Source organism: Perognathus longimembris, chromosome 2 (assembly GCF_023159225.1).
Source record: "Perognathus longimembris pacificus isolate PPM17 chromosome 2, ASM2315922v1, whole genome shotgun sequence".
Taxonomy (NCBI): domain Eukaryota; kingdom Metazoa; phylum Chordata; class Mammalia; order Rodentia; family Heteromyidae; genus Perognathus; species Perognathus longimembris.
Window position 1 is genome coordinate 132363098 of NC_063162.1, and position 144179 is coordinate 132507276.

Genomic DNA, 144179 nt, shown 5'->3' on the forward strand with positions numbered 1-144179 from the left:
GGGTAAAAGGCATTTCCAGACTGTTGATGGAAGTGTACATTGTAAAATCTCTATGGAAATCAGAATGGGGGCTCCACAGAAAATTAAAGATAGAGCTATCTTTGGACTTAACCATACCACTCTTGGATATCTATCCAGAAGGAAGTAGATACATTTACAAGAAATGTAAGTATATGCTCATTGCAGCTCTGTTCTCAATAGGCAAACAGCTGAGGTGCCCAACATAAAGGAGAAAATGAAAATATCATTTGCAAGAAAATGGAAGAAATTGGAGGTTATCATGTTGAGAGATGTAAGCCAAGCTCAAATATTGCATATTCTCACTCATTTGTGGAGAAACCAGTTTCACTTGTGGAATATGAACATAAATTGTGCAGACAATACTATTAATGGTAATGACATGGGAATATAAAAGGGGAGATGGTTCAGAGGAAATCAGTAGGAGATGCAGGGGGGAATGAGGGGACACTAAGGGGTGAAGAGGATCAAAGTCTGGATCACAAGCCTCACAGCATTGCTTGAAGAAATGGGGAGGACAGAGGGAGGAATGTGGTATGGAATGAATTTCTTCATGTTACGCTATGTGAATATATGGAAATATTACTAAAAACCTCTTAATACTATGAATATATGTTAACTCAAAAATAAAACAACAATATCCACAGATTTGATTAAGTATCAGCATAATACCTTTAAAAAACTGGGTGATGATTTTAAGTATTAATAAGATGGACATAATACAAGGAATTCAAGACCAATTCCAGCTCAGTCAGTACTGGTATCACTTCTCAATGTGGCTACTTTTCTTCTTTTTTTTTTTTTTGGTCTGAATGTTCTTGGTTTAGATAATAACTCTTGGCTTTGCTTTAAAAAATGATGGTGAACTCTGCAGAAACTCATGGCACTGTGACATTGCTGTCTCTTAATTTCTAAAAACCTTTCATTTATGTGTGCTATTATACTAACTCTTGTTCAAGAATAGAAGAAAAGTCATGCCAGTAATTTGAAGTAACAGACCCTTAACCAGTGCAATGTGTGTGATGTGTTGGGAATAGAATGTGTTCTACACATTTGAGTATGTGTGCTTTTGAAGTTCTGCATCTATTTCAATATTCAGCTAGCCCCTTAACTATTTAGGTACAACACTTGGTTTACTGACTGAACCAAGCATCTTTCACTAGCATGCATTTGGTATTTATATGAACCACACTTCAGTGTGTTTTTCAATAAAGAACTGACAAATATCATACAAGCACTATTTTCTGTATTTACCTCCACATGGACATTCAAGAGACTTTGTCTCCTTTTAACCATCTCATATATTTTAGATAATCTTCTGCTTCCATTTCTCTGCCTACATTCCCTAAATATTACTAGGTTCATTCTTAAATTTCTCCTGCTTCTCCTCAGTCAGCAATGCAGAAGTGGACCCTGGTCATTACCCTATTTGATGTTCTTCAAGAAGAATTCTGATAAGGTTTTCCATGTGTGTCCTCTGGTGTTCCCAGTTCACCTGACCTTAGCCTCTTTTCCAGTGTAAAAATACTGTTCTTTATCTCTAATACAGTTGATACATTTTTTTGCCAGTCCTGGGGCTTGAACTCAGGTCCTGAGCACTGTCTCTGGCTTCTTTTTGCTCAAGGTTAGCACTCTACCACTTGAGCCACAGCACCACTTCTGGCTTTTTTCTATATATGTGGTGCTGAGGATTGAACCCAGGGCTTCATGTATACGAGGGAAACACTCTACCATTCGGCTTTATTCCCAGCCTATCCCTAATACAGTTGAAAGGAATGAAGACAGAAAACAATTCTTGAAGGTGGTTTTATTCCTGTGCATTGTTCATTGTTAAGGGCTGGCAAATGTGAAAGGTGCAGCAGGGGGCAAGGCCATTTCCCTGTCTCTAAATGTACCTCAGATGTCACATGCTAACATTTGCCACTGCTGCTTACGAGACTGTCACTGGAGAGAGAAAAAAAACACCACCCAAAACAAGTGTTTTTGCATTGTGTTGTGGGCTGGAGAATAAAACTTGTTCAAATGCATATTGAGGAGATTTTTTTTTCTGGTTGGTTATGACTTTTCATGCTGCAAGCACATGTTGTTCATTTCTTTTACTCTTATATTCTAAAAGGTTTATAGCTTTGTCATCAAAAGCAAGTATTACTGGAAACAAGAGGCTTCCCTGAAAAAACAAAAAAGGCCCCTTAGACTTCTCTAAGCTGAAGAGAAACTAGGTAAGGGGAAGCAACTTTTTTGGGGGGCCAGTCCTGGGGCTTGGACTCAGGGCCTGAGCACTGCCCCTGGCTTCTTTTTGTTCAAGGCTAGCACTCTGACACTTGAGCCACAGCACCACTTCTGGCTGTTTTCTGTATATGTGGTGGTGGGGAATTGAACCCAGGACCTCATGTATTATACGAGGCAAGCATTCTTGCCACTAGGCCATATCCCCAACCCCAAGGGGAAGCAATTTTAAGGAGCACCCCTAGCTATGACATTACTGTAAGATTTACATTATCTTCTGTCTTCCAAATTTCTCCTGGTTTTAACTTTATTGCCTTAATTTGCTTTCCTGGGGATCCTTGCCACATATCTTAGTGTTGAGAAATTAGCTTAAAAAGTACTCCCCTTACACTTGTGTGACTGAGGTGATTAAAACAAAAACCGTAAAAATCATTAAGTTCTTGGGGTGGCAATGTGGCTTAGTGGTAGAATGATTGCCTAACATGCAACTCTGGGTTTTATTCCTTGGTAAATGAGAGAATTTTTAAAGAAATCATTAAGTTCTGATGCTTGTGTGTCCACAGAATGGTAGTTTTGAATTGTAGCAGGTCTCACAGACAACTTAATTCTAGGCTGTCATTTTTCCCTTTGATAAATAAGAGAGACTATATTGAGAACTTCTAGTGAGAATTTCTTATTCATGCTTGTAACTTCTGAGTGGAAACATAAACACATACATAAATGGATTGAGGTAATAGCCTTAGTGGCTCCAGAGAGTTTTTTTCTTTTCTAAGACTTGTCATCTCTAGAAAGTTCACAAATGAACTAAAACTTGCTGGTTTAAAGCAAGGGGTGTGGAATATATATTTGTTGATTGTACTTATAATAAACATCATGTAATTTCTGTCCCCAAATGCACACCATTAGAGACTTTGTGTTTGTGTGTTTGTGAGGGCCTCATGTTCTTTATGGACTTGTTCATTTAAGGCTGGTGCTCTAGCACTTGAGCCTAATCTCCAGTTCTTGTTTTTGCCTGGTTAATTGGAGATAAGCATTTCTTGATTTTTTTTTTTCCAGGGATGATCTAAGATTCTCAAATCTCAGCTGCTTGAGTAGGTAGCATTTGTAAGCCATCAGTGTCAGGATAGAGGTTTTTTTTTTATATTATTGTGATAAGCTCTTGTATTTTATAGCACTCTTCTGTGAGAAACAACACAAACTAACAGATAAATTGGAGTGGAATCCCACTTGTAGGTATACTAATACCATGCGATGATATTAATTCACATGTTATTTTTTTTTTTTTTTAGTACCATTCCTCAGGTTTGAACTCAGGCCCTGAGCTCTGTCCCTTAGAAATTTTGCTTAAGGATAAGGCTCTACCACTTGAGCCATAGCTCTGCATCTGGTATTGAGTGGTGAATTAGAGATAAGAGTCTTACAAACTTTCCCCTAGGCTGGGGAACTATGATCCTCAGATCTCAGCCTTCTGAGTAGCTAAGATTATAGCCATGAGCCACTGTGAAAATTCACAAGTGAATTTTTATCAGTCCAAGACTGAATAAAAATTTAAATCAATAATAATAAAATAATATATAGTTTACAAAGTTCTTCCTATTTAAAAAATTGTACTATTCTCTGGGAAGAATTAATTTCCCTTTGTTTCCTGCTATTAAGTTACTACTGCAAGATGAAATAATCATGGTATCATTTGATAGGTTTTGATTTTCTGTTATAGTGCACAATAATATCATCATGTTCCTCTTCTGTTGCATTTTAAGACATTAAGGAACATTCATAATATTATTCATATATGGGCAAGTTGATATTTTACTTACGTTGTTTGAAAATAGTGTCTCTTCTTAGGTTACAAATTCATTCCCTCTTTGGCTGTTAATAGATTTCACATAAAAGTCTTCACGGTTACTGTGAGGAAACATATAACTTTATGAATGGTATAGGAAAGATGAGAAATCAAGGGCATGAGACAGAAGAATGGGCATAGGACAGAAGGATAGACAGCTTGTGTAAGAAGCAGGTCCATAAACAACTATATCCAGGGGAGAGAACACAATAGAATCAGGTGAATCAAAGAGCTGTATGGGGTGGAAAGCACACAGCTTTTCTGTAAATTCTCTTATTGTTGTATTCAAGAACTTAAGGTGATGGTGTTATTGCTTGCTTGCCTTCCTGGTTTTAGCAGAGGCTCAAAGGTCACTGTCTCTGCTGCCACTGTGATTCCTTCCCAGGCATTGTGAATGCCTAGTGTTCCCTGCACTAAACTCTGTGTGAGTCTTTTCTCCTCTATCTAGTTAAATTCTCTAATCTCCACTCATGGCACCCCATAGGATATGCTAATTTATACTTGCAAAAATTATATTTCCTTTAGAAAAAAAATGTAACTGGAATAAATCGCTGTTCTACTGACCTTGCCTAGTCATTGATAACTTGATGACTTGCATTCATGTGACAGGTACTGGCTGCCTGTTGCTGTGATAATCTTTGCAAATGCTATTCTGAGGCCCAGTTTGACTAGAAGCCGACAGGCTGGAACTCCAAAGGCAATATTAATGTTAATATGCTGCCACCTAGATAATTCAATTTGCATGTGTCTGAGCAAACACAAGAACAGTTCCCCGATTTTTTTTAAACATCTGAGACTAAGAGCTAATAAGTGCCTTGCCTCAAGTTATTAATTTCTGTTTCAAAATTACATTTAGAGGACAGTTAATGTAACTGTCGTCTGAGAAATACATAATACCTGTAATATGTACTATTATGGCTGCAATACTCTAAAACAGTGTGTAACTACCACATGCTCAAGTTTTAGATTCAGATAGTTTGGAACTTCAAGATTCAGTGCTAGTTGTGGAAACATATGAAAATCCCTTAAGTTTGTAAAATTTCAGTCGTCTCTATATAATGTCTCTGTGGAAATAATATTCATGAACACCTTACAGAGTTATTAAGTTGACCAAAAACATATATGCATATATGTGTATATACACATACACACACATATATGTAAAACCTTCAATGACTTAACTCTTTTTATGTGTGAGACTATATGTTATAAATGTTTATATCATGTTCTCTATGTAAATAGATATAAAAGCTCATGTAAATGTGTATATGTAGTAAATATACACATATCAAATGATCATACAATAAAATTAAATGGTAAGAAAATTGTGCAGAATCAACAGAGGGCTATAATGGTATGCGAGTATATGAGTAGTTAGAAACAAACCGTAGGACTACTTAGAATACTTACTAATGCTTTAAGAACATTCGACAAGGGCTGGGAATATGGCCTAGTGGCAAGAGTGCTTGCCTCGTACATGAAGCCCTGGGTTCGATTCCCCAGCACCACATATATAGAAAACAACCAGTAGTGGTGCTGTGGTTCAAGTGCTAGCCTTGAGCAAAAAGAAGCCAGGGACAGTGCTCAGGCCCTGAGTCCAAGGCCCAGGACTGGCAAAAAAAAAAAGAGCATTCGACAAGAACTGTACTCATTTTCTAACCTGTGTAACTGTAACCCTTCTGTTCATCACCTATACAGTAAAAAAATTAAACCCTAAAAATTAGTGGAAATGAATAAAAGAAATATCTAGACAGATTGGATAGTAAAGAATAATAGAAGGAAGTGAATTTGAAAAACATGCTTAATAAAATGAATGACATGCATTCTTATTTAAAATTCTGCCACAGGGATGAGGAGGTAGCTCAGTGGTAGAGTGTTTGCATATCATGCAAAGTGCCCTGTGTTCTGTCCCCAGTAGTCTGAAGCACTTCCATAATCTACCCCTACACCCTTCACACATATGGGTACAACTCTATTACTAAGCTGTACTGAAAGTGGAACCTTTCTCAGTGTGGTGTATGTGCACCCTAGAATATTACTCCACCACAGAAGAATGAAAGCCTGTCAAGTGTATACCCTCAAAAGTGAAATGTACCAGGAAAAGAAAGTCAAACACTACATCCTATTTTATATGTAGAAGCTAAACTTTTGATTTCACGGTAGTAGAGAGTAGAATGGTGGTTACAGGATATCAGGAAGGGAAAAGGAAAGAAGGGATAGCTCAAAATTGCTTAATGGGTATCAATATATGATCTGAAAGGAAGATGAAGTTCTGTTTATCCTTTTAGAGCACTGTAGGGAGACTGTTGCCAACAGCCATTTATTATATATTTCAAAATATCTGGAAGAAAGAACTAAGAATGTTCTCAACACAAGTAAATGATCAATGTTTGTAGGCTTGAATATGCTTAATATCCTGAACATTACATTATATACATGTTTTGAAATTCACAGTATATTCCATGAATACTTATTATATATACAGTATTATCTCATATATATATAAGTAAATATTTGAAAATGAAAACCTTCTTAGATAAAATTTTTTAAAAAGAGAAATTATTTTTATGACATGAAACTATTTTTCTCCATCCCCAAATCCATAGGTACAACAAAAGATTAAAAGATATGTCTCAACTCTGTGTTGTTTTTTTTTTTCCTGGTTGGAACTCTGTTCTGGTTGGAACTCAAGGCTAGAGCTCTACCAACCACTTCAGCCACAGTGCTACTTTCAGATTTTCTGTGATTAACCAGAGATAAGAATCTCATAGACTTTCTTGCCCAGGCTGGCTTTGAACTATGATCATCAGATCTCAGCCTCATAAGTAGCTAGGATTACGGACTTCAACTCTGCTTTTTAAAGAACAAATTAATTGTTGAAGACATACAGTTATTACTAATTCTAAACTATGTGTGTGTGTGTATTACTTTTCAACAATATCAAATGCACTTTTGGAAATTTTTCTCCTGTTTGTCTTTGGCCTTTGAGATATTCAAAAGCGTTTTGGAATAAGCTCTTATTTTTAAGTAGTTGTAGAAGGTAGTGTTACAAGGGTATTTTGGAGAACTTGGCTATTGTTCATTCAAGCAGTTTTCTAGACAGATATGTTTTCTTATCAGTTATATTCCTTTGGTTGTAAGATCTACCTCTTTTACAAAGGTGGGAAAATACATGCTCACTCTAATCAAACTTCTACTTTAAACACATGGTGTTATTTGGGGAGCGTATTTTCATGCACAAGGCTACTAAGGAGAGGTTGAAGACAGGCACCAGCCACTGGGCCACTTTACAGAAATTGTTCTGTTTCAAAATGAACAACAGCTCTCCTGAATCTCATTCATTTTTATGGAGGTAGTTAGAGTTTCATACTCAATCACGCAAAATTCCTAAACTTGAATCCCAAATGAAAGATTACTTCCACCCTAGCTGCATTTCCTTCTGTCTTCTGAGATTTTCTATCCAGTGTTCAATCATTCCAGGTAATTTGTCGGGGATTCAATATGATTTTTCCATTCCCAACAACAACTAAGTCATCAGGCAAAGACAAGGAAGGAAGGATGGGCAAAAGAAAAGATGGATAGAAAAAAGGAAGGAAAGAAGCAAGGAAGGAAAGAAAGAAGGAAGGAAGGAAAGAAAGAAGCAAAGAAGCAAAGTAAGAGGGAAGAAAGGAAAGAAAGAAGCCAGAAGGAAGTGTAATGGCGTCTGGGGGTGGGGAGGGATCCCCCATCTCTCCAAGAGTCCACTACTCAGAGATAGTCTCAAGTAAAAAGATGAATTTATTGGGGAAGTTCCTTATGGACCAGTCCCAGGTTTCAGAAAAACATACAACACAGAACAGGACAGTGGCACAGAGACTTACTTCCAGAGGATTCCAACAAACCAATTCAACTCCAATGGAGAGCTGAATTGGGACGCCATGGGGACAACAAACACAAGACTCCAACATGTGACATGGCTTAATGGTGATTCAGGAACTCCCATTACCTGGGGATGGGGCTTCCCTGGGGCTTCCTTTCCTATAGGAATCCAGGCACTCCAATAAAGAATTGGCCTGTGGATTGGGGGGTGGGGGGGTACTATTGTTTACAAGCAGAGGGAATCTTCCAGGGCCTTTGAGCAGAGGGGGCTGGGGAGATAGTGGAGATGGAGTCAGCTTCTGCCCTCTTTCCCTGGCCAGGTCTGACCTCCATATTACAGAAGGAAAAGAGAGAAGGAAGAGGAAGGAAGGAAAGGAAAGAGAGAAAGAGAGGCAAATCAGCAGAGAAACAGTATTAACTCTCCATCTTATTAGTCATTAGAAGCATTGCTTTAAAGGGCTGGAAGTTTTTATTTTTTTTTTTAATATCTTTGCTAGTTTTCTCTCCTACATAGACCTTTGAAGTGTCCTTCAGGTTTATCCTGTCCTCCTCACACCACTAATTTCCCCCATGTCTTCAGACCATTAGACGGTAAAGTGACTCTTGCAAAGACTCCTGAGACCACATTGCTTCGGTATTTAGTGACTCTCTGCTACTTAACCCATAGGTTGCATTCCTCTGTCTGATTTTCAAGGACATTTGTTCCTTGCTGCCACCCACTCTTCCAAGTGGAACTTCCTCCATCCCAGGGCTATCATGCACACACGCACACTCACACATGCACGCATGCGTGCGCACACACACATGCAAATGCCCATCTATCCGAGCCAGCCAACACACTCCTATTTATACACCACATTCCACTTCCTTTCACTTCACTGTTCACACTGCTAGTCTAGAAATACCATTCCCTTACTTTCTACCAGATACACATTCTCACTCAGTTTGAGTGTACTTCAAGTATCTTCTTTGATGCAGCCTCCTTAACCATCGAAGTTCATTAGTGTGCAAGCAAAGATAGAAACTCACAAATGAGTATTTAATGATATGCTGATTGTTTCATGTACACTATTGAGCTGCGAGACCTATCTTTAACATGGTGCTGTGCACCTAGTATTTATTTTAGGGGTAGTTAAATGATTATAGCTATTGGGGTTCTTAATAACCTTACTCATGCTATCATGTAATTTGTATGAAAATAATTGGTTAAAAATTACAAATGAAATAAACTCTTTTAAAGCAGAGTTTTCATTCCATTGGGATCTAAAAAATCATCACATTATTTAAAAATGTATGAGTTAAAAATTCTGAGGGGAATGTGTTAAAGGGTATGTAATAAGAATCTACACTTCTATGCTTTTATTGCTATCAAAGTACATCAGCATGAAGAGAAAAGACAGACCATAAATAGAAAAGGCCCTGAAGGCAGCAGATGCAGATACTGAAGATAGAACAATGTAAAAGCAGCCAGAAAGGACTGGGGACCATATGCAGATCATTTGAATCCTATTTGCAGTTACACTAGGGTAATTCCTGCCACAAATACTTCCAAATTCTGAGACAAAGGGAAGCTCACTGTCTAGATATTATGTCTGGGATTCAAACAATAAAACATTAAGATAAAGTGTATGACTAGAGACAAGTATATATTTATATATAAAACAGTCACGTAAATCAATTCAGAACTAATTCTTTGCTTCCACAGGTAGCTTGCACCTTACTAGGTGTTTTACATACTTCATCTTATTTAATAGACAGCAGTCCTAATAAATGAATAGTTTTGCTCTTCCTTGAAGGACTTAGAAAATTCATCCATTTTTACACAATAATTAATAATTGCTAGATTGATGTTGGGTTCCATACCATCTCACACTGCCTATTGAAATAGCAATGAAGGAGCTGATAAAAGGAGAGGTGCCCAGTGGGGCACTTAGCAGGTGACTGATGGGCCAGCTAAGTTTTAATGTGTGCAGGAAGGCAAAGAGCAAGCCCTGAGGCAGTTTTAGGCTCCACTTTCAGCTTGGAGGATAAAGCACCAGGGTAGGAATTAGTATAGTGTAAATCTAATTATCGTGGATAGTCTAGGCTAAGGCCTACAAGAGAGAAGATGCCAGAGTTAGCCTTGTTGGAAGGCACAGTATGAAGCAACAGTAATCAGAGCTCATACTTTGTTCTGTAGTTCATGCTGAGAGTTCACTGAGGGGTTCTAGGCAGGAGAAGATAACCAGATGGACATTTCAGGATGGTCACCGTATTGGTTGAATGGAGGTAATTATGAAGATACCAAAGAAAAGAATATGAAAATAACTAGAATGAAAGATGATGAGGTTGTGACCTGAAGCTATTACATCTGGGCATGTGAAGATGAAGTAGTAGACCTGAGAATTATTTTCTGAGATGGATTTGTAATTAATTTGCTATGGTGAGAGACAATGAAGGTTGAGCTAAAGATGGTGTAACATGGCAGCACCAAAGAGTGCCCTTATCCTAATCTCTATCTTTAGAGGGTCCTAATCTGCAAGGTGTGGAATCTGAAGGAAACCACACCCTGGGTATCTGAGACCACAGAACTCTTGGTACACACTGTTCCAAAGTGTGTGCTGAAGGGTCCTCTTCTCAGGCTTTTCCTCGAGGTGATACACCAGACCAACTGTGCAGATCAGTTGTTCTGAGAAATGGATAAAGGCCAGTTCCTTGTGGATAGGTGATAGACACTGAACATGAGAGATCAGTCTCACTGGGAGTAGAAAGTCTCTCAGGTGACTAGTTTATGAATAGAAGAAGAATAGCAAGTATGCAGGGAGACAAACAAAATAACATGGTTTGCAACAGCATGGCACATTCAGCAATTCTCTCTAGGTATTTGAAAGTGACAATGGATTTCAGGTAAGAGATTTGAACAAGAGGTAGGACAGGGTTCATTTGTACAGACAGAAGACTAAAACATGTGAGCAGAAATGTAAAACAGAGTGCCCAATCCATATTTTAAGGAAAGAACATGGCCAATATTAAAACAGAATAGTGGAGAGCAATTATGTTTCATGGATGGTCAAGAATAAGGAAACTCAGGGAAGTGTAAAGAAATGGGCCTTGGAGAGCCTTGAATAACCCTGCCTATAGGCCATTTAACACTGTATCAATTCTGAGAGCATAGGATATCAAATTGTAAGCTACTTCATGTAAAAAGATTTATATGTATATATGTACATATATGTGTATATGTGTACATATATGTGTATATGTGTGCATATATATATATATATATATATATATATATATGAGAATGGAGCCAAATGGCTGACGCCTATAATCCTAGCTACTCAGGAGGCTGAGATCTAAGGATTGCTGTTCAAAGCCAGATTGGGCAGGAAAGTCCCTGAAACCTTTATCTCCAATTAACCACAAGAAAACCAGAAGTGGTGCTATGACTTAAAGTGGTAGAGTACTAGTCTTGAGCAAAAAGACTCAAGGACAGTCCCCAGTCCTTGAGTACAAGTCCCACAACTGACAAAAATAAGAAGAGAAATGATCAGAATGTATTATTTAAATCTTTTTGTAATTTTGAAATATGTAAGGAGAAATTTTGCTTACTAAAACATTTATGTATATCTGTTTTAAACCAGAGGAATGCCAAAATATAGTATGCATAAAAAGAAAAGTGATATATTTACTTTGTGTGTGTGTTTCTTTTTCTTGGTTATTTTCAATGCAACATGGGAGTTCTTGTCCTTTGAAGAATATGAATAAACAGGATTTTATTTGATGGGGAGTGACCTTAAATTAACTTAATTTTACCTTCTCCTTTGCAAAACAGGAAGATAGGTTGGGGGGGCGAGCTCCTGTTTAATTCTCTGAGATGGAGACCTTTCAAGAATTGAGTGGCAAGAATCTGTTTTTACTGTAGTTGCTCCTTATTTTTGTTAGATTCTGAAGAAAATATTTCTTCAAGCAATAAAAACATTACAGATACAGTCTGTGATTTTCCCTAGGAGTTCATTAGGAGTCCCATAGTCTGATTTTTCCCTAGGAGTTCTGAATGGGTTTATAGAAAGCCTATTAGTTTATTTAGAGTACATTAAGAAAAGTGAAAAGTTCTCTATTTCAGCCAATAGCCAATAGCCAATAGCCAGTAATAACCTGAAAGATCTTGCTAACATATTCTCTTCTTTTTGAACCATCTATGCCTACTATAGAGCTGACATATAAAACAGTTGCAAACTGAAAGGATGAAAATTTCAGATTAACGTTGGATCTAAAAACCCAACACATGCACAGATATCATGTAATTTTAAATCCTTTGTCTACCCTTTTGAGATTATCTTGGAGCCTAACTTCAAAAGATATTTTGTTCTAAATTGGAAAAGTACCCTTTATCGTGAAGGCAGAAGGAAGTTTACTCTTCCTTTCCACAAAGAAAATCATATAAACAAAACATGTTACAGAACACTCATTTCCCTTTATTCAGCTAAGTTGAAGATCCAGACCCGGATGTGTTCTCAATAATGGAAACAACAATGGGTAGAACCACTGTCCATTTACCAATCTCAGCCTGTGTGACTTTTCCTGGAACAGCACAAAGATGGTCATCTACAAAGTTACTGGAAGCACTTCCAGTGGAAACTCATGGAAAATGTTTTGAAAAATAATTATAAACTAAGCGACTTAAGGCAGCAAGTTAACTTCTTGAAACTCCCTCTTTAGTCCTTCCTCCCTTTGAGAGATTTCTTTGAGATCCTATAATTCCACTTCTTAGCAATATAAAAAGAATACACAATGTACCTGATGAATGGTTTGCAATTGCTATATTTCAGTTTTCGCTAGTGCTACTTTCAAATCCTCAGATACAGTCACTTGTTTACAATTACTAAATAACTCTTCCACATGCAGTAGCTGTGCCTAGACCTTTCACTGGTCACTCTTTATGTCTAATACTCAACCTCCTCTCCTCCCCGGCAGTCTTACCTTATGCTCATGATAGTTTTCCAATCTTATCAGTACATCAATTTTGCTGTGTTTCTCTGTCTAATGAAGTGTGGTGACTACAACAAAGGCTAAGGGGGAAAAGAAATCTCAGCTAAACTTTCAGAAATTTCCTTGGAGTGAGAGTTCCTGGAGAGGTTATACTGAGTTATTAGAACTAAACATTTAGGCACTATCTTTGGCCTTCATATCCTCTTAGCATTAATATCTATGAAAGTCTAGCATCTTGATAATTTGTACTTCAAAATATTGAAATATATAATCTCTTCTAAGTACTATAATATAAAAATCACACTTGACCTTAGCAAGACTAATGTGGGAGGAGTGGTATAATGGAAGACATATTGCAGAATGTTGAGTATCGCAAACAAACAAAAATATGAGAAAATAAAAAAAGGATTTGTGAGTATAGGCAGTATATTTGAAAATTGACATGAGCAGCAGAGATGAACAAAGAAAGGTATAAATGCATGAATTAATGTACTATGTTGCACTCCATTATAGTATCAAAGTCTTTTGCTTTATACAGGTAGAGGCTTACATTATTTATTGAGTTCTTATTGGGCGATTCTAGGTGCCAATATTTTAGATTTCCAAGGGCAATATCCTCACTCCAATTTTTGAACTGGAATTTTAAACATCCAATATGATACCACAAGATTTTTTTTTCAAGAACACAGTAATGGTATGATAAAGACCTTAAATGGAAGGCTAACTCATTGGGTGAATGTTTTAACTGTTAATAATCTTTATGGTCTCTTTCACTTATGAGATTCTATTTTTTTATGGTTTAAATGGTCATTCAGGCATAGAAGCAATTTTGTTCTCTAAATTTATTATCATGCTCATCACATTCTCAAGTGGTAAAGTGAAAATACTTTTTCCTGATTTAGAGACATTTAGTTTTACTTAACTAAGTATATTTTATAAAGTGGAATTTAAAAGTGCGAGGTTGGAAATTTTGCATTTACATACCTACAGGAAAATTCCAGACTGTTTCAAAGTGAAATAACTCCTGGTCTCTGAAAACCTACATTGTTTTAAGTTTAGTGATGGGTATAGATATGATGGCATGAAATAAGCCAATCATTTTTAAACTTAAAAAAGCACCTCTTTATCCCCAATTTAACATTAACACATTTAGTAGGTAAAAGTAACTATTCCTATTAAGGTAGGGAAAAATACTGGCCACCACTTAACTTTCTCATTTGAACTTACTCTTAAACACATATACCCTATGTAAAACACACATTTATATACACACCCTTTGGAGCTCTGTGAAGTACCATTTGGCAATGTCCATTTAACACTTAGGACACAATGAAAGACAATTGAGATTCACTCCCTAAGTGCACGCTATCCTTTAGGAATGGAGGGGATTAATACCTATCAGCAATATTTTAAGGAGTGTGTTCCATTTAGCTACTGCTGTGTGTAACCAAGTACCTCCAAACTTAGAGTCCTAAAAGAACATTAATTGTTAGTCAGTTTTGGTGGGTCAGGAATCTGATGATAACTTTACTGAGTCTCTTATTAAGTCATCAAAGTGTAAGCCAGGCTGCAATCTGTGGGGGATGGCTGTGCCTTTAAGAGGGGACGGCCCAGTTAGCCCGTCCCCCCCTCCTTCCGGCTTCAACCTGAAGAGAAGTCAGGCCAGCCCTGGACCCTCAGTGGCAAGCATGTGTGTCAGGAATGGCACCTGCTGGCCCAGGAGGCGGAGCCAAGAGGTCCCGCCTCTGCGGGAAGTTCCGTGACATCACCGTGATGGACACGCTCGTAGCCTATCATTGGCTCCTGGCCAGTCCCTCTCCTTCCCGTCTCTGCTGGTATAAGACTGTTAGCCCCTCCCTTATTAAAACTCAGAACATCCCTTGAGAGTTCTCCAGGACCCCACACGCCCCTGTTTTCCTTGGGGAAAATGGGGAAGGGGGCAGGACATCCTGTGACCAGCAGGGCATCCCGTGACCACAAGCTGAATGAGGCTACACGTGGCCTTCACTCCTGCAGTCAATCCCTACTGACCAGGGGATGCGTTGAGAGTGATAGAGGACCACACAGGAAGAGGCAGAGAAGCCCAGGACCTCCACGCAGATGGGAGGTAGAGCGAAGCCGGGCAGCAATCTTTTCTTTGTATTTTATTTTTCATTTCTTTATTGTCAAGGTGATGTACTGAGAGGTTACAGTTTCATATGTAAGGCAGTGTATACATTTCTTCTCCAACTTGTTCTCTTGGTGCAAGTTGTGCTCACAGGATCTCTGTTTTTGATGGGTTTCAGTTCATTGTAGATTTTTTTTTTCATTGTAGAATTTGAGTTTAAGCTCTTGGGTGCTTGTCTGGATGTTGTGTATCCAGAACCCTCCAAAGAAAATACCAACAACCTTCTTCAGAAAATCCAGCACTAATGCATACTCAAGATGAAAGGCAGTCTCTAGCATACAAATGTATTCATGCATATATACTCATTGTTGCTTAAGCATTCATACGTGGGAAATGTTGTGCTAGTTTTAACCTTCTGGGTTTTCTTCACACATTTTTCAAACCTTTTCTGAGTTTTTCTGCTGAAGCTTATTTTTATTAATCATTTTTGAAAATTCATTTTTACATGGTAAATTTCCCTGGCTTATTTCATAATCTTGTGTATGTTTGGGGAAGGAGAAACTGGCTGGTAACTGGAGTTGTGATGATGTCTCCAACAAATGGTGATGTACTGATGTGTTTCAGGAGCAGTCCTGTGCCTCTGTCTGTTGTGAATTCAATGGCTTTACCCTCCCTACCCTCACATATCGAGATCCCCCATCACAGGCTGACGAGGAGCCAGACCCACTACCAGAGGTACGTACTTGTCACATAACAGCAAGTTATCCTATAAACAGCAAACCCAGAAAGGCAGTGAATTGCATGATGTGTGGCATTAGATAATATTGAATGAGCAGCTGTGAGCAACAGATAAATGATACCCAGTGAGCTACATAGACAGCAGGAAAAGAAGAAACATTTTGAGAAGTCTGTTTCTCCTGAATATTTCTTCCTGAATGCCACCCACACAATTTCTACACACAAGATGATGGATCCTTTCAGAAACCTTTTTGTAATCATGCCTCATTTTGCAGATGGTAGCAAAGAAATAAGGTTATATTTTCCTAAAATAAGTACAAAGAGTACTGCATACCTTAAGAATATGTTGCTTTCCATTCTCTATTGCTTTAGAAACATCTGGAATCACAGAGCTGGAGGGGTAAGACCACATCTTAGAAGCATTTTGCCTTCCAGAGAAGAAATCTTGTCAAGGAATCCATTGCAAAGAACTCTCTGGTCTCCCTCATCTCAAGTCTTCTTCACATGCTGCAGAAGACTACCTAGTAAATGTTGCCAGCATTCTTTAACTCCCACTTTTGTTGTTGTTGGTTGTGGGGCTTGAACTCGGGGCCTGAGTATTCTCCCTGAGCTCTTCCATTCTAGCTCAGAGCTCTACCACTTAGAGCCACAGTACCACTTCTGATTGTCTGGCAACTAATTGAAGATAAGAGTCTCATAGAATTTCCTTCCCTGGATGGTTTCAAGCCACAATCCTCAGCTCTCATCCTGGCTCCAGATCCCACTTTTGTATGAATTTACAACTTAGGTCATTACAATTCCATCACTCACCCAACCCCCCTCTAGCTCCCCTGACTCTAAAGTATACTGCTACTGCTGTCATAATAGATGTGGCCTGAGACCTTTTTATTTCTCCTTTTCTACCTTCTACCATCTGACTATTTATTCTACCACACATATCTTGTCAAGGACTCCTCATTAGCTTTCTCCTGGTCTTTCAGGAGGCCATTGTACCTTCTTTTATCTTTTTCACAAAGAAAATTGTCTGCCCAGCTTTTAACATTATTGTCCTGTCACTGTACTCTTTCAAGCACTTACAAATGTGTTTTAAAAGAGTTTTCCATTTCTCTCTTACTTTAGAAAACTACCTATACCTACTAACTCTCACATTCTTGACAGTGATATACCTTCCCAGCTCTCTGAGATATCGCTCTTCTAGTGGGGGAGGGTACCTATAAAGTTACAGCTTGGAAGAATGACTTCAACCTTCTATTCTGTCATGTAATAAGACATGAGGCTTCCTGTTGAGACCCTGGAAATGCCAATATCTCTACAAGTCTCTAGCTTCTTTGTGTTTTACCTGATAGTTGAATTATCCAAAATATTGTCTAGATTTATTGCATAACAATGACTATGCTTCCTATTGTTTTTGGAAACCTATAAGAGCACTCATCCTATAGCTAACTCCTGGAGGATAAGGTTATTCAGAACATTAAGCCATTCCACCTCTCATTTACTTAAAGCATAAAATTGATGAGTGTAAGCACTGTATTTAGTGACTCACATGATGAGCCAGCCATGAGGAAAAAAAGGAGCTAAAGGAAAAAATATTTTTGAGACAAGAGTGTTGAACAGAAGGGCAACCAGGAAATAACATGGGCAAGGTGAGGCTTGAGATACACTTCACAGGAAGAACAGGATATGCCAGTGACAGGCCAAGGGATGAATAACTACATATATCTGTTTGATTTGGGCTCCCAATTAGAAGTTGTGAACACTGACACTTTTACATTGTAATAAAAGGAAAATATGGTTTGACTGTTCTTAAGGAAAACAACAGTTAATGGCTTAGCAATAAGGAAGTCTGTTTTATAACTGTTGCTCTGAATCCTTCCTAGAAACATCAATAGGGAGAAGAGTTTATGACTCAAATTATCAGTATAAAGTTAAACTCCATTTCCTCATGCAATATTTGTGGTTGTGGATTTTGAAAATGCCATCCAAGAAGTTGCATTCATTTATTAAAAAGAAGAAAACAAAAGACTTTGAAGACATTTGATGTTTCTGTCCATTCTTTTCCCAAAACTGAGGGATTTCTTTTAAGACATTGGCACAGAGAATTATGGAGTGACTTGAGAACAAGTTATTAACTCTTTCAACTTCTGCAGGCTAAAAACTGAAGAACCAGGGTAGAACTGATGTTGCAATTTAATTTGTGAAACTGTCTTAGAGGCCAAAGGAGAGAGGATATGGCATTTTAAGTTCAAAGATTTGTACTGTAGAATTCACATTTTTCTAGGAGCAGGTGGACTATCTTCTGGTATCCAAGCTTCCAGATGATTGGATGAATCCTACCCACTAGATGGAGGGCAGTCTGATTTTCTCAAATTCCATCCAGTGAAATGTTATATTCATCCAAAATAACCTCAAGAAAACAAACAAACAATGTTCAGCCACTTAATCTGAGTACCACAGCTGACACAAGTCACTAGATAAGATTAAGCATCAAAGCCACTATGTTTTTTTTGTTCCTTCCAATCCTTGCAAGAGTTAATAATTTCCTCTTCTTTCTCTCATTTCTCTGGTAGATAACAAAACTTTATGTCTTTATTTCTTTTTATCAGGGTTCCTTAAGCTAATGCTGCATCCTTTTTAATTTTCTAGGCCTATTCCTCACAAATACATCTTTATAGATATGCAGACATATGAGCAAATTAATTGATAATTAATTGGCATATCTAAAAGAAATCAAGACACCAATACTGCTCATTTTTCTTCTACATAAAAAGAACAATCCCATCTATTGCTAGAAGCATGCTTGAATTGAGTTGCCTTTATTAAAGTAACGTTAATAATATTGAGCTGTGTCATTCCCATTTTCTCAAGTGATTTACCTGCAAACGAAAAGTGCACATCATGAGAAAACTTATTATTCAAGAAGGCCGTGCCCTTAGAACAGAGATAACTTGTAGATGTAAAGACCTTGCTAATCCTAGAATTTTCACCTCTAATCAACTCAGCCAGCAAGGTTAATGATCAAAGGTTTGCAGGGGAGCTAACACACTAGGGTTCATGAGAAAATGTCTTGTTCATTAAAATACTAAAGTCATATGGTGAAATAATGTTAAACAGACATTAACAAGGTTTCTAATCTAAAGCATCATCATTGCTACATGCAAAGTTGCACGAAGCACTGTCCTTTCTCAATTAAAAATGGAAGAGTAAGGTGTTTGGGGGTGTAAATGATTTATTAAAAGTTCCCCACTAACTTAAGATCTTAGACTCCTGTGTTGCTAGGATTACAGGTGTGAGCCACCTGTACCCAGCTTAGATTTCACTTCTGAAGGTTACTTTTGGAAAAGACATTTGATGATGATGTCTTAAAGCCAACACTAATAATTAGGAACTTTATTTAAATTTAGTTACCTAAATCTTACAATTGAGTACATAAATAATACACAAGAGACCTTATAAATATGCAGTAGATGGGGATTTTATTATTTATAGTATTTTAAATGTAAATGTGTCCTTATAATTTTTACATTAGTATTTTGTCATTGCTCTTTAGGGAGTGCTTAATATTATTAAAAAGACACTCGGAATCATGCTTACTTTAAAGATGTAGGAGTGAAAAATACATTTTAAATGTGAAAATGTGATAGTATCTTGAGTTGTATTTTATTTTTTCACTGAAATAAAAGAATAAAGGTAAAGAAAGTTTCCCATCACTAGTAAATGTGCTCTTATGTCTCTAGTCTATACAAACAAAGCTTATGAATCCATAATTAAAATTCATCATAATCAGAGTTAAAATACAAAGTTCAACAATCTTTCTACAGTGAAATGGTACTTTTGGAAATTTGGTTAGTACTGCATAAATGCTTATCTCTGGAAGTTTCCCTAACACTAAGCCCCAATACGGGCAGCTCTGAATTTATTATTTTCATAAATAACTTATTTATACTGGGAAGAATGCACATGATGCCAGTTCTAAAACCAGATCACCAGTGAGACTGATATAGCTACCCTTACACTATTTTTTAAGAAAATACTAGTGTCTAGTAGGAACTCATTTAAAAATCACCCGTTTGTTTCAATTTCTGGTGTAATCAATGAGGAAGTCCAAGATTCTGTCATTGCACAGTTAATTTGGCTAGCTTTTGTCAAACAATTTATTTTTTGTAGGCTGTATGGAAAACTCTTTCTTTAAAAAAAAGAACAAATGAGTCAAGTGCATTTATCAAAGAACATTCTAGCATTCCAACAGTGGGGGAATTGGGGAGGAGGGAACGTGGGAGAAAAGTGAGGGAAGAGGAAACAAGTTTGACAGGACATGTATTCACTACTTTACATATGTAACTGTAACCACTCTGTACATCACATTGACAATAAAAATAAAATAAAGTAAAAAAAGTAAGATTTTCATAATACAATTGTACCGTGAAGATAATTCTCTAAGAATACAAAACACATGTTTCTTTTAACAGATCCATTTATTCTTTTAAATGAATTCTAGATAAATTTTCTGAGTTTTGTTAAGTAATTTCAGGTGCACTTTTGGAATGCTATGTATTCATAGTACACTCAACAGTAAAACAGTGAATAGCCATTTTTAACTTCATGTAAAACATTTGAGATTTGTTTTGAGTGCATGAGCATATAGAAAGCACCCAGGTAGTTTTAGAGAAGTATCTCTTTCCACAGTCTGGATAAGTAAACACCTAAAGACAAGACAAAGCAGTCTATGGGGTTAATTGTTTCCATCAGAAAGAATAACATTGCCCCATTCATAAGGAAATGGAAAGATCTGAAAAAAACTTGCAAGCCAGGCCCAAAGAACTATAGGTTGCATGGTTTCCCTGATTTGTAATAACTAGAATATGTCTATGATATTCTTAGCAGGGGATCACAATAGCCAAATCACTAAGTGCATAGGACTATATATAATGAAGCATATCAAAATGAACTCCAAGAATTGGAAATAAGAGTTGCTTATCATGTTCTGCATGCAGTTATTTATATTTATTTCTTTTGGTTAGTTTTCTATATCCTTTATCTTGTATATAAGTTTATTTGACCTGTGGAAGGGTAAGGGAATTACAGAAACAGCAGGACAGGATGAATGGATGCGACAATGATACACACTAGACACTATGTTGGAAACAACTTTAGAAGCTGGGGAGGAGGGACGTGGGGAGCGATAAGTGGGAGAAAATGAGGGAGGGGGTAACTGTTTTTAAAAAGTACTCATTACCTTACTCATGTAACTGTAACTCCCCTGTTCATCACCTTTACAATAATTTTTTAAATGGAAAAAAAGAGAGAAATGCATGGAGTGGTATCCTCTTCTTTGGTCATCTTGAGCAATTCTTTATGAATCACTTAGCATAACTCCTTTGTCTGCCCTCTCAGATCCCTACCTCATTTCTTTCTCTCAGAATTCCCTTGACTAGAATTATTGTTGATGTTTGTAAAAACTTTTGAGAAGAAATGGCTCCTATTGTCTCACTTCAAAGCACTTGTGGGTCAGTGACTTTCCTGTGATTATAGTAAATGCATTCCAATTCCCTATTGTGTTTCATAAACTCTGTGTCAGAATTGAAGATTGGTTGAGGTTGTTCATATGTAGAGATGGTTAAGATATAAGGCCATATAAGACCAGCCTTTATGTGAAAAGATCTATTTACCTCTAATTGTTTGGTCTGTAGCCATCTGAAAAACAAGGTTATGATAAGAAATGTTTGTAAGGCAACACCTATAGCAATGAACTGTAAACAATAGTTAATACAAGGAAGAAAGGCACTCATCAAGTTGAGCACTTCATTTCAGCTCAGTAGGAAGATACAACTGCAAAATGATATCGTTGACGAAGATGGAGTTTACTGGTTGTCACAGCTCCACTCCAAGTGGCTCTTTTCAGTCCAATGAATCTTAATTTCTGTCTCTTCTGTTTCCTTTTTCTTACTTTGTCATAGGGACCGTCACAGTGTGTTGCTGTCTTCAGCTAGATCATTAATAACAGTAAAGAGAAACGCTGTATTACATTTAATCTATAGAATGAATGTATACTCCCTCTGTAGACAAATGTACAAAGTTATTTTAGGAAAAATGAAAGATTTCCAGTCATTGGAAAAGAAAGAAATCCAATTTATGCAATAAATAGATAGATGGATAGATAGATCTAAAATGTCAAATATTTATGTCAGGTACATGCAAATGAATATTTTTCCCTTTCTAGATGAATAAAATCTTCTGGAAATATTTCTTTTACGGTGTAATACAGTAAATTGGAATTTTATTAAACACATGTAGAAATTTTATGCCTAGTTTATATTTACATAAAAAGAAACTGACTTAGAGAAGCTATTATTACCTTCTACTTTGTTCTTGGGAGGGACAATATTAAACACATACAAAGGAGAGATAAACAGTGAAAGAGCAAGACAAAGACAGAGAGACAGAGTGACACAGAAAAAGAGAGAGGAACAAAGTCTCAATATGTAGCTCAGGCTGGTCTCAAACTCAGAATCTTCCTGCAACCATCTCCAGAGTGCTGGTAATAGAAGACTACACATGTTGGAAATTAACTATACAACTTAAGGGAAAAGGGGGTCAGGAGGGGAAAAACTGGGAGGAAATGGGGGAGTGTGATATCACTCAAAATAAATGTATTAATTACCTGAATTACATAACTGTAAACTTTCTGTACATCACCTTTACAATAAAAATGTTAAAAATAAGAAATGCAACAACAACAATAAGAATATAAAGATATACAAACAAAAAAGAATACAACTATATGCTCAATGTAGATGTGGAGCAAAACATTCATAGATCGTATTACATTTATTCTAAATTTGGAATTAGGTATTGAATGTAGATATTTACTTGGTGTGCTTATATTTATAGACACATGAGATAAGATAGATTAATATGCATTTTGAAAAGCCTAAATTTATATTTAACATATACTTTGAACAACTTCACTTGAAAGTCTTTTAAACTTGTGCTTTTTTGTGTACAGTGAAAGTTGTGCTAGGAATATGACCTAGTTTTTCAAATTAGCATTCATGATGTTTGGTGGCTAAATCTTAGTAGAACATAATGAAAATCTACTTCTAATTGTTTACAAATGTTTCTGTTCCTGTTTTCTTTTAATATCAGTGTTCAGAAAGCCCCCAAGATTCATTTATCTGAATTAAGAAGACATATAGTCATATGATGAGGAGATTGTCTTTTCTTAGCTCAGCCGATTTATTGCATGAAAACAAACTTCTATTTCATTACTGATTTAAATGATGAAATTAATGCATGCGCTTTTCTCAAAAGTTGAAAACACAATGACTTTGAAAAGACAGAAATTCATGCATTGTCCTACTTAATTCAAATAAAATCACAGATAACATTTTGGTGAATTTCATACCCATTTATATTCAAACAACTGAAATTAAAATAAACAAGAATTCTTACATGCTTGCTTATAAAAGTGAACATTATGCCCAAATCTTTCTCAACAGTAAGTATCATTGTAGTAGTTGAAGCTAGAGAAGAACCAAATATATGTGTCTCTGTGTGTGTACCTCAGCAATATTATATATAATATATATTATATATAAATATATAATATATAAATATATGTGTGTGTATTCATTGTGACAATTCATTATTATGAGGGTGGGGAGTCAGGGTAAGCAGTCTGTATGGAGATTTTGTTCTGTGTTGTTGAGAGCCAGAAGTTGTTGGGCTGTTGAGAAAGGATAGTTAAGAAGTGGAGGGAAGAAGGACAAACTGGAACTTTGAAAAGTGAGATAGACCTTGGAAGTGAGATAGACTTTTAAGTTTCTTAAGGCTTCAGTGTTTCCAAGCTTGATGATGTGAAGCTGGTATCCAGCTAGGCAGCAGAACACAGACCTGGTTTGGGAGCTGAAGAAGCAGATAGAGGAGGATGGTTTGATATTGCAGGAGACATGGCCAGGCCTTAGACCCATGGTAACAATGATGACAATAGCTGAGCCACAATTACCCAAGACTATAAGAGTACATAGTACTTACTTTTCTGCCCTTTCCCTTCATCCCCACCCCCTCCAAAAAAATCCAGCCATACCCTTAGGTTGCCTTCCAAATTTCATACAAATTATTCTTTTGTGGCATTCCTAATGGCAAATTATGGAGAGAAGGGCATTCTTGGAAATCTAGAGATCTTGCTTAGGTGGACTCAATCCACAACAATTATTTTTATTTTAATGCCTAGGAAGCATTTTAAAAAGTCCACACAGGCTGATAGAATGTTCGTAAATAATGAAATACCTGATACTTTGTGGTATACATTGCCTTTTAGTTCCTGCTGTTTGACATTTTTCAATTCTCAAAACCTGCTAACTGTCTACTTTCTGAACCCGTGTAGCCTTCTCTCCTTCAGGACTCAGCCTAAGGTGCCCAGCATACACAGGAATCTCCTCCAATTTTGTGAAACCCTTGCGATCCTTTGCCAAGCTCCCCAGCACCGTAGTTTCACTCCAATGCAGGACACAGACTGTCCAGTGCAGTCACCTGGCCCCTGTTTTCATCCCCTTTGTCCTTGACAGTTGACGGAGCATTGTATGCCTTGTCGAATCTCAGATTTTTAGGAGAGAGTTCTTGGCACAGGGTAGGTAAACAATTCTTTATTTGGAGTTATTAAAGTGATACCATTTGCTAGACCCAGAAGATGAATTATTTTCCCTTGTGTTAATTTTGATGTTTACAGGATATACATAGATATCAGTTCCTTGAATTTCCTCTGGAGAATGAAATAGAAACTGCTTTCCTGAGGCCTGGTAATGTGTTCTATGAGAAACAGAGGATGAAAATTACTTGAAGGCTAGGAATGTGGCTTAATGAAAGTGCACTTTTCTAGCAGACCTGAGGTTCTGAATTCAATTCCTTGGTGCCACATAAACAAAAATAAAAAATAAAAACAAAACAAAACAAACAAAGAAAACTACTTGAAATGTTTTCCATTACTGACACAAACTTGGTGAATATCTGTTCAAATAAAAGTGATTTCATCATGAAATAATAGAATTCTGAGAGTTTCTGACTTGAATTGGCTATTTAATTTCACAAGTCCACCAAATTTTAAAATATGCAATGAGAAAAGGAAATGACGAATGCATTCCTCACTTGGTAGACTTAAATGCATCTGTTTTTAGTGGATATTTGGGCACTTTATTTTGTTTTGTGGTTTGTCATGAGTTGCTTGTTAGTATGAGAAGGAAAAATTAAAGACAAATCTTAATGATGATTCTTTTTAAAAAGCTGATTTCATAGGACCACAAACATTATGAAAAAAAATTACTTATTGGCACCCAGCGTGCTAAAATGTGTATCTATTTAATTATTTTAGAACTTTCTAGTTTGGACAGAAAATAAAAGAAAAAAAACGTGCAAAATAAAACTGTTAGTGCTAAAACTATTCAGTCCATACACTGCATAAATCTTGAAGAACAACCTGATATTGTCTCTTCATAACTGATCCACTCACATACATGGGGCTCTGTAGTGGACATGTTTGAAGCAGCACCAAATTGAATATTCCAACATGCTGGTAATAGTAACAGAAAGCAAAATACATCAAATTTTTCTGTATCTACCCTTTATCTATAGCTCCTCCCCTACTTTAGGTTGCAAAAGCATCCTGAATAATACACGAATCAGAGTCAATGGCATTTTAATAAATATTTGTCCAAAGATTATCAATAAAGTTACCTAGAGGTCTTCAAAATCTTAACAAATGTATAAATGAAGTTCCTAACAGTAGTTGTTCACACATTATAATTTTTCTCATTGGAGCTAAGAGAAAAGTAACACAATGAAAAATATTACTGTGCACTGTTACACATGTGTTTAAAATTATTTCTTTACTTGTTTCTCTTGCCTTATGAGAGATCAAAATTTAATGGACTGAATTAATTCTTCCTGTGTGTTTTCATTTCCTTCCATATAAACTTAAGGGAAAGGCTTACAGTTAGAGTTATTTCATTGCATTGTATAGAAAACCTATTACTTGATGGGTACCTCTGAGGAATGATTATGAGCTCACAGAAGCTGAGGAATTAATGTGCAGAGCACACATGATCCAGGAAGAAGGGCGTATGACAGATGATGATTGTGGCTATTTCAGAATCAGGCACTTTCATCTCTAGATCTATATCTTATTTCTTTTTAGCCCCCAACACATAGAGCAAAGCTAAAAACATAGAAGATGATCAATAACTTTTCCCATGAAAGAAAGAACAATAGTTCCTGAAAGAACAAGAGACATTACATTAAGCGTATAGCTTATACTTTCAGCAGTATAGGTCAGATGTCTTATTCTTGAATGCTGTTGGGTGGATGGTCTAGGATAAAAGAAATCAAGAAGGATGTTATTTATTGCACTCTACAGTCACGCATCTTGCTAGGTCAATGTTGGAAACAGCAGGAGCAAAAAGTTTCCTTGGTATTTTCTGATATGTATGAATTGTGTGAGAGATTATCTTATTGCTTTTTTCCCTCTCATTTACAAAATGCACAGGATAAACTTTCTTTGAGTCTTCCCATGCATCCCTTAACTTCAGTGACTCTGCTCACAGTTGGTTGCCAGAGATCAGAACTACATTAAATTTTTCTCTTAAAATGCTGTTCACTGTGAATTGGAAACATGAAAGTACCATAGCTCAGTTTTTGGAGACACTGTGGAGGAAAGAACAAACTCATACAAGAAAACCTATGACGCTTGTGCTCTTCTCCCAATCAGTTCACAGGACAGCAGGTGAAAACATGGGTAATTCTCTATAGATGTTTGATAACTTTTTCTTTTCTTTTTTGGAACTGGGGATTCATATTTGATAAATTTAAGATGGAGTCAAGTGCTACTATTATCAGTAGTGAAAGTTACTTTCAAAGACACACTGCCTGCAGCAATTTATTTAAATTCTGAAACATTCCAAGTAGGAGTCGATACAATACCACATGGAATGTTCACCCCAAAATCTGAAAAAAAAATGCTCCAAAATATGAAACACTTTAAAGCATTCACAGGATACCAAATGTGGAACATTCCACACCATGGAACATGGTGTCATGCACTGAATTGCAAAAAATACTTATAAAGTCACATTCAAAGCTTTATGTTTGAATGAAACATAGGAAACATAAATGAATTCTGGGTCTTATTGAACTGTAAACCACACCTTTCAACATGCTGTCTTTGGATAAGTGTCCCCAAATGGCCCTTTTATTACAGGTGTGAACACCAGGTGATGAAAATTTTGAGATGGAGCCTAATGGGAGATAAATGGGTTGTTTTGGGTGCGTCTCTGTAAGACATCTTGGCACCCTGGCTTCTTTCTATTGTTTTGGTGACAAAATGAATAGATTTGCACTATTGTGTTCTCTGGTCATACATGCTTAAAAAGGAAACTTGATCAATTGATTACAAACCAAAACTTCTCAAACTTTGAGCAAAAATAAATGTTTACACTTTATAAAATTGACTATTCCAGGTATTATTTGTTCTAGTGATGGAAAGCAAATGGTCACACTATATATCTAGCCGTCTAGTATGTTGATACTGTGTTGGGATATACTTCAGAGACTATATTCTTTCCCCTTCTCTTTTACAAGAATTATAATAAGAGAACTTGTGATAAAAGGTGTTTTAACAGAATTCTTAGGCTATTTTTATATTAGTTCAACTATTGTTTCTCAGTTTCTTTTTCACTATAAGTAAACATTGTACAAAATATTATTTGTCTACTAGGCGGTTCACACATACAAATGAATCACACATATAGCACAGGGCCTATTGATATCCAGAAAGCAAGAGAATGGATGTAACATGTAGTGATAGAAGAGTTAAATGATTACATATGTTTGTCATAGAGTTAACAACCAATGAAGTAAATAAGTGAAAGGAATGATTAGCTACCCAGTTTTAGAACACAAGCAAGAAATTCATTCATTCAAAGATGGTTTGGAATAGACTAATTGGTTATGTTTTAATCACATTTCCTCCTTGAGTAGATTTATAATTTATTCATTTTTAGAGCTTGTGAGCAAAGGTAATCATGACAGTTATTGTCCAGTCTGTGACATTTAAGAGTGAAAGGCATTTTTATTATGATGCCAAGGAAATAGACATAAATTGGGATTGTTCTGGAAAAATGGCCTGCATTCAATTAGTCATCCATTTAAATCAAGATTTAAAAACTGTTTACAGCTTTTTGGAGGTGTTTAATTTGAAGAGGGTTTAATTAGAGCTCAGTTGCAAAATTTTAGTTAGAAAAGAATATTCACACATGTGTTTATTTGTACTCAGAATGCTCTTTCATGAACTGCTTTGCCCTTCAGCTCATGGTGAAATTACCACCTTCCTGCTTAACTTTATGCTGCTCACTCAGTCTAAATTCATCCTACAATTCGAAACTCCAATGAAAAGAAGGCAACACTGTCCAAGAATGTAAACAAATTAGATATAGAAGGAATAGTAGCATCATGAATCTACTATAGTAATAGTGAATTCAGGTACTATCAGTGGAAACAAACCTATCTGATCAGAGTTGTTGAGAGAACTCATTACATGGTCACAAAGATTTTTTTTGCCATAGGGCAAGTAATGATTGAAAACAATTACATTTGTTTATTTATTTTGCTAGTCCTAAGGCTTGAACTCTGGGCCTGGGAGCTGTCTCTGAGTCTCTCTATGCTCAAAGATTAGTGCTTTATCACTTGAGCTACCATGCCACTTCCAGCTTTTGCAAGTAGTTTATTGGAGATAAGAATCTCACAGAGCTTGCCCTGGGCTGGCTTTGAGTCCTGATCCTAGGATCTCAGCCTCTTGATTATCTAGGATTACAGGCATGAGCCACCAGCACCCCATTTTAAATTTATTTTAACTAATACAAATAAGTAAATAAAATCTACATGTACTGAAGAGCTAACATGGTATTTCAATTAATGTCTACATTGTGAAGTTCATGTTTAAATAAGGTTAAACATACCTGTCTCCTCCAATGTTTTTCATTTCCTAATTATAAAACTCAATTTTTTGGGGTAACCTTTTGTATGGCAGTTAGATAGATAATCACCCTACTGTGGAATCACAGACCAGAGCTTTTTGCTCCTAATTATAGTTTAGTGACATTTATCAATCTTTTATTTAAAAAAAAATCAGGCTCATTTTTTTCCTTGCAATTAACTCATGCACATTTGATCCCACAGTGAATTTTTCCAGGTACAATTTTACTCAAAACTTCAGGAATGATTTATTTCTTTGTGTTTCCAGTTCTTAGTTGTCTAATGTTCCTTTTGGTTCCCCACTTTACCACTGTGTGGGGATCACATCAATCACAGCCAGCACCTATGAAACAAAGCCTTCTGTCAGTATACAGTGCCACTGCTTCTTGGGAAAAAGTGTTGGTGCAAGTATGCTCAGGGGAAAAGAACAGTATGAAAATGGCATGAGACCACTCTAGAAACAGCATACACAGAGAACTTAAAGGGAATGTTGAGCTTAAAAAAATATTTTTATTGTTCTTAAGTAGTTGTACAGGGGTTTCAGTTCAGTGTATCAGCTTATGAGTGATCTAGCCTCCTCTCTCATCTTTTTAAGACCAAGTAAGTACACACCAAGAAGTATTCTTGAGCAGAAAAACTAGGGAATCAAGTCAGGAGCTTCAGAATTAGACGTTTCATGTGAAATATTACAGGTTTTCACCATGTGTTTTACAATATTATGAAGAAAACTGGAAGAATAGGAAAGCACTCTATCAACCATGGTTGGTATTCATTATTAGATTGGATACACAAAAACAACAATAATAGCATAAAAATGTATGTAGGAAAGTTAGGAGATTCTCTTCATGCTTCACCCTTAGTCTAAATTTTGCGGAGTAATTATTTCACATGAATTCAGGTTCCTCTTTCCTGAGTCACTGGCATCTAATAAGTAAAATTGAATATTGAAGCCCTTTTTTCAGATGTACATTATTAAGTAAAAAAAAAGAGAGCCTCTAATACAATTGAACAGTTGGCTGGCATTTAGAATAATTAGGTTTTTGTTGTTACCGTCATCTTTGCTTCATAAGTTGGTGATCACCCAAGAGCTACAAGCAGAATTTTATGCTTTGATATATGCAGCATAAAAATTTACTCTTTATAAACTGAAGCATGAGTTTAGAAAGTAAATTAATTAGACAAGTAGAATTTAAAATCTTATTCCTGAACGTTTTATTCATGATCTTCCTACTGATTTCTTTTGTAAGAAGAAGCATTTCTCAGCCTCAAGTTCTCCCATTGTTATTAATTTAGCAAGAAACTGCCTTAATTACCAAAGTCTACAAAAGTTTAGCAAGACACTTTAACAATACTATGTAAAAATATAACCTATTACTTTGAAGAAAGCACAGACATTCCAAATTATACCTCGTTCATATTTGTAATTATTACAGCTCTCCTGATACAAGGTACACACACACATACACACACGCACACACACACACACACACTTACAGACACACTTTTCTTTCAGGAATATCTTCCCTTATACAAAGAGAGATTGCTAAAATCCAATGTATTTTAAAACGATCAAGACGGCTTCTCCTTAAGAGGAATCCGTGTTAGAATTTCAAATACACAAGTAGGTTAAGGAAAAGCTGGGAAAAAAAGTAAGACGGATGTTTGTTCTTCCTTTGTGCCCTAGGAAGAGTGGGAAATGAGTGAGGAATAGAGCTCAGAACAAAGGCATGGAGCTGAGAGTTATGTTGGCTCTTTAGGAGGAATGCTGGAATCACAGGTCAATGTTAATAGTGTGGATCATTTCCATCACTTAGGCTGCTTCAGAGGTGTTCCCTCCTGTCTGGGTCTGTTAATGTGTTCACACAGCCTGCCATCTGATGAAAAGGAATTTTCCCTGATGGCCGTGACCTCATTTCAAGGTTCTGGAAGACATGCACGACAACTGACAGCCAGATTTTCCTACTTAGCACATTAACTGCCTACACTTTTAGCATGCATGGTAAGTCAAAACCTGTGTACCATTTGCCAGCTTTTTTGGGCTCATACAAAAACATCTGCAGACTTCAGATTATCCATGCATACTTTCTTTTCTTTAGGTGTGTGCTAGCTTCCAATGTTTCTGACTACCGTTCTGATTGAACTGCATGCAATGGAAACACATTGAACTCCGGAGGATGCCAGAGTTCATTCAGGAAATGGTGACTATGTTGTGGACCAAGCCTATTCCACCTGGAATTTTTCCTCCTTTAATTTCCTTTTGTATTTGTTCCTGCCTCCCAAGGAAAGATATTAATGTCTTCTACAACAATGCCAATCCTTAGAAAAAGCTAACTGAAAGCCCTTACATTCCATTTTCTAAAAGTATACATTCTTAGAAACAGAAGAAGAGAGATTCTTATTGATTAAACATTCAGAGCTTGTTGTGTTGGGCAATGTGAAAATGTAATATTTGACAATATCATAGAATCTATTATATGGGAGAACTCTAAGCTTCCCTGAAATATTTTTCAACTTATTTTCCTTGTAAATATTGACAAACATTTACCTTTCTGCATTTACTGGTGATGGGAAATGAAGCAGGCTGTTTTTCCCACAGCTTCTTGGCTCATTTGGCTTACATCTTCACTTCCTTTATTTGTTTTGATATATTCATAACACATTTTTGTTTCCCTTTTCAGCAGTACTGTACTCCTGGTACTACACAGGAAAAAATTGATAATAAGCATATTGTTTGTTTAATTATCAAATTGGACCTTTCATTACCTGTTGGTGTTTTAACTACAGGTAAAAGATGAGACAGGTAATATAGGTGAGACAGGTTAAAAATAAAAAAGGACAGTTCTGAGAAAGCCTGTAAGATTTCCTTCCATGTGACTTAGATTTATTTTTTACTATGTGGTATTTATTTTTAACTAGATGTATTTACATAGGAAAATATAGAATCATGAAATAGGACTGGTTTAACTGAAGAGAGAGACACTGAGTTAGTAGAAAAATTCAAAGTTACCCACTGATAGAAAGGCCACTGAAATAATCCACATATAAGAATAAAGTAAAATATTGGTTCCATGAAGGACAGGTGTTTTTTTTTTTAAGACATCCAGGAAAAGTTGGTGATTTCTTATTCTCCTATGCCCTAAGATATCCATATTTTACTTTTTATACATAAATAAAAATGACTCTCATGCTCATTTGATTACAGACTGAATTAGTCTATCATAAGATGACAAGCAATGATGAATAGGTTTCCCCAAAATGAAAAGTCTGGAAGATCACATGTTTCAGTAAAAATTGGTAAGGAGAAAGTAGGCAGGTATTTATATCATTCAGTCATTCATATTCCTTAAGATGTGAGTAATAGTTCTATCAATCTCTATTATGTCACTCGATCACTTGGAAGGTCTTACATTTAGCAGGGCAATGAGGATTCAGGGTTATTTTTTCTGACTAGCAACCCAAGACCACTATAGCACATTTAGACGGATGAATTAAATTGTAGGAAAGGCTGCATAACATAAACATGTTTTTTTTTTTTTTTACCCACTATCAAGATGGTTAGACATATTCTCATACTACTGAAGGAAATGGCAAGATTCTACTTTTTAGATTAGCCTTCTTAACAATACCAGCAACATAGCACCGAAACAATGATTTTTATTAGTTTCAGTAAGACTAGACAACCTTTCTGTACACTGCAAATGTCCTGTCAACTTCATGAAATAACTAAATTGCCTTGTCACTCTTTCTTTATTAATATAACTCATTCCTGGAGATATAGAAGAGAAGGTAAAGCTGCAAGGCCATACTTTTTCTTTCTTTCTTTTTTGATCAGTCCTGAGCCTTGAACTCAGGACCTGAACACTGTCCTTGACTTATTTTTGCTCAAGGCTAGCACTCTGCCACTTGAGCCACAGCGCCACTTCTGGCTGTTTTCTATATATGTGGTGCTGAGGAATCGAACCCAGGGCTTCGTATACACAAGGCAACACTCTTGCCACTAGGCCATATTCCCAGCCTCAAGTCAGAACGGTAGTCAGAAACATTGGAAGCTAGCACACACCTAAAGAAAAGAAAGTGTGCATGGATAATCTGAAGTCTGCAGATGTTTTTGTATGAGCCCAACTCCAGAAAAGCTGGCAAATGGTACACAGGTTTTGACTTACTCAAATTTGCACTTTCCCATTTTTTTACTTAGAAAAGAAACAGTAGATGACTGAATGAATGAAATCACAAACTTATGAGTTAATATGGAAATTCTCTAGAGAGGAATAGAAAGAGCTGATCTCCTTGGGTGCATTTTAAGCAGTCACCATCACTAAAGAAAATTTGAATAGTTTGGAAGTAGAGGATAAAAGATACAGAAAAGGACACTATTGCTTTTTACAATATTTAAATTATGCCATTATGTAATGTTTTCATTTAAGCATAAAAAAAGACTTCTTCTGCCAAAGATGAAAGTGTAAATCTGTTTCCTTCACTACCATATGTCACAAGCAAAAATAACACAAATGTCAAAAAGAACATGTTAAAGGAACAGCCAGCTATAAAGACCAGCAGATAGACAAAAAATAATGTTCCTGGCTCAATGATTAAATAAAACTCAGTATTAAATAATCAAGGATTTATCAAGGATAAATTCTAATATATGGACTTTAAAAAGAATAGTATCTGTTAAATACGTACATCTTTAGTCCTTTGGATTTGAATTTTCTTCATAGCGTTTGACTACACTATTTCATTTATCTGTAAATTTGGTTCTTCATAGAACTTTTGTGGCCTGACTTTTTCCTTTAGACCTATAATCAATATCATTAAGCCCTTCCTTTGTGTGTGTGGGGGTGGGTGGGTCCTGGGCTTGAACTTATGGCCTACCCCTGAGCTCTTTTGCTCAAGGCTAGCACTCTTCCACTTTGAGCCACAGTTCCATTTCCAGTTTTCTGGTGGTTACTTGGAGATAAGAGTCTCATGAACTTTCCTGTTTGGGCTGACTTTGAACCACAATATTCAGATCTCATCTTCCTTATCTCATCTCTTCCTCATTTTGTAGATTAAGTTTATCACATCCTCCAGCAGTGTATATATATATATATATATATGTGTGTGTGTGTGTGTATATATATGTGTATATATGTATGTATATATATACATATATATATACATACATATATGTATATATATACATACATATATATACATACATATATATACATATATATATTCCTTCTATAATTATTTGCCTTCACCCCAATTAGTATTTGTGAATCTTGAAGCATGGTAATGTCTTGTTTGTAATAATCCCCTTTGCTTCAAACATACCACAAGGCACATAACAATAACCACCAATAGATATTTAGTTAACAAATGTATCAATGAAAACAAAATCTGAAAGTAACAAAAATATAATAAAATGAAAATCCCCAAGCAGGACAAAAAGGACTTATCACTCATTAGAACTGTGTCAAATCTAGGAAAAGAAACCAAAATGGAAGGCAAACTAAGTTGTCTTGCCAGAAATTCATGTTGAAATTTTAACTCCTCTGCCAAAATTGGAGATAGTTTTCTTGATGAATTAATTAAGATTAAGTTGTTAAGGGTGCTCTGATCTGATAAGACCTGTGTGCTCATGAAGAGAGAATTTGGAGGGAGACAGCACAGAGGCTGACACAAAGATAAGACAACTGCCTACAAGCGAATGAGGGCCCTCGGGAAAAACTAACCTTAATAGCACCTTGGCCTTGGCCTTCCAGCCTCCATAACTGGGAGAAATAGATTTCTGTTATTTAAGGCTTGCACTTGTAGCAGTTGTTACGGCAGTCTTAGTAGACCAATATTATCTTCTACTTTATAGTTTACTTATATAAAATAAACAAACTAAATGTTTCTAGTGTTTAAATTTTTTTTATCAATTTCCCATTATCTCATGCATTTGTATTTTTTCTTTTGAACTAAAATTTCACTTTTCTATTAAATTATCCATTCTGAGTCCAATTTGCTACTGTTATACATTTTATTTCCAATGCATTTCAACTTAATTTTATTAATGTTTCACAAAGTCAGTGTTCTGTGTTTCATTTATTTACAATTTTTATTTGTTTTATTCTCCCATAGTTATATATTTTATACTCGGTCTTTTGGGGGATAATTTTGGTTTTATTTTGTGGATTAGATTCATTCTGTGCTTCCCTTCAACAGTTTTATAACTTTCTTCTTTCCTACCTGTGGACCCATACTGTCCAGAACCTATTTTTGGTATAGGAATCAAGATAATGCTCATAAAACCTACAAATATGTCACTCATCTTCCCATCTCACATACAACAGAAATTAAACTTCTGACAGGTGTTGTAGTGTACACCTCTAACCCAGATCCATGAGCAATATAAGCAGAAAGATCTGAGTCTGGATCTACACAAGAAAGGGGGCCCTAGGATGAGCAATGGGGTGAATTTGAACACATACATTAGGGAAACAGCACAATGAAATCTTCTTATGCAATTAATGTAGTGTAAGAAAATGATAAAAAATAAAAGTGATAAACAAATTTAAAAACTGAAATTTCCTATTTCATCTACTAGGCTCTTTGTACCCTCTGATGGTTTTGTGTCTCTAATATAATCTATGCTGCTGTGTCTTTTTATGTGTTGTCCACAACGTTTTGTGTCTGATATTTATGTTCCTACTTGGGAACTTTTTGCCACCTAGGCTGCTTCCCCTTATTAGCCTGCAAAGCTGTTGTTCTCAACTCCTTCAAATCTTTCTTCACCTTATGATTGTTCTAAGTAATATTGCAATCCAGACTTCATTTCTGGAACTCCCAGCCCTCCTCATCTTCTGGTTTCTTTTTTCCACAGCTTCTCTCACCTGCTCGCAACTGTTGTAATGGAAAGTGTCTATCAGATGCACAGAAGCATGGCTCTCTCTCTCTTAGATTTATCCATGACTAGCCCAAATACTTTGAAAAACACTGAACACAAAGAAGTTCTTGATAAATATTTGTCAAATGAAGGATGTGGCTCAAGCAGTAGAGTAGCTACTCAGGAAACACAAGGTCCTGAGTTCAAACCCCAGTATCACGAAAACAAGCAAACAAATATTTGTCAAGTGAACTAGTGAAACACAGTGAGTGATGAACAGCATTACCTCCTCTCTTGTGAAACACAGTTGAAAGCTCATATCATTAGGCTGAGGTCAATGTGTATTAGTTATATGTTTAGATACAGGATAGAAAAAAAATAATAGCTTCACTACTTCCAGTAAACCATTTATCTCTTTGCATCAAAGTCTTACGTAGAATTAAAATTATTATGACATTGTCACATTTAATAAAATTGATTAATAGTACTTGATGATTTTGGTATTCCTGACCAAATCAATCTAAATAAAATGTAGTTTATTGAAGTTGAATTTGTTTTATCAGCGTAATGAAGGTAAGAAAATGTATCAAACTAGTTTTGTAAACTAGGCACTTCATCAAGCTTTGTTGCTTAGTTTTAATCAGTTATCAACAATACTTTGATATATTTACTCCTCTTTGATACATACTATTTGTGTTACTATAGATAAGGAATTCTAAGGGAACTTTTAAGTAGCTATACTCTGGCCAATTCACTTTTTATTTTCTATTCTTTAATAAATATTGATTTTTTTACCTTTCAGATTCAGAATTTAAGGGATAGAAAAATCAACCACTTGCCAGGAATGCAATTTTTGTTGGTTCACTTTATCTCCTTAGGCCTTTTTGTTCCTTATCTGTAAACATGAAAGGTTATAACTACAATTTATTAGATAGAGACCTTCCTGATTGCACCAAGTCGAATCAGAGCAGAAGCAAGAGTAGTTAATGTTTTATCTAACCTTACTTGTCTTTTGTTACCTTACTCTCACTCCTATCAAACTTTTCATTTTCCCTAGAGGACAAAGAAAAATCAAGGTGGAGTATGAGCAATAAATTATTATAGTCTGACTTTGCTATACACAATTGGCTCTTTTTTCATTCAAAATAATTATTTTATTAAATCTTGGACTGTGGGGAATTAAATAATTATAGATAATTATAGTATTTTAACAGTTTATAAATAGTTATGCCACCAAACAATATTTTAATTTAGTTCTAAAGCATTTCTATGACATATAAATCAGTGTTGTCTTGTGAGGATTTGTGAGGATTCCTTGATGAGGAAATAGGCCCAGTAAAATTTCATTTCTGCTTAAAATTTCCCATCTCAGGACAGTTCCAAATAGATTAGTTTTTTATATCATACAGCCACAAATAAAATGCTGAAATTGCAGGGTTGGTAATATGACCTCGTGATAGAGTGCTTGCTTAGCATGCATGAAGCCATGGGTTTGATTACTGAGCACCACATATACATAAAAAGCTGGAAGTGGCACTGTGGCTCAAGTAGTAGAGTGCTGGCCTTATGCAAAAAGAAGCCAGGGATAGTGCTCAGGTCCTGAGTTCAAACTCCTGGACTGGCAAAAAAAAATTTCCAGAAATTGCCAATGATTTATCTGGTGTGATTCATGTAGGAAAGAGGAAAGCATGTAAAGCATTTCTGTATTTTCTCTAGAGAATACCAAGATTTTCTTGAGCTTTCCTAATTTTAACACCAAATAGCTTTCCTTTGTGTGATAAGACTTTTAGAGGAAGGAAAGAAATAACTGCTGAGTTTTGCTACAGAGGTAACATGATTAGATAGGTAGAAATACTCTATTTCTTGATAACCTGTGGCTGCTTGAAGTGAAAATCAGAACACCTCTTCTTTGTCTACTTACGAATGGTGATTTGTTGATTTTATTTTTAACTGTGAGAATTTTTGAATAGGGCATCCTCTATTAGTATGATCATAGAGAATTTGGGACAAATTAAACCCAACTTGCATACTTGTCTTAATTTTACGTTGCTGTAACAAATACCATAGATTGGGTTGCAGAACTTATTATTTCTCAGTATTCTGGAGATTGGTGAAACCCATAATCTAGTAGGTTTCTTTCTATCTTGTCAATGGTGTCCTCCTTCTCTATCCTCACAGGGGGGAAAAGGACAAGCTAAAGGTCTTCTGATGTTACTTCTTATATGGACATGAATTTCATCATGTTGACTCCATCCTTATGATTTACAGCTCCCCCAGTCCAACTTCCCAAAGGCTTTGGTTCCTGGACATGTGTTTTGGAGGAGCATAAAACATCCATAGGTCTACTCAGATGCTGATAGGATCACCTTGCCATTCATATGTTTTGTGGGTTTTTATGATAATGAATTTGTGTCCTTATCACTAAGTAATATTCTGGTACAAAATAAAAATAGCATATTTGCAAGGAAGTTAGAAAATAAGAAGCCATGGTCCAGAATACCAGAAAAACATGACCATTCTGCATATTCATTACCCATAAATTACATATAGCATAAAGAGGATACTTCCATATGCACTATTAAAAATCTTGTAGCCAAAATACTTAAGATTTCTTAACTACACATTTTTTTTTTACAATGTTATGATTCTCTGCACTTGGGTTTCTCATCCATAGTATTTTTCAGTTATTTCATGAGTGCATACTAAGAGATGAAAGCAGCCTAGTTTAGAGCTGTCACAGCAGGAAGCAGGCAAGCTTAATGTTGGAATGTATGTATTTAACTCTTCATAATTCAGGAGAGGCCATGGCTGTGTGTCTTAGTTGATTCAGACAGCTATAAGACAATGCCATGCACTGAGCTGTGTATTAAGAGTAGAACCTGTTTCTCACAGCTCTGAAGGGGGAGTCTAAGATAAAGGCACATGCATATTCCATGTTTGGTGAAGACCTAATCTTTGTTATGCTTCTTGTGTTGTTTTAGGATTGAGTCACATCCCAGAGGAACCCGCCCCACCCCCCCACACAACCGACCCCACTAGGTTTCTGAGTTTCAATTTTGATGGGACGTACATACTTGATCCTTTATACTGTGACCACATAAGGAAAAGTGTTGAAAATCTAGTGGCACGAGTGGTAGGGGGTTTGCTTTTTTTCTGCCAGTCCTGGGACTTGAACACAGGTCCTGGGCATTGTGTCTGAGCTTCTTGTGCTCAAAGCTAGCTCGAGACACACCACTTCAGTTTTTTCTGTGTATGTTGTACTGAGGAATCAAACCAAGGGCTTCATGCATACTAGGCAAGCATTCTACCACTAAGCCATATTCCCAGCCTCAAATATTGTTTTAAAGCATCTTTTTTTTTAACATAGTATATGTAGAATACAATAACTCCATTTGCTTATTCTTTCTCCCTCCCTCCCTCCCTTCCTTCCCTTTCAAGAGGAAATAGGCTGGGCTGGGAATATGGCCTAGTGGCAAGAGTGCCTGCCTCGTATACATGAGGCCCTGGGTTCAATTCCCCAGCACCACATATACAGAAAATGGCCAGAAGTGGCGCTGTGGCTCAAGTGGCAGAGTGCTAGCCTTGAGCAAAAAGAAGCCAGGGACAGTGCTCAGGCCCTGAGTCCAAGCCCCAGGACTGGCCAAAAAAAAAAAAAAAGAGGAAATAGGCTAAAAATATATTTAAAACTAATAAAGAACTACCTGATGCCCACAGGTTTAGAGGATACTTATGTAAGCAGAGGTAAGTTCCTAAGCCATAAGAAATTTCCTAATAAGATAGGAAAATTATACTTTTCTTAGAAGAAATTCTTGGGTATTAAATAATAAAGAGCACAGCGATTGTGAAATTAATAATAAAAAATCAGTTGAGAATTTGCCTTTACTAACTTTAGAAAGAGCTTTCTAGGCTGACTTTCTAAAAATCTTTGAAATTGTCCCAGGGGAGACTATGCACAACTACTGTGCGTTTGTAGTATGCATAACGTAAAGGAAGGAGGAAAAGGATGTACAACTTTTGAAATTGCTAATTCAAGTTGAACATAAAAATATCCACTGACCTGGCACCATTCTGTCAATTTTCTCTCACTTTTGATGTTGCTAGGGACACACATACCATAAATGGATAGGGGGAGCTATTAGAAACCTGTCATGAAAAGAAATTGATTTTTTTAATTTTAAAAATACATCTTACCCAAGAGTTTTTTTGGGCTTTACAGAGTGGAAAGATGCGATGATTTATTTATAGTGAGTTTGGAGGCAGATAAGTTCAATCAATGAAATTTCTTGAATGGTCTGGGAGTAATTTAAAGATGGGAAACTAGAGTTTTGAACTTTTTACCTCATATAAATCCTCTCATTTGCTAAACATAAATATATTGTCTACCCAAAATTTCACACTGGCTGATGATTTGTCCAGATATTTGATTCAAATACTTTAGAAAAATTTGCCAGCATAACAACTGTAAAGTGATGATATTTACTGTATGATATTTATTGACTGTAACGGCAGTAACCTGTATGTCTAAAATGAGATACAAATTGCAGGGATTTTTGTGTGCGTAAGTAATAAAGCTGTTTAACAGACTGCTTATTCAGAAGAGTTTTTAGCTTTAGTAATTCACTTTCATGCAAGGTAGATATGGGTTTGATATTTTAATTGCTGAACTAGAAGCCCATATTGAGAGTACATTGACTGGGCTCCCTGCCTATCTTCCTACTTCCATATTTCCCCCACTCATCCTCCTATTTCCTTTCTTTCTGAATAATGTTGGTCGGAAAGTCAGATGATGAGGCCAACCAAGATACAGTTCCAGGTGGAAGAGCAGTTTTTTATTCTGTCAGTATAAGCTGAATAAGTGCCAAGGGTTGAAACCTGAATGAGGATAGAGTTCATCAGAGATGATGGCCTAATTGTGTCAAAAGCCTGGCTATATGAAGGGTACCATACGCTAGGTAAATATATTTAATAGTAGAAATTAAGTTTCTCACCATCAGGGAAGTTATAAATAGAATAAGTCTGTGTAGTGCACTAGAATTTAGAGTGTGACAAGGAACTTATCATTTCAATGTAGGAATAAGTATAGAAAAAGTTAGATATGTGTCTGTATATAATTTTTTTTTAGAATCATTTGATTTTGTGGTGTTTTTTTTTTGTTTGTTTTGTTTTTACCAGTCCTGGGGCTTGGACTCATGGTCTGAGCACCGTCCCTGGCTTCTTTTTGCTCAAAGCTAGCACTCTGCCACTTGAGCCACAGCGCCACTTCTGGCTATTCTCTATATATGTGGTGCTGATGAATCGAACCCAGGGCTTCATGTGTAAGAGGCAAGCACTCTTGACACTAGGCCATATTCCTAGCCCCTAGAATCATTTGAAAAGGCCTAGGAACATTGATACCCCAAACACAAGGACCATTCATAGTACTTGATCTTGGCCCCTAAATACATTGTCTTCAAAACCAACCAACCAACCAAGAAACAGCCCACTAGAGCTTCTTGGAGAAATGAGTGATTTCAGGGAAGATAGAAAATGAGCTCAGAGTCTAAATGAGCTTGAAAATAAGATTGCTACCAAAGATGATGGAGACATTGTAAAAGGGTGAAAAACCAGCCTGCAGCATTGCCTCCTGGCCAACTTCAGGGAACTTTGAACATTGAAATACATAATCACAGTAAATGTTTATGCCCAATTATGTCAAATAGAAATCTGTGCTGTTATCAGCCAAGTGAGAAGAGTGGTGTTTTCATGCAGTAAAATGACACATAATAGATATGGAGGAGGGCATACCGGTAATAGATATTTATTATTTTATGCTAATTTCTTAATTTGAAGGGTGTCGGGTTTATGTAGAAAATGTTCCCCTTTATAGGAAAAATCAAACCAAAATAGCAGAGTTAATTGAATATAATGTTAGCATATTATTTCAATGTTTCAGGGAAAAAATCATTGTGTGCCTCTTACTAGATACTATTAGAGAAGACTGGAAATTATTTCATAAGAAGACTTTGAAAACATTGTCCTGGTCACATTTTTTGAAACTAAGAGATGGATATTTGCAAATGTAATTTTTTAATGTGGGACATGTAGAAGAATGCTGCTTGTATTTTTCCCCCAAGCAGAAAGCATTGTTAATGGTGTTGTAGTGCTTAATCCCTGAAATGCCATTTTAGACTAATGACCTCTAATTTTTAGGAAGGCTTACTTTAGTTCATAATAAGTGAGAATGCGTGGGGTGCATAATGTGATAATAATATTCATAAGGATGTTTGGCCTTTATAATCCTGTGATCCTTAGGTTTTAGATGTTACTCTTGAATTCTTTGACTTCTTAGGCTCAAGTGCAGCCTGGAGAAAAGTCTTGTTCCTCAGGACATTGGAGCTCAGAATCTGTCTCTGGAGGGATCTGGGGAGCAGAATGGAAAGCACAGCAGGCAGTAAAGCCAAGTTGGAATACTTACCAATGGGTTCTGTAACTATTTACCATGGAAGATAACTTTAATTTGTGGATTTTCATGACAGTATTATGACAAACACTGGCCTTTAGTAAGGTCTCCATAAAGTTGTAATTCTTTTTGATTATTGAATGCTCTGTAATTTTCTTAGCATCTACCTGTTTCAATTGAAATTTAATATTTAAAAAAATCAAGGTTCTCCAGACTACAATAATTTATATTTTTATTATATTCTATGATATCAAGAAAACTGTTCTCAGATCTTACACTCATTAAAAAGATGTATGTAATAGTATCAGATGACTTTAATCATCTTAAGTAATTATGTGGGCTGGAGACATAGTTCAAATAGTAGAGCAGTTTCCAATTATAATTAAGCAATTCTGATTCTAACTTTAATACGTAAGAAAAATGCATTAAATGGTCTTGATTTAAACAAGGGCTCAATTTTCCCATATAATTATATTCTAAATCATTAAATGTTTTCAAAGCATGATGTTTCACAACTATGTAAAATTTCATGTTTGAACATAGCATAATGGACTTCATTATTCTCTGCTAGCAATATTTAAGTCATCTCCCTTTTTTAAATGCGCTTTCAAGTAGAATTGTGAAATTCCTTTGAATATATTCTTGAGCATATCAGGTGTATAGAATTTCTGGCTAAAAACAATAGAATATATTTAAAAACACATTCCTGGAAGACAATTTCTATTCATGAATCCAGTGGGTTTTTTTTTTTATCATCACACATAATATTGAAAACATTTCTTTTACATTCAATGAACAAAAATGATCACTGGTTTAATTAGCAAATCTTCCTGGATAACATTTTTTCTTTCTTTCAGATATTCATAGGATATTTGTATTTACAGGAGTAGTTTTGAATTAGTCTTTCCTGTGTTTAGTTTCTTAGTTGTATTCACTGTTACTTTTACTTTCTGTGCTTCAACTTCAAAATGAAATCAATTAATTCATACGAACTGTATTTAATTATTGTTTTTGTTGGGGGCAATGATAGGTGATCTACATATTGTTCTTCAAAAATAGCGTAGTTCTGTCTAACACTGGTGTTGAAGCATTTCTCTCTCTCCTGCTCAGCCTGCTGTTTTACCACGTGCTGACCTGACTCTGCTAGGAGCCTGCATTTGGGTTGTCTTGCCTGGTCCTTACTTTTCTCCTTCTGTAAACAGCAGGAGATATTTCCCTAATAGAGAAGATTCTGGTTTCATTTTACTTAACATATTTCACTTAACATTTTTTCTAATTATTCTCATCTGTGGATTTTCCCCATGAAGATAATTAATTTCACAAATGGCTGGGATTTGTATTAGGGTTATATTTAGCATACAGTTCCCTCATACATGCCAAGAGTTCAATCGTCCTCCTGCTAGTGCTTAGCCTCTCCAATACCAATCACATCCAGTCATCTCCACTTTCACCATAGTGGTTGGTGACTTTCTTTACATCATCTCACATATTTATGTCACTACCTTTTTCCATCTAGTTTGCGTATATTAATTTGGGTGCACATGGAATCGTCTCAATCTTTCTAAATGTTTATTACTTGTCAATTTTGGAGGATCTACTACCTGTTTCCTACTATTCTTGTTAATTTGAAGTCACTGTTCTTTTTTCATTTTAATTGGATGGTAAGTTTTCTTTAATATTGTTGTATTTTAAAAATTAGTGTACTTATGCTATATAAACATTATGTGTAATGTATAAACATATATATCCTCTTTATCTTAGGAAACTTTCATATGACAAATATTTACCTTTCCCTAACACTTTCTTATTTCTGATTCATGGACTAAGATATAAACAGAAGTATTCTGAAGTTTTGTGTACAAACACACTCAAAATCAACAAGATAAAGATCAAGTTTGAGCTGTTTGTAAGAATCTGATTCCCCACGCCCCAGACTCATCAACTATATAAGATCCTCTTCTTTTGACTGGAGTAGGTGAAAAGGAAAACACAAGATGCAGACTTACTGGTTAATTGAAATTTCTTCATGTTGAAGACAATATTAGGAATGGGGAGGCAAGTCTTTATGTAATCATCAAATAGTACATGATAAATTTGGGATGTTTCTCTTTTCTTCAACATACTAATGTAATAGGTATATTAAAACATGACAAGCCCAGAATTCAAGCCCCAGGACTGACAAAAAATATTACAAATTACTACTTTGTTTCTTCATTATTTTGACAATTTTAAAAGTGATTTATTACTTTAAATCAGGTTTAAGTATATAGAGAGAATGTGGCTAGTATAATTCATCATTCAGAGATTCATCTTGCATTTCTAGGCCCAATAATGTGAGTAAATGTTGCAATAATTTATAAATACTTAAACTATCATTTTCTATAGATTAACATAGCTTAACACAGTTTATAATTATCTTCATAAAACTAAACAACTTAATAGAATCTTCTATTTAAAATGTATTTCTATGTTTTTGTCTTTCTAAACAAGGTTCCCATATATTTTATGCTCTAATTCAGTACAAAAACATTACTATTTATAAACATAAACTACTATTAATTGGTTAATTTTCAAGCTATATTGACATTTACAATTTACAATCATGATGTAACTTCACTACCAATAATCTACTAAAGACAGGTGGAGTACAGGGTGGAGTTTGTGTTCATAGCATGGAGGGCACTGTATGTCCATTGAGATCTAGGCAGCTTCAGAACTTTCCTGGTAAGATGATGTGATCACACAGGTAGCATTTTGGTGAAGTCAGGGTGCAAATGGACCCAGTCTAGTCTCCAACTTCTGTCTTTAGCCACTTCACAAGGACACATTTCTAGAGTCACACCTCTCTTGTTGCAGAATAACAGTGAGCAGAGGCGCATTCTATTAAAGTAATTCTGAAGAAGGAAGGGGGCCAGAGGAAAGGGAGGAGAAAGAGGAAGAAGAAAAAGAAGCAGAAGCACAAATTTCCAAAATTCCCCCTAGGGGGCGGTACCACCTTTACTGAGAAAAGGACTTGGCTTTTGTTAACTTCATTACAGAGGCAGAATACTGCAAACTCCAGTCTTGGCTATACCTGTGTGCCCCTGGAAAGTAGTTTGAGATGTTTCCAGAAAAAAAATGAATTTAACCACTACTCTAACTTTTACTCTGTGTAAACTATTTTTGAAGTTACCTCTGTGTTAGAAACAATTATCTTTAAGTTCTTTCAAAAGCTTATTATCATCAAGATTTTGTAGCTTAATGAATTTACTTGGTTTCTACATGAATAAAAATTGTTTTGGTTATGAATAAAATGCCCTTACTTTGTAATACTGAATCAGTATTAATATTCATATGTTTTAAGTGATATTATTATTTTTGATAACCAAACGAATCTCTAATTTTGTCCAGACAAATTATAAGAACAGTAAATTAATATATGGGAAAAGAATAGGCAAAGTAAATTCTGAGTGAAATGAATGAGGTACAATGAATGGGAAGACATTTTTGGTAGGAGATTTTAAAACCAAGCTTAAAAGTAAACGGTGTTGTATTAGAATTCTGTAGCTACTGAACAGCTGCTTACTGTGTTATACACATGTTTTAGAGAAGGGAGACTTGAAAAATTCATCTACCAACTATCAAATCCATGTTACCTGCTTTGTTAGCAAAATTCCATGGAGAGCGAGAAAGTGAATGAACAGTCCAGAAATAAACACATTGTATCTGTGAATGAAGATGATAAAAGATCCCTGAAAGGGGCTGGGGATATAGCCTAGTGGCAAGAGTGCCTGCCTCGGATACACGAGGCCCTAGGTTCGATTCCCCAGCACCACATATACAGAAAACCGCCAGAAGCGGCGCTGTGGCTCAAGTGGCAGAGTGCTAGCCTTGAGCGGGAAGAAGCCAGGGACAGTGCTCAGGCCCTGAGTCCAAGGCCCAGGACTGGCCAAAAAAAAAAGATCCCTGAAAGCTCTTGAGTTATCCAGGGTAGAGGGTATGAGAAAAGTGAGAGTAAGGGAGGAAGTCCATCTCATTAACATACTGGGTATGCATCTGCAAAATACTATGGGAAACCTCTTTGAACAATTAGCATACAGGAAAAATAATGAGTGACAAGAACATAAAACAGATTCTGGGAAGATACGACTAGGAAAAGGAGAGTGAAGGAGACAGTGAAGTAGGGTAAATATAGACAAAACAATTTATGTATGTGTAAAAAGGGCACTTGTTGAGATTAGTTTGGGGGAAGTGAGTGGCAGGAGGGAAACTAATGAGGTGAGTCTGTTTATGTTCATTGTATGCAGATATGGGCACATCAGAGTGGAATTCTCTTGTACAACTAATTGATGTTAATGAACATGCAGGGAAATATAAAAGTGTGGGAAAAGAGAGACAATGTCTTCCAGATGCTTTTGGAAAGAACTCATGATATATGAAAAGACAAAACTATGGAACCAATCACAAAGTTACTTCAGTTATGAAAAAACACAATGGATACTCTATTGCACATTTTTTATAATGTTCACATTTATTTTGTTATTTTTGTACTTATTTTAATTGGATATCAAGGAGAGCAGGATTTTGATCCCACTAACTAGACTGGCCATGTGCTTTGATTGCCTAACAGCACCTCCGCATCCTCTCCTCCATGTTAACAGTCTGGTTTCTTCAGAGCAACTCCTGAACACGCAGATTCCTCCACCAATTGGTAGTTATGTAAGCTTTGGCAGCACAAGTGCAGGCCATTGTCCTAGACTAAAGTGAAGCTTGTTCCTTCCCCAAACACCAACTGCAGTCCAATTAACAGTCTTGGAAAATTAACAAATTGCTTGTTGCTGCAGTTCTTACTTACTATGTGCTCTACGTAGCTAAAATTTGTACTCCTAATTTTCTGCCCATTTATCCACTTTCTTAATCAAACTCCCAAATAAAATAGATGTTTGATTATACCCATATTTAAATGCATGTCTATATTCACATGCATATAACATGTACATGTATGTGTGCATATGTGTATGACACATCTACACATACTACATGTGTCTATGCATATGTTGCAAATATGGCTAAATTTAGGAAGAAAAGTAGTCACATCTCTATATTAGGTTTAAGATACGTATTCTGCTGAAATTATGAATTTATTTTAAAAACATGTCTGCTAATATGTTGCTTAGAATAATATATACCCAAAGAAACATAAAGGAGGTAGCAGTAATTCTCAATGTCAAGTCAATTATATCAACTCGTAGAAAAAATATCATTAAATTGTTAGGAAAATTTAAAAGTTTGTTAAAATATTTCAAATGTAAGACAACCTTGTTGATTTGAGGACAAATTTGATTATCTAAATTAACCCAGCATTTTTTTGGAGGGGAGGTCTCCTCTTTGTCTGAACCACCTATTCTTTCCTTTCCTATCATTGTGGCTTTTCACACTCATGCCTTATCCCTGTGGTTGACCATTTTTGAGAGCATTGTGATTTTCAAAGGATGTGTGTGGGGGTCATGTTTAAGCCATTGTCAGTTGCTATAATCGTTATAGTGATTGTTATCTAGTGAAAGCTTTTATGGCAGCTTGCCACCAGAAGACTAAACCTTGCATCCAAATTTATTTTCATTAAGCTATTGGAGTTTGCCATTCTGTTTAAAATGAGGTTGAATTCCAGCTTAAAAAATAACATGAGCATTAATAAATCCCATAACTATCAAAAAGGGCTGTTGAATTCATTTAAAAAATAATTTACTGATTGTTTTATAGAATGTCACAAACCAAGGCATAAACTCATATACAATGCATATTTCTGATATCAGTTAATAAAATACATGCATACTTTATATAAGTTACAGTTTATGAAGCACATTTTTTTATGAATAGATACATTTGTAGGAATATAAATTACTTAAAAAAATAACGGCCAGGTGCCAATGGCTACTCAGGAGGCTGAGAAATAAGGATTGCTGTTCCAAAACAGCCCTGGGTAGGAAAGTCTGGGAGACTCTTATTTCCAGTAAATTACTCAGAAAAGGCTGGAAGTAGAGCTGTGGCTCAATTGGTAGAGCACTAGCTTTGAATAAAAATAATCTCAGGGACAGCACCCAGGCCCTGATTTAAAGCTCTAGGACTGGAATAATAATAATAATAACGATGATGTTGATGATGTTATATGATTCAGTAATCTCAACCTTTGGTCTTACCTTAAAGGAGTTGGAAACTAGTGTCCAAATAAAAATTTTTAGGATGTCCACAGCATTCAGGAGCTATTGGCAGGATATCATTAACAGGCAAAGCTGTGGACTTGAGGAACAAGGAAACCATGCTATCTGACACTCTAGTACTGAACAGATACCACTAGACACTTGTCCAAACTCACAGGATGTACAACACGCGTAGAGTGAACCCTAAGGTGGGTAACAATGTTGCTTAACCTGTACATATTTGCAGCTAGAATTTGACATGTATTTGATAATAGCATGATTCTTATCTTAAACTCCATATGCTTTAAATGCACACTGACAAGGAGAAAAATTGCAGGAAAAATCAAGTTCAAGTTTATTCTCTGCTTATAACAATTGTGTAGTAGATATGAAGTGATATGACTGGAGAGAGAGAGAGAGAGATAGAGATAGATAGAGAGAGAGAGAGAGAGAGAGAGAGAGAGAGAGAGAGAGAGAGAGAGAGATCCTTTTGGTATTTTCCAGGTAGAGTCTCATTATACTTTTCCTCAGCCTGTCCAAGAATTCATGAACTTTCTATCTCTGCTCTAAAGTGACAGAGATTACAGGTATGCTCCATCATTGTGTCTTGTCTTTCAAACAAAAGCAATGGCATATTGAGCATGAATGGCTAAATCTCCATGAACAAGCTCAGATGCAAATTAGCATATGAGGATAATGAAGACATTTCTATCTTGGAAATCTTTGGTTTGACTTATGTATATATTTGTTGTTATAATTGCAAACCATAACAGGTTTTGAAAACACGGAGCTTCAGAGAATCACAAATTGGAGTCAGAATGGACTGATAATAGGTTCCAGATTACAGACCATTCATGTGTGTAACAAACATAATCTCAGTATAGTGCTGATTCTGCCATAGAATTCCTGTAAATAAACCACAGACATTTCCAATTGCAGTTGCAGGGAATTATAGTAAAAACCAATGGAAAGTGTCAAGAAAATTCTGCAACAGTTTTGCAAAGTACAGTTGATAACATGGATAAGTAGTCCTACCTTTACATAAATGTGAAGTTAGAACCAAACATGAACCAATGCCTAGACTTCTACTTTATTCTCTGTTAATATGTGGAGAATAGTATCTAAATGTTTGCTTTGGGGGAACATCAGAGTATGATTCAATAAGTTTAATCCATGATTGCTACTGAGAGAAGAAAGTAACACAGGTTTTTACCAATTCTAGAAAAGGTACAAAGTCTGAAGTAAAACTGTGTATTTATGAGCATTTGACTTGGCCATGTGTGTGTTCCTGTAGCATTAAGTTTAATGACTTGAAAACATGAAGAGTACTTACATTTTTCACTGAAAATGTTGTCTGTATTATATGTATCAATATGTGTAAATTGCACTGCACAACTAAAAAGAAAACTTCCATTGATATTAAAATGGTATGAAGACCTACTAAAATAGTCAATTATATTTCTTAAATGCATAGCAATTATCTTTCTGTGAGTCATGTTATTGAGTTTATATCATTTGCACGGAGACAAGGGGACATGAAATGTCCCCTTTTCCACTGATGGAGTCATCTTTCAGAATCTAGAGAATGACATATAAGTGCTCAAACTGTACAGGTTTTGTGCAGACATGTAAGTGTTCATTCCTTTGGGGGGAAATGCCTAAGAATGCCATTGCTTAATCATATGATAAGTGTGCATTTGCTTTTTGACTGCAGCCTTATTTCCTAGAGCGAGGCATTCATATTCTCATCGGCCTTGTAAGAGAAATTCTGATTCTCTGCATCAGGCACTATGCAAAGCTTCCCAGAATACTACCTTATGGAGATCTCCTTTTATTATATGAGAGTATCAACTCTTCATGCTCCAAACTGTCTATGTACTGGAAAATGGATGCATCTGAGTTTAAAATAAAGGAACAAATGCGCTGATTTACTGCAAGGACCTAATTACAGGTTGTAGCTATTGACACATGGCTGTTTTCAGAATACCCACATGACTTTGCTGAAAACAAAATAAGGAACACACACTAGTGGTTCTCACAAGCTGTCATTTGTTTGTTTCAGAACACTTCTGGGTATCCATGTCTACACCCTACATGTATATACCACCCCATGCATAGTACATGTAACATGCACAAGTGCGTACCCACAGACATACCCACATATGCCACATACAGCATATTTGTGTTTATAGCCATAAACATCGATCACAAATTGTCAAAATGGTTTGATAGTGTAGCATCTTAATCAAATTCAGAAACAGAAGTACAATATACATTTGGAAACAAAATTGATGGAGATTAAAAACCTGGAAAATGGTCACAGTAATTATTTATAGATGGTTAGATGTTGAGTGACTTTGTTTTTTCTGAATCTGCCTTTCTCAATAATAGAAATTCTCTTCAATAGTGTTTTCCCTTAAGTAAAAAAGCATAGCCAGATTATCATTGTAAAAATTTAAATCTGAGAGGACAAAGTTATGAAAGAACATGAAAAATAAAACAAAACCTGTATACATGATAATAATGTATAACAGGAACAAGTTTAGTTCAGAAATATCTAATGTCATTTTAAACATAAATATAAGGTCATATGGAGTAAAAAAGTAAACAATGTCATGTAGAGTGCAGATTAGATTTGGCCACAAACTTCCTCTGTTCTTTTTCTGAGGAAAGTTTTGGGGTTCCCTATGTGAACCTATGCTTTCATTATGTCTGAGGAGAGAGAGAGAGAGAGACAAATCCTGGAGCTCTTTGCTCTGAAGGAGGAAAGAAGATAAACCAGAGGATTTGGGCTTTCAATTCCCTCCTCACTACTTGGGACAATCATCCTATCAATGCCACAGTTTCTTTTTCCTTAGTAAGGAGTTGATATTCTACCCTTACTAAAATGTTTTGTTGAAAGCAATTTCTGCCACAAGGAGGATATTTTACGAAGCCCTTTCTCTACTTTGTAGTATTTTCTTTGAAATTATAGTATATTAGCAAAATCTCAAACTAAGCCTTTATGAGATTAAAGTATTTTAAAACAGATAATATTCCACTTTAGTGAGCTAAAGGAGATGTTTTAAAACACGAATCTATATATAATGTATATGCATATACATATATACACTATGGATAGAAAAATTGTGCAATGTTAAAAACAGGTATATTGTATTTAAAATGTCAGTTATAGAAAGTAAATCCTCTTTTATGCAATGCATTTATTTTTCCCATTTATTCAACAGATATAGCATATTAACTTGAGAAAGCTAGCAAAAATATAGCAGAAATTTAGCAGGAGAATCAATGATAAATATTTATTGATATATTTTATGGAGAGAATATATACTCTTAGGAAAAGTATAGCACACTTATATTCACTCAAAAAATTGATAAATGCATTCTCAACAAATAAACTAGGCGGTGTTATACTTCTATGATATCAGCTAAGTAGGAGGACCTAGGTAGGTGGCTAGTTCAAGGCTAGCCTTGGGCAAAATTTACAGAATTTCCCTCTTAAATAATAATAAAAAAAAACTAAAGCAAAAAGCAGCTAGGGTTATGGTTCAAATGGTAAGAAGCCTGCATACCAAGTGTACAGCACTGGTTCAAACATAAGTCTTCCCCACATTCACAGAAAAAAAAGAGGCTATTGGATGTTTATGAACAGAGAAATGGCACTATTAAATTTAGGTTTCAAAATCTGTCAGTTGTAGACTAAACTGTCTATCGAGGTATAAGGACAAAATGAGGGGAGATTTAGCTTGAGACCATTTCAGTAACGTAGGAGTTCAATAGAAGTTACAGGGATGGGAAGGAGTTGAAGAAGATAGGAAGTGGTCAGAGACTAAGACCACCCAAACAAGTGCAACAATGGATTAAATAACCACATAGAAAAATGGGTTGTTTTGATTTGAATTTCCGTTATGGCCAGGGATGTTGAACATTTCTTCATATGTCTCTTGGTCATTTTTATTTCTTCTGAGAAGTCTCTCTTTCACTAGTTCATTAGCTCATTAGTTCATTTATTAATTGGGTTGTTGGTACTTTTGAGGGTTTTGTTTGTTAAACTCTTTATTTTCTGAATATTAGGCCATTTTCTGGTGTATAGCTGACAAAAATCTTCACCCATTCTATAGAGTTCTTTTGTTTAGCTTCCTAGCTATATCTTTTGCTGTACAGAAACAATTTAGTTTGATGTAATCTCATTTATCAAGTCTTTCTTTGATTTGTTGTGACTCTGGATCTTTATTAAGAAAGTTCTTACCCAGGTTAAAGAGTCCTAATGTTTATCTCAGGCTTTTTTTTTTACAGCATACTCCCATCTATAAGAAAAGCCATGCAATTTGGTCATTATGTTACATCTACAGACACTTATCACGTTTACTGGTACCATAATGGATCCAGAAACCATCGCTAAACAGTATCTGTCATACAGCTCTCATTTCCTGACCATATGTAGAACTTAGTGGTGATTTGCGAGGTAAGAACCTAAAATCAAACTGAACTGCTAAAGAATCTGTAAGCTAAATCGGTTTTATGTTCATAATAATAAATTGGACAGGAAAGTAGCACAAGTCACCTTAAAATTAGAAAAAGCTGCCCATTCTCTACAGAATGAGATGTCATCCCTGGCTTTAGAGCAGAATGAAACTATGAAATGGTATTACAAAGTCATTTTTCTTCCTCGGGTGGGGAAAAGAATACTTAGAATATCTCCATCACAAAAGAGGTATTTTTTTAAATCATTACTGGAAAACTGGTAGCTAAAAACCCACCTTGAGGATTTTTAAAGCACCATTCATAAACTCATAAAAAATTTCATGCTGAGATGGTGAGATGGGACATGTCACTTGTTAATCTGGCAATGGAGACAGTATACTCTGTGTCTATGATTATTTGCAGTAATACAACATCCACTTTCTCAACTTTTACATTAGTTATTTCTTTTGGTCTGTTATGGCATTCTAATTTCAAGATAGAAAATATTTTGGTTTTTTGTCTTCATCATTTGGTCATTTCTATACACCTTACTGTCGGGCCTCTGAGACCCCTTCTCCTCATTTCTCCGGAGGAGATGCCCAAATGTTGGAGTCTCTAGGACCCTCTTCCCCCTATCTCCCAGGGGAATGCCTGAACCCCAGAAACTATGAGAGAGTACTCGACCTTATCTTCCACCAGCAAAAGGCAAAGGCGTACCCTCATGGGTTAAGCTAAGTTGAGGAAAGGTTGCCGATGCCTCCCCTCCCCCCGGTCTCCTCACATTTCAGGAGCGGTGGCAGAAGAAGACATCAGGGAGACTCCTGGATGTTTGAATGGGTCTCATAGGATTTAATTGGGAGGGGGTTTATATAGCGGTAATGGCGGGAAAGGAGGGGGACTGGCCAAAGGGCCACTCATAGGCTAAAGACCCTATTCATCAGGTGATGTCATGAAACTTCCTTTGTGGGCTGGACAACCCCTATCATGGTGGCACGCACGTGTTTGCCTCCCCCAGGGAAGGTGGGAGTGGCTAGCTTTAACACTGTCCCAGGGCTGGGGGAAGGGCAGCATCTCGGGAGCTCCTGTCGCCCTTCCCCCATTAAGGCCAAAACTGAGTCCCCAACACCTTACTATTTTAAATTAATGTTAGTTGTTTTTTGAAATAATAGCAAGCTGAGCCTTTTGAATGACATGTACTGAAAAAGCAAAGTGGAATTGTTATTTAAATTTTGGGGTAAATTTGTCCACAAGGACACATTAAATCCTCTGGAAAATGGAAAGATTGTACCAACTTCATGATGCATCTGAACAGTGGTACAATAGATAACATTACTTTATGCTAATCATAATTTTGTCCCTATCAGCACAAGACTGTTATACAATCTGTTAAACTAAACAATATTAAGCTGGTGCATGATAAGTGCTAGGTAGTGGGATGCAATGATTTTGAACATGTCTACCATGGGTAAATGACAAAGTGCTTAGCACAAACAGTACAGTGTACTAAGAATTCATCTCTGCACGTTAATTTTGGCATTGTCAATGCAGGAAAAAGACCTTAGTCCATGTGACTATTCCACTGACTCAGGAGAGACCTGTCATTGACCAGGAGATGAGTCAATGAATTTTAAAGGAAGAAAAGCATTGAAGAAGCCATCCAAGATTTTGCCTGGGGCAACTATGGCATAGTGAATTGGAAGGATAGAATTCATAATCTAGCTTCATTTTTCTTTAGAGAAACTACCTTTTTAAAAATTACACTAGGTAACAACTCAAGAAAATCAATTTTCAACTTTTTCTCAACCTGATCAAGTATTTCCTAAAGATCTACTAACCTCTTATTTCAATATTACGTGTATGCCCAATGTTGGGTACATATAATGAGGATGGGCTTTATTTCTGTGGTAAATCAGAGTTACCAGCAGCTTGAAGTCTCTGCATTGACTTCAATTTACTATAGACTCTCTGACATGAAACAAGCAGTCATTTATCATGTTACTACTGTAGAAATGAAATATCTAGTTAGTGAGTAAATCAGCCCACCAATGAAGCAATAGTCAAATGCAATTGGGATTGTTTCCCGTGGAATCAAAAAACCTAACATTTAAGCAAGATTTCATTGTTGTGAGTTTCTAGCATTGTTTCCTTCTTAAAATTCATCGCTTGTAGCCAACATGAATGGGTAACATTGGATAGGAAATCATATAACCTACTTACCTAATAAGTTTTCACATAAATAATTCACAACTCTCTTTGTGTACAAATTCCCATTTACATTTTAAGAATTTTGGGCAGGGTAAAGCACCTTGGGACATAAAAATCCGTTCATTTTATTATTTCTTACTTACATAGGTTCAATTCCAGTAACTGTTTTAGTTTCATATGAGATTGGGCATATGATTTTTTTTTTGGCAGACATTATCTAAGATCGTTTTCTGTAAATTTGCCTCTCAGTGCAAATTCCACAGCACTAGCTTGCTTAAGATTCAGAGACTGCAGTCAGCTTTCTTTCTGGTATTATTCTTTTGGCAATGCATGTGTCTCTTTATCTTTCAAAGTTACAATAACATTCAGTCCCTTCCAGAACTGACATATGACTTGCTCAAAGATCAAATTCTTTCTTTCTCTGGGACATTTCATCTACCCAACTGTCATTCTAATCCTTGTAGCTCTTTGGAATATATTTTTGTTCATTTTCACATTTTTCTTTCAGTTAAGTATTTTGTCAGTCACGACAGGATTCATTAAATGTGTTTATCCAAGGTTGAAGAATTTAACTCAACATTGTGCATTTCTGTTGTCATTTTATTAATGTTCTCTTATTGCATCCTTTATCATTCATAGTTCCTAGATGATTTTTTGTGTGAAGGCAAACCATTTTTACCTGTACTTGTCACTTTCTTTACCACTGCCACTTTAAAGCTAGTTCATTAACACACCTACAGAGAAACTTGCCTTTTGATAATAATCATAAACATCTAACATATTTTCTTGAATTGATATGAGCAAAAGAATGACAACAATAACTGTTGGTAACTGCACATTTGTTAATTTTCAAGACAGAATTAAACTTGAATGCTGAAATATTTTATTTGGAAATGATTAAAAGCAGTTGCAGCTATTGCTTTTCAATAATAATGTCAATGAGAACAAAGAGTATGTGGTTTTAACTATGAGAATCCTGAAGTTAGGAAGAGGAATGTTTTAAACATGGTAAAGAATTTAGGGCATTCAGGAACTGAGTCAACAATTTTAGGTGAAACTTTCTCCTGACTTCCTGTGTTAAATAACCATGTCTGTCTATTTTGATCTCATATAATACATGGAAAATGCATGTCTATTTAAGGATTTCACTTATGCATGACCACTCTTTATAAACCTGTGTTTATCAAAAATATCTTGAGTAGGAGAGATTGGTGCTGAGCTCATAACAAGTGAATTCGAGATCACAAGCTTTAATGATCAATATACCAAGATAAGTCTCAATTACAACTACCTAAAACCCTTTAACATTTTACACTAGAGATTGTTTTATCTTTAAAAGAGAAAGCTTTCAAAAATAAATTGCATCAATCAATTAGTACATGGAGAATGCTACTCAACTATAATCATGGTATGACAATAACACTGAATTTAGAACAAGAGTGTTTTGAGTTACAGCCTCTGATTCACAATGTACTAACTACACAACCTGAGTCAATACAATTACATTTTGAAATGAGATATTGTTATCAATAAAATGAATATGAGCCCTTTTCACAAATGCATTTTTGAAAATATAAAATCATGTATGTGAAAATCATATCTATCTATCTATCTATCTATCTATCTATCTATCTATCTATCTGCCATCTATCTATAATATCACCTCCATTACCCTTTTCAGATGATTTCCCATTCAAATAGAGAGGCAACCTATTTTTGTATATGATTATTTAATCCATTGTTGCACCACTTTGGGTTGTCTTAGTCTTTTCAAAACCAGGAATGCAATATTCATTCATAGTTTTTAAAATTTAATTTTATTATCAAGGTGATATACAGAGGGCTTATAGTTACAAGGAAGGTAATGAGTACATTCAAACTTGTTCACCCCTCCCTCATTATTCTCCTACCTTCCCTCTCCCCCAATCCCTCTTCCCCCACCATAGAACAGTTATTCCAACATATTGTCTTGTGAGTATTGTTAGCAATGGTTCTCCCTTACCATTTTGATGTTTCCCTTCCCTTCTCTAATTCAGATAAATGTATATATAATACGCAATATACCAAAATCAAATATAGTGACAACAGGGGATAAGCCATAGGATCATTCAAATTATTAAGACAGATATAGTCATAGAATTATATTTACATCATCTATATTCATATAAAATGCTTATCATTACTCAATATTCGTATTTGCTGTTGTGAAATGATCTATATATATCATAGCATCTCTCATCACCCATTGCCCTTCACTACAGACAGAAATAATGCTTCAGACTGAACAATGTAATTTGACTTATAGGTAGAGTTTCCTTACCAATTCCATAGTTATGTCTAGTCATGTGTTGAAGCTGTTGGAGATAAAAGCGTGTCACAGTAACAGAATATGTGATATTAACTAAATGAAGATTCTATCCTGTGACCTGATAAAGATGTCTACACCATAGACCACAGTGTAATTCTTCTCTTTTCTTTCCTTTGTGTGCTTTCTTTGTTCTTTTTATGCTATTATCCATATCCATGTTTAATGATTTTTTAAAGCTCATCAGTGTATCTAAAAAGAGGAAAATAATTTTCCCTCTAAATTTGTATTATAAAAGACCTAACAGGAGTTCTTATGTTATATTATTTAGTAACTGTGTTAGCAGAAACACTAATCAGATTGGTCACTAAGAAACAAGATTTTTAAAAATCTCCTTATTTTTAATTTTTTAAATTTTTATTGTAAAGGTGATATTCTAGGGTTATGGTTACCTGAGTCAGGTAGTGAGTACAATTCTTCTTGAATCATATATCCCCTTCCCTTACTCTATCCCAGTTTTTCTCTTCTATCCCCACCATAAGATGCACAGTTTGAAAAAAATTAAAACTTTGGTAATCAATATATTTTAAGTCATTGATGCTTACTGGTAACTCTCTTTTCACAGTGAAACAAATTATTAAAAGTACCTACAATTATAAAGCCAAACACAATTCTTCTATTCACTTTTTATTCAAATACATTCATTCTTTGATTTGTATTTTATGTAATTTAGGCTCAAATTACATAAAAACCATCACTGAAAAAAAAACCCAGGATAATGAGGGAGGAGGTAATAAGTTTGACAAGAAATGTACTTACTACCTTACGTATGTAACTGTAACCCCTCTGTATATCACCTTGACAATAAAAATTTAAAAAGAAAGAAAAAGAGAAAAAATATACAAAATCACATCCTTTTCCTTACTTCAAATTATTTGAACAGAAATTCTTAGAAAAACATCTGTTACACTGGTTTTTATATGTTTTCAAGCAGAATCCTGAGAAATGTATGACTGAAAAAATTTACAGCTGCTCTGGTTAAAACAGAGGCTGCATTCTCTGGTGCTATCCTTTATCCCTACCCTCACCTCTAACTTTCAAAGTGACACCTGCATAAAGAGCCACGAGTTCATGACATTTAAAAGTTCCAGAAATTTCAAAATCCTACATGCCTAAGCCTTTATTAATTTTTAGTAGTGAAAATAACCATCAGTAACTGGAAAAATAAATACATCTTGGCACTCGAGTTCAAGTCTCAGTTTATAAAATATATTGAGATGTCCTTTATGGTATCGTCAAGAAACCTTATACAATATGAACACATTTCAATTTGCTAAATATCTATTGGATGCTAACCTACATAGAACATTCTTTTTGAGTCTCTAGAAAATCAAAGCATAAAAGAACAAAAATTAATTTTTTAGTAGATGGAAGGAAATGAAATCAGCAAACTTGGAATCTCCCCTGATTTACTTAGAATTTCACATTTATTGTTATTTCTGTCAATATTAAAATACTTTTTATTTTTATTGAGATGTGTATCTCAAGGAAAATTGCTCACCATTTCCAGAACTCTAGGTAATCTCTTCTCTCTGTTTCTAGATCCTTCCTTACTGTTGATACCACTTCCTGTGGTATTCGAGGAAAAGACAAAGTTCACGTAAAAGCAAAGGAGAAAAAAAAAAAGAAATCCTGGTATATCATTCAAAATGTTTTGCTCTTATGAACTTCTTGGAGCTTTACACTCTATTAAAATTGTGTCTTCAAAGAGATATCACATTTTTTCCATTTTATTGTCAATTTAGAGTAGTTAGAAAAGCTATTTTGTAGGGTTTTAATTTGTTTGTTTGATTGAGTCCACTTACAGATGTATGTCTATTGAAAAACTGTATCCAAATCCTAAGTCCTTGTTTTTCTCTCCTTTCTGTTCTCAATCAATATTGATCTATGAATGGTATATGCATTAAAATGGCCTCAGTCTATACAAAATTTTACTATTATACCTTATTTTGTGTTTTCTGGGGATTTTAATACAGGTTAGTTGTGAGATCATTTAAGAAATACATTTTTGCTATGGCCATGGGGTAATGAGGTGAGGTGGACCTATTTTTGGAAGACACTGAAACAGGACAGGATAATAAATCTTTCTGCAGCTGGCTCATCTTCTGGAGAAAAGTATTATTGTTCTACCTACTCTGTACTTCCTCTATGCTATGGACAATTTGCATGGATTAAATGGTCCATATCATTTACTCTAATTAGTCCTACCACACGGTAAATAATTTTATTGGAGTAACTAATATATGGGCTAATTAATACCTTATGAAGTGCAAAGCAAATAATAAAAAAAATGGAAAGATGGGAGTTGTATGTCATAGATTGATTGCACCAATTTTTTGTCTGCATTGTAAGTTTAAGCTCTTGCCAGTCTGTTTTTTCTCATGGAAAGCCATACTGATCATACTTATAAACTAAATTGGGTGAATGTCCCAATATTTAACTAAACTTAGAGATTGCCAGAGGGATATAATTCTGTAATATTATTCAGAGTTTGAGCTGCCTCTTCATACCTAATATTTACAAAATATGAAAAAATCAATATATGTTTCTCACCTATTAAAATCACCACAAATCTTGGGCAATTTCATGCATTGTATGTGAAAATGGTTGGCATCACATTAATGTTAATACTGGAGAATAATTCATATCTTTATTCTTATGCTGAATATATGTAAACCTTTTTCCCCTCCAGTGAAAATGAAGTGGGCAGCGGATGTTCACTTTAGATGTTGGTTGAAGAGTGACAATTACATACAGCAGAATTTCAGCTCACCATACCATGAGGGAAACAGAAAAATGAATTCTGACTGCACTTTGCAGAGAAGGTTAGCAATGGTTTTTTGCACCCTCCTGCTTACCAAGGGGCTAATGTGTTAATTTTTGTGAAGATTTGTATGCCAGTAGGCACACCACTGTCAATTCCTATGGATGTGTGCATGTTTTTGTATGTGAATGCAAGTATCCATCTATATATATGTAGCTATACCTATATATAAAGCTCCTTTCTCACCAGGGAGTGATTTGTTCTAAAACTCTCACAGATATCAAAATCTGTAGAGGTTCAAGTACCGTATGTAAAATAGTGTATAGGCTATTTATAGATACATAGCCCATTAAACATTTTACTTCATATTTTAAATCATCCATAAATTACTTATGAGTTCTAGTATAATATAGTGCTATGTGCATTGTTTTATTATATTATATAGAAAGCAATGATGAGAAAAAGTTAGTATGTATTTAGATCAGATGTCATAAAAAACATGTATTTGACTTGTGGCTGCTAGAATTTATGTGGAACCTGGAAATATTGATAGCCAACTGTTTTTGTGTGGTATGCATGTGTGTCTATATGAGTTGTCTGTCTGTGTGGGTAGTTAGTATATGTTCAATGGCATCTCTCTCTCTATATATATGTATATATATGCTTACTGCAGTGATTCAACTTATATGTCTTTGTATATGTAAATATCAATAAAGATTATAAGCTGTTTAGTTACAGGCAATTCAAGGGGTAAATTCAAGTGTCCTTTAAGAAAAGTACACACAGTTTCAGCACACAAAATGCATCTTAAAGATATGCAGTTTATTTTTTCTAAAAGTTTCCTTGCTTAATAACACTTTATTTCAATGGAAAGGACAGTTTACTCCTCACAAGGTCATTTTACATACACAACACAGCTTAGTGGTTACCTTCATAAAGAACATAAAGTACACGTTTAATAAATGGTCCTTTAACCATCTACCTAGCTGTAATTGCCAACGAAAATGTAAGCTTCAATCTTGGGTGAACAAGAGGTTCTTGAATTGTTTCCTTTATTTAATTTTTCCATGGTTGGCCTTCATTCATGCATTTTTACTTGGACAACTTTTATATGAATTTTTAGATGATTTCAATATAATTTTCCTTTATTTATTTCCTTTATATTATTTATATCTTCAACACAAGGTTTTAAGTATGTACACATGTCCATGATTTATTTAATGATTGTAATTCTCTTCCCTTCTTCCATATCATGACTATGAATGAGTTCATCAAACTCATTCTCAGGACACTGTTGACAGTAATGCTCCTCTTTGTCCGATTTCTACTTTAGCAACGTGAATGTTCTAGAAACTCTAAGGAAAGAATTATATTCCTCCATTATTATTGGCTCTACTTTTAAACTATTCTATCATTGCCAAGATTAAAACACCTCCTGCCTATACTTTTTCCTTTTAGAATTACTCCTTTCCTTGTGGCCATTTTAGGCCAAGGAAGCTGTAATTCGACACTCCCAACTCTCACTTCTTAGACTTATTTCTCTGACCCTCTATCTGCTGCTCAGTTCACTCACAGACCTTCCAACATCACTATCAGTACTTCTTCTGAGATATCTAGGCTGATTGGTAAGCCTTACCCATAAAATTATGTTTGAAATTACAAATGTCCTTGTGTATTTATATTTGCCTTTATTAATCTCTCTTTCCTTTTGAATATAGGATATGTATCTAAGTTATCTTTGCTTTCTTTGCTATTTACTCCAGAGATACTCCTGAAGCAAGGATAGTGGCATACATCAGTAATTCTAGCACTCTGGGAGGCCGAGGAAGGAAGATCACAAGTTCAAGGACAGTCTCAGCTACAGAAAGAGATTGAGACTAGTCTGAGCTATGTAGTAATTAATACCTTGCCTCAAACAAACAAACAAAAGTGAGGGCTTGGAAGGAGAGATATTCCTTAAAAGATTTTCATGTAACAGATAGGTAATAAAAATAATTTGCCATCAGAATCATTTATTAACTAGACTTAAATTTTGTTATTAATATATTGCCTAAGATTATCATACTTAAGCCTAAGATATTAAGTGTAAGATGGAGTGAATACAGGCTAATCCTATGACTAAGGCAACCTTCTGACAGAATATTCAGAGAAACCAAATTCTATGGCAAAAAATCCCAAAAGCCAATGTCATAAACAATGGAAGTTTGTTTCTTGCTCATGGAATAATGTCATGTGAGTCCTTGGCAAGCAAAATTCTTTGTAGCAATTGTAGGCCTTGGCCTCCTTTACTTTCCTGGTCTACTCACTGCCTAAGGCCTCGGGTTTCTCTTCTTAGTGTCTAAATTCAGAAGGCAATGAGGGGAATAGATTGTTTGGGCAGGTTTCATGTACCAGAACATTCCTTCTTAACAAGTTTGCTGGACCCCTAGTAATAATAACCTCATGTGTCAACTCCTAGTAATAATAATCTCTTCCAAATGTAGTGTTTGGTACATTGGGGTAGAATAGAAAACAAGTTGTGATGATCACTGTGATTCCATTCTTTACAACTTTGACACACAACAAAGTTGAAAGCACTATAATTTAAAACATGAAATGATGTAAATGGGGAGGTTGTCAGTGATTGTTACCAGAGGTTGAAAGAGTAAGTATGCTGTTTATGATGAATGAATCTGTCATGGAATTCAGGCACAACCCACTTGAGCTCCATCACCCAATGTGAGGGAAAGGAACAGAAACAGGCCACCATGGCTTTCCAGTCATTTCGCTGTGGCTGAATTGGGAGTAAAGCGGTCACAGTCCCATATGTTTTTGAGGACCTTTCATTTCATTATTGGAAGCATGCCTGAAGTTTTGCCACCATCAGAACCTACATTTAGAGCAAAGACTACAAGTTTCCAGAAAATAATAGCTATCTCATTACTGTATTAGTAATTTAAAAGTCTTTTCCTGCAAACTATTGATATTTTGTCAAGTGCAATTACAGATGTCTCTCCTTGCATCATTTCCTTTATTGACTCAATTTAATACTTGGTAAATTTCTTTTTCTATAATTCTTCTTTAGATCTTTATGTGATAGCATAAAAAATATGACCTTATTAATTTTCTTTATTTTGGGTGGTACTAGAGACTTAACCCAGGACCTTGAATACCTACTCTACCATTGAACTACATTCCCATTCCCTTTATATACCCTCAAAAAAGTCCTTATCTGCATTGTATTATTTCTCTCTTTCCTACACAAGTTTTAAGGGTATTTGCTATTACTTTCAATTCTGAGATATGAAATCCAAGCTTCATGAATTAAGTGGAGCTGTCTAAAATTCAATATTGCTTAGAACATAGGTCTATAATCAAGACTATGCCTGAAGCTTTTTTTTTAATCAACCATTTTGGCTTTATAGTTTGCACCTAAATATTTTTCTGGCAAGTTTATTACATGCCATCAAAGCACTACATATTGTGACTTTTCAGACAAAACAGATGTTACTCAATTTAATTAAGGACTGAAGAATACTGGAGCTATCATCCAAATGTCTTAATGATACCCCCCAATAGTTATATTGAAATTTTAACCTGAAAGGTGATCCTATTTCAAAGTGCAACCTTTAACACAATTATGTTATGATACAAGACCTTTCACCTATGGGGTCAGGGTTCTTCTAAAATAGACCCAAGGAATCCTAGTCTTCCATTCTTTGTGAGGATTCAGTGAGACGTGAGAACTCTTCAACATTCACCAGGCCCTCACTAGCACATCGACTAGGCACCAGAGCTGAGAAAGAAATTACTGGTACCTTTTGATATCGAATCCAGAATGGACAAAAACAACTGTGTTTGAATTTGGCAACAAATAAAAATAGTTTCTTGCCCTTAGATCAAACTGATTGGAAGACCATTTATTTCTCTAGATGTAAGAGTAGTATCTTTGTTCATAATGAAAGAGAATGTTTCATCTTAGCAGGAAATCTTTTGTTTGTGAAAGTTTTTCATTTCCTAATTGAATTATCTATTTACTTCAGGGCCATTGTTACAATATTAATGTTACCATTAGTTGCAAAATTAACAATTGAGCTGTTTTGATTTTTCTTAAAACATCTAGCCATCTACTTTGCCTTACTGGAATTAACATTCACGTTCGGTATGTGCTTGGGAATGCAGAAAACAAAGCCATTGCTACCTTTATATATTGTTTCTTTAAAAATTCAAGTCAGCCTTGTTTAAAGATTAAGATCCAACTGCTAATACAAATTATGGAAACATAAACATGATCCTCTGATTTTCACTAAGGAATTCGAAATCCAAACCAAAGTGATCTCGTCATGTTTTTTAGGTAGAGAGACAGAAAATAAAATAAAAACACATAAAATAAAAACAAAGATGGGACAAAGATATATGTGCATGTGTGAGTGGGTAGAAAGAGGGTGGTGTGTGTGTGTGTGTGTGTGTGTATGTGTGTGTGTTTATGCTGGAGGCTGATGTAAACATCAAAGCAGCCATTGCACTTCTTTTTTGTTAGGTACACAAACAACTCAATCAGCCTGAATAGGTTTAAACCCACAGCTTGACTGATTATTAATCACATGATCTTGGCTAAAGCAGAGACAGAATAGTGCACCTTCCCATGTTAAATGAGTGAATGCACAAAGAAAGCACTTGGAGTAGTGCCTAGCAAATGGCGAGCATCCAATAAATGTTAGACAGAATGCAATGCATGGTGGTAAGGAATAAGATACAGAACAAAGATCTCACATTCTCAAAAGGCCATTCACATTCACATGCAGATTGCAGTATGAAATCTAAGAGATGAGAATGTCAGGTGTAAATGAACATATAAAATAGTATTTTATGAAATGGACTCCAAAAATAGAAAACAAGACTATTTTAGTTGTTGTTGTTCTATTCTTTTCCTTTTATCATATTTGTTAGTTTGTTTGACTTTTGGAGGGAAAGTGGGGACACAGAAAAGGTGGAACAAAAGGTGAACAAATACAACAGTGCTACTCACTAGATACTCTATGGAAAATGGCCAGTGATGTGGAGCACTTCTTCATGTGTCTCTTGGCCACTCTCATTTCCTCTTCAGAGACGTCCCTTTTTAGGTCTTTAGCCCATTTGTTGAGGGGGAAGCTGGTTCTTTGAGGATTTGTTTTGGAGGAATTTAAGTTTTTGAGTTCTCTTTATATTTTAGATATGAGAACTTTGTCTTTGTATGATTGGTAAAGATCTCCCAATCTGTGAGCTTTCTATTTATCTTGCAAGCTGCGTCCTTTGCAGCGCAGAAGCTCTGCAGTTTGATGCAGTCCAATTTGTCCACTTTTATTTGTTGAATTTCTGTGCCTTTATTGAGGAAGTTTTGTCCTGTGACAAGAGCCCAAATGTTTCTCCTATTCCTTCTTGTCGTGTTTTCAGGGTATCTAATTTTACTTTGAGGTCTTTGAACTGTATATCTTACGGGTAAGGATGAGAGGGAAAAAAGTGGAATGCAATAAGGAAAGGGGAGACATAGTTCAAAAGGTTTGTACTTACTACCAGACTCACATAACTGTAACTCCTGTATAGATCAATTCTTCAGCAGTCAAAATAAATGGATAAAAGATGGGGAACTAGAGAATAAAAATAAGAGTTATTAAAATGAGATCATTTCTAAACTATTGAAAAGGGTTGTCAATGTATATGTCAGCATGTAGATATTGAGGCAAGTTTTCAGCTCTTGCAAATTTTTACCTGGGCTTGGAATCGCACATCAGTAGATGGCAGTATAAATTCCCCACAGTAATATCTATATAAATTCATTCTCTCACACAATCAATACAGCCTTGTAGAAATAAAAGAAACTTCAAAGAATAACATGAAAAATGCTTGGATACTTTCTTTTTAACATACCTAGATGATTAATGATCATCGCTCTTAGAGAAGAAGAAATAGTGGGTAGTTAAAGGTAGACAATGTGCGGGATATAGTTATTAAAAGTTTTCAGTGTACACTCAGATGATGTTAGAGAATAGAAATGTTATGAAAAATGACTATAGTTTACTTAAAATCAGAGAGCCTGTGGTTTGCTATATTTTGATAACAAATTTCTACTAGCTTCATATACTACTAATGAATTTAAAGTAACCTTGTAGTACCAGTGCTTGAGATGGGTGAGCAGAGCAAGTGTTAGTGCATGAACTTCAGTGAAGAAAATGATGGCAGGCCTCCTGCATCACTCCACAATGATCATTCAAATCTATCCTCTAAAGTAGGCTCTGTAAACAGGATATCCATCTGGGAGGAAGAAACTATTCCCAGCAATGAACAGTACTCAAATAGAATTAGTGAACACGTCGGCTTTGATGAGTGTGTATTAGAAAATCAAATTCACCTTGACCTAGTATCAAGACAAATGAGTTCCAAGGTTTTGCTAGAATTTTTCTACTCAAAAATAGCCACAACATGATGGCAATCTTGCATGATATGCTGAGCTACATGGCTCTAGGCTTAAAAGGTGGTAGCTTCTGTGTTAGAGTTCCTTTGTTAGTGTGGATTTCCATTATTTGCTACTGATCAGCTTTCCTGTCACTTTATCGCAAACAGGACAGCGTGGTTAGAGCAGGGTGCAGAACCTAGGACAAACTATCTCTGCTAGACACATGAATAGCACAGAGAAAATAATATGCTTAACATCAGATGGCACAACAGGTGCACACTTCACTTCTAATCAGCAAGGGAAAGTGAAAGGAGAGGAAAGCATTTCCTCTTTGAGTTTTAGAGGTTTTTCTTCTCTGAGTGATGATGGGGGAAAAAACCATAGAACTGTGGAAGATATAGGATGATTAAGACTACCCTTACAGACTGAAATATCCTAGTGCTATGCTTTTCTCTTTTTGTTCTCATGGCAACTGCAAAAGGTTACACAGTAAATATGTGTCAATTGGGATTGATGTCTTCCTCTTAATTAGACTGAGCCATGGGTTTGGGGGAGGAAAAGCACAGAGAACATGTTATTTCATCACATCATGTCCATCAGCATGATTGATCACTGCTGATGTTAACTGTGATGAACTGGCTGAAATTGTGTTTGCCAAGCTCTTGCATGGATACCCTTTTCATGCAGAACTCTGTGAAGGGAAGTAAATATGCCAGCAGTACCTAAAAAATATAGAATTGGGTGTCACCATCCTGGGAGTAGATTGATTACATGAATTAGTTGGAACTGTTCTTCATGGGAGATTTGTCTGGTCTTATTTACTTATTTATTCATTCTTTCAATTAGACATTCACTGAATTGTATCAAAAGTGGACTCATGGAAATTCATTTTACAATTTTGAGTTACAATCCAGTAACGATTTTGATGCTCACATGGTTCTGGCTTGCGTTATTGAAGATTCCCTTAGAGGGCTCATCATTATAAGGGAAGGCTGAGAAGCTGTCATAACCAAAAGATGCCTAAGGAGATACATTCACTAGATGTAATGTGGTATCCTGAGTGGCATCTTGGAAGAAGTAAGCAAAAAGATATTAGCTAAAAATTAAGAGAATTCAAATGAAGTATGTACTTTAGTTATAAGGAATCAGCCATGCTTCCTTTATCTTGACAAAGGTATTTTACTATTGTAAGATAATAATAGGCTATAGAGCTTATGAGGACTCTGAAAGATCTTTACATTGACTATTTTTTCATAAGTAAAGTCTATTTGAAAAATAAGAAAAAACATAATGCCTTCAACTTCCATTCAGTAGAATTTAAACAGTTAAAGATCTGATTTAAGGAGCATGTCTGCCTGCCACATGTACAAGAGCAGCATATTTCTCACTATAAATTGAAATATTCACGATGCTCTCCACGTTGATTGATTTTTTAAAGCCTCTCAAAGGAACTCTTTATGCTTATTACCAAGTTACCTCCATAATAGCATTCTGAAACCTCTCATTTGCACACAGACACCTGACATGTTAAATTAGGGCCACTGAGTAGACAGACTCAAGGCCACTGGACTAGGGTGCACCACGTCAGAGCTGGAAAAGTCAAGGGTGGAGTCACTGTGTGTATTTCTAATTATGTGTGGTTGGATCTGAAGTCTATTAGTGTCCATGCTCAAATTCACCTTGATAGTCACTTAAATATTTCCTGGGTGAAGCCCAGCCTGTTGGCAGGAAACATCTTGTCTAGAAATGATGACGTTGCAGAGCCAGCCCCAAATTGCTCTGACCTTCTTGATAGCCATGGCGCATGAGGCACTGATAGCCAATTAGATTTCCCAGTTCACCCTCAGGTTTCTAAAGCAGTGGGGATTAACAAGATTTTCTTTCCTGTCTTCCTGAATGTCTGTACTGCTGATTCGTGTCTCCATGCATTGATCTCTATTCCTTGGTCCATTTATTTCTGGATTTGCAGCTTTGCTTCTATACATTCACTTTTCTCTTAGAAGCCAGTTAGGAAGAAGCAAGTCAGCTACAGCTTTTAAGATGCTGAGGATCCAACTGTAGCTCTGAGATTTGCGATGCCATGTGATCAGAAATCAGAATTTTATGCAGGTTATGAACCGAAGGGTCCCTTCACAATGAGCATTTGAGACTTAAGAGCATGCAAAATATAATCATTCCGGAGATAAAATAATTGCTAGTTCATTTAAGATTTCTAGGAGGAAGAATTTCATTAGAAATTCGAGATAAATATGCCATCACAGAAGCCTTTGGGAAAAAAAAGTACTTGTTTCATCAATACAGAGTATTTCTAGAAGACATTCTGGGTCAAGTACACTAAGCAGAAGAGACTTGAGCTATCTGTCTGATAACTGTTCAGGACCTACTAGTGGGTAACTAGAAATCTCCAGTTCAGAAAGGGCAATGTGCACAGTCACTGAAATGATCATGTTAATTTGTTTTTCTGTTTAAAATTTTAAATTAAAATCATTTAAGAAAAATCACTATCATGAAAATATGCATTAGTTACCAGTAGTTTAGGGCATGATTAGCAGTAGTTTTCAAAGATATTTGTGTATAAGTAGTTTGAGACTCTTTTTTTGCCACTCCGGGGGCTTGGACTCAGGGCCTGAGCACTGTCCCTGGCTTCTTTTTCCTCAAGGCTAGCACTCTACCACTTGAGCCTCAGCACTACTTCTGGCTTTTTCTGTTTATGTGGTGCTGAAGAATCAAAAACCAGGGCTTCATGCATGCAAGGCAAGACTCTACCACTAAGCCCATTCCCAGCTCCTGAGACTCTTATTTATATTTTTTACTTTCTTTAGTTTTTATAAATACATTTTTTTCTCCCTAACAACCTTGACAGTCATCTTCTTATTTATGTTTCTGACATAGCTGGGATCGCTGGTTCTAGCTTGTTGAGATAGAAATCTTTGGGACTTTTTGCTTGAGCTGGCCTTGAACCATGATTCTTCCTGAGTAGCTAGGATTACAGGTGTGAACCACTATTCCTACCTTGGACATTCTGTCCACAATACAGAAGACAGATGTGACCATATAAATTTTTGAGATTGTGTGAATGACATAATTCATCCCTGTATGTACTCTGTATCTTTCAGCCATCTGTCCTGTTTGTAGGCATTTTTTGAAATGTTTGTAGCACTGAATCAAATTCTGTTATAAAAAGCATAAGCAGGCAAAATATATAACATGCCAAATCTCTTAATTCCTAAGATCTATAGACTGACAGCATAAAAATATAAATCAGAACTTTCACAGATATGTTTGAACTTCTGTTTAAATTCCTCAGTAAGCTGTTGATTCCAAGGTTAACACTCTAGTCACATTCCTGGCAGAAGGAGGAGCACTGGGTTCGAAAATTGGTGAAGTCTGATCTAGTGCTCATCTTGGCACTACCCTTTAGGCCTGCAGAAGCCCCAGAGCAAGATAAGGAATGTTTTTTAGCTTCATTGTCTTTACTGGCATGGAAAGGCAGGGAAAGGAACCTAAGCCAAATTTCTTGTTCTGTTTTTGTCTTATCTCTCCATCCTACAATTTAATCACTTAAAATACAATAGAAAGTGTGTAATCATAGTTAACTGTTTTTGATAATTTTATGTAATTGCTACCAGGTTAACGTAGTGGTGGTGTATCACAGCCTTCCAGAGTCTAATCCTTGGAGAGGATGATACTGGTTAATTGACCACAACTTAGGTAGCACAGTTAAGATATTTAACATCAGATAGTTAAGATCTAGAGCCATTTAAATTTGTCTGGAACACACACTAGCTAATTTCTTTCTTCGAAGAGAAAGCAAGTACCCAGTATCAGCTTAGAGTGAATTTGGAGACTTCTTTCCCAAACAAACTCAGTAACCCAAGCAATGACCCCAACTTTCCCCAGCTGCTCAAGGTCTTTGACATGGGCAGCTGGTAATCTCTGAAAACTCTTGTGAATATTTGGCATCAAAAATCCAGTCTGCTTGAGGCCAACCAGTCTGTTATCTCATCTTAATTCTTATGTGTATTATACAGTCAGCCTCTTCACAGGTAGGATTTCCTGTATCTGACTTGTTGACCCTGAACTTGTGAATTTTTCCTTTGCACTGTAATGCCTGTTCTTTAGTGTATATAGAGGGAAGCTGCACTTCTATTTTTAGGAACCTGTCAGGTTATTATTGTGCCTGGTATGATGCTATCAGAGGAGGAAAACACAGATTTTTTTTAGTTAAAAATCTGTTACATATCACTGTGAAATCACCAATTAAGTTTTTTTAAAATTTATTGTAAGGGTGATGATGAACACGGGGGGGGAGGGGTTACAGTTACATAAGTAAGGTTCTGATTAAGTTTTTGAGCATCAGTTTCTTTACTTTAAAAATGAAACTGATAACCATTGCAATTTGGCAATAAAAAGAGAAGATATGTGTAAATCACTTAGCAAAGGCACAGGCACAAAGTATGAACACAAACATTTTTCCCCTATGACTTTCCAAAGTCTCCCATGTTCAGTAACCCCTTACACCATTTAGTTCTAAAAGGAAAAGAGATTGTGAGGGAAGATGAATAAGCACTGGAGAAAATTTGCTTGATCAAAGATGTGAGAGGAAGAGGACAAAGAATTACATGCAGATTAAGACAAGCTTTAGAACAGATGTATGAGATCTGGGAATGTTTTCCTTTTCTTCTAAGTTCAGATATGCTTGTGTATCAGCATTGTCGGTAAACTGTGTTCAAATGCAGGGCAGTTGCAGACGATCTTTGTAATTGGGCTTATTTATTCCTGAACAAGATGGAGTGGATGTCTTCTTTACCATCTAGTGACTTCTGCCTGGTGTTCAGGGAGGGTAGTAAAGGCAGCAAAGGGCATTGGCGCACATGCTAACAAATTGGCATTTACCTTCTAGAAAGATCTCTGTTCCATCTCATACACTCTCCTGCAAGCTCAGTGGTTCCATTTCCTAAAGGCAGATTATACTGCCCAGAGGCTGACAAGGGATGCTTTCATTTATAGTCACATTACAATACAGACAATGACAGCAACATCCTAATCACTCTGGAGAGCAAGTTGGAAAAACTTGCATGTACTACCACAGTTGTACCAGACCTTGCTTGTTTCTGACATTCATGTGTCACTAACTTTTCTCTGTGGTGGCCTTGAACTTCTGATCTCCACTCCTGAGTGGTTGAGATTAGAGGCACAAGGTACAGCTCCAGGCCCTAGTTTTCTGTTTTAAACTAGGAATAGAGGAAGCAAACAGAGAAATCCTTAGAGATGAATTTCATTAAGGATTCTCCAAACTAAGAGAAAACACTGTGAATTCAGCATTGAAAACTGTACCAAACTAGAAGTCCCAAGTATCTGAGACTTGAAGAGGGAGCAGATGCAACTAGATGAACTGTGTCATCACCAACTGTCTAACATACTGCACAATACCCACATGAAAAATTCGTAGACAAGCTTTGTCACAAGTGATCCAAGAGAAAGTTTGAATAGTGTGAAATTAATCATCTGGGAAATAAGGTAAAACAGGAAATGTCATAAAACTCTTCAGTTGGGAGTATGAACCCTGGATACGTCAGCCATCCAGTGCAACTTACTAGGGTGGATTCCTAGAAGGAATATTTACTCAAATCCTAGAAGTATGTGAAGGACCTGGAGTATGCACTCTGGACACTGAGGAAGTTTGTGTTACTACCATAAAATATTATTTTATAGAAAACTCATATCACTCAAAAATTGTAGTTGTCTTAATTATAGTCTACAGCTGTTATGCAAAGCTAAAAATACATTGTCACCATCAAAATGAATTTTTAAAAAAGAATGTCTGTATAAGTGGCACTGCAGTGAATGCCTTACCAAGGATAAATTTAAAGGTTCCCAATTTAAAAGGGATGACTGGGTTCTAACACACAGCTGGTGAAATCTGCAAAGATCTTAGTTCTTTTGAGAGAGGAAGATATGTCTTCAAGGACAATCAACTCCTCTGTGAGCAGTTGTGGGCTTCTATATTAGGTGCAAATTCAGAATTATTTGAAGCATAGTTGCTTCGAAGTTTCTGCCTTCTATTAAAGTCTCCCTGGCTTTTCTTTTGGTGGGGGATGAGGGGGCTTGAAACATTTTCTCTTTGCATATTATAAGGTTATTTGGCAATAAGTTAGAAGTTAAGAAAAAAAAGAAAATATATATTACCCTAAGAGCTTTAAGTTGATTGATGTTTTAGATAGTCATTACAAGTTTCAGCAATGTCTTTTGATATGAAAAATATCATACAGAATTGTTTTTCTGTTTTAAAGACTTCATCATACTCTTTTGCAGAAATCTGCAGTATTAATTGGTGCTTTGAAGAGTGAATATAATTTATTTTCCAGTATGTAGGTTACCATATGACATTTCACATCCCTTATGTACACTCATAGAATTATATTTACAGTATTAAAGTTGCTACAGCAAAAGAAAATGTCTACTAATTACAGAGGGATTTTTTTTGTTCCCTTGTAATAGTTGCAAGTAGAAGATTTACATTTTTATGCTTAGCTATTTGAACCTACTAAGTTTTACTGTATTGTGGTCTATGTCAAAATATTAATATGTGGTTGGTGCTTGCCAATATATTATAAACAGCAGAAGTCAGAATAATTGGGCTAGTTGGGAGTAATACCTGAAGAAAAAAATAAATTCCTTCTTGTTTTGTTCCAACTAGTTAGAAGCTAAAAGCAATAGAAACACTTTAAAACGGGAAGGTATTTTATTTTTGCTTGACAAATTGCATTTTAAGAAATGACAGAGTTTGTCTTTTTAATATTTTCAAAATGTGATTTTCTTTTTATGCCTCTATACCATTTTTTGTTAGAACAACCAATACAATAGAGATAAAGAAACAAAATCAGAGTATTGCCTAGTATCCTGTCAGCCTGGCTTATAAGTTTAAGAACACAGACATTAGATCTGTCTGCCTGAGAAACAGCTTTCCCTGCATCTTCCTTGCCGGCCACAAAGCTGAAGAACTATCCAGAGAGAACAAAAGAGGACAGACTCATTTTGAGATAATAAAAATAAATGTCTCCACAAAACTCATTGCAATGCACAAAGGGCCATATTTCTCCTTAGCAGGCATTGGAAAAGAGACTTATTTTCAGTCACAGGGTTGCTATGGAGTTCATTAGCAAACTATAATCCATGGTCAGTTAGGACTGGCTATCCAAACAAGTTGGTTTGAAGGTGGAGAGAGAATGGGACCTTTGAAAAAAAATGACTTAAGAATTTGAATCTTTAAAACAATGAGGGAGGAGGTAACAAGTTTGATAAGAAATGTACTCGCTGCCTTACATATGAAACTCTAACCCTTCTATACATCACTTTGACAATAAATACATAAATTAGGGCTGGGAATGTGGCTTAATGGTAAAGTGCTCGCCTTGTATACATGAAGCCCTGGGTTTGATTCCTCAGCACCACATATATAGAAAAAGCCGAAGTGGCGCTGTGGCTCAAGAGGTAGAGTGCTAGCCTTGAGTGAAAGAAGCAAGGGTCAGTGTCAGGCCCTGAGTTCAAGCCCCAGGACTGGCAAAAAAAAAAAAAAAAAAAAACAAAAAAAACCCACAAGACAATAAATACATAAAATTTAAAAAAATCACCAGGGATGTTAGCACAGGTACTAAGGCAGAGGGAGGGTTGGTCTTGGGATTTGGACATTCCTGGCTTTTCCAATGACCTTAGGAAGGTCAAGCAATCAAATGTCCACAATCAGAAGCTATTAAATTTGTTGATCAAGTTGCAAAATGTAGCCTGCTCTGGAAAGAAACTTCTCAATGTTTTGTTTCAAGACCATCATTCTTTTATTTCAGATATACCTTATTGACTGAGTCAGCCGTGGGCTAAGTTCCCACTGAGAACTTGTAGGAGTCATTGCTTCTTGAGCACCAATTAGAAATTGCATTGGCGTTGTGCTGATCTTTCTCCCAAGGGGCTCAGACATAGGTCGCAGGGAACCTGGGAGCTGTGTGTCTCTGCAACGCATGAAAAGAAAGCATTTGTTTTGGTCCCTATAAACAACCATGTTCAAATTGAACCTCACAAACACCAGCTCTGTCAATATCAGTGGTATACAATTTTAAAACATACTGAGCCTTAAATTGAAGATGCAGAATTACCCAAAGGGGTTTTCCTCTATCTGTTTCTTAGAGTTGAATTTATTGTAAATAAAAATAGTTTTGGAAAAGAGCCAGTGTTCTTTTGCTGATAAATCTGATGTCTATTTCTTTTTCTAAATCTCTTCCATCTCTTCAAATTGGTGGGCACTTTTTATTTTAAGTATTGTTTAGTACATCTTTATTTGTTTTACTTACTAATTTTACATCACAGATACTTTCTGCCACACATTTTTACTATTGATACAGATAGATTTTAGACAAATTTTTTAATTTTTCCAATTACTTAACAAGATGCCTTTTACTCAATTATTAATAATGAATTTTAGTTATGAATGAAATTCCATTAGTTCATTAACAAGTTTCACACTGGTTTAATAAATGCAGTTTTATAAACACTCAGGATACGAGGTACTATGAGTCTGCTCAGGGAAGAGTTTGATGTTCTGAGAATAGAGTTGGATGCCAAATTTTTCCAAGTGAGCAAAGCCATGTTTCTAACCATATTTTTGTTTCCTAGATCCAGGTATTTGTATTCAAAGTACCAAATCATTGACAAGGATTAACAATATAAATCACTGTCTGAAATCTAGCATGGCCACAAGATTCTGTAAGGTTTTAGCTCTAAACCTACAGTTACAGTTTGCAAGTTTGATCTTTTCAACACACTGAGGAGGAGAAGGAAGTTATCCTGGCAGAAGAAGTCAATGCAACTGTTCCAGTGGGGAGAAGAAAACGTGTATCACTCAGGAGGTTATCTCTTGTGCTTCCCTTTACAACAATTATAAAAGGACAAATCAGCAAGGAGGGGCTGCTAAGAACGAGATACTTGGCTCTTCCCCTCCATCATGTGTGAAGGGCTGGGTTTTCTAAGGACTGGCAACTATCCTTAGCACTAGTGCTGGCCAAACGTTTATGAGAATAGGAACTGGAAGGGAGAAAAGAAATGGTTTGAGCCTTTGAGTTTTGTGTTCCAATTATATCTCTTATATTTTGAGAAACTCATGGCAACACCTTGAAGAATCAAGCTTGAATAAACGTAAACTGTTGAGTCAAGTGAATAGAAAGGATCACAGGTGGGGCTCTTGCTGTAAGGGTGCTTCATGTCTGTTATGAGCTCGTGTGCACTTGTCTGTCCATTTCAATCTCCAGGCCTGTTATATTGTACGACAAAAACAGGAACGTGGGCTGGGAATATGGCCTAGTGGCAAGAGTGCTTGTCTCCTATACAGGAAGCCCTGGGTTCAATTCCTCAGCACCACATATATAGAAAATGGCCGGAAGTGGCGCTGTGGCTCAAGTGGCAGAGTGCTAGCCTTGAGCAAAAAGAAGCCAGGGACAGTGCTCAGGCCCTGAATCCAAGCCCCAGGACTGGTAAAAAAAAAAAAAAGAAAAAAAAGAAACAGGAATGCATCTATGAGCAACTCTTAGTCATTCTCTGGACTTTATGAGAACATTTTGAAGTTTTCTGGCTTCTTGAACAAAATGATTCTAAGTTATATACTTATCTAAATATTTAATCTCCAGTCAAAAATAGATGGATAAACAGTGCCTCAAAATTGCCTCTCACAGGGTCCCTGATTCCATCCATCAAACTCATATTCATAACACCCTATGGCTGTGAGCCTATGTTTGCATCTAGTATTTGATGGGCTGACTATATGCTAACTTTGGCTTTGAGTTCTCCTGTTTGTTTGTTTTTTCACCATTAAGTTTAAAGATAGGAAAAGTTAAATTTGATTTTCTGAGTGAAAGTAAAGAATAAGGCATTATTTCTATTATCCTAAAAATGAGAACTGTAAATCACGGCAGAGTAGGGCGGGGTCTTGGGGCCATAGGTACTCATGTACTATTGAAGCAGGTGAATATTTGTAAAACTTTTCTTCAAAATGGCTTGCTAGTGCTTAGTCAAAATAAACTGTATCTATATTATGATCCCTAATTGTTCCACTTCAGGGGGCTCACAAGAAAGAAAACACGTATAAGAAAGCTCACCACAGCGTTATGTTTTACTGTTAAGACATTACTGGCATTGCTGACATCCACCCACCATAAAGGCAGTATGTGTCAATATGAGTCTGTCCAGTTTTCAGTAAAGTGACTCAATAGAAACAGGCTAGTTGTACAGTACAATTAGAAAATTTAGCAGATCATAAGATATATTGCACCAAGTGCTGGTGGCTCACAACTATAATCATAACTACATCAAGGCTGAGAGCTAGGGGACATCAATGAGTAGCCAGACAATGCAGGAAAGTCCACAAGACTTCGCTTTCAAAACAACTGGCAAAACTCTCAGACAGAGGCACGGCTTAAGTGGTAGAGTGGCAGCAATGTGAGCCAACGAGCTGAGAAAACCTTCAGCCTCAAGTTCAATTCCTTGGGCTGGAAAGAAAGAGTTATATTTCTATATAAAGCAGAAATGGTAAGATATATAACAAGGTATTCTTGTAGACTTTAGAACACTTTCATGTATACTCAAACACCAACTATTATCTATGCAACAAATACATTGAGAGGAAAGAGGAAATAGCTGGAAATGAAAAATAAATACTCTTTGTCTTGTATATAAGTCTATCTGATTTGAGGAAGGGAAGAGAAAGCACAGAAATGATGGGACAAAGCGTGAACTAATTCAGCAGTGATAGTTACTAGACACTACATTGAAAATGAACTATACAACTTCCAGGGATGGGGAAGGGAAGATGGTAGAGAAAGAGGGAGTGGGTAGTAGGTGACACTGTTCAAAAGGAAATGTACTCATTACCTGACTTTTAAAATGAGAAAATAAAAACAATCTTGAACAAAATGACTATACCTTGTGAAGAGCAAGATAAAGTGTGCTACATACTGACAGGTAAGATGAATCTTTAGGGCTGGGATGTAGCCCAGTGGCAAAGCACTTGCCTAGCAAGTGCAACATCCTGGGTTTGATCCCCAGTACCAAAAAAAAAAAAAAGATGAATCTTTACTTTTGTACCTAAAAAAGAAAAAAATTATCAATTTCAGATGGAATTTTGATAGCTAAGTACATGTGGTAGAGGTACATATAGCTACTTTCATCATTTTTATGTTGGTTTTTCATTAAGTTCAAGCTTTCTGCTCTTACAAATAGTGGCTTTCTTCAGTGCCCATGTGTGATAAATACAGCAAGTCATTGTAACAGTGAAGAATGCTGAGTTCAGTACTGGAACCCAGGGTTCAGTATTAGAATTCTGGTTTCTTTTACTCTGGATACATGAGCAATTGTATATATGTGTGTGTGTGTGTATATACCAAAATTATAGATGGAATTACTTAAGTAGGACATTTTAAATTATATACATATATATGTGTCTAGATAGATAGATAGATGATAGATAGATATTATAAATGGGGCCACATCAATTTATTCTACCAATGCGTTGTGAGGACATTCATTTCCCTATATCTTGCCCAAATCAGAAAACTTTATTTTAAAAGCACTCTCCTGCCTTATTGGTGAATAAAACATAATGTTTTTACCTTGTATTTCTTTGGTTACATGTTAAGTATATGGACTTTTTTTTTTTTTTTTTTTTTTGCCAGTCGTGGGGCTTGAAATCAGGGCCAGAACACTATCCCTGGCTTCTATTTGCTTAAGACTAGCACTCTACCACTTGAGACTCAGCACCACTTCTGGCTTTTTCTGCATATGTGGTGCTGAGGAATCAAACCCAGGGCTTTATGCATGCAAGGCAAGCACTCTACCACTAGGCCATATTCCCAGCCCCATATATGGATGGACCCTTTAAAACCTTTGGGTGATATTTCTTCAAAGACTGACATTCATAAAATGAATCCTAACCCCTTGTAGACAAAGAAGCATCAGTTGGCTTTCATATTCTTTTGGCTCATGACCTATCACAGATTCAACCAATCCTGAGCTTAGCAGGCAGCAACCCACACACTGCCTCACACATCTTGCCATCCTTTCCTTTCCCACCAGATGGGCTATTTATTGTGAGATTCATATGATCATGATTCCAGGAGGGAGATGTTGCTGCTTTTCTTTTCCTACCATTAATAAACATAATCTTCATTAAAATTCAAAGCTGCCAGGAATAAGAATAAATTTACACACAGAATTATTAAACATTTTATTACTTTAAACTATTGCTGTTGCTGTCAATTATTTTTCATAATGTGTTTGATTTCAAAAGGGGCCTTTTTAATCCCAGTGCAGAAATTCCATTCTGTGACCTTAAAATAATTTGAGCATTTATTACAACTTTGTTAGCATAAAATGTCAGTTCGTGAGGATTTAGAAAATGTCAGCCAATGTAGTCAAAGGGGCTCTTTATTAAGAATTTCGCTTTGAGAAAATAAATGCACATGTAATCTTTGGGTAGTTTTTCTGGAGGAGTTGGGAAATACAACTGAAGGACTGGAAAAAAGTCGTTTCCTGTCAAAACTATCTTGAGCCTATAATGATTTCTTTTATTGAGGTTCTGGAAAAGTTTTCCAAGTACTCCTTTCATTTTTGTGTGCTATATATTGGGACACTTTTCTCCTATCCCGTGCATCTTTAAAACACAAAACTCCTGCTGACTCCATGGCAACTGCACAGTGCCTGCAGGGAGGAGGAGAGAAGGGAAAGACAGACTATTTCATCAATCTATTCCTGTAATGAAGGAAAAGGAATTGTCAAGGATGTGTCAGGTATGAGAACCACATTTATTTAATGCCCTGTATTATTAGCTTACTATATAGAGAATTTAAGAAAACTACATGATATCAAAAGTTTGTATTTTGTAGGATTTTTATAAGTTTACTGATTATGACTGACAAAGTCCTTATTCTAAATATTACCATACTGCAAAATGCAGACCTTAGTTCACAAAGCTCAGCTGTCCATGGTTCAAAAATCCCAGCTAGATAACAAGGTAAAAGAGGCCAGTAGTAGAAATCTTGAAATTTTCATACCTATCATGAATATTTTTCCAAATGAAATTTTCATACCTATCATGAATATTTTTCCAATTTTTTTCCTATTACAATATCTCAGGTTGTGGAGAATGGCTATGTTAAAGGGGACCCATGCTTTAGGCACAGTAGTTCATAACTGTAATCCTAGCCCTTGGAAGTAAAGCAAGAGGATTATGAGTTCAAGTCCAGCCTGGCTTACATAGCAAGACATTGTCTCCAAAAACAAACTCATAGGAGAGGTCTTAAAAATAATTTCATCACTGGTACTATGAGGAAATAGTCATACAATGATGTTCCGGGGAAGCTCAATAGTGAATGACACCTTTTTGACAACATTTCGAATGAATTTGACTAGCACAATAAAGCCGACAATTTTATCCCATGATTCTTGTCTTTTAGTTCTTCTGTCTTGAAACAACTATATTACAGCAAAGTCAATATTGAAATGTGAGCTTAGCTTTTTTCTACATTACAAAGCTGCTGAATTAAAAATTCTAATCATGAAAATCACAGAAATGATCCAATTATTGCCTCCATACTAAGAGATAATTTATTAATGTACTATTTAATTAATCCCACCCATGAACAAGTTCCTGTGCATTATGGAGTATTCATACACAAACCAATTTCCCTTTTCTTGATATCTCCAAATGGCTAAGTTAATTACTTATCATGCAGAATAATAAAAGACACATTCCACAGATAATTGGTAGCAACAATCCATAGAAAGGCAAGGAAAGAGCATATTTTCGAAATAATTTTGTTTTATTAAGAAGGATTATAAAGGATAAATTTGTATACTCATATGAAGAAAGGATGGGTAAGTTATAGTACACATTTTTATATTAGAGCAACTATGTATGTATATGAAATAACAATAAAGAAAAGTATATATGAAAATACTTATTGATAATATGATGGGGTCCCAGAATTTGTTTTATAGTATTTAAAACTCAAACAATAGGTCTTGACATGTTGCTCATACCTGTAATCACAGCAGGGGAGGCATGAATTCTAGGTCAGAGTGGGCTATATAGCAATGACGTCTTTCTCTCTCCTTCTCTTTTGCTCCCTCCATACATGCCCACATAGTATACATATACACACACAGATGAGTACACTTTTAAAAATGACTGGTATCATTATCTGTTTAATCTGAGTGAATTGTTCTGTACACTAAATTTGTAATTTTCCACAATAAAAAAAACGGATACAATCATTGGGAAGTTCCTTATGTTCTTGTGTGGACGTAACTTTGAAACTTGTCATTTGCAAGAAGTGAGAAGCAGAACTCGAGTCTGGGTGTAGTGAGGACACATAATCTATGCAAGTAAATACTTGAATACAGATATTCTTAGATGGCTAAATAAACAAGAGCATCGGGTCCTAGCAGATATGGGCAAACCAAATTTTAGATGGGAAAAAAAAGGGAAGAATGCCTATAGTAGGCATATGTGGAATGTGATCTTGAGGAAGATTAGTGTTGCCAAGGGACTGTGGAAAGCGAGGGGGCCAGGTCAGGTGAGGCCCGATGGTGAAGGTCGGCATACCATGTTAAAAGCAAGGGCTTTCTTGGGTAGTGCAGGTTTTAAGCAGAGGATTAAATGATCCGAATTGTGTTTTACAAGACGAATTTGGCTGAGATGCTTGGCTGGTTTGGAATGAGAGAGGCTTAGGAACATCTAAAGCAGAACATCTTACAAAGGTCAGGGGATTTGTCCATTAAAAAGCCTCCAACAATAAACATGAATAAGAAAGGGAATCATAATGGGTACAAATATTTTATGGAATGAATAGAAATAGGGAAAAGTTCTTCTATTCCATCATAAATCATGGATGAATCTTTTTTTTTGTGATATATGAGCGTCTTTGTTCATGCTGCTGCAACCACTTTTGGGGACTGGAAAGTCTGGGTGCCAGATTCCAGCAATCCATTTCTGAGTTTCACTGCCACATGACAAAAAGTGAAAAGGACAATAAAGAACCAAACTAGTTCTTGCCAGCCCATTCTAAAGCTGTGAATGCCATTCACAAAAGTTCTGCTCTCCAACTTAAACACTTCCCCCTTTACACAACACATGTGTGACTGGATAACAAAACATGGGTTTTGAAAGATCATGATAATCATCCAGAAATGGTATTATACTGTATAAGTTCTCTATACAATTAGAGAAATCAGGGATGCTTCTGTAACTTACATAATACAAAAATATCCACAAAAGAATATTAACAAATTTCAGTGGCATTTAGGAATGGAAGACAGAGTTCATGCGTGAAGTGATCACAAAGGTCAGCAAAAGCTCTGATTGTTTGTAGGTCAACATTACATTTTCCAGTAGAACTCTTTCAGTTCCATTTTGGCATTTACAGTGCATCCACAAGAAGTTTATTCTATTATATAGACTCTGAGATTTCCTCAACCAAAACTCTATTGATCGCATTTAATTTTATTGTGATGTACAGAGAGGTTACAGGTACATACGTAAGGTAGTGAGTACATTTCTTGTCAAATTTGTTACCCCTCCCTCATTCTTCTCCCACCCTCCTCCCCCCAGAGTTGTACAGTTAATTTCCAACACTTCATCTCCTCACTTCGACTCTGTGACATCCCTGTATTATGTTCCTGATTTTACTTAGCTGGAAGCTGAGAGTGGGGTGTACATTTCATCTCAGTTTTTTGTTCTTTTTCATCTTCTCTGGAATGAACTTGTCTCCTCAGGACATTATGTGCCTCAAAAATATATGAATGTTGGCTCCAAAAATTACTTATATAACTTCTATTATGTGGTTTTTAGTACAAGGTATGGAAAGTTTAAAGATAAGAATTGGATATCTCGGTCTTCTCATATGTACATATAGGATAAACCCAAGGCCTAGTTTGAAATATTGAATCCTTTTATATGAAAATATATTAATACTGGGTGGCTTATACCACAAAGCTGTTGATAACTATTTTTTTTAATTTTTTCAGGCTTATATAATAATAATAAATACTATAATTTATTCTTAGATCAAATATCAGGTTAATACACCATGGCACTAATAGAGGCCTTTTAAGTTATTTTGTTTAACACAGCATAATATGGGGCACATGTGTACTGAATAATGACTTTTCACATGTGGAAACAATGCTGATAAACTCAATTGGAGACTCTAATTTATTCTCAGCAGTGATATTCAAGTTTCCTTACTAATGGAAGACAGCATCTAGCTGCCAGAATGTCAGTACCAGAAGCAAGAAGATGTGTTCTCACAAAGGGTTAGTATACATCTATCTGTGTAGCAGTTACATCCTATATAAAGTACAGTGTAACACCCAAGCTTGGCTTAGCGCCTACCGTGGTAATAACTATTAATGTAACTTTTGAAAATTCTCCCTCAGTCATATTATACCTTGAAAATTCTCCAGATTCTCTTGTAAGTCTTCTATCCCAGGCATGAACTCAAGGTTGTAAGCCTATATTTACTTAAGAGGTAGAGATCAGAGGATTTCAGTTTGAGGCAAATTTGGCAAAAAAAAAAAAGAAAAGAAAAGAAAAGAAAGAAGGAAGGAAGGAAGGAAGGAAGGAAGGAAGGAAGGAAGGAAGGAAGGAAAAAGGTTGTGAGACTCTATCCCAATCTATGGATGGATGCTGTGGTACATGTCTGCCTCCCCAGCAACAGAGGGAAGCACACACAAGTAGGAGGATTGTAGCCCCACTCATCCCTGCCATATCGCAAGAGCCAAAATTAAAAAGAATATTGAAGAAAGGGTATGAAGGCTTAGATCAGGCAAGTCCAAGTACTGCCTAGCAAGTCCGAGGGCCTGAGTGAAACCCTTGTTTTTGACAAACAACAACCACAAAATAATCCCATGCTATTTGGACACTTCACCTCCTGATGGAAGAACACTCTGTGTGTTATATCTAGGAACATGCTTGACTATAAATGAAAGATATTTATAAACATCAGTTCCCCCTAAATAGGATTATGCTTATAAAAGGCTTCTAAACCATGGCTAGAATGAGAGATTATAGCATTAAAGGTTTTATTTTTGAGAATACTGTATTTGTGGTTGAATCCAAAGGCTGGAACGCAAAAAAAAAGATCGTAGCATGGTAAATTATACCATTCCCAGTAAATGGTTTTAGCACACAGGATTCACTTCTAAGTGTACAGCTACTTCCATAGTCCTCTTTTTTCATTTGTTGAACATTTAAATAAAACTTGTTCTTTTGTGTTAAAATTAGGCAAGAAGAAATATGAGGCCTTGGCCTGAGAAAGAGAACAGAGCTCCAGGTGAGTGAAATAGCTCCTTACCAGTGATTTGGGTGTAAACAGAGCATAGTGCTTTCAGAGAGTTGAAAATAAATCTGTAAAATTATGGTAGAATGGTGGATTTTCTAAAAATACCACCCTAACCTAGAGGAAGATCAGAGAGGCAAAGGTCTTGTTTTTGATGTTAAAATTTTGTAGTTTTCTCCTTAAGTCAAGGAAGAGTCATTGATGGATGAAAAGTAATTTTTATGTTTTTCAGATATTACTCGCATCATCACACAGAGAAAAAAAGAGTGAATGGGCTTAAGTTAGTCTTCTCTTTTCTGGCAGCTGCATTTATTATTTTAACTTTACTGTGATATTACCATCTAAAATAAGATATAACCATTTTAAACATATGATTAGATGCCACCATAACTAATATATTCATGGCCTAATCACTAACAAGTTTTATCCTTTCTTCCTACTATCAATCTCTTTCCTCTCTACCAGCTCTTATATCCACCTCTATCCCAAGGAACCAATAAGGTGCCTTTTATCACACAAATTATCTCTGGGATATCTTTAATGTTATAAGAATGGCATCTTTGTTTTTTTTTGTTTTTTTTTTTTTTTTTTTTGCCAGTCCTGGGCCTTGGACTCAGGGCCTGAGCACTGTCCCTGGCTTCTTCCCGCTCAAGGCTAGCACTCTGCCACTTGAGCCACAGCGCCGCTTCTGGCCATTTTCTGTATATGTGGTGCTGGGGAATCGAACCTAGGGCCTCGTGTATCCGAGGCAGGCACTCTTGCCACTAGGCCACATCCCCAGCCCGGCATCTTTGTTTAAATACCCTTCTGCAATACACTGATGTTCTTCCAAATATTTTTGAGATTCATTTTCATCTTGAACATATCACTAGTCCATTTCCTTCTATAATATTCTATATTCTATTCTATGAATGTGTCATGATTTATTTTTTCAAAATATGTATTTGTGGGCATTTTGGTTGCTTCCCATTTTTAGCTATTATAAATAATGTGCAATAAACATTTGGTCATGAGTATCTGTGTAGGTATAATATTTCATATCACTTGTATAAATACCTAGAAGTGGTGTGGCTAGGGTCTATGGTAAATGGTTGTATATTTAACTATAGAAACAACTGTGAAACTATTTTCTTGCATTGTGTGCATCCATTAGCAAAAGAATTGCAATTACTCCACTCCCTTCTCACTGTCGGTCTTTCTAATATTAGATATTTCAGTCGCTGTGTAATGATATCTTCTTAAAGTTTAATTTGTATTCTCTGTAGTGTCTGTTCAATTTTTTTATTTTTTTCTTATAGCAGTACACAAACACACACATGGCTTGTTCTGGGCTTGAACTCTTTTTTTCTGTTTAAAAATTATTATTTATTTATTATCAAAGTGATGTACAAAGGGGTTACAGTTTCATATGTAAGGCAATGGGCACATTTCTTGTTCAACTTGTTACCTCCTCCCTCATCTCCCCCCCTGCCCCTTTCCACCCCCCTCCCACCCCCAGCCCTGAGTTGAACACTTGATTCTTGCCAGTCCTAGGGCTTGAACTCTGGGCCTGCATATTGTCCCTTAGTTTCTTTTGTTCAAGATGAGTGCTCTACCACTTGAACCACAGCACCACTTACAGCTTCTTTTTAGTAGTTTATTGGAGATAAGAGTCTCATGGACTTTACTGCCCAGAGTTGCTTCAAACCATGATTCTCAGATCTCAGCTTCTTAAGTAGCTAGGATTACAGGCGTGAGCCAACCTCACCAGGCACCTATGTTCTTTATTATTCAGTTTCGATGGATTTTATGTGTTCTTAAAGAAATTCCACTCTTTATGTATGTAATGTAGAACATATATATGCACAAATATAGCATATATTATATATTGTACATACATATATAACATATTTTTCTAATATGAGACTTGCTTTTTGACAAATCTGCCTTTGAAAAGACTTTTAAATTATGAGAACGTTAATGCCACTCATCTAGAGGGCACAGATAAATTTTAATAAAACACCTTGCATATGCTACATAGAATTATAACATTTAAATTAAAAATGAGGTGTTTTGAAAGCAAATGGATTGAAAACAATGCACCCTACAAAGGAAGAATATGAGATCTGGGGTAGCTATATATATAAAGATGCTAGAAAGCTTCTCAGGTCGAATGGTAATACAGGAGTTCATATCACTAAGGGACCATATAACTGGAAGACATAATAATTATTACAAATGTTTCTTTGCTTGAATCTAAAGTCTTTTTTTGGGCCAGTCCTGGGGCTTGGACTCAGGGCCTGAGCACCTTCCCTGGCTTCTTCCCGCTCAAGGCTAGCACTCTGCCACCTGAGCCACAGCGCCCCTTCTGGCCGTTTTCCATATATGTGGTGCTGGGGAATAGAACCAAGAGCTTCATGTGTAGGAGGCAAGCACTCTTGCCACTAGGCCATATTCCCAGTCCCTGAATCTAGAGTCTTGAAGTGCTTGGAGTATAAAACAAAATTTTACAGAATTAATGAAATAATTTGACATTCTTAAAGTTATGGTAAGAGATTTAAACAATTGCCTTTCGGTAATTGATAGAAAACTAGACACAGAAGAGGATATCAATTTAAGTCTAAATAATCAGCATAGAATACAAGAGTTAGCAAGTGAGAAATACTCTCGATTTCACTTTGTTTTAGGAAAGGAGACAAACATGTCGTTTTAATGACATTTGTGTTTAGAATTAGGGCCCTGTGCTTGGTTGGCAAGCAATCTAGCCCTAACTCACAACTCTAACCCTTTTTGTTTTAGATTATTTTTCAGTTAACATCTTGCACTTTATGCCCAGATCAGCAAAATATTATTATAATATTATTGTTTATTTGTTCTAGATTATCTTTTTTAATTGGGGAAACTGGTCATTACTTATTTCAAGAACTGTATCAAGCAAGGCAAGGGAAAGTCTAGATACCACATCAAGCCTTTCTCAATAGACAGTCTTGGGCAGGATAAGTATTTCCATTTCTGCATTCATGAAAGTGTAGTAATATTATTACAATCCATTTGGTAGAGGCATAAATGTCTGAATAATAGTATCAATTTTTTGAATATTTCATAACTGTATGATAATATAACCCATAAATATTTTCCTCATAGAAGTGTTAATTTATTTAATTATATAAACATATTTTACACTGCCTTATAGCAAAAGCCTTGTAATGTAGGTAGCCAAATTTATTTTTCTCCCTTCCAGTTTCTTTCTTGAGGAAAAATATGAATTCAGATAGAAAATATATGCCAGAAAAGGGAGAGTAGTCAAAAGTAAATTAACAGACTTCTTCATGAATATTTAAAATATCCAATATGAGAGTACACTTCTATTTGTGCTAATTCTGTTATTTTAAAAGTCATCTGTGATACTGGCTCATCAAAGATGAATGTTAAAGAATTTATTTTCCTGTACAGTATGATCTGTTTGCAACAGAATAACCAATGAGTGGCTGAAATGTATTTTTCTACATCAGCATTAATAGGAGAAAATCTAATTTTCCATTCATAGTAGATTATCCTGATTTTTAAATTAGAGTTTCATTTCCTAACCTCAGAAAATTAGCAAGCTACTCCATTTCCCTCTTGAAGGAGAAAGATAAGAGAGGGACAAGGGTGGGGGTTGGGGAGAGAATTGTCTTCCTTTTTCTCGCTATTATAATGGGAATAGTTAATCTGGTAATCTAAGGCTAAGTTTCCAATGACTACATGGTAAAGGAAAGAAATTATTGATGCCATAAAGAATGACATTGTGCTGTTTCTCTTGGGTCCTAATATATCTCCACTGTATAAGAATGAAATATCAGATCCGAGTGTGGTATTTCTATGTGGGAGCAGAGCACCAGCTGTCTTCTTAAATTTCCATGCCACTTAATCTAGTTCTAAGCTTGGTTAGCTTTCAGTTCACAAAGAATGCAACAAACAGCTACACAGGGTCACGTTTTCTGCAAGGTCTCTGAGGTAATGAAGTGTACAAAGTATGCTAATAAAAGAGGAGCAAAGTTAATTCCTTGAGGCAGGTGCAAATATCTGCACAAAGAACTACTTTTTCTTTTTTTAGTGGGTACAAGAAATGATCTGTAAACAGGAGGAGTAAGTGTTAGAAGCCAAGAATTTTGGAGTTTTCTAGTCTTGTTTGGGGATTACCACTTAATTAGCTTTATCAATTCTAATTCTGCATTTATTACCCTGAGGTCCTGCTTCCATCTGCCTAAGCATTAGAGGGTCAAACTCCCCAAGATAGCCATCATCCTGCCTGCTCTATTAGCCGTCTAAATGCACAAAACAAAGCAGAAAAGGTTCAAATACTGACAATGTCCCTTCTTATTACCCCCTGAGGTTGTTCATAGGCTACTTGTATAATTAGCACAATGACAATGTCCTTCATGCCCATACTAGGTCAGAACAAATAAAGATATCCAAATGGGCTTCTTTTTAAAGTACTTTATATAGACGTTAAGCCATTTTGAGAGTATTTGATGTAATATTCCAATTGAGGACATTCTTCTGAAAGTGATTTCCCATCTGACTCCCTAATATGCACTTGTCAGAGGAAATGTTGATTTCTATTAAACTTATAACACATAAGCCAATAAGAAAACACATGGAAAGCAAAATCTCTCAAAAGTTACCAATAAATCTTACCAGGCTGTCTTATACTTACAAATGAATGAATATATTACATACATAACACAGAGTCAATCATAAAATTATTTTCACAGAATATTAATGCTATAATTTAATCTTCTATGTATTTTTCCTATTTGCTACTTTAATGGTATGTAATTCAATGCCTCAAATCATGGTGACCTAAATGACATTCATTTTCATGTTAGCTAATTCTCTGACTTACTTTTACTTGGGTCCTAGATGAGGTGCTTGGATACTCTGCAGCAGGCTACAAGTCAGTCTAAGTCTGTTTTATGAGTCTCCTCTAGGGCCTGAGCAAGTCCTCAGCTGTCTTGGAACTTTCCTCTAATAATGGAAATTGGATAATTCCAGAGAAATGAATAAATACCTACAAATCTTCGAAAGATCCTAGATTCAGAACTGTTTTCCAAAAGGGAAAGGAATACAGAAGTAGGTAAGTAGGTAATAAATGACATCTGCTGAACAATAAGTGTGTGTACTAAAGAAAAACAACAGCCCAATGTTCTTATTTTACATAATAGTATTGCAGATGTGACTCTGGGTGTATGTGTGTAAGAAAATGTGTGTGATTTAGCCAAAGATCAGCTTACATGTTAATTTCAAAAGTGTAACAATTACAAAAATAAAGTATGTGTTTTACAGAGGGAGATTATGCTTAATTTTAGTGTCAATATTTTATGTTATATTCTAAAATCCCCTGAAAAATAAAATGATTTTATGAAGTAATAAAATGGACTATTGAATTCCAGAATGCTCATTTGTTAATATTAAACTTCTATCACATAAGCATTTGCACAAAATACATGAAAACCAAAAATTCTAAGTTACCAAGAAATCACTTTTACCAGTTATGGGTATGATATATATCTTTGGAAACAAATAAGATAACAAGCAAGAACATGTTTTTGAGTTTTAAAAATTGATTTCCCCCTATTCTGAACCCAACACACACATACACAAATACACAGATCCATCCACACTTCCACAGGAGAAGGAGGGAAGTAGGGAAGAGTGGAGAGAGAAAATAGGAATGTAGAAAAGCAACATCTAACAAATTTAATGCTGAGCCAACCTTAACTACACTTGGATCTCGAGTTGTTCGATTTTTTTCCTTTCCCCTAGGAGTTTAGGAATTCATGGACAAAATGGAAATGGACCAGGTGGCTTCTTTATCAAGTTTGTTATTTTGATAACAGGAATGTGCAGCTGGAGTAGGTAATCAGGGCAGCAAATCCATCCGAGTCAAGAATCTGTGTTCCCTTTTCAGTAGAAAGGGAAAAACAAAATGGTTATTTGTTTTTAGAATTTATAAGACCTCCTTTTCTCAGAAAAGCAGGATATGGTAACAAAATAGGTTAATCAGAAGATTTAGAAAGGAAGAACATTTTCTTCCTTGCCATAGTCTTTGTGAATAGAAAAAGAAATGCTACAACTGAGAACAAAAACCCTACAATTACAGCTGTGAAGGTGATAGGCACTGAGCAGACTTCAAATCTCACCTTACTGAAATTCTCACCCCTCATTTTCTGCTGGAATGACCCAAGTCTCAACTTTTTAGACAACAGATTTCTTCTTTAATACAATGAATATAGAAAGATATAGAAAGATGGTTGACCTACATCCACTAAGCCAAACAGTCATTTTGACTGAGACATGCTATGTTGCCTTACTGAAGAAAATAAAGCATGTGGGGGCTGGGGATATGGCCTAGTGGCAAGAGAGCTTGCCTCGTATACATAAGGCCCTGGGTTCGATTCCCCAGCACCACATATACAGAAAACGGCCAGAAGTGGCGCTGTGGCTCAAGTGGCAGAGTGCTAGCCTTGAGCAAAAAGGAAGCCAGGGACAGTGCTCAGGCCCTGAGTCCAAGGGCCAGGACTGGCCAAAAAAAAAAAAAAAAAGAAAGAAAATAAAGCATGTGGAAGTAAGTCTATAAGGCACAGGGTGAATGTACACAGTCTGAACAGTAATGAATCTATCCTTTTTATGATTTTGTGCACTATTTCTGTCCAATTTATGCATTAATTATTCATAGATTTGTGGATACAATACCATGGAACATATCTACCAAATATTTTTCTAATTTTCACTCGTAATTTAATTAATGGAAACATTATTTCTTTCTTCACATTAGTTTAATGGTATAGTTGTGCATCCCAAGCCTATGGGACAAGTAGCAGGATGGGAAGAAGAAGCATTGTGGGTTATTCTTTCTTCTTTCAAAGATTGATGTCTGTCTCCATTGCTTAATATGGTAGTAAAGTAATGACTGTATGCATAATGATACTATTCTGTAAATACAATATTCATGTTGGACCTAAACATTCTTGTGGACTCTTTTTGAGCCTCAGATACTCTGTCTTCAGAAGAAATGACCACCATGGCATTGCCAGAGTTGCTTAGAGCATTTCTACATGGACTATTGAGTAAATTCTTTGCATGACCTGGAGAGACCTTTGCTGCAATCACCTGGCACTATTGACCAAGGAAGTCACATCTCTAATTTCTGCTACTGTCAATCAATTTTCCTGGATCTTTGACTGCAGGCCAGCATCTGGCTATTTACCTGATCCTTCTTATTTATTAGAAAGTGAGGCTGAAAGGTGTGGATCTGTACAAACCATTCTTCCATCAGTGGTTGGAGGAGACAAAACTTATGTATCACAAACCTTGTAATAGTAATTTTATTGCACACAGGACAGCATCTATTTTATACAAATTTTCAGGGATAAGAGGGCTCTGAACATCTAAAAGATGGGTATGCCTCATTTTCAACAGGGTTCACTTTTATGAAAGAATAATAGACATTTAAAAAAACAACTGTTTTAAAAGGCAATTTGATCTGCTAAAATATCCCCATATGGGATTTTTTTCCCAAATGAAGTCATTTGGAAAAGAAATAGCTAGGAACATTGAAAATGATCAGATACATTCTTTAGCTAACATAGCAAGATATTATTGGAAACTGATTTTAACTAGCAAAAAGATTAAGCAACTACTAAGATGATAAAGGATATGGGATGATCAAAGATGTACTAATTAACTCATAAAAATGAATTTCTTTGCAAGCTTTGCCATTACTAATCATAAATTAAAAACCTCTTGGTTAAAATTACATTAATTATAAGCAAGCATCCAGTATTAAATATCTTCTATCAGGCTTGTTATAGATTTCTAAATTCAGTTGGTACATCTATTCATACCAAATTCATCGAGGGTTATCTATAGAGTAGAGGGCTGATACATCGTGCCCATTAAAAATCATCTTAATCTATCTTCTTTATGTCCTATCCCGTACGTAGAGGTGGACTTTTTTAATCCACATTGGTATTGTATTTCTTTTTCCTGACTTTTTAACTGATGAGAACAACAACATTATTGCTTGATATATGCTGGTTGGTTTTCCTTTTTCCTCCCTACAATTTGGTACTATGTAAGACACCTTGAAATTTTACTTGATAAAAGCTATATGAGGAGTATTGCATTGCTACCTTAAATGGCAACAAACTAGTAATGATTTAAAAATAATGAAATAAAGGTTTTTCATTGTTTGTTTGTTTGTTTGTTTTGGCCAGTCCTGGGCCTTGGACTCAGGGCCTGAGCACCTTCCCTGGCCTCTTCTTGCTCAAGGCTAGCACTCTGCCACTTGAGCCACAGCGCCCCCTCTGGCCGTTTTCCATATATGTGGTGCTGGGGAATCGAACTGAGAGCTTCATGTGTAGGAGGCAAGCCCTCTTGCCACTAGGCCATACTCCCAGCCCTCATTGTTGTTATTTTTAATGTAATATGTAAAATTATTTTTTCTTTCATTTTTCTTTCTTATTTTCATCCCCCATTGTCACTGTGTATGATTTTGGTACTGTATATATGTTTTGGTATTGTGTATACATTTATCTGAATTAGGGAAAGGGGAACATTAAAATGTTGATACAATGGGGGGTGCCGGGGAGGAAGGAAGGTGAGAGAAAAATGAAGGCGGGGGTAACAAGTTTGACAAGAAATGTACTCATTACCTTATTTTGTATATGATCTTGACAATAAAATTAAATTAAAAAGAGTCCAAGAACAATTAAACAAGTTCTCTAATTTTTGTATCCACTAATTTTTAAATGAAAAATTCACCATATTACTGACATTTTGGCATTTTTATCAATAATAACAGTAACAATGAGTGTTTTTCATAAAAGCCGTTAAAAACGGTCTCATTTTATATGTTCTTTAGGGTTAGAAATGCCAGTGCTACAGTCATAATACTCAATGAACACATGTGAAAATGGAATCAGGTAACTGGAAGGGAAAGGGGGAGTTGGGGTAGAGAGAGGAGAATGATGGAAGGGGTGACACTGATCAAGATGCTTGTACTCAAATGGATGTGATGAATTGGAACCATTTCGCACACCTACTTAAAGTAATATTTATTTAAAAATGTCAATGCAGGGGCTGGGGATATGGCCTAGTGGCAAGAGTGCCTGCCTCGGATATACGAGGCCCTAGGTTCGATTCCCCAGCACCACATATACTGAAAACGGCCAGAAGCGGCGCTGTGGCTCAAGCGGCAGAGTGCTAGCCTTGAGCGGGAAGAAGCCAGGGACAGTGCTCAGGCCCTGAGTCCAAGGCCCAGGACTGGCAAAAAAAAAAAAAAAAATGTCAATGCAGGTACAGCTACCACCTCAATGCAGCCAGCAACACCTCACCAAGAATCTCAGAACTGTTCGCACATAGTGCAATACTAAAGGCCCACAATGCATTACTACTAATTCTAAGAATGAATAAGGAGTTTACAGAAATTCTTTGCATCCTTCAGTCTAAGCCCTTCATCCCACTTTTAGTCTGTTTTTAGTTCTGATGCTGAACAAATTTAGTCAAACAAATAAAACTTAGAAGATAAGCAAAATTAACAGAGTAAATAGAAGAGAATTTTTTGCTAAGCAAACCAACAGAATGATCTTTCTTCTACATTCCAGCTGGTATGCTATCAGTTTCTACAACTTTAACTTGCAAACAACTAGGATGGTATTAAGATTGAGATTCTGCCTTCATCTGTCTTAGGTAGGATGGTGCCAGAATTGTGGATTTCCAATCAGCTAATGGCTCTCACTTCAAGTAGCAAGGTTGTCAGGTAGAGTAGGAAGTGATGAAAAGTATTTCTTGCCAAGTTAAGAAACATACTTCGGACTGCATATGGAAAATGCTATGTTGCATGATTTGATAAATAATACTTTTATTATATATTTAATATCAAAAGAATAATTTAAAATGTTTGTGACGATAACATATGAACAATGATAACTGATTATAGGACTTTCATACTTGAATAGTTTTACTAGTCTGCAATTTATGTTAATATATATTACCAAATTTAATCCTGAAACAAACTGATAAAATATATAGTATTATTTTCCAATTTTAACAAATAAGGACACTGAGAGAGTTAAGTATTTTTTTCAAACTCACAAAATTAATAAGTGACAAAGTAGGATCTTAAATCATATACCTGTACTCAGCCTCTCTATAAAGATCAATAAACAAATAAACGTAGTGCTCAAACTTTATCAAACACTTCTTTCACTTAAAAATTAGAAATTAAAATTAAGCTCAATTTAACATTTGGTCTCTTGACAAGGAGAATTGAACTAATATCCTTTGTCTTACTGTAGGAACGGATGCAAAGGCCAGACTGTGTGTGCGGTACTGAGGAATTGAACCCAGGGCTTCATGCATTTTAGGCAAGCACTCTACAGTTAAGCCACATTCCAAGCCCTGGAAGAGACGTTAAAGAGATGTTTCTATGACAAAAATATGTTTTGGAATAATTAGCGGAATGGGCTTTTCTCTAAGGTGTGAGAAAAAATTCTTAACAGAAACGTATAAAGGGCTGGGGATATGGCCTAGTGGCAAGAGTGCTTGCCTTGTATACATGAGGCCCTGGGTTCGATTCCCCAGCACCACATATACAGAAAATGGCAAGAAGTGGTGCTGTGGCTCAAGTGGCAGAGTGCTAGCCTTGAGCAAGAAGAAGCCTGGGACCTGCTCAGGCCCTGAGTCCAAGCACTAGGACTGGCCAAAAAAAAAAAAAAAAAAAAGGTATAAAAACTGGTAGAAAAGTCAACAGAGCCACCTTCCTTGAATGAAGTCATCTTGCTGTCTCTGAAGAAGGCTGAGCTCAACTTGGCCTGTGGTAAAGGGAAAATACATACCCACCACTAAATCATGGCTTTAGCAATTTTCCTTCTAAAACTTATTTATGTAATTATTTTGTTTCTTTTTATCATAGTACAGTTTGAACCTAGATCCTTGCACTTCCTAGGCAATACTCCACTACTGACCCACACCTCTAACAATTGCAAAGCTCTTTAGTAGCTGGATGACATTTCTTATCCCTACACCTGTCTTCTATTTCCTTTCCTACGAAGCCAACATTTATTTCCACTAGAAGATTCTAAATCTAAGATGTTTGACACTTCTAGTTTATCAACTTTGCTTGAAAGGGTTAACTTCATGGTTTCTCCACATCCTATTGTAAATTGCTCTTAGATTAGCAGTTCCATTCAAGTGAAAGTTTGAGAACATTGCATTCTAAATACCCAGATTCTTAGGCCATAAGAAGGTTTGCCTTCTTAAACCAGTCTAAGCCACTGCCCCATTCTGAAATGTATTGTTTTTCCCACTATCATGGCTCCAGATCTCTCTTCAGGTTGAAGGTTCATGAGAGAAACACAGTCATACCTACCTGAATCTCTGAAGGCTAAAGCTTCATATTTGAACCTTCTTTGAAAGAGGCATTTGCAAAAGCAAGCTACCATATCCAAAGTTCCAATGAATCCATGGAGTAGTAAGCATGGAGATTCCAGGGCTTAGTGCCATTATCTCTGGGAAGGTAGCAGATTGAACCCATGTTTAGAGTTCCCACAAGCTCCTTCACGGCTCATGCTACACACGTAAGGGCAGTTTCACTTCTCTTTCTTCCCACTTCTCTCTTCTTGTTTCCTCACAAATGTTCCCAAGAACACCCCCCAATAAAACCTCTGCATAGAGGTCTCGTGGATTCATCATCTTGGGTCCCTGCTTACACCACCACCTGTTTCCTGGATGAGTCAACCTCATGGCAAAGGCAGTGTCCATCAGTCTTTTCATCAGCCATTAAATAGTTTCCAGATTTCCCTTTTGTCAGGAAGGGAGGGCATCAACTGCTGGGGGATACCTTCACTGGCAAATTAAACATAGTTCCTGACTACATGGAATTCACACATTGTTTGATTTTTAGACATAAAGCAGTAGGTATTTATAGTAAGATACATTATGTGTGGTATTTGAAGAAATCCAAGAAGAAAGGACCAAACCCATTACTGGAGAATTAGGGAAGAGTCTCAGAAGGCAATGACTTCGTTCTGTGAATGGAAAGGCCTTAGCCAGTGTGTGGGCTACAGGTCATGTTGCATACTCACACACTAGGTTTTGAGAACCTAAGGGCAGAGATTTTGTATGAATCTATACAAACCACTAAATGATTCCATTATTTTTAAAATTTGCAGTGAACATATGTATGTGCATAACAGTAAAGCATTCTATTTAAGAATATGTATGTGTATCTTAATGAGCTATAATAGACCTCATAAGTTATAAACACATACACATGTTATATACACATACATAATAAGTTGTATACACATAATTAAGTTAATAGGCATAACTCAATAAAGTTTATATATCTATATTTATTTAATCATTATAACAATCAGACAGTATACATATCTCACCACCAAATGCTTCTCTTGCTCTCTGTAAGCATTTCCTCCCAGCCTTCCTCAATTTTAAGAAAGTTCCACTCTTTGTTATTGTAGATTATCTTGCATACCCTCAAACATTATATGAATACAATTACACAACTCTTGGTCATGAGTTTTTCATACAGAATTACTATTTTAAACTTACTCATGTTGTTGCTTGTGTTAACATGGTATTCATTTTATGGTGGAGTGGTATCATGATGTGTAGGTATACCAGAAATTCTTCATCCACTCACCTGTATATAGACATTTAGGGTTCTTCTGTTTTAAAATATTACTAAAAACACTCATATGTAAATCTTTGTGTAGACCTATATTTTCATTTTTCTTGAGCAAATATCTATAATTATGACAGCTAAGAAATATAGAGGGTATGTAATAAACTTTTTACAAAGCTGCCACCGCACAAGCAGAATACCAGAGTTTCAAGTCTTTCCAGTCTGTACAAACACTTAGTATCATCAGGCCTTTTACTCTGAGCTATGTAATTGTTATATGATGGAATCTTAGAGGATTTCTGAATTTCATTTCCTTAACTACCTCATTTGCCTGGTGATTAACACTTTGATTACATGTTTTGCCATAGCCATAGGTTTCTTCATGTGCTTTGTCCTTATTATTTACCATATCTTATGATCTATGGAATTACTTATTTGATCTAATTTGGATACAGATATGCCAGAAAATCCTTTCCTTCATACAAAGAACAAAGAGGGCAGAAGCAGACAAAAACTTGCTTCTTAAATTCAACCAGTCACACAAGGTGCATCTATTTGAATTACCCAAAAAGAATCATGTAGTTTAGAGCACATCCAGAAGGAACCCTAAGTCCCATAGTACTTAGGATAATGAGGACTTAAAGTAGGGATCCTCACACACTAGGAATGGAATTGCTTATTGTAATCTCAGAGGATGAACATGCCCATCAGGCAGACACCTGATGTTGCAAGACCATCATTAAAGTCTCCTTTTTGCTGCATTTCTTATCTCTGAGTCCATCTTTACAGCTTGAACAGGTGAGTGCATTTCTCCCACTGCTGATTTGTATAGAAACTTGAACACTCTCATCCTTCCTTCTTTCATTAATGCTACTACTATAATTTGTCTTATTACAACCTCTCCTCTATCAATGATACCCCTTGTCTCTCTACAATATACCTCGTAAACTTCCTGACTTTCCCATATATTTTTTTTACTATGAAGAATAACTCACAGGATGAGGTTAAAATGACTACAGCAATATTGAAGAACAACTCTGAAAAAAAAATGAGAGGCTCATTATTGAAAGAGAGAACTAGGAAAACATAACAGCTAGGTAATTTTCCTTCTGTAAATACCACATTTACATCTGACATTCTCAAGACCAGATACTGAGTTTTATATCACTTGATTGGTACCTTCATTCCACTGTAGTGCAAAGTTTTCTACAGGACAATTCTCAGTAAAGGTTGACTGGGTGGCAGACATTTAAAGAGTGACTTAAGAGAGCTCCGAAAATGCCTAAGCCTCATTTTTCTTCTATACAATTACTTTCTTAAATATTTCAACCTACTGTTTTGGGGAAACATAATTTTGCACAATACTGAAACTGTTTTTGTTTTTGTTTTTTTTTTAGAACACAGTCACAAAGTCCAAGAGCTTCACTGGTCCCTAGATGCCAAATAAAAAGAATTGATTATGGGGCAGCCACAGGAAGACAGCACTTCAGTATATCTCCCATCTTCTATGGACATCTTTAGGGGTGCAGACAATAGGGAGAATAACTTAAGAGAAGGGGTGAGAAAAATATGTATAGTTAAAACAATCCCAATCAGAATCATGGACTGGCTGATTTTTATCTCAATATTTTTCTCCTTAGGAAGTTGTTATCATTTCACCCCTTGAAGGGTGTAGGAATGTCAGTCACTGCTGCCTGGCAGGTGGTCTATATTGAACTTTTTGCCTGTTCTTTTTAGGGGCAGTTTTGTCTTTGCTTCAAGATGATAGAAAGGCATTTCCCATGGGAGGCACAGTTTGGTCATGAGGTGTTTATAGTTGGCAACCTTTTGTCTTTCTAGGCAGTAATTGAAGTGACTATAGGAAAGAACAGTTCAAATCAAAGGATGTAGATTCAAAGTAGGTTGGTGGGCTGATTCATTAATAAAGCTTATTTGTCACTTTAAGTTGCCTCTGAAAGTTCCTTAAAATATGAGACCTAGGTCCCAGGATCTGAAAATAATACTCACAACAGAAGTTCTTTACTACCTGCATGTGTCCCAGTACCCTGTGTTGTGAGCTAGTTCTTTCAGATCTTTTAGTATGAGTGATGCTAACCTGCCTACTGGAGGACAAGGCTCTAAAACTGTGACACAACAAGGTAGAAGCGTTGCACAGTAAACTGTCATGTTCTGTGCCCAAGATGAAGACATCATCATGCTAGGTCCAAAGGAAAAAGCCAAGGCTAGACAAGGTGCTCTGTTCATTTATTATTTCTGCCACTGTCTCCAAGCCAAATGGAATCTCTTGATTATCGGTGGGAGCTTTTGCTCAGCTGTCTCAGACCTTCCTGTTCGCTGTCAAGCCAAGATGCTCTGTCTTCCTTTTCCCAGGGCTGACCTGTGACACACTCGCCCCAATGAATTTAACAACACAACCAAAGGATGGCATCTCTCTTGGCCTTAAGTTAAATTTTGCAGACCGGACAGTCTAAAACTTTCTCCTTCGACACAAACACTTGGGACATTTCATTATCTAATCAGCCAACATACCTTAACACAATATCCCAGATAGCTCAGAGAATTAGAAATATTGTCTAAATAATTTTCTGTACATCATAGGCTTGAAAGGACAGAGAATGTCTAGAGTCAGACTTTCACTGTGATGCCTCTTCCTAGCTAGCAGAAATTCCAATCAGGAAATGGGTTGTGATTCCAGTTTCTAGAACCATCCAATGCAAATCTTCATTGCCATATGATCGGGTAGATGATAACTTCTCACAAATACTAGATAGTCCTTTTTATTAATATAATATTCCCTCTTACATAAAATTAGCAATTCAGGAATAGTTACAGGCTAAAAACTGGGTGAAATCATATAGTAAATTAGTAACTTTTCCAAATAAATGATGTAGAAAATATACAGTCTAACTGATTTATATGGACACATTTTTGAGTGCCTATTTTTTGTCAGGCATCTTTTGGGCAGAGGTTGTCTATGACTTTGCTTTGAAAGCTAAATTGTCTCATCTTAGAATTCTTTTACAACTATGGAAATAATGTGGAGCTCCAGATATCCCACTTTTCTCTACTTGTATGTGTTTGATAACTGATAGTCTCATTTAGCCAGCTTCATGGATTTAAAACATTCTCAACAGCTCCTTTATAGGAAGTGATTTTGAAAATGAGCAGCCCTCCACAATGTTAGAAAAAGATTTATCTTGGAAGCAGTCATTGCCATGAATAGATTTTATTTCACAGCCACTAAAAGGTCATATTGGAAAGGCTTGTGTTAATGTTTTTTTCTTTCAAAGAAATTTTTAATGACAGAAGAATATGTTGTAGAATTTAAATAATATCACTAATACATTCTTTAATTTAGATTATAATTTAAATATATCTACATCTATGTCCTATCAGTAATTGTGATCTAGTAACACATTATAGACTTATACACATAAAGCTATCTACCTAATGAAACATATCTATGTAATGCTTGCAATTTAGATATAGATACAGACACATCTTACTACCATAATTTTAGATGAGATTTTTTAAGGCATGCCTACAACATGTTCTCAACTAATAATTGGGTCACATTATAATGAAGTGATTAAGATACAAGTTCGCTTTGAAGGAAGGATAATTTTCTACTTAAGTGTCTTCTAATCAAGCACCAGTTCAGGTGGTTCCTCTTTAAATAGTAGAAGACTACTTCTTAGAAGCTTTGTATGGACTCTTCTCAGTAATAGATGGTCTGTAAGGATGCTTTGTTAAAACAACTGAGAGTTCAATAAGAGTAATGGTAAAAATTTGAGATTTAACACAACCCTATCTGCCTGTTCTCTAATGAGAATGTACCTGCTATAAAAGAAATTTACCTTTAAAATCCCAAACCTCTCTAAGATTCCAATTTACTCTTTGTGTCTGGAGTTGTAGGTGATTTTTTGAGGTATTTCTTCAGATTTATGGTGGATATATTGGGTTCTTTTTGAAGTTGGAGTTTTAGATCCAATCCCAAATTCCCAGGCTTCTACAAATCTGCTCAACCCATATGCCAAATGCAATGGTAGATGATTTTGTTAATTATCCACTGCTAAATGTACAATATCTTTCATTTGAAAGATGTCTGCTATCTACCTCTCATTGTTGCATTAGAAACCATTCAGGATTTCAAAGATCTAAACCTACTTTCTAAACAGAAAAATACATATAGTTAGATCAATTGAGTTGTGTTTGGCTGTTGCTGTCTCACTGATAGGGAATTTCCCTTGACTTATAGTTGTGGAGCTATCTTTTACAATTCACACACACACTCACATACACACACACACACACACACACTTTGATTAGAATTTCCCAATGAATAGAGAGAGGAAGGCAGAAAGAGAAAGAAAGTGAGGGAAGGGAAGAAAGAGTTGATTTATGGTTCCATTCCCCTTTAAAAATTTCTATTCTACAACTACAATAAAATGTGGGTCATGGATATGTATTTTGATGTACCTTGCAAAGAAAGTCCTATTTATAACCACTGGTTAAGAGAGAAAATTTATATATTTGATGTAGCTTTAACTGCAAGAGCCTATAAATGATTTAAATGACTGTTGGTCACAGATACAAAAGATAAAATTTTAAATTCTCATCCAAAGAAGAATATACTATTTTAAATTATTTTTAGTTCAAAGGCAGGTAGAATCAATCACTGTTCAAAAAGTATTGTCAGTCCTTCTCTGATGTCATCCATAATAATAGGAGAGGTACAACCATCACGAATGCCACCAACAGTCACTTTACCAGGCACTTGAAAATTGATAGTCAAAATAAAGGAAAGAGTCCTTTAATTTGCTCACATTCATCTTGAAAGTCAAAAGAATAAATGGACTATTTCCAAAAGATGAGAAGAGACAATTTATCTTTGTTCATACTAGACAGATTATATCTGCTCATCAGCTCCTATGCATAAAATAATATCAAAAATGGGGAAAGGATAAAACATAGAAAAAATAAAATTGGGATATGGGAGATGAGAAAAGATAAATTTTTGACAAAAGGAAAATAGAATATTAGAGCTAGAATTTTTTAAAGGAGGACTTGTGGTGAGGCAGAAAGAAATCAAAAGACAAAGATAATGGCAAAATGGACTAAACCTGCAAGGTCCAATGAGAGAGAGAAAGAAGTTAAGTTATGGCAGAAATTAAATAGTTGGACCTAAAAAGAAGCCTATTATGAATACAGATTAAGATGTTAAGCTCTTGATATTATTGGATTAAGCAAAATCTCTAAGTCCAAACTGATATGAACAATTAAATATATAAATAAATGTACAGGAGTACTCTTTAATTGAATAAGTATAACTAACAAATGCAGAATAGATAAGGTATTTTCCAAATTATGATCTTAGTAACTTTTTTCATGACATATCTCATTTATACATATGTATTATATATAATACATAACAGTACAAATATACAATATGCAATCATCAATTTAGGATAACTAAGATTTTCATCTCTGTAAATAATGTTACCATTGAATAAGCATACTGAAAATCCTTATTACATAGGCACACAATGGCAGCTGCAATTAGTGGGTGAAAAACTGATGGACAAAGTGGGTATTTGCTTTGTTTATTTGTTTTGTTTTTGTTGCCAGACCTGGGGCATGGACTCAGGGCCTGAGCACTGTCCCTGGCTTCTTTTGTGCTCAAGGCTAGCACTCTGCCACTTGAGCCACAGTGCCACTTCTGGCTTCTTTATCTATATATGTGGTGCTGAGGAATGGAACCCAGAGCTTCATGTATATGAGGCAAGCACTCTACCACTAGGCCATATTCCCAGCAAAATGGGTATTTGCATGGCTTCAAATATTTTCCCAATAGTATTCATGAGTTACAACTTGGAAAATAGTAATTTGTAGTGGAGGAATTCAAAACCTGCTGACAGAATCTTAGGTAAATAGTCACTACAAATTCCATTAATGAAATGCACTATATCTTCTGATATATACTGGAAAGGACCCAAAGTTGCTGCTACTGTACTCATCAGAGGTGTATGAGTCCATGGAAATCCAAAATATTCAAACACAAATGGGATATAGTCTACCATTTAACCAAAAAGTACTCTTCAAAAGACTCAAGGTCAGAAGTGGAGTTGTGTTTCATGTGGTAGAGCTCAGCCTTGAAAGCAAAAAGCTAAGCAAGAACATAAGACCCTAGCACCAAACTCCAATACTAGCATTAAAAAACAAAAAAGTTATAGGACAATGGTTGTATATTCAAGATTGTAGATGAAGTTATACTTATAATCCCACCTAAACTTTTTACTATGTAAAAGAGATCTTCTGAGTTCAAATTATATTATTACAAAATATCATTACGCCAGAATCGGTGTGGAGGAAATCCCTACTATTGATGATTTGGCTCAAGTACATTAAACCTAATGGTTTCATTATTCATTTGTATTTGTCCCTATGCTATTAGGAAGAATGAGTAATCAATAGCTGAGTAATGCCTGTTTACCATTTTGTGGTTGACATTCTTGTGTTTTGAGGTGGAGGTTCAGAGAAGGTATCTGACATGCTCCTCAAACAGGACCTGAGGTGGGCGGTGAGCAACCATTTCTCTCTGCTTAGTGACCACATTCTTCGCTCCTTCGTGTCTGGCTTAGATGAGTACACTATGTTCATTTACAGAAGACTTGATTTCCACTTGATTCCATTAAGTTCAGAAAAAGAAGCTCCCAGGGTTGTACAACATCTCTACCGCTTACTTTGTCTTCATGGTTTCTGAATGCATTTCAGGAAGGGAAGAAGAGTTTGATAGATGGTATATCCAGAAAATAAATAACACCATCTTTGCCAGCTGCTGCTGTCTTTTATGCCTGGCTGACCTAAATTTGCATTAGAATCCATCCACCATTAGCAGCAAAATTTATGCTGTTTCCAACAAGCCTGAGTTAAAAAGAAATTCCTTGGACAAATTATCTAAGTACAATCTATCACCATCTTAATCATTGAGAAATTTCTTTTTTCCCTTGAATGATTTATAATTGTAGCAAAAGCAAATATTAATTAATACAGCACAATTTGGACTTTATTCTCGATATGCCGGGCTTTCTCTGGGCTTTTCAGACTGACAAATGTTAGTTTGTTCTATGAACTTTTAAATTTAGCTTCAATATAGGCTGTCAAAAACTTGAAAGGAAAAATCTGGAGTCTTGATCATGAGATTTGTTGATGAGTAAATCAAGTATGTTAGAATATGGAGGATATTTTATCCTTCACAAATGGAAGCCCAACCGTCTTAGAACTTCAAGCACTTTACCTACCTAACTCTTCTTGGTCAGATCCTATGGTCTCTAATACATTCATTATCTCCATACTGGTCTATCTCCAGTTCATTATTGGATAAATCTGCATTCATAACTGATTCCCTAGAAAAAGAGCCTACTGATTCTTGTCCTGTGTTATGCTTTCTGACTGTCACTTTGGATAAATAAATCAAACGAGAGCCTATTATTTTCCCCAAGTTCTTAATTTTGTTTTGTTTCGTGTGTGTCTCACTGTGTGTGTTTGTTTTGTTTCGTGTGTGTGTGTGTGTGTGTGTGTGTGTGTGTGTTTACCAGTCCTGGGGCTTGAACTCAGGGTCTGCACACAGTCCCTGAGCTTCTTTTGCTTAAGGCTAGCACTCTGCCACTTGAGCGCCACTTTTGGCTTTTTCTGTTAATGTGGCACTGAGGAAGCGAACCCAAGGCTTCATGCATGCTAGGCAAGCACTCTACCACGAGGCCACATTCTCAGGCCTCCCAAGTTCTTAATAGCAAAGAGTGGCTATTTTTAGAATGTGTTTACAGTTGAATCTAAGATTGTATATTAATTTTTTTTCTTTCTGGAGTATTTATCAATAAAATGGGAATTGAGTTAACTCTGAATGTTTACATAGAGAAGTCACTAGAGTCTTTAAAACAGTGGTGAAAATGCAGCCATCCTTGCCCCAAGTCATTCTATGTTACTTACAAATGTACTCTTTTTTTTTCTGACCTATGAGTAGAGGTGATGTATGAACTCATTACATTGCTCAGAAAGTATGTCAAATACTCATTTGTATGTAAAATAAATGCTTAGTAAACTATAGTAAAATTAAAATTATAATAATTAAAATATAATTTGTTCCTATGATAATTTTTTAAAATCCATGTTTCATTCTCTTCAAAGAAAAGATAAATAAAGGAATACAACGTCAGACAATCTGGGTAAGAAGCTAGGAATGCTTGTGATTTACCTTATGGATATTGCAAAATTTGATCACTGAAAGGTTAATGATAGTTCATCTGATTCAATATCAAACACAAGGAATGCCTATTGGAGTTTTATCCTCTTATTCTTCCCACATATCCTCAAATATTTCCTGTTTCAAAATTTCTAAGGTAGATTTCATCCTGTAAATGTCATATTTGTTCAGCTGAATAAAGTATTCCATAAGAAGTCTGAAAATGGTGGGGGAAATGGGAAAATAAGATTCTGGTCTCCTTTGATTCAAATTTTTCTCTTCTATTTTTAAATTTTATTTTGAAATGTAATTTTCTCTATAGACAATGAATCAGTGATTAATTAACTAGCAATGGCTGTTTTTAGTGGATTTTGGATTTCCAAAGTTAATGTAAATGATATGACTCTTCCAAAATATTTCTTGATTATTTAAAAATGTATTATTTATTCCTTGCATTAGTCAGACAATGGCTGATCTTTACTGGCACACAAGATTTGCTCTCTCCTTTTTGTTTTATGCCTTTCCATGCTCAGCTCCTATTTTATACTCTGAAGGTGAAGGTATGGGAGTGAATGCATTTAGGAAAAAGTAAGAAAAGTAAGGGAAGAGAGTGGGTCACAAGTAGATGAAAATGTTAAAGGGGATGAAATAGATCAGCATGCATTATATTCATAAACTGCTTTGTTAAGTGTCAAAAATTCAATAAATATCCTAAAAAATTTTAAAAAGTGAGGGTAGGAGTGGTTTGGGAGGGTTGAGTGAGAATGTTGAGAAGGTTGACATAGTTCAAGATTCACTATATTCATAAACTACTCTGTCCAATGGCAACTCATTTGTAAAACTGCTTATAGACAATAAAAATATTTAAAAGATGAGTAACAATTATAAAAATAGCCAGAGTATATGTAATTCTCTGTATATAACGTTGTGTTAAAGCTAAGTATTCTCTACAACCTATAGTGTTTGTACTGATCTCCAATACCTACTTTATTAAAAATAATTGTCTTACATATCATGTTGCTTCATAGATTTTGTTGGCATTGGAATAATGGAAATTTCCCTTCTCTAACGTCCTTTATTCTGCTATGGTTATTTTTATTCTAAATGCATCACATAATTTTTTGTTTCCCCCTAGTAGTACAAGCATTCTTGAGGACACAGACCCTGTGTCATTCATCCTTGTATATGCCAGCATCTGATACAAGAAAGGAGCCCAATGCCATTTGAATAAATGTAAAATATTTGTGATGGCACAGGTGAAATCAGAATGCTAACGAAGTTCAGAAGTCACAGAAATGAATTGTGAATGGTGTCATGAAGAAAGAATCATGTGAAATGAATCTTGAAAGATACACACCATAATGGAAGGTGATGGGATCAGGCATTTCAGGAAAAAGATTTAACAGACCATGACTAAAGCTTAGACAGCATCACCGCAAGAATGCATACAACATTAAACTAATGAAGGAGAGCTGGTAGAATAAATGAGAACAAAAATATCCTTTAAGTTGTGAAACGCATGATAGTTCTCAAAGGAAAAACCAAATGACATAATTAGTTTAGCAAAACATGTCTTTGTTTTTAAAAATTATAATCTTTTGTGTTCACAGATGGTACACAAGAAAGACACAAGTAAGGACTTTTTAATGCAATAACTGTGTTATTAATATGAATAAGACCAGATACTCTTTGGGACTAGCAAACTACTGCAAAAACAAAATCCAGTTTGTGCTTTAACAAAAATAAGTTAAAATATGGTAATATTAGTTATCGAGCCTCTTCTCTTGTAATTACTGTAAAAACTACAACTGAAGCAGAAAATAAGATGTCTTACTATTAAAAGCCTAAAAGCCAATTAAAGGAAGTAGATAAACATGAAATGAAAACACAAATTAAGATTTAGAGCAAGTGAAATATACAAGAAGAATATCTCAGAGAACCCATATGTCAACCTACATATGAGCATTAGTTGGAAGAAAAGGGGTTTCAAATTAAAAATACTACCTTCAGCAAAGTCATAGATGTCCTATCAAGAAACAGAGATTCATACAACTAATTTGAGCATCTACAATAGGCACATATTAACATCTCTAGTAATGAGAGCATCAAAAGAGACGTGTAAGGCTAAAAAAATATTAGCTAGAAATTCACAGCCTATGTGAAAGTGCAAAGAAACCGAAAAGGCAAATCACTGCAAAAACAAAGAAGGTAATCTAGTCTGTATATACAAATGAGAAAACAATTCCTAGATTATCAGTAAATACTCTGATATCATTTCTGTTCCTTTCTTTCTCTTCTTGTACTATCCCCTTTTCACTACAAATATGTAAGTGTCCACTTGAACAGTCCTTACTTTTCAATTATCTATGTTTTAATTTTGTTTGTTGCTTATGGTATCTCTTCTGAAACTATTGTTTTCACTAGAAAGTCAGTGCAGCTATCTACGTCAGTCCTTGAGTCTGGCAATAGAATAAATCAGGAAGGATATGACACATACTAGGAAAGGAGTATGCTGTATCCAGGTACTTGCCTCCCTCATGTCAAATAAAGAGGCAAAGTGAGAAAGGAGGCAGACAGAGGAGATTTATTGTATGCATGATATCACAGAAAGATGCACTTTGGTGCATCATTAGCCATCTCTAGGGCACTGACAAGTAGGATGGGTGTAAACAGAGGAAGAATGCAGGCAGGGGAACAACTAGAGTCCCAGTTACAAGTATTGCCTAACTGGACAATACTTGAGTGGAGTAATAGTGTTCCCGTGGAATAATCCCTCCATCTCCAGTGTAGCCTGTCTATTATCACTAAATATCCTCGTTTGGGATGCTCTTTCCTGAAAGACTGTTGGTTCTTTGAGGGTAGTTTCAGTCCTTGGTCACAAAGATATTATGGATCAGTCCTGTCTTTCCTGGAACCCAGGATGATGAATAATGACTTAGGACAATGACAGAGTGACTTAAAGAAAGAATATAGAAAAAGAGAGGAAAGACTGCCTGAAAAAAGAATAAACTTGGAGACTGACTACATACAAATTGCAAAATAGTGTAAGAGGAAGATAATTTTAACAGAACACTTCAAGGAAAAATTATGTAATGCTCAGACTCAGGAAGTCTACTGTCAATTTCTAGTATCATTTGACCTTTTCCTTTCACGTGTCATCAGAAGGAGTTGAGTTGTGCATAGCTGTTTTCACCTAGGTGGCCCAGATTTGCAGCAGAGTTTACCAGGAGTGTTACTTTTGAGAATTGGAGGGAAGATGGAACATTACATTATGGCATTTATGTAAAGTTCAGAGAAATTGGTCAGGAATAAATAAACAATTGGAGATAGGAGATCATAAATTGATTTTAATAAACTTTCAAGGAAATGACATGTTTCAATTGAAAACATTGTTACTCCAATAGCATATAAATGCTTTAAAGAGGAAAAAAAAAAAACAAATGGAGAGACAAAGCACTAGGAATAGTACCTTCCAAAAACTAATTCATGAAGAAAGTTTGGAAACACCATATATCTCATTATTGGTTTCTCTTCTGTCATAAACAAAGCAATACTAAAATATGGCTTAGTCGATTAAAGACTCAAAGCTAGAAATTTTTTTAATGGCTTAGTTCCCCAACACTAAATCTCTCAAAAATCAATAATCACATTGAATTTTCTTTTATTTTCTGTTCTTTTAAAGTCTTAAAATGGATCCATTTCAAAGTATTGCATAAGAAAGCACAAAAACTGGTCCTTGGATCCAACTTAGCATAGGGAGAATCCTAAAGTAGACAATTTTTTTTTTAACCAACTACAATTGAAGATACAAAAGGAGAAAAAAAAAAAGATGACCTGGGTCTGACCTCCCTTTAGCACACTAAAAGGTTTACATAGTAGCACAGTAGGAAATTCCCACAGCAGAACATGTTGGGAGGACAAATTCTGAGCATTTTAACTTAAACTTAATCATATCCCAAACACAATCCCAAATACTTATCCTCATCCTCTTTGATATGTAGTAACTTTTTTTTTTGCCAGTCTTGGAGCTTGAACTCAGGGCCTGAGCACTGTCCCTGAGCTTCTTTTGCTCAAGGATAACACTCTACCACTTTAGCCACAGCGCCACTTCCGGCTTTTTCTGTTTATGTAGTTCTGAGGAATTGAACCCAGGGCTTCAAACATTCTAGGCAAACACTATACCACTAAGCCACATTCCCAGATCCTGATATATAGTAACTCTTAAAGAACAAAAAATGGAGGGCAATACATATCTGTTCCAAAGTGAATAACTTCTACAATTTTGGAGCTGTGAGGTCCTATCACTGATAAATTATTTTTATTATTTTAAAATTGTTCTATGACATTCTTCATCTTTTTATGTTCTTATTTAGATGGCTTTTTAAAAAAGCTATGTTCAGGACACCATATTGCTCTCTCTCCTATGGGAGATATGGCCCCACCAATAAACCTCCTTATAAACCTTCTTCTGCTATCTATGACTATCTTTTCATGGTCCCCTGGATGGCTGGAACAGATTCTTTCAAAAACATTCAAAACCAAATTCCAAAGGACATCCCATGAAACCAAGAGAATTCTTTCTGCTTTTCCAAAATATTTGTGATCTAAATATAATATATAAATATAATAATCTAATATAATAATAATCTAAATATAATAATATTTGTATCTAAAGCCAGTTAGAGATTTGATCAAATATGCCTTGAGAATGCAGGCCACACTTCATTTGCTCTTCTAGAAGGAATGTTCACTTCCTGCCCACCCAGGCATACCACACACCCAAAAATTGACTCATAGTGGCATTGGGTGATGCCGGCCTACAACCTTACTAGTGAAAAGGGTGAGAACAGAAAATGCCAGTTCAAAGCCAGGCTGTCAGGAAAGTCTGAGAAAGTCATTCTATTAAACATTTTAAAACTTATTGTGAAGTTGGTATATGAAGGGTTACAATTTCATGATTCAGGCAGAAAAATCTGTGAAACTCTTCATCTCTAATGAACCCCCAAAAAGGTAAAAGTGGAGCTGTGGCTCATGTGTTCGATCACTAACTTTGAGAAGAAAACAAGCTAGGAGACAACACCTGGGTCCCATACATCCACAATTGTATGGCACAGACACACAAAAAGTATAATTACTTACTCTCAAACAATCATCAGGGAAAGGAGAGATCAGACACATTTCACACCATTTAAATCCCAGTATTCACACAAAATCAAAAACCAAAAGAAACTCTTAGTTACACAATAACCATCATGTGGATATTTGACAACCTATTCAGGATATTGGTAAGTAGTATCCGTTTGATGAAGGTGGGTGCTCGGGATTGGTTTATAGATATTAGGATTAGTTATATCCTCCTTTAGGAAAAATCCACTTATTAGTATGTCATGTCCTTTATAGTCTCTTGTCACTAATTTGAAAGCCTTTTTTTGTCTGTGATTAGCATTCTTATTTTTCCCTGTTCGTGGAGTTGTTTGCTCAACAGAATTTATCCCAGCCTTTCACATTTAGAATATGTTTGTTTCTGTTGGAAATGGGTACCTCTTGAAGACAGAAGATAGATGGGTTTTGTTTTTGATCCAATTAGTCTGTCTCTGTAATTTAATTGGGAGTTAAGTCCATGAATATTGACAGGACCAAAAAATGTTTTGTAATTCTTGGGATGTTACCCTCCTCAAGGGGCCATTTCTTGACATTTTTCACTATACTTATTTGGTTCTCTCACAAACAGCCATTTCTCTGACAGTATCCAGACTCTTATCTCCAATTAACTCCACAGAAAAAGTTAGAACTACTGTCATGGCTCAAGTGGTAGAGCACTAGCCTTGATGAGTAATAGCTAAGATACAGTGTACAAGCTCAGAGGTGAAGTTCTAGGACCAGCACAAAAAGATGGAAGGAAAGAAGAAAGGGAGGGAAGAAGGGAGGGAGGGAGAGAGGGAGGGAGTTAAAGCCACCCCCCCCCCCCAGCTGAGGCCCCTTAACCAGGCCCTTGGTTTAAACCTTGGGACCAGCAGGGAAAAAAAAAGAGAGAAGCGGAAAGGAAGAAAGAAACAAATGAACAAAGGAAGGAAAAGAAAGAATTTCCTAGAGAAGTTTTTGTGGATGCTATAAGGATGGACAGGATAATGTTCTGATAACTTTTGCAGGCTAAGGGCATTTTAATATCTGAAGGAAGATTTTGAGGGATTAACAAAGAAGGGCAGGAAATCTTTTGTAAAATATATTATTGTATATATATTGTAAAATATATATTGTAAAAATATATTGTAAAATATATATATTTAGTTATTGTCAAAGTGATGTACGGTTTTATACTTAAAGCAGTGCATATATTTCTTATTCAACTTGTTTCCTCCTCTCTCATTCCCTTCCCCCATCTCTCTCCCCCCATGAGTTGTACAGTTGGTTTACAGCCTGTAGTTTTGCTGTTGCATTTGTTTGTCTTTTATCTTTTGTCTCTCCATTTTGATATTCCCCTTCCCTTCCCTAGTTCCAATACATATATATACAACATCCAAGGTGCAAAATCAGTTACCGTGACATCAGGGTAAAACCATGGGGAAGAAAGACAAAAGAAAAAGGCATAATTTCACATATTATGTTGGAAATAACAACAGCAATGATAACCCACTTGCTCCTCTAACTTGAAGTTCATTTTCCTTACCATCATCTTATGGGTTCATATGTACATAGCTGTTGAGCTATTGTGATCTCCTGTTAGGATTATCCTAGACATGTACTAATTATTTTCTATGAAGGAAACCATAGAATCTATGTTTCTTTGGGTCTGGCTCACTTCATTTAGTATGATTTTTTTTCCAAGTCATTCCAAGTGTGGGAAATTTTTGTGTTCAGAGTACTACAGGTTTGAAATGGAAGCCGGCCTCTGTGGGTCACACCTATAATCCTATCACGTTGTGTAGAACTGTTTGAATTAATCCAGCTGGTGAGATCCAGTCAAGGTGTGGTGGGTGTGTCTCAGAAAACCCATCAGAAGCTGTTCTCTGGTTGGTTAACGTGCAATCATGAGGGTGGGGTTGGGGTATAAAGATGCCAAGGGCCAGAGAAGAGCAGAGAGTTCTGGAGCCGGCAGTCAGTGCAGTCAGTGCCTGGCTGGGCTGGGATTCAGAAAGCCCTGCACACCTGATTAACATCTCATCCAACAAGATGAGCACCAGGACCCCACCTTCGCTCCAGCATCTGGCCATTCAAAGCCTGCTGAGCAACGAGGCCCTAGCCATCTCTGCCCTGGAAGATGTGCCACACCTCTTCCCTTTGCTCTTGAGGGAGGTCTACACCCAGAGCCACACAGGGGTGCTTAAGGCCATGTTACAGACCTGGCCATTCTCCTGCCTCCCTCTGTCATACGTGGAAGAGTCAAGAGACCTGGAAACCTTCAAGGCTGTCCTGGATGGGCTCGATCTGCTACTTGACAAGAAGGAGTGCCCCGGGCGGTGTAAACTGCAAGTGCTGGATCTGCGGAAGGAGCATGTGGATATATGGACATGGGGCTTCCCCTCCGTGGCGGAAATCTCTTATGCAGACATCCTGACTGACAAGCCAACAGAGAGCTGTGGTTCATTGATGACGGGAGAGCTGCGCTTGATGATTCTCATGGATGTTGTCATCAAAGATGGCAACCAGGATGCTTTCCAAGCCTATCTGCTGCAGTGGGTCAGGAAGAGGAAAGAACGGGTCCTGCTGTGCTCAAGGAAGCTGCAGATTCTCTCTGGCTCCATCTACAAAATTCAGAAGGCTCTTCTTGCTGTGCATCTGGGCTCCATCCAGGAGCTGAAGGTAAGTAAATTCTGGCATCGAGAAACCATGAAAAAGTTTGCACCTTACCTTGGCCAGATGAAAAACCTTCACATCTTCAAATTCTCCAAGATGAGTGCCGACTTCTACAAGTCAAGGCCCCAAAACTTACGGTATTCTCGCAAATACGCACCACACCTGGGGCAGCTGCAGTATCTCCAGGAGTTTCATGTGCATGATGTCTTCTTCCTTTATGGAAAGCTACCCGCCATCCTCAGGAACCGGATGCCTTTGAAGACTTTGTCATTGAGTTCATGTCCACTGAAGGAATCCGACTTGAGGTTTCTGTCCCGGTGTCCCTGCACCAGGCAGCTCCAGCACCTGCGTCTGAGGAGTTTGTGCATGGATCGCTTCCGTCCTGAGCCCCTGCGAGCCCTGCTGAGGAAAGTGGCTGGCAGCCTGATGACCCTGGCCCTAGAGGACTGTGCCATCACTGACGCCCAGCTGTTGACCATTTTGCCCGCTCTGAGCCAGTGCTCTCGGCTCAGTTTCTTCAGTTTCTGGGAAAACCGCATCTCCATGGCCACCTTCAAGAGTCTCATGAGCCATTTGGCCAGGCTGGGCCATTTGAGACTAGGGCTCTATCCTGCCCCTCTGGAGTGCTATCGTCCTCAAACCTGGGGGCTAGAAAGCATTGACCCGGAGAGATTTACCCAGGTTCAGGCTGGCTTGGCCCAAGCATTGAGCGAGGTAAGAACCCAGAAGGCCCAGATCTGTAGCCAGGTCTGCCATCGCCACAAAAAGTGCGAATTCTATAGCCTGACTTCCAATGGTTCCTGGGTGGTCACAAAGGAGGATTTTCCTGGACTCTTTGCTCCGCCTGTGTAGTCAGGCAGGTCTCTTCTGGAATCTCTTCTCAGCATCAGAGGGAGGGAAGTGCATTCTCCAGGGACCTAAATTCCAAAATTCACTGCAGGTGGGAATGACAGGTTGTCTGGTCTTTGGATTTTCAGTTCAATCCTAGCTCTGAAGCCTCAGGATTTTCTGAATGCTTGTGGGGTACATGTGTCCTGTGAATACAGCATCAGGAATCTGGAGTGAATCATCCTGGAAAAAAGTGGAACACAAACTTCTTTTTCCTAATGCTTGTAAACAAACCTCTCAGTTGTGGGACAATCACTTATGTTCTATAATTTACTGTATCAATCAGTCAAAAATAAAAAGAATGGAAATGCAAAAATAAAAAAAGAGAGCAAAGTTTCTTTGTTCATCTTTCTTTCTGAATGGTGAAGGGCTGAAGGGAGTTTTGTTCACAGGTGCCATTGTCTGTGAATGGTCAGATTACTCAGACACTGAGTAATATGCAACTGGTTACAAATGAATTAACCAAAGTATAATCCACTCTCTATGGAAATGTCAAATAGTTTAATTCTTTAGAAAGACTGAGTCTAAACCAAACAAAACAAGTCCCAGAGAGTGGGTACTTCAAGGGAGGAGTGGGACCAAGGCGAGAAAGGTAGACACATGAAAGGATCAAAGGGAGAATGTCATCAAGAATTCATTTTCTATACCACAAAATTAAGAAAAGGAAGGGAAGAAGTCAGTCCAAGATGGGGGTATTGAAGGGATGACACTGATCAAGATGCACTGTTTTGTTCAATTGTAAAAAAAAGAAAAATTTAAATATGTAAAAAAAAAAGAGAATGATATTGTATCCAATCTTAAACAAGAAGCATTAAGTACCTTAGCACAGAGACTATCTGACAATGCACATACTGTGTGTGGTCTTGACTGGTTTGAGATCCCCTGCTGATCTTGTATCTGGACATCCTCAGTTGAGACTTTGATAGACATGGTATGGCCAAATCTCAAAGAGGTTCTTCCCATCATGATTAGCAACAAGCATGGACCTAACTCTGTCACTCTTTATAGTAATATCCTAATAGGATCTTGTCTAGGATAGGAACTTCCCTGAGTTGTTTATGATCAAGAAATACGGTATTGTTGGGGACTCAGTTTTGGCCTTGGTGGGAAAGGGTGCCAAGAACGAGACGCTGCCCTTCCCCCAGCCCTGGGACAGTGTAACAGCAAGTCCCTCCCACCTTCCGGGCTCAACCGGAAGAGAAGACCCCGCCCCTGGAGGAGGCAGACACGTGCGTGCCACCATGATAGGGATTGTCCAGCCCACAAAGGAAGGTTCATGACATCACCTGATGGGCAACCCGGCTTAGCCAATGGCCCAAGTCCTTCCCATTCCCGCCATTACCTCTATATAAACCCCCCTCCCAATTAAATCCTTTGAGACTCATTCAACCATCCAGCCGTCTCCCCATTATCTTTGTCCTGCTATTCCTGACACATTATGGGGGGCCGAGGAAGGGATTTCGGCATCCTACTTCAGCCTAGAGCAGTCCAGTAAGGACACGCCTTACTCCTTCTGCCAGTATGAGGGGTACGGTGGATTTCTTCCATAGAATCGAGGTTCAGGCATTCCCCCAGGAGATGGGGGGAAGGGGTCCTAGAGACCCCAACAGTTGGGCATCTCCTCCGGAGAAGTGAGGAGAAGGGGTTCTCAGAGATCCTGACACGGTATTACCAAGAAATGTTTACTGACTCCAAGCTCCTCTTGCCCTCATATTTTCTCAATGATAATAAACTTACTTTTCTCCATTATCTACAGCAGGGTGAAGGGAATTCTACCCTGTGTTGGAAACTGTGGCATTTCTTCTGAATCACTTTTTCAATGCACTAACCTCCTTTCTAAAGACTACCTTAGAAATCAATATACTGTCTACGTTTCATCCTACACCATTGGTACAATACACTAAAATTCAAACAAGATAAAAACAACCCTCCTTCCATTGGAAACATGTTGTTGCCATTGGTGAAATTCCAGATAGTACCATTATATTCAAATTCTACCAAATTCTAGCATCCAGATCCCTAAAAAAACATAGCATTGACTTTAAAATTTAAAACCAGTTTACATTTTTGCTGTTGTACTTTAAAACATTGATGAAATTTTCCCATACATCAAAAACCTAGTGAAATATGAAACTCATTTTCATCTGCAAGTGTTTGTATACAGCCAAAAAACAAAATAACAAATTACAGTGTAAAAATGTCTTCTGTTCAGATAATCTTATGTGGGTATGAACAGTTCCGGGTGTTCAGTGAACTTAGTGTAGGCACTGTCTTGTTCAAACCTGAAGTTTTCTGTTTTCAGAAGGAATTAGAAATGACTGCAATAATATGGATGCTTAACAAATGCTTCTAAAGTAAGTACATGGCTATCTACTTAGGTATAATATGGATTTGTATTTAGCATCCTTACTGAAATAGTTAATGGTCTCTTATTAATTATAACCAGTGATCATACTATAATAATATTTTAAAATATATCTCACCTGAAACTAAAAACAAATATAGCATGTGTAGAAACTTGTCTCTCCACCAAATAACAGCAAAGCAAGATGCTTCTGTCTTATTTCTGAAAGACATGAAAGTAATACTTAAGATAAATTGAAAGAAGGGGAGAGGTAACAAAACGTGCTAAAAGGTGGCTGATGATTTAGAAACAACTTTGTCATGAGTTGATAATGTTGTATCTTCTTTTAAATAATGAATGGAAACATATATATGCATATCATGTTTTCTGAAGAAGAAGAATCTCATAAATATGCAACTTTAAGTGAAAAACAAAAAGAAGATCAAGGAGATGACTAACTTGTATCTGAAATTCATAGTTATTTCTTATTTGGAACAATTTCCACTGAAGCAAAAGGAAGGACTTAACTTAGAGGAGATGCTGTTATCACTTCAACATCACATTTGTCCCACTTGAAAGAACAACTTTGTATGACACTGGTAAATGCAAACCAACATTTAAATACAGCAGATTAAACACCACATAATAGAAAGAAATGGAGAGAAAATGGTTGCAAATGAATCTCTCTCACCTCAAGAGTATGTGTGAGCAGAAGGAGAAAGAAGGGAGCTGGAAAGAAAGAGACTATAAATTGTAACTTCAATATGATGATAAAGGTTTAAATAATTTGAAGCACAGCCTGTAGAGACAGTATTAAAGGGTTTTTGAACAATGGAGATTTTTACTTAAAAAAAAATTCATGATTCCAAAATGTTATGATGCCAATTATGTCCCAGGTATTGGCCTGCTACATTTTTGACTTTTGACAACTTGATAGCTCATTTGCAGTACCAAGTTTAGCTATCATAGCCAATTCACATTTTATTCAAGGAAAAGGAACAGTGAAGAGTAATAATGAATTACTACTTACCATTGTTAGAAGCATATCCTCAATATTGATTATGAGAATCGCCTGAAGAGTTTTACAAATACATTACCAGCAAAATTCTCACTTAATAGAACTGAATGTGGCCTGGCCATCCAAGTTATTAAAAGTTTTTCCACTTAATGCTAATGTGAAAACTATTTTGAGTCACTGACCCAATGAAAGTAGTAAGAAAGATGTGAGGATTGGTAGCTGAAAAGCTTATTTTGGAAGAAAAGCATTTTATAAATATTAGTTTATAGGCACTCTATAATATTAGGTAAAATTATTGTGGTACAATACTATACATATCAGGGACTTCTAGATATAAAAGGGATTACGGCATAATTTAAAATTAATAATATTTTTGAACTACACTTTATTTTTTCAATTTTAATTTATGGGTGAGACTACAAACCACACAAGACAGAAATTATTTAGAGTGTGAGAAGAAAGAAAAAAATAGCATTTTCCCTCTTTGAGTAGTCATATCACACCTTTAACTTTCATATTATGATTACTCTGGATCCACATGTAGAACTGTGTTGTTCATTTATGCCTTGTTTGTTCAGGAAATCATTATTAATTGCTTGCAACTCAAAATGTGCCAGTCTTTGTGTGACAGTTTTTGATGCAAATATATATCAAACATTTTATCTGCAATGGGAGACAGGAAAACATTATATCTGCAACGAGGGACAAATTATCATTAGATACAACAGTGCAATTGTATGGTTGTTGCGCAGGTTGTCTAAAAAGTGTTCACAGGAAAATGTTCATTTGTTCTGAATTTTGATCTATGAGTAAGCCACAGAAGATTTCAAAGAGGAAAGTTATCACACACAGAATAAGCGTTGTGCGACAAGGTTCAAGGATAAGAATGTGTTTTACCCAGGACTCTGAGATACATTTATGTGCTTGCAAAGAAAGTTTGGTATGGGAGACAGATAGAAAACAAGAAAGTTTCAGAGACAGCTTGACTCAGCCTCACAAGGAAAAATGTGCACCAATGAATAGGGACTTGTGTACACAAAGGATAGGAAGAGTCAGAATATAAAGCTATCTTCATTTCTTAACACTATATTAGATTTCTGTTGCTGCATAGTGAATTACCAAACTCTGTGTGTCTTGAAACAAATTTATTATCTCAAAGTTTCTATGGTCAGGGTTTTGTGAATAATTTAATTATCTTTAAGTAGTTTTACAGAGGAGTTGCCATTCACCAAAGCAGTTTGTGAATACAGTGCATCTTGATTAATGTTAACCCTTTCAATATTCTCACTCACCACCATTCTAATTAGGATGAAGTAGAAACTTGATGGTTTTTGTTTTATTTTGTTTTTTTGTTTGCATTCCTTTAGGCCAGATATGGTGAACATTTCTTCATGTGCCTATTGGTCATTTTCACTTCTTTGTCTGAGAAGTCTCTTTCTAAATCATTAGAAAACTTATTAATTGGGTTGTTATTTCTTTGAGAATTTCCTTTGAGGCTTCATTTATTGAACTATATGTATATTTTGGTATTAGGCCATTGTCCAGTCATTCTATGATTTGTTGTGATTCTAGATCTTTATTTAGAAAGTTTTTACTTTTGCCTAGGAGTTCTAGTGCTTCTCCTAACACTTCTTATGATATTTTCATGGTTTATGGCCTTACATTGAAGTTTTTCTTCTATTTTGAATTGATTCTGGTGCAAGATATATAAGGATGTAACTTCAAATTTCTGCATGTGGATAGTCAATTTTGCCAGCACTATTTGCTGACAAGGCTGTCTTTCTTCAAATCTGTGTTTTGGCTATAGATAGCTATAGGTTTGTGGGTTCATTTCTGGGAGTTCTATTCTGTTGCATTGCTCTTCAGGGTATTCTGTGCCAGCACCAAGCTATTTTTGTTACTATGGCTTTGTAGAGAATTAAAGTTGGTAGATTTTGATAGGTACTGAAAAACTTTATGCCAACAAATTGGAGAATGAATGTATTCTTAGAGAAAATTGATATACCCAAACAGAACCAAGATATAAGCCTTAAACAGACATGTAATTGAAATGGCAATAAAACACCTCCAATCCAAGAAAAGCTCAGGACCTGATGGATTTACAGCCAAATTCACTGTGACTTCCAAAGGAGAACTCACTCCAATATCCCTCAAATTCATCAATGAAGTAGACAGATCCCTACCAAACTCATTCTATGAAGCCAGTACAACATTCATACCAAAAGCAGATAAAAAATATAAACCCATCTTTTTGGTGAATACCAATACAGAACTTCTCAATAAGTTTCTGGCCCAACAAAATTCAACAATTTACCAGAAAAATCATATAAGATGCTCAAATGGGATTCAAGATTGGTCTGGAGAATTAGGAATACATAGAACATTTCTCAGTGTAATAAAAGCTGTATACCACAAGCCGACAGCCAGCATTATACTTAATGAGAAAAATAAAAAAACCTTTCCTCTAAATTTAATAATGAGATAAGGATGACTACTCACCTATTTTTATGAAAATAAAATTAGCTGTGATCTGGGCATGGTGACTTACATCTATAATAATACTGGCCACTTAGGAAGGGGAAATCATCAAGATCAAGCTGTATGCCAGCCAGGAAAAAATGTAGAGAGATTCAATCTCAGTCAAAAAGTTAAGCCTGGGGCTGGGAATATGGCCTAGTGGCAAGAGTGCTTGACTCATATACATGAAGCCCTGGGTTTGATTCCCCAGCACCACATATATAGAAAATGGCCAGAGGTGGCACTGTGGCTCAAGTGGCAGAGTGCTAGCCTTGAGCAAAAAGAAGCCAGGGACAGTGCTCACGCTCTGAGTTCAAGGCCCAGGACTGGCAAAAAAAAAAAAAAGTTAAGCCTGATGATTCATTCCTGTGATCCCAGCTATGCTGTAGGCATAAGTAGGGGATCACAGTCCCAGGTCATCACAGGCAAAAAATTATACCCTATCTGAAAAGAGTTGTAGGCCTGGGTGAAGTGGTTGATTGTTGCTGACCAAGTGCAAGGCTGTGAGTTCAAATGCCAGCATAGCCCCAAACAAACAAACAAACATGTTAAAACTGTGCTAAGACCTGTGTATCCACTATTACTACCAAAATCAGTTGAAGTTTCAGGCATGGACTAACATGTTTGTTGGCAATGATTTACTGGTTTAAAACAAAGTTAAAACAAAAACCTCCACAACACAAAAAAATTAAACCCACTGAATATCAAATGCTTTTGCAACTCTTCACATATGTTTTATTCAGTCTATTGTCATAGCTATTTTGTTGTTCTTCTTGTATTCCCTTCCTGTAGTTGTCCCTGCGCTATCCCTGTATCTCTTCTGAGTACCCTGGATACTGTATATATGTGTGTTAGAACTAGGGAAGGGAAAGGGAATATCAAAATTGAGAGACAAAGGATAAAAAGACAAACGACTCCAAAAGCAATACTTACAAAACCATTTGGTGTAAACTAACTGAGCAACTCATGGGAGGAAGACAGGGGGAAGGGGGAGGGGGGAAATGAGGGAGGAGGTAACAAAGTGTACAAGAAATGTACCCACTGCCTTAGCCCTCTGTGCATCCCTGTGACAATCAATAAATAATTATTCAGAAAAAAAGAAAGCATGAAAGCATAAATGAGTTCACTTACTTACTTCTTTCACAGTCTGTCTTAGAGGATGATTCTGCCATTCCACTTTCTTTATGACCCTGCTGATTTGTTGTAACTGAAAAGGCCTAAGTGACTCCATCTTAAAAATCTAAGCTTGCTCCCCCCAAGTCAGGAAGTTACACAGAAAACCTGCACAACATTTTTTGAGAAAAACTGCTGAATGTCTCAAACGGAGGATGTATGTGTTAGATGTAAACAGAGATCGAAGTTTAACTTTAGGAATGCAGTTTAGCCCTCTGCTAAGAAAGTTTAACTATAGCCCTCTGCTAACAGAGTTAACTATGGCCCTCTGCTAACAAAGTTAACTATAGATAAGATTAGCCTATTTTCTTCTGCTTGCTTAGTGTGGTGTATTGTTAATCAAACATATGCCTGACTGTGTGGAAGTTTCCCCAGACTGCTTAAGAGTTGTTTCATGATATAAAAAGACTGCTAGATTTTGATTCGGGGCCTCTGAACGTCATCAGCGGAGGTACGAGCTAGCTCACAAATAAACGCCTCTTTGCTGTTTACATCTGTCTTGCTCTCTGGTGGTCTTTTCGGGGTTCCTGAACTCGAGCAAAACAGTAACATTGTGTGGTCAAATCACTTTTAAGTTCTATCTTCAGAAGCATTTGAGTACAATTCGCAAATGTACAGAGATGAATTTTGGTAAGGACTAGGTAGAAAAGCTCAGTAAAACGTGGTTAAAGATTTGCGAGCTGAAACAGATCACAAGTAGTTTGGCTCTCTGACAGTGTATCTTTGGTGGATACAAGCTTGGGCAGGCCCAATCTCTATTGTCCTACTATCAATGAAAATGTTGTGGAGAAAATTCCACCCAAGGGCAATGGAGCAAATTGAAGACAATCAACTTCCTTGAGTCTCTCTCTGTGTCTTTCTTGTTGCTCTTGAAGGGATCCATGATATGGAGGTAATTAAGTGTTCCGAAAGGGCACAAAAATAGGCGTGGGTAACTTAAGAGAACTTTAGTGAATAAGGAAGACAGTTAAATATGAGCAGGGTTGTTGACTAATTGCTGACTGAGCCTTTAGGAAACTAAAAAGAAGAATGAGAAAAAAGAAGCAGGCAAATTTGTGGAGTTCTTCCATGAAAGAATTAATCTGGGGTTGCAACTGTAACTCACAAAGTAGTCATGATGTATGTTTATTTTTGCTGTCTGTCCACTTTTTATAGGTCATATAAATTGGCTTTCCCTTTGTGCTAGCTTGACTTTTATTTCAGAGAATATGGCTTGGAAGAATTTACATTCTTTTGCTGCTGATAGGATTTGAACTCAGGGCCATTGGAGATAGGATCTCCCTTTATGACTCAGACATCTTGGACTACAATCCTAGTTTTACATTTTTGCATAAATGATAAACGTACTACCATGCCCAACCACTGACTGGTAGAGCCTTATGTTTTTATTTCTGTATTTGGTTTTTCTGGCTATTATCTTCTAAATTTCTACTTCTCAAGTAGCTATGATTACAGATTTGAGCCACTGTACCTAGCTAAAGCAATTAGAACTTCAGTGCATGAACTTCCTTGGTATTTTTTTCCTCTCACTGGTAAAGGGACACAAGCACAGCACAAATAGGCATGAGTAGCTCCTTATTACATAATTTCCATTGTTCTAATCAAAGAAACACATATACACACATACATATATGTGTGTGTACATATATATATCATGCTAAGCTAATAATATTAAAACAAGTCAGAGTCATAGTGAACTCTCAAACTGTATGCCAAATTAATGACAAATTGCAAATATTAACCTTCAGATGTATAAAATATGGATACTTAGGTAACTCAGAATTTTTGTAGACATCAATAATATAGTACAATTCAAATAGCTAGGACTTTTCCAGTAGCTATGCTTACTGCCATTAATATCACATTAGCATTAGAAAACTGTATTCTCCACTGGGAAGTTAAATAGTCTCACCCTGAGTACTCAACTACAAAACATTCTTCATGGCTCCTATTTTGTAAAAGGCTGTTTCATAACCACCATGCTGATAAAAAATAGGAATGTCAGACAGAAAAGGCTAATGGCAGAGTCATCCTCCAAGCAGAGTTGTGAACCTGGAAACACAAATGAACTCATCTGTCCTTTGAAACAAAAAACAATCAATAATGCATAAAATATATCTGAAAAGCTATATGACTATTATTTAAATAACTTGCACACTTTTTTATTTCATCTATGCATTTTAAATTCATATATAAAATAACTGACTCATGGAACTCGCCATTTACTTGCCAGCACGAGTACAGAATAGCAGATCAGGAGTATAGGAGTGGGCTGAGCTCTGTCTGAGTCCCTGTGATAGGAAAGTTCTTATAGGCACAATTTATAAAAGGAAAGAAACATGGCATCAGTTGACCAGGGCACACCTGGGTTGACTTTGAGTTGTGACTACAGCAAGGTAGAATGCTTGGCTTTGTGTCCCAGCTCCACCTTTGCTCATTGTTCAGAAAGAGCTCTCTGGTCTCTTTCATGCTCAGTAATTACAGCAACTCATTCAGCTGCTGAAGAAACCTATTTAAGGGAATTGAGGGTTCTCTATTCAGGCTGGAGGACATTTTTGGCAATAGGACATCTTGCATCTCTTTAATTCTGTTCTTGTTCACTATAATCCATTTGGACTGGCATCCAGGAGAAGACTGAACTTAAGACAATATCCCAGTGCTCAGAGATACAAAAATGACCAAAAGAATGAAATTAGATAACTACTATTTCTTTTAGTTGAAAGAGAGAGAAAGAGAGAGAGAAAGTTCCAAGAGTGGCTGAAATGTATGCTGGAGGGAGACTGAAAATAAGAGAAACAAAGGTTTCCGAAGTCACAAAAGCATATTGGTTGTCTTTGGTAGGGGTAGAGGGGGCTCAGTTCAGCCCTAGAAGTGGCAAATGAGTAACCTGAGTTACTCTTAGAGTTGATGCTTCCTTCCTGTAAGCTACAGAAATGTTATGTGTGGGTGTGACAAAAATATAGAATCATAAGTTTATTACCTTTATTTTTGTGTAAAGACAAAGTGTTATAAAACCATAGCTTTGGTTTTCTGGTTTCAATTAAGACATTGTTTTCTGGGAACACATAAATATGTCAGATTTAATAGGATCATATCAGAATGATTTGTTTTCAGCATCATTTTTTCTGCCTTTATTTTTCTAAAATACCCAATGTAATTAAATTTCTAAATATTTATACTCATTCAGAAGGGTACAATCAAATAGTTACACGTGTGAACATTTTGATTTTATTTTTTAAAAATAATGTAATTCACTAGACATATAACCATGCAAATCATATACTTAAATATTAAAGCTAAAATTGAACTCAGCTTTATGTAAATAATCACTATTAGAATTTCTTGTCCTCCAGCTGTTAAGACATTAAGTAATGCACTTTCCTTGTTGTTAGGTTTTTAAAGTAGGTAGCCGGTAAAGGAGAACAACACACAGTATTCAGGCAGGAGAGAAAGTTTATTACCGAACTGCTGGCCTGTGGCCAAGACGATCCATGGCCTGAGAGAAAGGAGAGAGAGAGAGCGACCCGCACCCAGTCCTGCCTTATATATCTAGGGCAGGGGCAAGGGGTGTGGCCAGGTGGATTAGGATGTGACCTCAGGGAAAGGGGAGGTAACTGCCTCCAGGTCTGCAAGTTACCCAGGTCACTGGGTGGAGACTTAATGAGGTGGGGACATCTACATGGAGCCCTCAGGGAGAGAACCTAACACTTGTTCCTCACCATGCTGTAACAATTCTCATTTAGTATAAAACAGTTTTATCTACTGACCTCACAACCAATATCCATGACAAGTTGAACTAGAGACTTTTAAAAAATGACCTTATTCTGGGAATGTGGCTTAGCCGTAGAGTGCTTGCCTAGCATTCATGAAGCCCTGGGTTTGATTTCTAAGCATCGTATAAATAGAAAAAGCAGGATGTGGGGCTGGGGCCCAAGTGGCAGAGTGCTAGCTTTGAGCAAAAAGAAGCCAGGGACAGTGCGCAGGCCCTGAGTCCAAGCCCCAGGATTGGAAAAACAAAACAAAACAAAACAAAACTTTGTTTTAGAGGTTCACCAGGCTTAATTTTATATTTAGCTAGACTATAGCATTCATATTTTGTGGTAACTTCCTTGATGTAGAAAATAGCTGGCTTCCTTCATAACTTAGTTTGTATTTCTCAGCAAGGAAGTAGATGAGAAACTAAGAAATAATACCTACAATTGGAAGTTAATTTTTATCCTATTTACACAAATCTAAGTTAACTGGAAGGGAAAAATTCACAATCTTGTTCTGTGGTCTACATGACACCAAAATATACTTTTAAATCTAAACTCATAATATTTAACCTAGGTTTTCATTGATATGCTAAGTTTCTTATTAATATTGAGATCTATGGAGAATTTAACAATAACTGGTTAATTTAGCAATTAACTCATTGATTGATTTATATGAACTTTTATTTTTTTAATTATTATACTGTGACCAAGTCTTTGCAAAATGTTGTTTTTTCCTGTCCAACAGTATGATTGCCAGTGCTTATTTTAAAAATAAGCATGAATACATCAAAAAACTCTTTAGATTTAATCAACATCTTCAGAGAAAATTCATATTCTTCCATCTTTTCTACCAGAAGGGAATAAATTTGGGCCAATTGATATATTATATTGCTCTCCAAGTACAGCCAGGTTTCTGTCTTAGGTGTATCTTCTATTATTTGTTATTTATGGTTAAAATATTCTAGTGTTATCTTTTTTCCAATGAAAATCAACTGCCAGTTGCTTCTAGCTTCTATTATTTATTCATGAAAAACTCAGAGAGCAAAGAAGTGTTTTCTTCAAGCTACAGATTTCTATTAAAGACAAATTAAAAATAAGACTCAGAAATCAAATTTTACTTTCTTGTATAAGCACTACAGTAGAGTGTGTAAAATGAGATTTTTTTAAAAGTTTTATCAAATTCAGAAGCTTAAAATTGAATTTGGAGGGGTAAGTTTTCAACAATACGTTGGCAAACAACTGTCATATTATGGTTTCTTGATAAGATCTTTAAAAAGCTCTTTCATAGAAAGATGAACTTTTTCTCCCACTGCAGTCAAATGTGTCATTAATAGGCTATTATAATTTGAGAGATGGTATTTAAAATAAGGAAGGGAGAGATAAACAAATCTGAACTCGAAACTCCTGTCTCTTCCCTCTGATAGAGAAAGCAAGGTGATGACATCAACCTCTTTTTCGAAGGCAGAATCCTGGCTCAGTGACACAGCAAGGGTGGACCATTGGTACTAGCCTATCCAGGTGGAGAAAATACAATGCATTGCTTCTAAAACCCAATTGTCTAAAATACATACAGAGACTTTTAAGCAGGTCTGAAATTTTACCTCAAAAAATGTTCTTAATGCAATTTGATAATAAAAATTTGAAAAAAAATGTTCTTAATGATCAGGGCTACCTGAAGTTGTGAAGAAAGTCTTTTTTAGCACATCACTGTGGGACCGACTAGGGTTTGCAAGATGTGGTTGTGAAAATCTCTACAATTCCACGTTATTGTTCAAAGCTAGAAGATGCCCTACAAATTCTGAATCCACAATTTTAGCTATTAATTCAACTCAGGCTTGTGGGAATATGTGTGTACTCACCTGTAACTCTCAACTCGACTATTACTTTGTTCATGAATATCTCCTAATTCCATGTTAAATAATTTATCAACTATTTGTGTATTTTGTGAAAAGAATGAAATGAGGTATAAAATTGTTAATAGCACATGCAGACTATTTTAAAATAAGTTTCAATTCACGTTTCCTTGTAAAAACATATAGTAGAGTTTTAGTTCATAAACCTATTTTCCATTTTATATGTTATTTTGAGAAATATTTGTTTAGGTCAATAGCCCAATTCATAACTAGATTATGAGGATTTTATTATTGACCTGTTGCAGCTTGTGTATACTTGTATCATTGACCTGCTGTCAGATATATAATTTTAAGTATCATCTGCCATTCTGAAGATTTCTCTTTATTTTTCTGATTATATTCTGGGCACTGAATATGCTTTTTAGTTCGATGTAAAATAATTTCTCTATGTTTTTGGTTAACTGTGATTTTGAAGTTTTGTAAAATAATCCTTTCCTATTTTAATTTGAGAGAATGTGTGAATTTTCTGCTATAAATCTAAGGAATTTGTTATGGACGTCTGGTATTAAAAGGAGAATTTTCAACATGATTTATATATTTGGACAATATTGGCATGTAGGTGTTAGGTTTTTAAAGTAGGTAGCCAGTAAAGGAGAACACCACACGGTATTCAGGCAGGAAAGAAAGTTTATTACCGAACTGCTGGCCTGTGGCCAAGATGATCCATGGCCAGAGAGAAAGGAGAGAGAGAGAGAGAGACCCCCCTACCCAGCCCTGCCTTATATCTAGGGCAGGGGCAAGGGGTGTGGCCAGGTGGACTAGGATGTGACCTCAGGGAAAGGGGAGGTAACTGCCTCCAGGTCCGCAGGTTACCCAGGTAATTGGGTGGAGACTTAATGAGGTGGGGGCATCCGCATGTAGCCCTCAGGGAGAGGACCTTACATTCCAGCCTTTTAATAGTTAGGCAGAAATGTGGCCTCTCCTGGAGAAGGCGAGCAGCAGGGTCCCTTGGTGGTAGATGCCAGTCCTTGAATGAAGCCTGGAAGAAGTCTCATGAGGCAGGAGCTGGACAAAAAAAAAAAAAAAAAATTAAGGCAAAAGGAAGGGTTTAGGGCACAAAATTAAAAATTGGGTGACTTGGCCAGTTCTTATACTCAGGTATGGACATTAGATGGACAAGCTACTATCTCTTGATCCCCGGCTGATTAATTTTGAAAGGGCGAGACAAAGTGACTCCATTTAGGATGTGACATAATTCTCTTACTCCTCTCCATGATCCTTGTTCCCTGAACTGGCTGAGTCCCAGGGGTCTAAGTGCTTGTTGCTGGGATGGCTTGCCCCCATTGGCAATCACGGGGTTTGAACTCAGGGCCTGGGCACTGTCCCTGAGCACTTCTGCTCGAGGCTAGCACTCTACCATTTGAGCCACAGCTCCACTTCCAGCATTTGGCTGGTAAGAGATCAGTCTCTTCAGCCATGCTTCCAGCCTGGCTCTTCGCTGGTTAGTTGGGAGATGGAGTTTGAGAGATTTTCTGCCCGGGCTGGCTTCGAACTGCAATCCAAGGCATCTTTGCCACAAAAGCCCTTTTTTATTTCCAATTAAAACAACAAGGAGACCAAGGGGACTAGAGCTTACCTGTACCTTGTCAAGAACTAACCAAATACTTGCCAGAATTCTGCAATGACAAAACTCAGTAGATGTGATGAGTTTTAGCACAGATATATAGCTAGATGGACATACTAACAAATGACATTTACACAGACATACACACTGTGCACATAGGTTTTACAGCATGCAAAAATGAATTTCAGCAGTAGACTCTTTTGGAATTCCAATAGTAAATGACTTCTCTTTTTTTGCCCAATATTTTAGAACCACGTGGTCGGTTAGAAAAACAATTTTGCTAACAAACAACAATTTTCAGATTATAAAATGGAGAAACCATATTTTGATAAACTCCAGTGGGATCCCATGTTGAGGGGGGTGGCAGGACACAAACACACTAATAGAGAACACGTGGTATGGCATAATGGCGCCTGAGCTGGTGCCTGTTAAACCCAATATCCACCACATGGTCAATGCTAAAGAAAAGAACTTTTAGATATCTTTGCTGACAAAGCACATTGCTGGTCAAGCCTCAGTTTCAGAGGTCTGTGAAAAGAGGCAGCTTTGTGAGCAAGGCACACAACGATGGTACGACTTGGGAATTTTATACAGTAAGCAAGTAAGCAGGAAGATGAGAGAGAGAGGGAGAAAAAGGAAGAGAAAGAGAGGAAAAGAGAAAGAGAGAGAGCCTGCATATAAGTGACTTCTGACCATTTACCATTGCAGTGGCAAAAACTGTATCTGAGCGAGTATTTCAAGCAGGCCTCATTGCACGGTCAAGAGGCGTGCTAGCAGTTTCCCGGCTTGGGTGTGACTGTGATGCAAAACCCAAAAAGCACGGGAGAGAGGCGCCTGGTGAGTGGATGAGAGCTTACCAGGCAGAAGCGGCAGAAGCGGCAGACGGAGCAGCAGAGAACTGGAGCAGCAGCAGTTTCACTCACCAGGGTAGACAAGTGGTGTGGAGGTGGAGGTGGGTGTGGAGGCCAGCAATGGTATTAGTGAAAAGTGCCGCGTGGCGACTCGCAGCAGTTTGGTTCACGGAAAAAGGGCCGTCAGGACTGGGGATACTCCCAGAAAAAGAAGAAAAATTGATGGGAATTCCGCCTGTCCTGACTCTTAAGCCCCATCCCGGGTTTTGGCATCATATATGTTAGGTTTTTAAAGTAGGTAGCCGGTAAAGGAGAACGCCACGTGGTATTCAGGCAGGAAAGAAAGTTTATTACTTGGCCTGTGGCCAAGATGATCCATGGCCCAAGAGAAAGGAGAGAGAGAGAGAGCTCGACCCCCACCCAGACCTGCCTTATATATCTAGGGCAGGGGCAAGGGGTGTGGCCAGGTGGATTAGGATGTGACCTCAGGGAAAGGGGAGGTAACTGCCTCCAGGTCTACAGGTTACCCAGGTTACTGGGTGGAGACTTAATGAGGTGGGGGCATCTGCATGTAGCCCTCAGGGAGAGGACCTTACAGTAGGAGACCTTCAAATCCATGAAAAAAATAAGATCATAAAAGCAAAAGATGTGGCAAGAGAAGAGATTCAAAAACCTAATGAGAGCCATTCCAACTTTTAGTTCTTGGAGAAATAGAATGCAACCAAAGAACTGGAGTGGAGTAAAATTTTAAACATTTCAAAGGAAAGTTTCCAAAAGAGGAAATGATTAGCTATGCTATATGTCACTGATAGTTCAACCATGGTACTGGATTTAACTATGGAGAATCACAGAAGACTGTGATAAAAGTTTTGGAGGAATGTTGGAGCTATATCTAGCTGGAATGCCATTATGAGGAATGAAAGAGAATTTCGACTCTTTGGGCCTGTCCTGCGGCTTGACCTCAGGCCTGGGTGCTGTCCCTGAGCTTCTTTTTTGCATGAAGCTAGTGTTCTACCACTTGAATTACAGCTCTACTTCTGGACTTTTCGTAGTTTATTGTAGATAGGAGTCTCACAGTGTTTCCTGCCTGGGCAGGCTTTAAAATGAGATCCTCAATATCAATCTGCTAAGTAACTAGGATTATAGTTGTAAGCCTTGAAGAGAATTTTTGATAGGATGAGTTGGGTTGGAGATTGTGAAGTCTAAGACCATGACTTGAGGTTGATAAGGAAAATGTTTCAGAAAATTTTGATATGAACAGGAACAGAAGGGAAAAATGAGAATCACAACATTACATATATATATATAATGTATATGTTTATACTATATATGGAGAGACAGAGAGAAAGAGGGAGAGAATAAATAATATAAATTTGCCTCCACTTGTGGAAATCAGGTAGTTCCTAAAAAAGGAAAAGCTTATTTTTAGACTAGGGAAACACAAGCCCGTGAGGACAATGGTTGATTTGATTACAATAGCAGTAGTTTCATAGTCCATAAATGCAATGTGACCTTTTTTCAACACAGTAAGATTTGTCTACATTCATAAAATATTAAAAGCTAGGTTAAAATACATGAATGAATTTTATGAGATATGAAAGTTGAATTTGCAGGCAGTGTTGTAATATGGGAGAACTTCTAAGGATATGAGCTCCCTTGCTTTTTGTCTTAATGTTTTTCATGAGTCATTATAGGAAAATAAAAATTAAATATCAGTCTAGCAAACATTGTATTTTACAGAAGCTTATAAAATCTAAAATTATAACTTATTTTGGGTCTGTTAGTGAAATAAAATTCTTCTTGGGAAAGAAATTTGAACTGTCTTATGTGCTATATTACACAATGTTTTATGACAACAAATGGAAAGAAAGCTAATAGTCAACAAACCCCATCTGCAGTTTTAGTTAAGTTCTAGGATCAAAAACTGTTATCTGGAAGAATTATTCTTATCCTGCCCATACCTCAGAATTCAGACATTGATGTTGTCAGGGAACAAAACAACCTCATGTTATAGATTTTTTTTAAATTTCTCATATTGGATATATTAAAATAATTGGATATGCCAAAAGATTTTGTGCTTGAAAAGAAGCCCTCTTTGGGCTAATGTGTACACATGTGTATGACTGGGTGCACACACACACACACACACACACACACACACACAACTGAAACAGTCTCTCAAAAACAATAACTTAATTCTGAATGTAGAACAAACAGATGAAGAAGTAAAGAACACACATTCATCCCACATGACAGAGTATTATTTTTATTGTGATGGAAAAGATTAAGTGAAGGAAAAGGAATTGCCAAGTGCTCAGTGTACTACAAGTTATCTTGCATGAGCACTCATTTTGCTAAGAAGCAAAGTCACTTATAACTCAACGTGAGCAATTGCAATCCATCTCTTGTTTTATCTCCTTGGAAATAAAGCACTACATAGTCTCAGCATGAGGGGAATGAAATACATGTCAAGAGTGAAGATTAATGAAAGCACAATCAGCACAATTTTTGAGGGGGAAAATGACAGCATTCTAAGGGCCTGCTGTGAACTACCAGACTTCCATGCACCTTCCCGAATACAGAAGCAATGGAAATAAGCATGTAAGCTTTGATAGTGTGGGAATATTTGATTTTTTTCACTGTGGGAATGTTGCAAAATATCTGGCTTATCAATGTCACTGATATTTGGAATGTAACAAATACCAATTTAGTTTATTTTATAAGTTATATTTTTTAAAATTGATCCACATATGAATTTGACACGTTAAGTCATTGTCATTATTTCTAAATTTCTTCTTTTTATTTTTGCTCATCATCAGGCTTGAATTCAGGCCCTTATCCTTTCTAGAATTTTACTACTTGAACTTTCATCCAATGCTTTTAGTGTTTTCTAAAGTCAATTTTTGAGATAAGATCACACATTTTTGTCTCTGCTAGCCCTAAGTTGTGATCTTTCTATCCTCACCTCCTGAGCATCTGGAATTACAGGTGTATACAACCATACCTAGCTCAGATTTTCAATTTTATTTAAAAAATCACTATTATCAATAATTTTGGAGAAAACCCACAATTTCTACAGACTTAATGCTCTTGCAATGTCTCAGAAAACCTATCATAAAGATTGTTTCTTGGGGGCTGGGGATATGGCCTAGTGGCAAAAGTGCTTGCCTCGTATACATGAGGCCCTGGGTTCGATTCCCCAGCACCACATATACAGAAAATGGCCAGAAGTGGCGCTGTGGCTCAAGTGGCAGAGTGCTAGCCTTGAGCGGGAAGAAGCCAGGGACAGTGCTCAGGCCCTGAGTCCAAGGCCCAGGACTGGCAAAAAAAAAAAGGATTGTTTCTTGTTTTGCTCAGATTTTTCATCTTTTCTTTATATATGAAGTAGAGGAAAATTAAGTAGATATTAGGGAGTAACAAAAATACAAATATATCTCTATAAGAACATTATGGTAAAAAATAAAAATTTAAATGCTTAAAGTGTTTATAATTCTGTTAGTAAAGATAACAGACATTCATATTAGAATGTATGAAATTTTTTGAACAAAATAAAAGCCACATATCCTAAAGCTAAAATATAGCATCTTTTAAATAACTTTATTACTCATATCAGTGATGAGATGATTGGCTAAGCATCTGAATTATCCATTAATATATTTTATGCATCAAAAGCCTCTAAATAAAGAGTAAATGAGGTTATAATTGTGACAATGGACAAATTAGACAGTAATAAACTAAATTGGACAAAAAACAGGAATTAAAATGGAATCAGAAAAAGATCAATACTGAAATACACAGTACGCTGTCTGATGTAGTTAATTAAAGTAGGTCAGAACATTGCTTGTAATAAGAGTAAATAAAAACAGAATCACAGGCAATACCACATACTAAACAACCTCTTTAGAGAGGGAATAGGAAAAGTAGTGCTTTGTAAATTGTATCCTCAATGAGCAAGAGGGTGGCACTGTTCAAAGGGAAATGTACTCATTACCTGACTAATGTAACTACAACCCCTATATACATCACCATTAAAATAAAAATGCTAAAAATCTGAAAATTAAATAAGATAAAATAAATAAAAAATGTACCTTCTTCATAAAAATCATTCAATGTATAAAATATTTTTATAAATAATTATAAATTGATAGCTCAAAATTTATACACAATTGAAAAAAGTGAGAGAAGAGGTAACAAGTTTGACAAGAAATGTACTCATTACCTTGTGACTGTCACCCCTCTGTACATTATCTTGAAAATAAAACTTAAAAAAATAATAGATAGGAGAGCAAGACAGAAGTGAAACAATAAAATTAGTGAACTCTGAACAGAGAGAATCCCCTCCCCCCAAAATGAACAGGAAAAAGAATTAAATATATAATATTAACCAGTTCCTCATGATAAGAACCAGTTTGACAGATCAAAGGAAGCCAACATATCTCAGAAAAGCCTTCATGAGATGGCTACTATGGACTGATGTGTAATTAGATTGTTGACCTGAGGCTGCAAGTTGAAAGGAAAGAATAGATTAAAAAGCTAAATGGTAGTAAAGTAGAGGTATTTTAACAGGCATCTAGGAAGAATGACTACCCAAATCACTGTATGCATAAGAGCTTTAACAAGCTGATAAAGAAAGACTGCTTCAAATCATGATATGCATGGGATCTCTGCTAGTGTCTCCGGGCTGGAATGACATAGAAAGACTATCCTGTAATAGGGATGTCAGATCTGGCCAGTGCCATCATTAGCTGTGGAGGAACTTCAGGTTGACTCCAGCTCAGATTAGAGCAGAAGCCAACTCCATCTTCACTAAGATCTCCCCCACCCTATCCAGGGAAGTTCCCCTTTGCTGTGATAAGATTGTGTAAACTGCTTGACCACCTGAAGCATGGAAAGGTTAAACCCGTGCCCTCCTATGAGTAGGCGTATCCACCTGCATCATGTGAGCCCTGCCAAATCCATGCACCAATTCTAACTAGAATGATAGGTTAGTTCAAATAGATACTATGAGACAGACTGTAACTCTATTGGCCACCTGCGTGCGGCCTAGCATGCTCTGTAAGTGTTGTATCCTTATTGGCCGCCTGTGTGTGGCAAGTTTGACTGTGATGTTTGCCTTATAACCAGGCTGGAAGGCCACACGTACACGCGGTCCCAGCTCCCGAGTCTGGGCTGCACAGGTGTACGCGGTTCCAGCTCCTGAGTCTGAGCCCTGATCCTGCACACGTGGCCAGCAGTTTCGGCTCCCGAGTCTGGGCTGCGACCAAGGCCAGTTGGTTCACTTTTTGTTCACTTTTTACTTCCCCAGTAAATCTGTCTTTTGGTCATCTTGTAGCTGGAGACTGTGGTGGACTCTTGGGGGAACCAGGAATCCCCTCCCTCCGTTTCATTGTAGCGAACCCCCACTCTACTTCAATCCCAGGAACTGTAGGACAATGGTGACTGAGTGAGAGTGCTCACATACAAAATCCAAATAAGAAAGTATGGCAGATAATAATACCATTTCCTTTTACCTGGCCAAGTTGAGCAGCACAAACAACCCAAGGGAAGATTGACTTTGTCAAACCCCTATAACTAACACAGAAGATTAGTTTTAGACACTGCACAAGAAGCAGTGGAGGCTTGGAAACCTAGGTAGAGTAGGGTGACAAAGGAGATCATACCACAATTGTTCTGGTTTTCTACACAGAGGCAATTTTTAGAGACCACAGAATACTTACAAGAAAGTAGGCATTTCTGGCTGGGAATATGGCCTAGTGGCAAGAGTGCTTCCCTCGTATACATGAAGCCCTAGGTTCGATTCCTCAGCACCACATATATAGAAAACGGCCAGAGGTGGCGCTGTGGCTCAAGTGGCAAAGTGCTAGCCTTGAGCAAAAAGAAGCCAGGGACAGTGCTCAGGCCCTGAGACCAAGGCCCAGGACTGGCAAAAAAAAAAAAAAAAAAAGAAGAAGTAGGCATTTCTTAGACATCTGTTCTCCCTGAGCTTCAATTTCCGGACACCTCTAGTCCCCATGTTTGGGAATGTTGCAGAAATCAAACAATGCATATGAACATTCAAGTCATGATAATTGCACTATTAAATGAGACAATTTTTTACTAATAACCACCTATGTTCCAGTATTTCCAATTTTAATGAGGTTACCAAATTTTTGTGCAAGAAATGTTAGTGTTTCATGACACACAGAGTGTTTGTCACAACATTATAAACTTGGGAGAGGCTGTCAAAATTTGTCGGGGGTTTTTAGCCTCCCGTGCTCTCCTGTCCTGCAGGAGAGACGGGAAAACACGCCCCACCTGAACAGGCCAAGAAGAGGAAAGGGCCAAGGAACTGCCACCCAGCCTCCCTTTCGTGGGAGGACACACAGACAGTCCCGGGAGCCAATCAGCGCTAAGACTCGTTTAATGGCGGCAATGAGCTGTTCTTTTAAATGTGTCGGAGGGCGGCAGAAGGGGAAGGGTACGTGCACCTATGTAGGGGCTGTGATTGGATGCCTGAGCTTTCCATCACGGTGGAGCTCCGAGGAACCTCCCTAAGGGTGGCCTACATCTACATCACAGCCCACAGGACCACCTCTGGGTTCACCACCAGCGGCCATCTTGGCTCACAGGTGGTCCGAGGTTGGGAAAAGAGGTGGGCCAGCTAGAACTGCCTCTTAATGATGCAAGGCATTCGGGAGGGTGTGCCCCACAAAAATTCATGTAATGGCAAATCAGAGAGAGTGGAAATGCAATTTTTCAGCCATTAGAAGACAATGAAAATACTAAAGAAAATATTTTTAGGGGCTGGGGATATAGCCTAGTGGCAAGAGTGCCTGCCTCGGATACACGAGGCCCTAGGTTCGATTCCCCAGCACCACATATACAGAAAACGGCCAGAAGCGGTGCTGTGGCTCAAGTGGCAGAGTGCTAGCCTTGAGCGGGAAGAAGCCAGGGACAGTGCTCAGGCCCTGAGTCCAAGGCCCACGACTGGCCAAAAAATATATATATATATATATATTTTTAGTTGTCTGTTGTGCTGTACAATTTACAGGCTGAATAGTGAGAATGTTCTCTTAGCAATGAAGCCTAACAGGGAAAAAATGTACATCATATCTTGAAAATAAAGCATACGACATTGAACAAAATCCAGCAACTATGAGTCACCGGCTATCACCAAAACCGCCAGTGAGGCACTTGCAAAAAGACTTTGCAGTGCAGGAAGACTCCTTGGAGACCTTATTCTTTTTCATTACCCCAAGAAACTAAAGGAAAGTCCTCTACATATTACTCTCAGGTGCTTGATAATGGTTCCTGGGGCAAAGAGTCTAATCACATGAAAACTTTTTATCTTCTAGGTGAGATCATTATCCTTCACAAATGGGTTGCTTGAGAGCAATAATTCAACATTTAACTATGCTTGTTTTATTTCTCCTGAGAGAAATCTGTGAAAATCTGAATTGCATTGTTGTTTAAGTTTCAATAGACCTCACTATCAGAACAGTGCTCCTAAATGGGTCCCTCACTCCATTATTAGTCAACAGCATGAGCTTTGAGTAGGTAAATGAAATGTTTTAGGGACATAGTGCCATAAGGTAGCACAGCTTTAACTCTGGACTTCCCTATGAGATTTTAACATCACTGGAGTGCTTTCATGCTTAGAAAGCAGCAGAACATACCTACAATGTGCATATTCTGCTCTAGGAAATTCCAACTTGGAATGATCACAATGGCAGATTGCAATGTGGTTCTAATTCCCTTTGCTATGTATATCTGAATAGTCTTGCACTCTGACCCTGAGGTCATCTATATAACTTGCCAAGGCAAAAAAAAAAAAGTTTGGAAAACACTTATACAATTGGTTTACTCTTTGTTTTTCTCTCTGTAATTCATGAGAAAGATTGTTATTCATGGCCCCAAAGCTAGTTTGCTGGAAGATCAGACATGGAAATGAGATAAGGTATCCTAGTGAAGGTCATTCAAAGTCATCCTCAATCTAGCCTATCTCAACATATGGGAGGGCCTAAAAAATAAATGGAAGATGGCTAGGATGTAGCTCTGTTGCAAAGCACTTGCCTAGCAAGTGCAATGTCCTAGGTTCCGTCCCCAGTACCAAAAAAACAAAAAACAACAACCCCAAAACAAAAACAAACCAAAAAATAAATTGAAGAGATTCAGCTCCATTAGATTCTTGTGAACCAGGTAAACCTTTACTGTCTTCAACCACTAGCTTTGGAGTGGGAGGTACCACACCATATCTATAGCTGCTAAGATGTATTGTTATGGGGTTTGAGGGAGGGGAGTCCCCATCCCTCCAAAAGTCCACCACTCAGGGACAGTCTCAAGCAAAAAGGTGGATTTATTGGGGAAGCATAAAGCTGGCTGACTGGCCAGGGACACAGTGCAGACTCAGGAGCTAACACCGTGACCCCGAGCAGACCTCAAATTGGGGTTTAAAGGTAAAAGCATAACACAGATGTAGGGAGTTGACGCAGGGGGTAGAGCAAGCAACAAACAAGTTAAGCAACCATGGCACAGATGTAGGAGGTTGACACAGGGGGTAAAGCAAGCAGCAAGCAAATTAACCCATTTACAAAAGCAGAATTTTGGGGTCAGGTTGACCTAATCTACTCCCCCAATATTTCCTACCATGTTTCCCTAGTCAAGAAAGAGTCAGCTCTGCTCCCTACATCAGTATCAAACACAATTGCTGTCAATTGAATGATGAGTGTAAGTCCATTTCTTGTGGTCTTTTCTTGTTCAGAAATTGAGCTCTCTCAAGTTATGCTGATTTACTGAAATACTGTGTACAATTCAGGTACTCTGAAGTAAATGACTTGGAAGAACAAATAGAAAAAAACCTTTACTTGTTCCCTGTTTCCTGCATGATTTCAAAATGACTCACTCTGTTACATAAACAGATCTTTTCAAATAGGGTTTAATCAGCTACATTACAGTTGGAGATGACAAGGTTGAATCTAGAAGAGATATCTCAACAAATATTCATCCAAAAAATGTAAAGAGTAAGCCTACATTGTCAAAACAATTTTGTGGGATCTGACATTAACAAGGAGACTTTTGTTTTTAAGAAAAAACACCTTGACAAATATTGGTAGTAAATACATTTGATTCTAGGTAATTGGATGGTTGAGATTGTTAGGATTGTAGTTCTAGAGATAATCTTCCCTGAGACCCCTTCTCCACAAAGAGCTAGACATGAAGGCACACACCTATTATCCTAGCTACTGACAAACCTGACATAGGCCAACTGTTCCAAAAACCAGACCTAGGCAAGAAGCCAGACAGTATCTCAAAAATAATGAGCTGAATTTTTTTTTTTAAAGAAAAAGAACAGATGGCCGGCACCCGCCTTTTCTCTGTCTCCACTGACCAATGGCATGTATGTGGTTTAGGAGAAAGACAAGCTTAGGCAAGGACACCAGAAAAAGTATAGGCAGACAATAACTAGTGGAAATCTCAAGTAGTGAATCTTAAGCCAGTGCAGTCGTGGAGACTGTGAAGATATGGCACAATTGCTGGATGGGAGCTGCTCCCTCTCAACCATTTTCTTTTGTCTTTATTTTCTCCCTTCTCATCCTTGTCCCCTGTCCCTCTAGCAAGAGTCACCCACATGAAGGCCAGCTGGGTAGAACAACTACACAAAATCAGCTAACCTGGCTTGAGGTTGATTCTGAATAGAAACAGATTAACATTTTTTATCTCATGCCCAGAACAAAACAAGACTCTGTCACTTATTCTAACTCAAAGAGAGGACTTCCTTGCACCATTTCATGAAGAGGCATAAAGGTAAATGGGCAGAGACAAGATCTGTCAGATCAATTCCAATCGTGATATTGAGAGTGAAATTGAGAGTAACCACGTTTTTCATTCTCCCTCTCCCAATACAAGATCCACAGAGCTGCTAACAAACATCAGCTAATTTTCTATAATCAACTTCATCACAAGAGGTGGTACACATGCCATCCCAAGTGTATGAGCATGTTCTGACTCTCATGGGACACATCTCAGCACTCCAGTGCCACAGGCAGAAGTTACCAAGGCCATAGCTTCCTTGGAGTTCCCCAACTCCTACAGAAAATCTGTGGGCCCCAAGACACTGCATCCAACTGTATCTTCTCCATAACTTAATGTGCTTTGTCTTTGAGAAAGAAATACAACACAACCCAATGTTTGAGCAGGCATTGCCTCAAGTGGGAAACTGGGGGAAAAGTAAGTTCATCACAGACACCTGACTGGAACAGTATGTCAGCTGTTACTCATAACCCTGCTAACACAGAGGACCTGCGCAGGAACGAAACAAAACCAGGGTATTTTACCTTATTCTAGAGGCACTGCCAGGCCATTCAGAACAAAATACTGGGGCCAAAAGTGACAAAATTCTTTCTGTACTATGAGCTGAGCTACAGCTGTTCAAACAGGGCTCCACAATGGAAACAGAACCTGGAAGGAGAGATCTGTATTGTTGATAGAGTCCAGCAGGCAGTCATTTTACCCTTAAACAGGAAGGTAAAAAGAAGAAAGAGAAACTGCTTCATTCTTCTTTCTTTCATTGAAAACTTTCCATCTCATTTCCTTATTTGTTGTTTTCTATCTGTGGAATCTATGATGCTATCACTTTTCTTTAAAGCAATTAAATTACATACATACACACACGTATTTTGTTTATTTCTAGTCTTCACATTCCATTCCTCTTCTGCTTATCTTCCTCCATCCTTATCTCTCCCTTCATCCTTATTCTTGGTAGCTGAGTTCTAAACCACTATATGCTTCTCTTATTTTTCAGACCCTTTCAATATCATTTACAAATACAAATCCCTTGCATGGGATCAGACGTGTAAATGATGTTATGGATGATATTTTACTGTTTGTAAATATCTTACTGTGTACTGAGTCTGTGGACTGGTTACTGCTGGCACATTTCAATGCCCCAGGAGTGAGCTATGTCACCTTATACTAGATAGTGCACAATCCTGGGACAATACAAAATAACAGACCACACAACACTTCAGGTGACTAAAACATCTAGTTACAAATCGTCTTTATATAGGTAAATCCCAATATAGAAATATAAGGAATATGAGAAAGAAAGAAAATATAGTACCTCCAAAAGCCTCAGTTTACACAAGAAAAAGATCAGAATGACAGTGAAGTACAGGAGATTCTATATACTGAGCTCATGGAATGATAAGAATGTTCAGTGCAATGAAAGAAGGAAAGGAGACATTTAGAACCAACTCCATGAGGATTCACATGAAAAGCTAAATGAATGACAAGTATGTATGTACAAATAAACAACTAAATGAGCTCAAGGAAAATAAGACTGAACAGTGAAAGAAGATCAAAGAAGACACAACAACAAAAGTAAAAAGGGATCTCAATAAATATATAGAAGTTCTGAAAAACAATAATAATAAACAAACTGAAGCCCTAGAGTGGAACATCATAGTGGAAATCCTCTCCAGCATAGTAGATGAAATCAAAGACAGAGTTTCAGGGTCTGTGGCCTGAGTGAAAAGATTTTTAAAAATATAAGGGACAAAGGGTGAGTAAATGGAGCAGTGATAGTCACTAGACACTGTGTTAAAAATGTGCTATGCAACTCATGGGTGGATATGAGAGGGAAAAATGGGAGAGAGTGAAGGGGTGACATTGTTCAAAAAGAAATATACTCTTTATCTGGCTTATGTAGCTGAAACCCTGAGGTACATCACCTTACAATAATAAATAAATTTTTTAAATTCAGTATTCTATTTTAAAAAACAAATATAAGAATGATAGTCATTTGCTGAATAGGAGGAAATGCAAGGCATAGGTAACATATGGAAGGTGTTGTAGAATTAAGTTGCGAATCGGTTAGACTCTGAGCTTTTCTTAGTTATGAGACCCTGATTTACTATTTGAGTCTCATTGTTCATTACATTACTGATAATGGTACAAAATAAACAGATCCAAAGACCACTAAATCTTAGTTTCAGACCTGAAACAAATAGACTGAAGTATGGTATCCACAGGGGAGGATTCCCATGATGTAACTCCTCTGAAAAACTAACACACAATTTAACAAAATGAATACCAGAAAGGTGAAATATGTTTTCTCTGTGGTGAGGGGGAAGATATAGATAACAGGGAGGGGAGAGGAAAGAAGATAGGAATAGTAGATGAATACAGCAATATTATTATATTCAGTAATAATTGTGTGTGTGTGTGTGTGTGTGTGTGTGTGTGTGTGTGTGAATGTGCAATCAGGTAACTTGGGCATCTGGGTATAGTTGAGAAAGATGAGGGAAAATGATGGAAGGGGTGACATTTATCAAGATACATTTTCCTTACACATTAGTATGTAGAATTGAAATTCCTTTGTACAACTACTCAGAGATGGTGATAAGATAAAATTACAAATTATCCTGGGAGATATCATCTTACACCTGCTAAGATTACTTTTCTGAAAAATTAGTTAAATATCGACAAGGATACAGAGAAGTTGAAATAATTGTGCACTATTGGTGAGAATGTGAAATTTATTTAAAAATCTAGTGTTAACTGTTGTAGGTGAAGTGTATGTGCAGGTCATCAGTTAAGGAAATTTCAATACTTGATCTTAAGGTGTTCATAGGTTTTTAAAATCTCTTTGAATGTTTATACTCCTAAAATATGGCTTCAATTTTACAAAAAGATGAATGACACAGAGATTACCGTATATGGGATGAAACTCATCAGAATACATGTTACTTGAATGAGGTTGAAAGCTCAACAGAATTTTCAATTTTTATATTGAGTTCTGACCCACTCAGTCTTTAGACAAAGTCTTTTTCCAGTAACTGTGTTCAAGAATTTAAAGTTTCAAATCTAAATCCCTGAGCATGAATTTATCAAAATTCCAAAATTCAAAAGTCTTTCAGGTATGATATTAACCACCATACATCCTGAACCCTGTCACATATTTATTGGTGCTTCTACTTTACAATTTGGTGTAAACTAAAGCAGATAGAAATGGTGAAACAAGTGCTAGAGAGTCCTTAGTATCACAGACTCATTTATACTGATAGACTGGGTTACTTTCTCCCATGATATGATGTTCCCTGTCTCTGTTGTTTTGTGGGTCATACTGTGTCTGAAATATATTAAAAGATACTTAATCTTATTGAAAACTGTACAAGTATAAATAAAAACTATTTATGATTATGCTAGTACGGAAGACAAAAATGTGATGAAGCATTCATTGTACTACTGCATTATGCCCACACATACATAGAGCATCTGGAAAATTAGCCCAGACACTTTGCATGAGATATAGTCTAAATAATTTTCCTTCATTTTATTCTCTGTCATATAATTTCTTTATTGAAATTACATGAATATTCCAACACCAGTGGTTCAAGGCTGTAATCCTGGTTATGATTACAATTTGAGACAGGATCACAATTTGTGCAAAAAGGTTGTTACACTACATCCTACCAGAAAAGGAGAATCATTATTCGGGCAGGCACAGGCAACAAATGAGAGCCCATCTCAAAATAATCAGAGCAAACGGGCTCTGAGGTGTGTTTCAAAGCTGTAGCATGCCTGCCTAGCAAGCATGAATCCCTGAGTTCAGATCCCAATATAAGCAAAAAAAAAAAGCCATAAACATAATATTAAAATCAAACTAAGAAAAAAAGACATTAAATTGCTGCTTACTTTCTTCCAAAGGTTTTATTTAAAAATCAATATTGATTTTCAAATTATTTTTTGGTGAAATAACATGAACACTTATTCTCTCTAGGTATTTCAGGTCTCAAAAATCATTTGGATAGGGCTGAGGATATGGCCTAGTGGCAAGAGTGCCTGCCTCGTATACATGAGGCCCTGGGTTCGATTCCCCAGCACCACATATACAGAAAACGGCCAGAAGGGGTGCTGTGGCTCAAGTGGCAGAGTGCTAGCCTTGAGCAAACAGAAAGCCAGGGACAGTGTTCAGGCCCTGAGTCCAAGCCCCAGGACTGGCCAAAAAAAAAAAAATCATTTGGATAAGTGAATTATATTAGAAGCTTGACTAAATAAATAAGGAAAGAAGCCACAAGGAGAAATAATTTTCTTTTTATTTTTCTCCTTCTTGGTAAAAACCATTTAGTTCCAGACAGATCTTACTTCTTTGTTTTATTTTTAACAAATTAACATTCCTGTAATTTATGTGTCATTCAGAAACCATGGAAGAATCCATACATATGTAATAAAACCCATGTGCTTCGATGAACATTATGCCAACATGGCTTGCTATGGAAATTTTCCATCTTTACTGTACATGCAATCAATATTGTATAAATCAACTGTTCAAGCATACATGTTCTTTTCTGCCAAGAGAACATAAACTGTTTTGATATCTTTTGTGTTACTTGTTTAAGTTTATGTAATTCCTTTAGCATTTACCACGACTTTATATTTGCATTTTGTATGTAGTGGTGTGTGTGTGTGTGTGTGTGTGTGTGTGTGTGTGTGTGTGACCAGTCCTAGGGCTCAAACTCAGGGCCTGGGTGCCATCCCTGAGCTCTTTTTTTCAAGACTAGTGCTCAGTCACTTGAGCCAAGGTGCCAGTTTTGGATTTTTTGGTGGTTAATTAGAAACAAGAGTCTAAGTGTCTGATGTCTCTCACATACTTAATGTTGCATTTTCTGAAATTTCACAAATGCAGGCTGTTTGACCACTACAAATACAGATAAATTACATTGAACCAATTAAAAAATAAGGCTGGAAGTCTGTATAATAGTATACAAATAATAAAGAAGAGAGAAATCATACATCTGATATTTTATTATTAAAATATAGTCAAATCTGTACATATAAACACTAAACAGAAACTAATACAAAAAGGCATGTAGAAATTTAACTATTTTACAAAAGTCTTGTACATTGGAGCAGAATGTAAAGCTTATTATGGTTTATTCAGTGCAAGGGAAAGTAAGACATTCATGGGAATGGACACTAAGAAAACCTTTAGGACAATGTATATCAGTAATTAATTTTTAGCATAATTTTTGATTTAGAGCACCAGAGAACAGACTTCAAAGATAGAAGAAAGTGCAAAATTGATAAATGAGTACATAGAGCCTGGAAAATTGGAATGACATACATTGAAAAACACTGGAGGCCCGAGGCTCACGTTTTCAATTATAGCTACTCAGGCAGCTGAGATTTGGAGAATCACAATGGGAAGGCAGATCAAGCTTGTTTTGCAGAATAACAAGCAACATTCAGGATTAGAGGTGTGGTTCAAGTGGTAGTGCACTTACTTAGCAAGTGATAGGGCCCTACATTTCAAATGCTAGTATGAACAAAATTTTAAAAATTAAACACACACACACACACACACACACACACGATTAAAGTCACTGTGGAAACAGGGAAGGTCAACATCATCCTACAGATTTAAAAGAGATTAAATGTTGAGAAGCAATTTGAAACAATCTGCTATACTTAATGGACCACCTAATGATCCAGTTTGTGTATGAAAATTACCCTGAATGCTTCCTTACTTTTTAGAGGATTGTCTAGATTTTATTGTTCAAGAAAATTCCTTGATGTTAATTAAATTAAACCTTGTTTAATTTTGACATCAAATTATTCTAATGAAAACCTCTAATAC

At 36.5% G+C, this 144179-nt stretch overlaps 1 protein-coding gene across 1 annotated transcript; it reads left to right on the forward strand.

Annotated features, from left to right (window-relative positions):
* Nucleotides 1-111799: 111799 nt before the first annotated feature.
* LOC125345649 (PRAME family member 12-like) lies at nt 111800-113392 on the forward strand. Its single transcript, XM_048337702.1, has one exon. It carries the CDS (start codon nt 111800-111802, stop codon nt 113390-113392), a length of 1593 nt encoding a protein of 530 aa, XP_048193659.1.
* The last annotated feature ends 30787 nt before the right edge of the window (nt 113393-144179 follow it).

What these genes read in the sequence shown, in the direction of transcription:
- LOC125345649 (XM_048337702.1), top strand. Translation starts at nt 111,800, where the DNA reads ATGCCAAGGGCCAGAGAAGAGCAGAGAGTTCTGGAGCCGGCAGTCAGT.